The 144,179-nt window shown below is 37.1% G+C and overlaps 8 protein-coding genes, 3 long non-coding RNA genes and 1 other non-coding gene across 16 annotated transcripts; 7 read left to right on the top strand and 5 right to left on the bottom strand.

Annotated features, from left to right (window-relative positions):
* Positions 1–17,661: 17,661 nt before the first annotated feature.
* LOC104896440 (uncharacterized) lies at positions 17,662–20,470 on the top strand. Of its 2 annotated transcripts, XR_008969891.1 has the most exons (3): positions 17,662–18,391; positions 18,527–18,598; positions 20,127–20,470. It is a non-coding gene; the product is annotated as an uncharacterized LOC104896440 (long non-coding RNA). The 2 variants fall into 2 exon arrangements; XR_008969892.1 differs by having other exon boundaries at positions 18,527–20,470.
* A 10,768-nt stretch (positions 20,471–31,238) lies between these two features.
* Positions 31,239–33,886, bottom strand: LOC125499035 (uncharacterized). Its single transcript, XR_007275699.2, has 3 exons — positions 33,574–33,886; positions 33,249–33,341; positions 31,239–31,373 (listed from the first exon to the last, which is right to left on the bottom strand). It is a non-coding gene; the product is annotated as an uncharacterized LOC125499035 (long non-coding RNA).
* Positions 33,887–42,807: 8,921 nt separating this feature from the next.
* LOC104896439 (uncharacterized) lies at positions 42,808–44,888 on the bottom strand. Its single transcript, XR_008969766.1, has 3 exons — positions 44,872–44,888; positions 44,661–44,777; positions 42,808–42,922 (listed from the first exon to the last, which is right to left on the bottom strand). It is a non-coding gene; the product is annotated as an uncharacterized LOC104896439 (long non-coding RNA).
* A 3,273-nt stretch (positions 44,889–48,161) lies between these two features.
* Positions 48,162–49,256, top strand: LOC104896464 (uncharacterized). Its single transcript, XM_010683213.2, has one exon. The coding sequence runs from the start codon at positions 48,162–48,164 to the stop codon at positions 49,254–49,256; it is 1,095 nt and encodes a 364-aa protein (XP_010681515.2).
* Positions 49,257–54,389: 5,133 nt separating this feature from the next.
* Positions 54,390–55,673, top strand: LOC104896463 (uncharacterized). Its single transcript, XM_010683212.2, has one exon. It carries the CDS (start codon positions 54,390–54,392, stop codon positions 55,671–55,673), a length of 1,284 nt encoding a protein of 427 aa, XP_010681514.2.
* Positions 55,674–64,732: 9,059 nt separating this feature from the next.
* LOC104896438 (uncharacterized) lies at positions 64,733–77,207 on the top strand. 4 transcript variants are annotated; one of them, XM_057395559.1, is made up of 3 exons: positions 64,733–65,099; positions 66,023–66,072; positions 67,078–77,207. In XM_057395559.1, exon 3 carries the CDS (start codon positions 72,714–72,716, stop codon positions 73,641–73,643), a length of 930 nt encoding a protein of 309 aa, XP_057251542.1. In that variant the 5' UTR covers positions 64,733–65,099; positions 66,023–66,072; positions 67,078–72,713; the 3' UTR covers positions 73,644–77,207. The 4 variants fall into 4 exon arrangements, with proteins under 4 accessions (XP_057251542.1, XP_057251540.1, XP_048502415.1 ...); XM_057395557.1 differs by lacking the exon at positions 66,023–66,072; XM_048646458.2 differs by lacking the exon at positions 64,733–65,099 and having other exon boundaries at positions 65,898–66,072; positions 72,386–77,207.
* LOC125499217 (small nucleolar RNA R71) lies at positions 72,837–72,943 on the bottom strand. The gene has a single exon (XR_007275934.1). It is a non-coding gene; the product is annotated as a small nucleolar RNA R71 (small nucleolar RNA).
* Positions 74,284–74,643, top strand: LOC125498724 (uncharacterized). Its single transcript, XM_048646990.1, has one exon. The coding sequence runs from the start codon at positions 74,284–74,286 to the stop codon at positions 74,641–74,643; it is 360 nt and encodes a 119-aa protein (XP_048502947.1).
* Positions 77,208–84,071: 6,864 nt separating the features above from the next.
* On the bottom strand, positions 84,072–97,893 carry LOC125498725 (uncharacterized). Its single transcript, XM_048646991.1, has 2 exons — positions 97,661–97,893; positions 84,072–85,569 (listed from the first exon to the last, which is right to left on the bottom strand). The coding sequence occupies exons 1-2, from the start codon at positions 97,891–97,893 to the stop codon at positions 84,072–84,074; spliced, it is 1,731 nt and encodes a 576-aa protein (XP_048502948.1).
* A 1,639-nt stretch (positions 97,894–99,532) lies between these two features.
* On the top strand, positions 99,533–101,528 carry LOC104896462 (uncharacterized). Its single transcript, XM_048646992.1, has 3 exons — positions 99,533–100,066; positions 100,179–100,327; positions 100,373–101,528. Exons 1-3 carry the CDS (start codon positions 99,533–99,535, stop codon positions 101,526–101,528), a joined length of 1,839 nt encoding a protein of 612 aa, XP_048502949.1.
* Positions 101,529–107,690: 6,162 nt separating this feature from the next.
* Positions 107,691–116,427, top strand: LOC104896437 (transcription factor bHLH75). The gene is made up of 6 exons (XM_010683190.4): positions 107,691–108,110; positions 108,424–108,543; positions 108,890–108,955; positions 109,054–109,122; positions 109,494–109,574; positions 115,965–116,427. The coding sequence occupies exons 1-6, from the start codon at positions 107,772–107,774 to the stop codon at positions 116,061–116,063; spliced, it is 774 nt and encodes a 257-aa protein (XP_010681492.1). The 5' UTR covers positions 107,691–107,771; the 3' UTR covers positions 116,064–116,427.
* Positions 116,428–119,559: 3,132 nt separating this feature from the next.
* On the bottom strand, positions 119,560–120,162 carry LOC125498727 (uncharacterized). The gene is made up of 2 exons (XM_048646993.1): positions 120,133–120,162; positions 119,560–119,946 (listed from the first exon to the last, which is right to left on the bottom strand). The coding sequence occupies exons 1-2, from the start codon at positions 120,160–120,162 to the stop codon at positions 119,560–119,562; spliced, it is 417 nt and encodes a 138-aa protein (XP_048502950.1).
* Positions 120,163–144,179: the final 24,017 nt, after the last annotated feature.

Raw genomic sequence — 144,179 nt, 5'->3', positions numbered from 1 at the left:
CTAAATACGATCTACGCATCGTTGGTATTTTTGTAATATTTTAGTTTATAATTCCAAAAATATTTATTCAAGTATTAATAAGAAGAATGGTGATTCAATCTTATCCTATGAAGCACAAGGATGGAGATCCATGGTGATTCAACAAGGGAGCCTTAAAGAGTAGTCTTTAGGTTTAGGGGCCATACTAGGATCACATTTTATTTTATGCATTTAAATATTGCTTTTAAATGCTTTCTAAGTTTATTATGCTTGTGATTTAATTATTTAAATGTTCACTAGTAATTAAATCAACATAATAATTTACTTAGGTCCCTTAAATAAAATATTGGGTTTTTGCTATTCCAAATAAACACCTACTAAAACTTGATCGTTAGTAATAGGTTCTGCCAAAGCAGAGTTTACTTTCAATCTTGGGCTAAGTAGAGTAAATTTCCGAAATTTGCAAGTTTAGTTTGGTTTGGCCCAACAAAATCATCAAAACGGTTTTGGATTTTGTAGCAAAGTTTTGGGTTTTGTGTTTGGGTGACAGCTCTGTCTAGGATTAGGAAGGCTCCTCCAACGTTGTGGGTAACTTCCTTACCTGGGAGCGTAATCACCTTAGAAACACCCATTAACTAAGATTACAAATGTTGTAATTAGTAAAGGAGTTTACTTACCTTTTAAACTTGGTTTTAAGTTGAGGCCAAAGTCCACTTATAAATCATGTTTGATAGGATCTTAGAACCACTTGATTCAAAAGGGACACGTTAAAATTGGTCAAGTGCATAGCTTTTATTTTAAAGTGTTTAAAATTTGTTAAAAGCTATTATGATAAACATACTTATACTTTTTGCATCTTCTATGTAGATATCATGTCTGGTAACAACAATAATTCACCTTTTAACTTACGTTCAATCCTTGAGAAGGATAAATTGAACGGGAACAACTTCCTTGATTGGGAAAGGAATCTAAGAATTGTTCTTAGGTCCGAAGGTCGAGAGGATGTTCTTGAAACCCCGATCCCAGTTTTAACTACTACCTCTACTGATGCTGAAAAGAGGCCCATAAGGCCGTTGCAGAAAGGTCAGTAATTGTTACTTGCCTTATGCTAGCGGCTATGGAACCAAGCCTTCAAAAGAGGTTTGCAAGCTTGGATGCCTATAGCATTATCCGACAGTTGAAAACCATGTTTCAACAACAAGCTCGGATAGAGAGGTATGAAACTCACAAGGCTATTCTTGAGTGTTCGTTAGTTGAAGGCAAGCCGGTCGCCACTCATGTCTTCGAAATGATTGGTTATTTCGAAGCCATGGAGAGGTTGGGCTTTCCTTATAGCCAAGAGTTGGCTACTGACATCATTCTGCACTCATTATGGGGTTCAATACGTTTCGTTGAATTTCAATATGAAGGGGTGTCGAAAACCCTTGCTGAGTTCTACATGGGATGCTCATGACTGCCGAGCAAAACATCATTTGCACCTAAGAAGGAAGTTCTTATGGTTCAAAAGGAAAAGGGTTTTAAGAAGGAATGGGCTGGCAAGAAAAAGCAAGATAAGGGCAAGCAAGTTGCCACTAAGACTGCTATTAAGCCACAGGCAAAGGCAAAGCCAAAGGTGGCCGCAAATGCCAAGTGCTTCTATTGTGATCAAATAGGTCATTGGAAGCGTAACTGCCCAAAGTACTTGAAGGATAAGAAGCGTCTTCCTCAGGTATCTATGTCATTGACATTAATTTAGCAACCTCTACTTCTTGGGTATTTGATACCGGTTGTGTTTCTCACATTACTTCGAATGTGCAGGGACTAAGAAGGAGTAGAACCTTGGCTAAAGGAGAGGTGGAACTGCGAGTTGGAAATGGTGCAAGAGTTGCGCCGTTGCAGTTGGGACTTATAGTCTACCTTTGCCTTCTGGATTAATATTAGAGCTTAATAATTGTTATTACGTTCCTGCTATTACCAAAAACATTATTTCTATTCCTGTTTTGGATAATGAAGGGTTTTCATTTACAATTGAGAAAGGTTGTTTCTCTGTTTATTTGAATTCAATGTTTTATGCCACTGCTAAGAGGTCTAATGGTCTATATTACCTAGACTTAGACAAAGATGTCCTTAACATAGACAGCAAAAAACATAGATCAAGCGATACTAATCCTACTTACTTATGGCATTGTCGTTTAGGACACATAAACGCGAAACGCATTCAGAAGTTGCATAAAGATGGACTTCTAACATCTTTTGACTTTGAGCCATTTGATGTGTGTGAATCATGTTTAATGGGTAAAATGACAAAGTCACCTTTTACTGGAAAGGGTGAAGGGCCAGTGATCTATTGGGCCTAATACATACTGATGTATGTGGACCAATGAGCACAAAAGCTAGGGGAGGGTTTGGATACTTCATTACTTTTACGGACGATTTAAGTAGATATGGATATGTCTATTTAATGAAGCATAAGTCGGAATCATTTGAAAAGTTCAAAGAATTCCAAAATGAAGTCCAAAACCAGCTTGGCAAAACAATCAAAGCACTGCGATCCGATCGTGGTGGTGAATATTTGAGCCAAGAGTTTAATGATCACTTGAAGAGTTGTGGAATTCTTTCACAACTCACTCCGCCTGGAACACCTCAGTTGAATGGTGTTTCGGAAAGGAGGAACGAACTCTACTTGATATGGTTCGGTCTATGATGAGTTTTGCTGATCTTCCAATATCCTTCTGGGGATATGCTCTCGAAACTGCTACTTTCACACTTAATAGAACTCCATCAAAGGCAGTAGATAAGACACCATATGAGATATGGAGTGGAAAAGTTCCAAACTTGTCTTTTCTACGTATTTGGGGATGTGAGGTTTATGTAAAGCGTTTACTTTCAGAAAACTCGCCCCTAAATCAGATAAGTGTTTCTTTGTGGGTTATCCCAAGGAAACCAAGGGCTATTACTTCTACAATCGCACTGAGGGCAAAGTGTTTGTTGCTCGTCGTGGTGTCTTTTTGGAAAAAGATTTTATTTCCAAAAAGGCAAGTGGGAGTAATGTATTTCTCGAAGAAGTTCGAGAAGAGCAACAAATGGACATAGTTCATCCTATGTTAGAGACAACGACACAAGAGCCAGATGTTGGGCTTGAAGTAGTTCCTCCTTTGGAGGAATCTTCTCCCATAACTGACCAAGTGTTGGAGGACGTGCATCCCGTACACGAACCTCCTACTGTCCCACTCGAATCTAATTCGTGCGAAAATTCTCAAATTGTTGAGAAGAAAATTTCTCCTGTTGCAGCCCCTCGTAAGTCTAGTAGAACAAGAATACCAACCAAGAGGTTTGTTGATTTCTTGTTAACCGAAAATTCTGAGATAATGATTTTAGAATTTGAGGAACCTACTACTTACAAGCAAGCTTTGATGAGTGAAGACTCCGAAAAATGGCTTGAAGCCATGAGGTCCGAAATGGCATCCATGTCTGAAAATCAAGTATGGGACTTGGTAGATTTGCCCGATGGGACTACACCTATTGGTTGCAAATGGGTTTTCAAAGTGAAAACAGACAAGGATGGTAATATTCAGGTTTACAAAGCAAGGTTGGTTGCAAAAGGGTTCAAGCAAGTTCATGGTATAGACTATGACGAAACCTTTTCACCGGTAGCCATGCTTAAATCCGTTCGGATACTCCTAGCGATCGCCGCCTTTTATGATTACGAGATTTGGCAAATGGATGTCAAAACCGCTTTCTTGAATGGGTTCTTGAAAGAGGATGTGTATATGACACACCTGGAGGGTTTTGTGGATCCAGAAAATCCTAGGAGGTATGTAAGCTTCAAAAATCCATTTATGGATTGAAGCAAGCATCCGGAGTTGGAATCTTCGTTTTGATGAGACAATCAAACAGTTTGGTTTTCTAAAAAGGAGAAGAGTCTTTGTTTACAAGAAGGAAAGTGGGAGTAACATAGTCTTCTTGGTCTTGTATGTAGATGACATACTTCTCATAGGAAACACATTCCCATGCTTGAGTCAGTCAAGGAATGGTTAAAAAGTTGTTTTTCTATGAAAGACCTTGGAAACGCTGAGTACATTTTGGGGATCAAGATCTATAGGGATAGGTCTAAGAGGATGATCGGACTTAGCCAACGAACTTATATAGATAAGATCGTCACTAAGTTCAACATGGAAAACTCTAAGAGAGGCTTCCTACCCATGCAACATGGAGTGTCGCTTAGCAAGACTCAGTGTCCTTCTGGGCCTGATGAGATTAAGCGAATGAGTAATGTTCCTTATGCGTCAGCTATAGGGTCCATTATGTACTCCATGATTTGTACTCGCCCAGATGTTTCATATGCCTTGAGCATGTGTAGCAGATTCCAATCAAATCCAGGTGACGCACACTGGAGTGCAGCTAAGAATATCCTAAAGTACTTGAGAAGGACTAAGGATAATTTCTTAGTGTATGGAGGTGAAAGTAAGTTAATTGTTGAGGGTTACACAGATGCGAGTTCCAAACTGACAAAGATGATTTCCGATCCCAATCTGGTTTCATCTTTTGTCTAAATGGAGGGGCAGTGAGCTGGAAAAGTTCAAAGCAAAGCACTGTCGCTGATTCTACACAGAAGCTGAGTATATTGCTGCAGCAGATGCAGCAAAGGAAGCCGTTTGGATGAAGAAGTTCATTCTGGAGCTAGGAGTAGTGCCTAGTGTTGGAGATGGTATTGTTTTACATTGTGATAACAATGGTGCCATAGCTCAGTCTAAGGAACCAAGATCACATCAAAGATGTAAACATGTACTTAGAAAGTTTCATCTCATTCGAGAAATCGTTGAGAGAAAGGATGTAATAGTTTGCAAGGTTCATACGGATAGCAATGTCGCTGATCCTTTGACTAAACCTTTGCCACAGCCCAAGCATGAGAGTCATACTAGGGCTATAGGGCTTAAGCATATAGGAGAGTGGGTTTAATTGTGTACTATTTACTTTTAATTAGTTCACAGTTATAATTACTCGCTTTGATATGTTATGTTTATGTTTATCAATAAAAGTTTTGTTCTTATTTAATCTTGGTTTAGTATTAAATAAAACGTTCAAAGTATTTTATAACGTTTGATAGAATTGTCAAATACGTGATTTGACAAATGGAACTCTATCCAGTGAACAGGAGTTATAATATACCTTAGTCCCTAGTTCGAATCATTAAGTTGAACGTAAATGATTCATTTCATGGACTAGATTGCAAGTTGATTGATAGCGCAGTTTCATGGGCTATAGGGACATGGAGATGTCTAGTCATTTGCATAGGCTTGTATAGTTGATACACGCTGGGCAGACCTAGTGGGAGTTCTCTAAAAGGTTTATGAGACTCTTATTAATATTTAGTGGATTCCTTTGACATGAGTATGAAACTGTTCTTACTTAAGGATTAGTATGTTCTTGACGCTGCAAAACGCCGTGCCGTAAAAGGAGGTTATAAAAGCAGCGATCGGAACTGCTATGAATTGAGTGGGAGCTTTGGTCATACAAGATTGGATAAGTCCTCCTAAGAGTTAGGATTGGTGTCTTGGCCTCTTGAAGAGTGAGAACTGAAAATGCATGGCCGTGCTCAAATGGATTAAGAAGTTAATCATTTGTTTCGACAGTTCGAACTCAGATTTCAAGGAACGACTTGAATATTGGTATGATGAACATATGATGTTATCATATCATCAAGTTAGACATTAAGCGACTTAAGGAGTTTGAAGGTTACACACTTGTTCTTAGACAAGTGGGAGATTGAAGGATTTTGTCCTCGATCAAGTGTAATAAACTAAATAATATTAGGATAAGTTATGGAGATAATATATTCAATAATATTAGATGATCACAACGTTTTGCTAGAAGCTAATTGTGGTTTGTTGGACTAATATGATTAGGGCCAACTACTAATATCATTGAGTCCTATGAGGTCACACAAGTAATGACACTTGGATATTTACCAAATCCATTTGTGAAATGGGTTGCCGGTTTGATGATGGATGGGAAGAGTTGTAACTCATGAGTTTATTAGGCTCATAATGTATGACATTATGAGGCAAAATAAAGCCTCATAAACACCTCTTTTGTAACCACCTTATTATATATGGGTTACAAAGGTGTACATACTTTACAACTTCAGAGTGAAAAATCTGATTTTTCCCTTAGTTTTCCTCCCATATTTCGGCCCTCATACACCACAAAAGCAAGTGAGTTTTCTCTCTTCCGTACTAGCATACGTGGTGATCCAAGTGTTGTTCGTGGACCAACATTAGAGGAACGGCGCTTGACGTTCTAAGGTGATCTCCACTAGAAGTTTGGTGGAAAGAGGAACATACGCATCAAAGGTATAATTCTTTACTATTGATTGATTCATACTAATTTATGCAATGATCTTGGGATAGATGTACAAGTATATGATACTTGGTTTTCCGCATTATGCATCTAAGTTCCTACAATAAGCTATAAGACCATATGTTGACGAATTTTACAGAGAGAATTTTATATATTATCATCTAACTTCCTCCGTTCATAATACATTATCAAATATTAAATCATCTAAGGTATGCGCCGATCATCTTATCTTTATGTACAAACTAAACTCATCTTAGTCTTTTAATTATAAAGGATGAAATGTGGAGGCAATCCAAATGAATGCTGTACAGATAAGGTTTATCCTCATCAAAATCCATCATGCTATACCAAATACAAAAACATTAAAAACGAACTTATTATAAAAACCGTGAACCAAGAAATGAAAATAATTTACCTCGAGTGTGATACCATTTAGCGCCATAACATTACTAGCTTCCTCTACAGTTCTCATCTCCATAAAAACGAACTTCTTCTCATGTAATAACTTGAATGATATTATGACCTACTTTCCAGTAAGAGCTATTTGCAAAGAAACAAATGCCACTGCCACACAAGCACCTCCCTCCCCTTATTTTTAATTCCGTCTATACTTGAAAAAGACTTTTGTATCTAGAACTTCATTTTCATATATGTTACTGATTGACAATCTTCTTACTAATTCCTTGATTGTACAGCTCCATTGCTCATAATTTTCACTTGGATATAGAGATAAATAAGCTATAAAAAGATCAAAACTATACAAATAAAAACAAAATAAAGAATCGGACCAACTAAAGCATATATCCAATACATATAGCCAAGTCTCCAAGCTTCATGTTGATCAAAGATAGAGCATTAACAGTAACGGGAACTAAAATGCCTATAAATATGTGGTGTACCTACAAGCTACAACAACAGCGACATTCCCATTCATCATTGACAGCTTAGTGCTCTGACATACCTAAAGTGGGAAGAAGGCAAATATGGCAATATGCTACTACACTTACTACACTTTAGAACATGTATTAGTTCAGAGATAATTGTCACGATGTACTAACCACTAATAGTTATGTAGTTTATAGTTTATAGTTTATACCTATGTTACTCTGGCACCTTCATTTACCTCAAAAACCGGGTGTCGTGTCTTGTCGTGTCCGACACGACGCTTCACTTGGGTACTTCATTTTGAACTAAAAACTTGTCTTTTTTACAAAATAGCCGAGTCGGACACTTAGACACCCGTATCCGAGTAGACACTCAATCCGTGTCTGAGCAACATATGTTTATACCACTTTAAGAATTGGTTCACCAATTTGTTCAGATATACTCCTATTACTCTGTAATTTGGCCCATGTAATATGACCCAGGTTCCTTTATGGTTCTTCTATCTCATTCATGGTCCTAGGTTCTTTATTCCCCTTTTCTCCGATTGTGTAGGACACTTGTCTTTCTGTTACTGCTTTAGCAATTATAGTGACCTAGTGATTTGTGCTCAGCCGCACTATTTAAAGCAAAAGGTGCTGTAATTTTCTGGTAGAGTTGTTGGGAAGAAATATCACAGAATCAATAAGAAATGCTACATTGAGCTGAAATTATGGATTCACTATTTCATTACTTGCATCAGTTAATATTCATAACTATCAACATGGTATCAGAGCAGAGGTAAATTTCAGCTCGTTTTGTTACTTATTTTTGCAGTTTTTTCATTAAAGTTTGAACCTTTATCCTCCTTAAAAACAGTGAAAAAGATCTTGTAGTTAGTATCTCATAACAACATTGTGTGCTCTTATATATTTGTCTCTCTTTATCAAAGAAAAAATGGTTCCTGGAATAGACTCCACAAGCCCCTTATACTTGCACCCCTGTGATGGAACTAACTCCATAACTGTGGAGAAGCTAGAAGGAGCCTCCAACTACAGATCATGGAAAAGATCCCTAGAGATAAGTCTAGCCTCTAAAAGAAAGTTAGGGTTTGTGATTGGGAGTGTGAAGAGAGATGCTGCTGACACTGTAAAACAAGAGGCATGGGATACTTGCAACAATATGGTTATATCATGGATAATAGGAAATGTGAGTGAACCTGTAATAGTCCTGTTTTTAAGGTCAATTATTTAAACGTTAAATATATTTATTAAGTTAATTATGTTCCCAAAATTTCTTATTTTATTTGAGTTGTGAAGTATAAATTTTATTTGTCGTGTTGTAAAATATTTTACTTAATTTTATGAAGTTATTATTATTATGCATTTTGAATTCTAGTTGAGTAATATTTTTCCAAATAGAAAACAAATGTTCCTCTAATTCTTATCTCTATACCTTATGTGGAAAGTAAATCCCTAAACCCAATCTTTCCCCTTGTCGTTGTTTTAGAAAACCCAAAGATTAGAAAACCCAAAGAAACCAAAAATGAAACCCCTCCCCTGTTCTTTTGCTCGACGAACCGAAACCCCAATCCCCAGCCATTCTCTCTCTCTCTCCCTCGCCTGCTATGCCTCCCTCGTTGGCCGGAGGCCGTTGTGCCGGTGATGTTATGTTGTTGCCTTGTTGTCCTCCTCTCTTTATCGCTCTGTTAGTGAGCCACCGCAAGCTGGCGTTGTTCCGTCATCTTCATGCATCCTCTTCCTTTCTCTCTCTTTCGTTCGTTGCTGGGCTGCGATGTCAGACGTTGTTCTTCTCTCTTCTTCTTATCGTGATGCCGTGTTACTTGCGTTGATTGTGCTGCCGTTATTGCTTGCGTGGTTGGTGCTCTACTGTAGCTTTCTAAGTCTCTCCTTTTGTTACTGCTGTTTATGTTGTTGGAGATAGTTGTTGTTGTTGCTCTGTTGTCTATTGTTGTTATGGGCTGCTGCTTCATACTATTGTTCTTGTTGGCGTGATGTTGCTGTTTGTTGTTATTGTTGGTTATTGTTACTGCTATTATATCACAGTATTATTGTTTTGGGTTGTCGTTGTTTAGTTGTTGAGGTTGTTGGTGGTGATGAGGTTGTATGTGTATTGTGATAGAGTTGTGTGTTGGTGATATTGTTTGATAAATAGATTAAGTGTAGAATTATGATGGTGAAATGAAGATTAAGGAAATTCGAATATCTAAGTGGAGGATCGCTAGATTGGGATTTGGTTATGGATTCGCTTGGTAGTTTAGATTAGATTAGTTTCTTTTATTGAGATTTTGTGACAATGGTTTTAGTAATTAGTTTTATTTGTTACTGAGGTTAAGGATTGTTAGGAGTTCAAGAGAGTTGATGGAGTTGTGAAATTCTCAAAGTCTTTATATGTCGGAGCTACAGGAGGGATCGCGTATGAGGTAACTTTTATGTTCAGTAAAATCATTTACTCATGCCCATGTGTGTGTGATTTCTCTATTCTGCTTTTGATAAATAACTTCGTACTATGGCCATAGATATGAATGTGATGATGAAATGTTATTGATTGATTATGAATACGAAAATGTTTTGCTGGCTTAGTTTATGAACTGTAAATAGAAAGTGGGCAAGGTATGGGTGGAGGATCATTACTCTTTTGACCTGATACGGTCGGCTACGCTCCATAACGAACCCTTGGGGTAGCATTGCTGGGCTCCATAACGAACCTTTGAGGCAGTGTTTGTCCTTTGTCCAAAGCATGTACTTGCCACTGAATGTTTAAGAGAGTGAGCTATGCCAGCGTTGTAACGAAAAGAAATGATTCGAAAATAAAATGTTTATAACGGGCTGAAGTAAAGGTTACGAGTTTTCCACTCATTTTGGAATTGTATTTGTTTTGTATTTTCTTCTCTGAATTTGCAGGTTTGGTATCAGGCTCCAGAATGGAAGTGAAGCAAGATTATGGTGTCGTCCTAGATTTAGCATTGAGTTTGTATATAGATAGCTGATTTGAAAATAGTTATTTATGTTTCGTTGTATATGATATTTGGGAATATTAGTCGAGTTATTGGTGTATTTAAGGATATTTTTCCGCTGCGATTTTATTAATTAAGAGTTAATTGTTGTTTATGGTTATTAAGTGTATTTCGCTAGCAGCTCGGAAGAGCGGGCTGTTACAGAACCTATTAAAAAATCTCTCATGTTTTTGAATACATCTTCTGCCATATGGAGGCAACTTGAGTAGAGATTTCTTGTAAGTAATGGGTCTAGGAAATATAGATTAAGCAAGGATCTATATGAGACCAATCAAGAAGGAAAAAGCATGACAGAATATTACACTGAAATGAAAAGTATCTGGGAAGAGCTAGAACAACTGAACTCATTACCAGCTATCACATCTTTTACAGAAGAGGTGAATGCATTTGTGCAAGCCCTGAATCTTCAGCTGGAGGAACAAACACTGTTCCAATTTCTCAATGGTTTAGACAACCTATACTATGTTCAAAGGAGACATCTATTAATGATGACACCTCTCCCTAGTGTTGAAATAGCATGCAGCTATATTCATCAAGAAGAGAATCAGAAGGAGATCTAGAAACCCGTGAAAGAAGAAGAAGAAGGAGCTGCTATGCTGAGTAAGAATGTTGAACTAACCTGTAGTGTATGTGGGAAGAATGGTCACACCAAGGAGAGATGATGGAGAGTGGTGGGATACCCACCTAGTCATCCTAGGAATCAGAAGGATGGAAAAGAAAAAGTGAGAGATGGTCTGTTTAATGGAAGAGGTGGGAGATGGAATAGAGGAGGGAGAAGTTACAGAGGGGGTAGACGTGAAGGAAATGTAAAGAGCAATATGGACTCAAGTGTGTGTGTAGGAAGTAAGTTCAGGTGGTGCAACTCTCATTGCACAACAACTTGAACAACTGATGAAGTTACTTCCTACACCATCCAAGGTAGCAAGTTCTGAAACTGATGATGAAATGGACTATAGCTATGCTGGGATGGTGTCCTGCAACTTTGCTGACTCAGTGAAGAGTGAATGGATTATGGACTCAGGTGCTTCTGACCACATGATAGGGTGCATTGAGGCACTTAAGTGTGCAAGAAAAAGTGAAAAAGAGCAAAAAAATAAACCTGACTACTGGTGAGACTTCTGTAATCTCTCACACAGAAGATGTGGAACTTGACAATGGTATGATATTGAAAAATGTACTTCACATACCAACTTTCAAGCACAACTTACTGTCTGTGCAGAAGCTCACTCAGGATGGGATGTAAAGGTAGATTTCTATCCTAATTTATGTGTTATACATGACAGGATGACTAGTCATGTGAAAGTTGTGGGTATGGCTCAACATGGGTTGTACTTCTTGGTGAACAAACCAATAGAAGACATTGTAAAATTTCTAAAGAAAAAAGGTGAAGAGGAGGCAGTAGGAAAGAAGAGCCGAGAAGGAAGCAAGGTAATGCAAGCTGAATTCAAAAGTCACATGCCTGGAACTTTGAATAATGCTCCTAGAATCTCTCTGTCTACAATGTGGCACTGGAGGCTTGGACATGCTCCTCTACAAATACTTAAGAAGATACCTCAACTGAAAGGTATCAAAGAAGAAGGAGGGGATGTGTGCATAACATGTCCCAAGGCCAAGTTCACTAAACTTCCCTACAATCATAGTGAATCCAGGGCAAAGGAAGTGTTTGCGCTTGTTCACATTGATATATGGGGGCCCTACAGGGTGCCAACTAGACACAATCATTGGTTCTTGTTGACTATAGTGGATGATCACAGCAGAGTGACATGGATACAACTTCTAAGGCATAAATTTGATATATATATGAAGCTATATAAGAATTTGTGAACATGGGAAAGAACCAATTCAATAAGCATGTGAATGTGATAAGGTCAGACAATGCTCTAGAGTTTGATGACAAGAAATGCAAACCTTTTTTTGCAAGACTTGGAATTATACATCAAACATCATGTGTAGATAGGCCTTAGCAGAATGGAAGAGCAGAGAGAAAGCGTAGGAATATACTTGTAATAAGTAGAGGACTCAGGTTCTAGAGTGGGTTACCTCTTCAATTCTGGGGAGATTGTGTGATGTGTGCTGTTCACATAACCAACAGGCTACCAAGTGGTATATTGAACAACTAGAGTCCTTTTGAGGTATTGTTTAAAACTCCTCCTAGATACTTGCATTTGAAAGTGTTTTGATGCTTAGTAATGGCAAGAAATCCAAGTAGAAGCAAAGATAAGTTTGCTGAAAGAGGTGTTCCATGTGTCTTTTTGGGTTATCCCCAAACCCAGAAAGGATACAAACTTCTTAATTTCAACACAAATCAAACCTTTGTGAGCAGAGATGTGAAGTTCCATGAAAACATAATCCCATATAAGATGTTCCATCATGGAACTAACGATTTACATCACAAAGATTTGATAATCAATCCTGGAACTGAAAGTGACTCAATAAGTGAAGAAAATGACCCTCATGATAATCCAACACCTGAATCCCCTCCTGTGAATCATACCACTAAACATGCTGTCAGAAGATCGTCAAGGCAGCATCAACCACCAGCTTGGCATAAAGACTATGTCACTGGGAAACCTAGCACCACAGATAGTCCCATGCCTATAACCCAAACCATACACACAGCCCCCATAACCAACCTCTCTTGCTTCATGTCCCATACCCTTCAATCTCATGAACCTACTCATTTTAAAGAAGCTATCAAACACACAGCCTGGGTAAATGCCATGAATGAGGAATTAGATGCTTTGGAGGAAAATAACACTTGGCACATCACTAACCTTCCACCAGGCAAACAACTATAGGTTGTAAGTGGCTTTACAAAATAAAACACAATGCTGATGGGTCTATAAGTAGATAGAAGTCCAGATTGGTTGTCATGGGGAACAAACAAAAGTATGTGGTAGATTATTAACACACCTTTGCTTGTAGCAAAAATGGCTACAGTGAGGTCCTTACTCGCTGGTGCCTCTCTTAAAGGATGGTGTCTTCATCAAATGGATGTAAAAAATGCATTCTTACATGGTGATTTGCAGGAGCATGTATACATGAAGCTACCACCAAGGTATAAAGGCCAAGGCCATAGATTGGAAGTTAATCGAGAGGGGGAGTTCTGTAAATCCAGTGTAAGCAAAAAGGTGTGCAAACTTAACAAGTTCCTTTATGGACTTAAACAAGCACCAAGGCAATGGTTTGCCAAGTTAAGTTGTGCTTTGAAAAGTCATCACTTTATTCAATCCAAATCAGATTACTCACTGTTTACTAAGAAATCTGGTGACAGCATTACTGTGATCTTGGTATGTATTGATAATTTAATCTTAGCTGGGAATGATAGTGAAGGAATCAACTCAGCAAAGCTTTCCTTCCTAACTCATTTCACATGAAGGATATGGGATCTCTTAGATACTTCCTAGGCATAGAAGTAGATTAATGCAATGAAGGCATATTCATCTCTCAAAGAAAATATGTTCAAGATATTCTGAAGGAATACAATATGGTGAACTGTAGGCCTCTCAAGCTTCCCATGGATTGTCATGTAAAGATGACTCCAGATCCAGGGTCACCTCTGCCTTGTGCTGAAGTTTACCAAAGATTGGTAGGCAAACTGATATAACTAACTCTCACAAGGCCAGATCTTGCCTTCACAGTCCATGCGTGGAGCAAATTCATGCATTATCCTCTACTGATGTTCATCTTCAAGCTGCCAAGAGAGTGTTAAGGTATTTGGCTGGTTCCTCTAAGCAAGGCATTCTCCTTGCTAATCAATCTAGTGCTCACCTCCAAGCCTATTGTGACAGTGCCTGGGCTGGATGTGCAAGTACAAGAAGATCTACTTCAGGCTACTGCATTCTCCTTGGAGCCTCTCCCATCTCATGGAAAGCCAAAAGACAAAGTGTTGTCTCAAGAAGTACTGCTGAAGCTGAATACAAATCCATGGCCATATGTGAAGTGATGTGGCTCAAACAACTCCTACGAGATCTGGACATGAAGGATATGGAAAAGACTCCTCTGTACTGTGATAATCAGGTTGCTCTTACAATTGCAGCTAAGCCTGTCCATCATGAAAAAACTAAGCATGTGGACATAGATTGTCACTTCATGCGAGACAAGACCCAAGATGGAGTTGTTTCTCCTACTTATATTCCTTCACAACATCAGCTGGCAGATGTTCTAACCAAGCTTCTTCCTACTAGGCAACATCTGACTCTACTGTACAAGCTGGGAGGTCAGCATGCTCTTCATTCTTAGCTTAAGGGGGAGTGTTGAGATATACTCCTATTACTCTCTAATTTGGCCGAGGTTCCTTTATGGTTCCTTTATGTCATTTGTGGTCATAGGTTCTTTATTCCTTTTTTTTTGTCTGGTTGTGTAGGACACTTGTCTTTCTGTTATTGCTTTAGCAATTATTGTGACCTAGGGATCTGTGCTCAGCCGCACTATTTAAAGCAAAAGGTGCTGTAATTTTCTGGTAGAGTTGTTGGGAAGAAATATCACAGAATGAATAAGAAATGTTGCGTAACATTGAGCTGAAATTATGGATTCATTGTTTCATTACTTATATCAGTTAATATTCATAATTGTCAACACAATTACGTTTGAAAACACTATTAAGCTAGGGTCATAGCCTAGCACCATGACATAAAGCTAGTAAGAAGGTTTCCGACTAGAAAATTATTTGCTTATACTCTATAATTAGTCTTGCCTCACAGGACAGTCTTATTAATCTATAGCGTTGAAGCAAGAAGACATCTACTTGTTAAAAAAATGCTACATGAAATCATACGTGCAAACTCTATTGCATATTGACATATAAGAATAATAAGCCCACTAGTAAATTGCTCATACTCTATTTCAGACTAGAAAATGAACTTCACATCAGCAACTACTCCTATTTCCAAAAATATATTTCCTGTTTGAACCATCACTTTAGTAAATTGCTCCTACTCTATTCTAGATCAAGACTACAAAATGAACTTCACATCAACAACATGTTCCTATTTCCAAAAATATATTTCTAGTTTGAACCATCACTTTAGTAAATTGCTCCTACTCCCAAAAATAAATTTGAACCAGTGTCATTTTTCTACTGAGAAAAAAGGGGAGGGCTCCAAAAGAAACAAAACAGTTTCACACATAGAGTAGGAGAAATTTACATCAGGTAGAATAACTAAGACATGTAAACTAAAATTACAAAAGAACTTTTTTATGATTCATGATGAGTAAGATAGAAAATTGATAATTAAGACAGACAAACTAAAATTACAATAGTAATGATGTATTTGATCTAGGGGGTTAGTATAACATCAGGAATACCAAGGATAGATAGAACAAGCAGTTTTAGTTTAAAGAATCAAATTACCCACCACCAAGAAACCATAAAGGAATCAACCACAACCTTTCAAGTGTTGAACACAAAAGTTTTCGTAATTTTAATCATTTTAGTGGCTTGTACACAGCCAAGAGTTAAGTAAAGCACTCTCATTTGGCATCATCCCCCCCCTCCCCTTCACACCCCCAACATTTACCTACACCCCCACCACCACACAAACACAGCCTACACAACCCCCTCCAAACAAGCACACAAATACCCCCTCCACACAGCCCCCCTCCACACAATAACACAAACATCCCCCCTACACATAGCCCCAATAGTCCCATCATATCAAACTTTACCTAAACCGAACTAAAATATCCAACATGTCCCTAAGCCAAAAAAAAATCCTAGAAATCAACATAAAAGGAACAAACTCCATTCAAATTCTCATAACCAAAATCTACCTAATTACTGATCATTAAAAAAAGAACAATGTTATTACGGATAAATCAAATAAACAAAACCAATCAAGGCGTATAATTAAGCTCTTTATGCATATCAATAGAGAAAGTAAAAAGTGAAACATAATCTACCAAATCCTACATACAAAAAGTCTAAAAGTTATTAAACTCAACAAAAATCAAACAAAACAGCACAAAAGGCAACAAAACTAACCCTAAAGATAATGAGAATCAACCTCTTCTCTCGAAAAAGAAAGCAGCAAAAACAATTCTCATATGAAAAAAATCAAACAAAGACACAAATGAACAAACCGTAAAAATAGCGAAATTACCAAACAAAAACGCAAAAGAAAAGGAAATAGATTAGATGTTGGATCCCTACCACAAATTAGACGAAACAAAGCGACATTCAGATGAACGTAAACGTTGAACGCTTAAAACAACTGAAAATCAGCCTTCCACCCTTTCCAAATCCCTCTCTAATGTTGTTGCTGGCGATTGGAGGAGGAGATGAAAAGAGAGATTTCTTGTTGAGGAGAGAGATGCACTAATACAAAGTTGGCCTAAGGTAACATGTATGAAGTAACACTTTTCAAAATTTAAGTTTGTCGAATATATATGTAACACCTTGGTGACACTTAATCAATTCGTAACACTTAATGGTACACATTTTCAATAAGTAACATTTTGAAGTAACACTTTTTTAATTGAGTAACATTTTGTTGTAACACTTTTAAATAGGTAACACCTTTAGGTAACAGATACATATTGGTAACATTTAACAGTAACACTTTTTTTCTTTAAGTAACTGTAATAGCCCTGTTTTTAAGAGTGTTTGTTTAAAAGCTAATTACAATTATTAAATTAATTATGTTTCGAAAATCTTATTTTATTTGAGTTATGGCATATGAATTTTATTTGTCAATCATGTATATATATTTGTTATATAAATTTTATGGAGTTATTATTATATTATTTTATATATCGCGTTTAATGAGCAATTTGTTGATATGTATTTACCCGAATAGGAAACCAAAGTCGGGTTCCCTTCCTTTATGTTGTCGGTTAATGAAGTAAACAGTAAACACACACCGCCCCCCTAGATCTTTTGGTTGGCATTCTCACCTAAACCAAAACCCCAACTCTTTCTCCCTCTTATCAGTTACCACGCTCGAGAAAAACCCCAAAGAAAACCCCCAATCTTATTCTCTCTCCTCCCCGTCAGACTCTCTGTTTCTCTCTCGCTCACCTGCGTCACGTCTCGCTGGCGTTCTCCATGGTTGCCGGAGATTTCGCGTCGTTCTCTACTTCCCTGTTTCTTTACTTGTTGTTCGAGGGTGTCGCTCTGCTGCTCTTCGTGCGCCGCGTTGCCATGGTTGCGTGGCGGTGGTGTTGTTCCGTCAATGATGTGTCGCTAACTTGTGGTGTTGTTGTGGTCTGTTCAGCTGTCCTCCTTCGCTCCCTCCTCTGATTCGCTTTGCTGCGGTACTCGAACAACCTCACCGCGCCTGCATCGGAGCCTCGCATCTTTGTTGTAGCACACCTCCCCTGGCGGATGTCGCTTGCCGGTGCTCAGTCGCCGTCAAAGCCTTGAAACCCCCTCAACCCCTCTGTGCTCGTGGCTTTGTTCTTCACTGCTCACAAGAGCAGAGGATAATAACAGTCTGCATCCTTCTCTTTCCTTTAGCAATTTAATTGACTTTGTTATGAATTGAACGTGTTACTATGATATTCATTGTAAGGTATAAGTTTCAATTAGTTTCAACTTGAATTATGTTTGGAGAGAAATATGGATTTCAATTGGTGTTTATAAGTATACTTGGAATGACTGATTTGGACATTCCTCTTGGTTGATGTATTGAAATTTGATATTCAATTGGTGTTTATAAGAAAAACCTTCTTGAACAACCTCGCCATACTCTCCATAGCTTCTTGAACAACATCGCCATAGAACACCATCCCTACAACCACCACTCCCCATAATCCGAATTCTTCCATCACAATTCCACCTTTGCTTTCATAAAATTCATAATCAGGGTTTTCACATTGTTCAATTCGTCAATTCTTTTCGTCAATTTGTGATTTTTTTCGTCAATTTGAAGGCTGACAACATGTCTATGTTTTGAGGATCTCACACAAGATGGCTTGTTTACTTTATTGCTTAATATTTCTAGATTTTGATATATTAAACTGATTCTCACTTGTAAGTCTGTAAATGATAGATTCTTTTTATGTGAGGTGCTCATCATGTCTATGTTTTGAGGATCTCACACAAGATGGTATTTTCACTTTATTGCCCAATATTTCTTGATTTTGATATATGAAACTGATTGTCACTTGCAGAGCCTATAACAATTGTACAATACAATCGATAAGTCTGTAAATGATAGATTCTCTTTATGTGAGGTGCTTGTTCTAAACTTTTAGTCGTATATGGATCGAGTATGACTAAACTTTGCTCTCATTAACTTACATAAACCGGTTATAGTAAAATCGAATACCTTTATTGCTATTAAATTAGACATCTTTGTTTTGGATCAGGATTATGTTCGTCTATTGGCCGTTGAAGGTTGTGCAGCCCTTGGAAAGCTTTTGGAGACTCAAGATTGCATTGTACACATTCTTCCTGTAATTGTTAATTTCTCTCAAGTATTGCGAGAGAATAAATATAGCATATTTAAGTATTCTTCCTAGATATCTTACTTGTGTATTCTTGGTGGGATTAATGTCTTTGTGAGAGAACTGCCTTGGTGTAAAAAACCTTATTCTTACTGGGAAAGGTTGCGTTCAGTGTTACCAACTTCTCGAGCACTTCATAACTTGGAGCGAAATTGCAATATGCTAGTAGTTACATCAGTGAGGACTAGATGAACATGATTTGCGCCAATTATGTAGCTTAGTTTAGCCTATATCAAAGACAGTCATGCTTTTGTCATTGAACTTTAAGGAGTCTCTAGTGGGTAAATTTTTTAACTTTGTAATTTGGATTATGATGGATTAGATCTGAGAGTTTCTTTATTTCTTTTCAAAACTATCCTTTTCTTAATTTTTTGTTGTGTACTGGTAGTGGTTGCCAGTGAGTTGCCTTGCTTCTAGTATATTTCTGGAAAACCTCTTTGCAATTGTAAGGTTAAGGATCAAAGAGGATTTTTTTGCAGCTCTTTGGTTAAGGTTGTATATGTTTGAGTCCATAAGCTACTAGAGATATTAAGGTAATGGTGTGATATGGTATGATATTATTGTCTCATAAATCATCTGAATTCCCAAAGGTTACATATTTTATATCTTGTTTAGTGGTTATTACCAATGTTCAAGAATCTAGTCTATCTAGACATGCTGTCTCTTTATCCTACACTGTGATCCTTCAAGCTTCCAGCCTCTTTGCGATGTCTTTTCTTCTCTCATTTTGCGAGTTATTATGTTTTGAACTGACATAGCTAATTCAGCTTGAAATGATGATTAAGGACTGAAAATGGATTTGTATTAATAAAATGGAAATTGCAGAAAATATGTAAAGATACTAAAAACTTCCAAAAGGCTTGATTCCCTCCTAATAAATTCTTAAAATCTCACCAGAACTCTCATTAATATTTTCCATGCTTTCCCTGATCTTACTTCCTCTATTTATAGAGTTTCTATCCTAACCAACTTACTTAGTCTTCAAGCCACTAACTTATGAAAGTACTACCAAAAGTGCCCCTTCCCCCTTATATCAGTACTCAGCATATTACTGGGGCTAGGAGCTCGGTTTCAATGAAGGACAAGTATGCATCCCCTTATAGTTTTGTTAAATGAACCTGGCTGTCAGGAAATCTTTGACAGGTGACAAAGTCCCTGAAGTGTAGTAGCAAATAAATTTCGCAATTAGTTTGTCTGAGTTCTTACGTGTCTCGTTTGGTCTTCATGCTTCTTCGACAAATAATGCTTATTGTACATGAATGTATTGCGCTTGGTTCTAATTTCACTTGAAGTAAACTATCTCACTTTTACTCTAGATTACCGGTGGAGGAAATGGTGCTACAAAAGTTTCGGCAACAATGTGTTTTGCCTCAATTGTTAGCTATGTCCCAATATTGCATTGCACAGTTTGTGTCGTTTCCTATCTTCATTTGTTGGCTGACTGTTATGTGTACAATTGCAGGTTGGCATTTCAGTCTTTGTGACCGGAAGACACGGAGAGCAAAGTAATTACTCTTTTCTAATGCTGTGATATGTAAACAAAAGTTTAGCACACTTGACCTAGACTGGCAAGGGTCAGGGGTGAACAAGGCCATAGTCACTCCAGAATAGGAGTATTTCACAAGACTCATACATTACATTGCGAAAGGCAATTGATTTTGGAAATCTAACAAGCAAAGCTCTTCTCATTTCTCATTGACCTTGGATTATGCTTTTATTGAGTAAACTCTTTGGCTCATTTTTTACAATGGTCGTTGAGTATTTCTACTCATTTATATCAATAATATCATTTTATTTCCTCTTCAATTATTACGTTTATAAGTTTTGCTATTATTATCATTGTATACATGCCGATAAATTAAATAATGTTACTATAAGATATGTGAAATAGAAGTGTTACATTATAAAACTAGCTGATAAGAAGTGTTGCCAAATATCTAATAGAGTGTTATATATGCTGATTTAAAATGATACATAATATTTAACAAAGTGTTACTATAAGTCAAGAGATGACATAGAAAATGCTACTATAGACGAAAAAGTGTTACATAAAACATTATTAGTAACACTGTAAAAACTGCTACATTAGATTAAAAAAGTGTTACGTTAGAAAATTTTGAGTAACACTTGAGAAAGTGAAACATTAGCATTGGAAAGTGTTATCTTAGAGAATAGGTAGCACGGGCAGATGTTTCACTTACAAAAGTGTTACACATGACCTAAAGCAACACTTTTAGGCCTTTAAGTAACACTTTTCGGGTGATACTTTAGGTCAATTATGCACTAGTGATGGTTGGGTGTAATGGGAGGAGAAAGATGGTTGGGTGAGTGAGGTTTTTTTTTTTGTTGAGGAGAGAAATTGAGAGTAGAGGGTGTGGTACGGTGAAATGAGAGATGAGAGGGAGAATTGTAGTTTATAAGTGTTAGCGTGAATAAGTGAAGCGAGAGATTTGGATGGTTGTTGGGCCTGTTATTTTAGGCTGTAACTGATCCGATTTTCCTCCCAACTGAATCACTTATGACCAAAAATCTAGCGCTCATTCCGTTCCAAAAAAAAATAAAAAATCTAGGGCTCGTTATTTGGTGGATTCACATATTCGGTTTTGAGAGAATCGAATCAGTTTTATTGTATCATATTTTTTTTTCCATAAGTGATCGTTTGCAAGAATTGCAACTTTATATATAGTTTATTAAAAATTACAATATTGCGTCAGTTTTATTGTATCATATATGATTTTTTTCCTATAAGTCAATACATAAATAACAACAATATTAATAAACAAGAATTCTTGCTTGCTTTATTCATCCTGTCAAGAAAAACATTCGCGGCATTTAGCTTTTATCCAAAAACAATAATTTATCTCAGAGTATCAATTTCTTCCAACAATATCTTAAAATAAAGTTTTTATAATCTAATGCTATCTACTAAAACTAAAATTCTAAACTATTTGATCGTCGTTCTCTTGAAGCTTTCAAATGTGGTGGTTCATTCCTTGTGTGTAGGGGAGTGGGGGCAGCAATCAACACATATCCTTCAACCCACTATAAAAGATTTAGTTGATGCTCTTTGGAGCTTCCGACATCAAAGAAATCTTCAACCACACTAGTCATAATTTCAATCATTCATAGATAATTCATGCCAAAGTGTAGGAAATAAGAGGGTAAGATGAGTGAAATTAACATATTAAGATCAAGTTCAGTAATCATGGCCGCACCTTACCATTGAAGTAGCAATTGCCACCTTAATTCTTAAAATTTTGGTAATAAATATTAAAGACAAATTCAACAATATTGTTGGCCCACATCATCATTTGATTCATCTTCAGCAACTTGTCACCCCAAGAAAATATATAAATGAGCAGTTTGAATCTAAATATGGGATGAAAAATGCTAAATCATCCACCACCATGTATATATATGTTGATCTTGGCCCATGAAATGCGTGCCTCAGCTAGTTCAGGAGAGGAAAGGCTTGCGCCTTGCAGCAGCAGAGAAGTAGCAATAGCTAAGCTTATGTCTAGAAAAGGTTAGTTGATCCAATGTACTCTCTACAAGCCACCTAGTTTTCACATGGAGCAAAAGTTGAGTCAGTTCGAAGTGGAATAATCATAAAGAAAAGCTAAATTACATTTGAGTTTATTCTCGGAAATTTCTCTGTGAACTCTGCAACGGTCAAGAGAGCTTATACCACTGAGGTCGTTTAAATTAATGGAGATGTATGGATTGGCAGTAGCTGTAATCATCCTTTGCTAGTTGTAAGAGAAATTTCTCACCAAAGTTAGCAAAGATAAGAAAAAGCATATATGATTTCCTTGGGTTTGAATAAGAAACATATGTAACAACATGTTGCAACTCAAAACAGTGTCATCCATAAACTTAAAACCAATTTGGACAATAAAATTTAACATATGGGTATCACATCTAATATGAAAAAACTTACCAGAACAAGGCAACACATGAGTTTTATTCAAGTCCATAACCATTTCTTGAATCATTCTAATTAAATTACCTACCGTCAAAATAGAGAAACTAAGATTATTAAGTGAAGACCACAAATTACAAGTCAACACACTTCTCATTCTAATTAAATTACCTATATTTCTTTTTAACCGAGTCTTAAGAGCAGCAATTTGATTAGTGCAATCCTCAACAGAAAGCAAATTCGACCCAATAATGGAGTCCAATGTCACTTAATCAATTGAAAAATTTAAATTAAAAACTCATTCAGACAAGGCAGAGTCTGGTAGGGTTATATTCTCAATATCTTTTTTTTTTTTTTTGAGTCAATATTCTCAATATCTAATACATCTACATTTAATATTTTCAGATTAAAAAGTGTAAGCAAAACAACTCTTATCTTATTATTACTACCAATTTTAAACTTGTTGATACTCATTATGCTAAAACGCAACTAACAAGCCATAACACCAAGCTAAGCCATATCCACATGAACAAAGAATTAGAACCTACATCCATCAAGAAAGGCTCAACATCAAATATATAAGAAGGAGAAACAATACCATTTCACTGTAAGGTCCCACAGGTGCTAAATTAATTGATTTTAGACTCCCTCATTGACCAAGGATCCTAACCGATCAGGATAAAGACAGAGTAAGAGCTCATAACATGCAAAAATATTTTAAAAGTGTGAGTACAAAAGTCAGAATTGTGATCAAGTAGTTATATTATTTTATAGTTACAAGTTTTGTGCATTCATTAAACTTTTTAATGATTGTAGAATTTTACTCGGTTTGAAAAATTCAAACAAAAAGAGAGAATAATACTATTAATCGAGAATCACAAATTTAGTGTCTTTAAGAATTAGCAGCGGCTAGTAGGTGGAGGCATTGAAGCTAGCTATGTCTGCTCAGTACACAATGTTGTCAACAAGAATCCCAAAACTGTGTGTTTTAAACTATGAAAAGTTTACATTTACAAGTAAAATCAGTAGTTGCAAGTTGATTCCACGACCTCAATAGCAAAATAAATAAGCATATGAAGTCAAAAGACCTGTAATCTGTGAAATTTAGATACAATAGTTTGATTTTCAAAAATGAAGCCTTGATTTACTTACACTCCTCTCAAAATGTTAGGTTACTTGCTCACGTACACCAACTCAACAAAACTACTAAAAATAATAAATGAACTTCAAACATATAATTTATCTTCTATGGATAAGAAGACATAATTTCAGCAACCACAATTCTCAAAAACTCTCCTAATTCGCTAATTGCACCACCAAACTAACATTTCCCCTTTTTGAACCTTTCTCAAAATCGAACCTAATTAGCTCATACTCCCTCCGTTTCCTAAAGATCTTCCGTGTTACTGTTCCTACATATACCAAGGAGAATCCACTTGTGTGGGGTAGTGTGGGATGGGTAAAGTAGGAGAGAGAAAGGGGTTAAGATAAATAAACAAATAAAAAGGGGTTAAAGTAGGAGAGAGAAAGAGAGTAAAATTGAATTAATAATGTAATGGTGGACTGATAGGGACATGAGAGAGTAAAAAGGAGAAAAAGAATTCCAAATAAGGAATAAAGTAAAAGAGGGAAGATCTTTTGGAAACGCACCTAAACGGAAAGAGGGAAGATCTTTAGGAAACGGAGTGAGTAATTCATTACAACAAACCCAAAAATATAGGTATTTAAAGCAATAACTGAACATAGGAGGAACAGTAATGCATGGTGATCTAGAGGGCGGAAGTTTTGTCGGAGACATAAGCTTATACAGAGGAAGTATGTAAATAAAATGGTGTTGAAAAATCTCATTTTTTACAGCAATACAAAATCAAAAATGTTAACAAAAAATTAGCAAAACTAATAATTATATAATGTTTGAGCTTTCTTGCCAAACTTATAATTCTTTGATTATTATCTTTATCAATATAAATAGCATTTATTATGACTATTTTTTAAAACACATGTATAACATAACATGTACAAAAGTTATATAATTTCAAACCATCTACAAGACTTACCTTTGGCTTTCGCCTCGGTAGGTGTATTATTATACATTTTCAAAAACAAATACGAAAAATAGATAATTATATATATATAATTAAGAGATTTGGTCAGACTAGTGCATTAACTACATGTGAACATCAACTAAGAGAATTATTTGAGTTTGTTTTTTATCAAGAAAGAAAAATAGAAGGTTTCTCAACAATGAAAGACCACGTAAAACATCCAGGTGGATGTTACCGAGAATTATTTGAATATGAAATGGGTGCTTTTTATCTATCCCTTTATGGTGATATCCGAACAATACATGCTTCCTTGCATTGTTCAAATTTCTTAGCGCTAGGATGTAGGTACACTTTTTTAAGGAATTTGTCCTCAATTATCGCGACAATTACTAAATATAGAAGAAATTAAATAATAAGGATAATAACTTAATTATTTTAGTAATCATATTTTCTTGTTGTAGAATAAATATGATTAGTAGGACAATATTGATTGTGCCTTTAACTAAATTACGTTAATGTGGGCTTGAGTTGGCGTGCCATGAAGAGGAATATGAGGAGAATTAGTTCTCATAATTTGCCTAAGATTCTTCTATTATATATGAATTATTAGGGTTTAAACATCACTTCATTAAGCAGTTTCTTTTCATAAAAGAGAGGCATTAGTAAAACAAATTACCCTCTCCATCCCAAAATACTCTTGAGACTTATCAGGTCACATAGTTTTATAAGTTGTTATTTGATTATCAATTCTTATTTTATTGAAAATGCAGATGTGGTAGGAGTTAATATGTAATAAAGGTATTATTATTTAATTTTGTATAGAGAGAGTATGGGCCGATGGTAAGAATTGCTAGGTAGTAGGAGTGGTATTAATTTATTTCAAGTGGATAGAGAGTGGGCCAATGATTAAAAGGTAGAAGGATGAAAAAAATAGTGAGTCATATCCAAAAATACAAGTGTAAAGAGTATAATGAGACATATGAAAAAGGAATTTGTAAAGAGTATTATAGGATAGGGGAAATATCATATTGTTGTTATTGAATTGTTACGTTTTGAACCATATGCATCAACAGATCGCGTAAGAGGAAAAAAAAAGTGTAAATCAATCTATTGCCGCGATTTTTAAGAGAAATCGTAGAAATAGATATAATTTTCTGAATATTATAATCTATTGTTGCGGTTTCTCCTTAAAAAAAAAGCAATAATGGGTCATTAGGGGTTTTTCTATCCTCTTTTTTTAGTTTGGTTTTGGGCGTCGTTATATTCATATTTCACTCCATTCATATGTCAATCTCTCATAGTCTTATTATACCCTCACTCATTCCTCCTCTTTCACTCCTCTCACTCGTTCGCCTTCATTCCTCTTCCATTACTCCTTCACTCTCTCTCACTCCTCTCCCTCCCGTCCTTGCTAACCTGTTCTTCAACTCTCACTCCCGTCCCTGCTCCCCATACATTATCCATCGATCTCACACATTATCAGTCGAATCTCCTCACTTTCTATAATATCCCTATTTTTAAAGTGTTTTGGCAAGCCTGCTTGCCCTTTCAATTTTAAGAAAGGCTTGAGGCAAGGGGACCCTCTTTTCCCCTTTTTATTTGCCTTAATTAAATATAGAGTATTTGAGTTATGTCTGAAGAATAATCCTGACTTCAATTTTCACCCTAAGTGTAAAAGATTACATCTTACTCACTTGATATTTGTTGATGATCTGCTTTTATTCTCTAGAGCAGATCATAATTTTGTTACTAAAGTCATGCAAGCCTTTATGAAATTCTCTACTGAATCTGGACTCCAAGTTAGTCTATAAAAGAGTAACATTTATCTGGCTGGCGTTGATAATTATTATGAAGCTACAATTTTAGTTGCAACTTGTAATATATAAACATTAATATTTTTCTTTTTAAGTACTTGGGGATGACTTTGAGCTCAAAAAGGCTAAACTATACTCAATGCAAACCTTCGATTGAAAGGATTACTTCTAGAGCTCAGGGTGGGGTGGCCAAGCTTCTTTCTTATGCAGGGAGACTTCAATTAGTTAGAAGTATTCTCAGTAGTATGCAAAATTATTGGGGGCATATTTTTCCTTTGCCAAAGACAATAATCAAGGTTGTTGAAAGTATTTGTAGAAAGTTCTTATGGACTGGTAATACTATTGAGTCTAAAAATGCTCTTGTGGCTTGGACTAAATTTTATGATCCTAAGACTTACTTGTAGTGGTTGAACTTGGTGAATATTTTTCTCTGGAATAAAACTGTTATCCTTAAGCTGCTTTGGGCCATTGCTTTTATGTATGATATATTGTGGGTTACATGGGTGAATGCTTATTACATTACGAGGCTTGATTTCTCTACTATGGCTATTAGTGCCAATTCCTCTTGGTTGTCGAGGAATATTTGTTAGATAATAGTGGTGGATGGGATGCCATCACTAATAAAGAGGGAAAATTCAACATTAAAAAGGCTTATAATTTGCTCAAAGGAGATTTTCAAAGGGTTAACTGGAAGAGGTTGATATGCAACAACCAGGCCACTCCTAAAAGTAAATGTGTGTTATGGCTGGCTTTCCAAAACATATTAGCTACTACTGACAGGCTAAGTAGCTAGATTATACCTTGAAGAAAAGAGTACAGCTTGTGTAATAGTCCTGATGAGACTGCACATATTTTTTTTTTTTTTTTTGCTTGTCCTTATGCAACTGATATGTGGAGTAGAATTTGCCATATTATTCACTTCTTAGGTAATTGTGTGAATTTTGATCTTGAGTGTCAGGTTGCCATCTCTAAATCTGTATGTAGAAGTATATTTGCTAGAATCTATACTATGTGCTTTACTAAACTGCTTATGTTATCTGGAAGCAAATAAACAACAAGATCTTCAATGGGAAGCTGCCCCTAGTCATCAGATTGTTAAAGATATTATCTTTCATGTTGCGTATAATTGTAAGGAAGAAGATAGAAAAGTGTTGCTGTATTGATCCTTTATAGTCTCTTAGTTGCTTGCCTATGTGCATCTCTTTTTTTTTAGCCTTCTTACCATTCTTTTTTTGGAAGTCCATAAAATTTTATATTGTCAAAAGAGACCTTTTAAAACATACTTAAACATAATCAAATAGAAGAGTACTAAATTTCACAAACTATAATATACTAATATGATTTTCCAACACATAAAATCCTAAAAAATCCATGCTTTGATACTTAAAACCTTAATTTAAACATAATAAATAAATATAAAATTCAATAACTTCATTATATAAATTACATAATCTGAAATTTATATTTAAATCATCAAACTATAACTTTAATCATAAACACATTAAAACAATCCTTAAAAATATAAACTTTGCATTATATAAATCTAGAGGAGGACGAAAATAACCAAAGATAGAGGAAGGAGAACCGGCGGTACGAGAGGGAAAGGCGGCGGCTGCGCCGGTCCACGGTGGCTAATAGCGCCTATCGTGGTGGTCGGCCGACGCACTAGAGGAGAGGGAAGAAAACGAAAGAAATAGAGAAAAGAGAAGGAAGGCCGAAAAAAGAGAGGACAAGGAAGAGAGAGAAAATAAGTGTGGCAAATTTTGGGGTTTATATAGTTATCTCTTTTTGGGCTTACAAAAAGGTGTTCAGGCTTTAATAATATTCAATGGTTGGGTGATTTGCATAGCTGGGTTTCTCTAGTAAAATTTAAAATCCTTTTTAATAAACCAAAAGGTGTTTTAAGCTATTTAAATAATTTGTATGACTAAATAAAATATTTGACTACTTAAAATTATTAAATAATCCATTTGACTTTCAAATAATCAACCTTTTAAGAAATAAATCATTTTAATATTAAAATATATGTAATATACATTAAAAGACATTTATAAAATTCATAAAATTACGGGGTATTATAGTCGGCTGGTAGGCTTGCTGGGTTACTGGCTGGTGCTCATGTGTTAGTGGCATGGGTGTGTTGGGTATTGGTGATTGTTGGCTATAAGCCTTGTGCTGCTGATCAACGGTCTACAATTTGTTTTGAAAAAAATTGAGTTTGATAATTTTGTTATCAAAATGCCGAGCATTATTGGAATTCTTTTAATATTTTCAAATTCATTAATTTTAGTTATTGCCATATTGAATTTGTAATTGACTTAAAGAAATAAAGTTTCCCAAATAATTTCTAACTTACAATGGTTAAGTTTTATATAGTTACTACGGAAAGGATTATTTGTATTGCCCCGGCTTCTACTCATCATTATTAAGTTAATTAATCAGTTATTGGCGAAACCTAAATAGTCGACGAGTTATTGACATACTTTCCATTTCTAGAGAATAAAAGGCAACATAAAACTTCATAAACTTAAACATATTATAACATGAAAACATAATATTATGCACCATTAGTATAGTTAATAAAAACTTAGTTATCGTACAAAGAGGGCTATTAACTTAGAGTATAAGCATTATAGTCTACATAATTTCAAATTCTATATTACTCCTCACTACTACACCATTTCATTATCTCCATCAGTACTTAAAATAGAAATACAAGGCGTCATAAGTCATGACTCAGTAACATACTACTCTAACAACGTAAAGTCATTTCAACTCATTTTATTTAAAACATGTAGGAGAGAATAAGTAAAAAACATTTCAAAAGCACATCATAATATGATCGTTATATTACTTATCATGTTTATTATCAAAAAGTGAATTTATTAGTACCTTGGCGAGTATAAGAGAAGCCAAGGAGAACAGTAGTCCTCCAACTTAAGGTGGTATAGCAGGATGGAAATCAAGAGAGATTATTATCTCCCAACAAAAGGTGGCATAACATAATATGGGTGTCACAGGAGACTGGCAGAGCCACCAGGATGGAAAGTGCACGACCAACATAACCAAAATACTGCCAAGAATCATCGTCTCTTTTATTTATCATGTTTTGTTACTTTTAAGCATGTTCCATAACTCATCATATTCTTTTCATTTCATCCATATCATTAACATCAATCTTACTTTAGTAGCATCATCATTTCAACATCATAAACATTTTATATCCTGGAATCTAGATTTAAAGAAACAAATAAGCATAATTAATATCATATAATGTATGTAGATGGTGAGTGTGGGCATTAGCAGTAAACATTACTTGAAATTCGAAATAGCAACTTTAATAGCCGGCGGTGGAGGCTGGTAATATCCCTTAAACTTTTTATATCTAGCCAAGAATTTTGATGTTAACAAATGTTTAATTACGTAAGCTTAGTTTTATGTCTTATTATGGTTTAAGCTTATTAGTAGTCATAAGGTTTGTTAGATTATCGTTGTCCTGCTTATATACTTATTCATGTACATAATTCATAGTCATTATCATTATTGGTTAAGTTGTACGGATTAAAGTGACTTATCATTAACCAATCATCATTAAACAAGATTATTGATATTCAGTGAATTGACTTTCATATTATTTTTGGTCATACCACATTGATATAGCATCTTAATTAATCATTATAAATGGATATGCGTGTTAGTGGAGGATAAACAATATTATAAAGTGAGTAAATATATGTTACAACTTATACTCAAATCATTAAATTAAGCAAGGAAATTAGAATCTCCTAATTAATTATTCCATGAATCGAATTAAGTTTTAATGATTAATAAAGAGTGTATAATATATAACCGTAACAATATAACATAGTATTAACAAGTAGCATAATTTAGTTTAATATTATTAAGCTTTAAATTAGTTGTTAGCAACATTATAAATACCATTAGCCCAACATTAACCATTAAATAAACCAATTTATTTAGCCATGTTTTGTTATTAATAAAGTCCGATACATTATATACTACTCCCTCAGTTTCAAAACATAAGGCATTCATGCTTTACGGAAATTTATTTTGACAACAATTATCTCTCATAATATGACAAATAAAAATTATACCCGTTGGATTCATCTTGAGAAATACTCCCTCTGTTTTAAAATATAAGGCAATGCTTTACGAAAATTTGCTTTGACCATAAATATCTCTCAAATAATTTGATGATGAAGCTAAGCTTTGTTCACTACAAGAATCCGTGTTTTTACCGACCGCCCCAATCGGTCGGTAAAACACAAAAAACGGACGGTAAACATTTTACCGACCGCTGAACGGTCGCTGATCGTCGGTTGGTATAAGGTTGGTTGGTAATTTCAGATCACCAACTGAAAGGCGGACGGTAAAATTTTACCTACCGCTTTTGGGTGATTACCGACCGTTCGCCTGTAGTAGGTAATTACCTACTGATGTCCGGTTGGTAAATGCGGTAGGTAATCACCTACAAGCAATGTGTTGGTATTTACCTACCGGATATCTGGCGGTCGGTAATTTAAAAACAACGGTAGGTGATTACCAACCGTTTTATACATTTTACCTACTATTTTTGTTAGGTTAGACAACGTATTTAGATAGGTAAGCCTACCGTTATTCGGTCGATAATTTGCTATTATTTTCTAAAAAAAATATTAATTTTACCACAATAGAAACTAGCCCTCCATTTTATATAAATAATAGGTTTGTTACAACATATATTAAACATCATATTCTCCAAAATATTGATCTAATAGTAATTCCACCAACCAAAATTAAACATTATTTTTCTCAAAATACATAATATACTAATAAAAGAATAAAGGAGTCTCGCCCTCAGGATCATTCGACGAATGTGGCGTAGACTGGCCTCCTGAAGCTCTCCCTCTCCTGCTAGAAGAAGACATCTAAAATAATTTTATTCAAATAACACAGATTAGTATAACGAATAATATAATATAGTATAAACTTAAAAGTTTTTTTATATCAAATTTAAGGATGAAATAAGAATCAATTCAAACTCAACATATTATATAATATAAAAATATGAATTATAAAACCAATCATTACTAAATCCACCAAACATAATAATACAATGTATCGAAATTTAGAAGTTCATAGCACACTACAAAATTTAATAAAATCTCGAACTCCATTCACAAACTCAGTCTTGAGAAAGCGTCCATCACGTCTATCATACATCCAACTACGTCTTTTCGTTTCATGATCCTCTATTCTACACATCTCAATTAAAACAATATTACTAACAAAGTCTAAATTCAACATCGTCATTTACTACATTAAACTTTAATCACGTCAAAATGAACATAGGAGTATCACACATTATATTAAAAATTACAAGTTATCCAAATAAGTCAAATTAAGGTTATTTCACTGTGATATCAATATCATTATATATATATATATATATATATATACATATATATATATATACATATATATATATATATACATAATATATATATAATATATATATATATACATATTATATATATATACTAATATAATATATATATATATATATATATATATATATATATATACCACCATTGTAGTCTATCATAATTACAATAATTTGAGGAGGATCAATATCTATCTTTCTCAAAGAGGTTCTTCCCAGAATAGAAGGATAATATATCCTAATTCCTAGCTTATTCAGCTTCCCTCTAGTTAGGAATTAGGATAATGTATTGCCCCCAAAATGTTGGTAACATTCTCATCTCCTTCCTTGCATTATTTCATCTCTTCTACTACCCCCATGAGAAAAAAATTGGAATTATAAGCATTAACATGCAAAAAGTTCTGATTATGATCCCAAATTGCTAGAACAAAACACTATAGACATTCATGCCACTCTAAAATATGTGAGTAACACATCTTCATGAACAAGTACCCTTAAATAGAACTTGATAGAAATTAAACTAATTATGTGAGATTAATATATTTTAAAAGAAAACCATATATAAATCAAACACACATTTACATATTCAAGTTTCAGTTAATCAATTTGATTCAGTATTATATCAATATTTAATGAAATTTGGTACCCTAAGGTTATTTTATAGCTATATATGATAAAATTAAGGTGGTCTAATTCAAGAAAAATGAACAATTAAGCTTACTCCTGCTTACTCCGAAAATGCTCACGTGATTGGTACGTTGCTGTCATGAATTGCAGTCAGCTCGTAAGAGGCCAAAGATTAAGCTCTCACTAATCTTGCTTAACTAAACAGCAAAGCACATGATTATGTAGTGCTAAGTGATGGAAACTTCTTTATTTTATTTGAAGATAATGATCTTTAACAAAAACCAATGCTTAAAGCACTTAATCAGATGATTATGCATTGTGTTAGGGTGTATTTTTTTTTCTAATAAGTTAGGTGCAGATATCTATGCAACCAATGGTACTTTAAACTGCATTTCTTTAGCAGTCTAACTTTTTTTTGTTTTTCTCATGTTGCCACTTTCTCTACCTACTTTATATAACTATAGTCTATATATATACAATATATAAGTAGAATTACAAGCTTACTCCGGATTAAGGAAAATGAAAAATGATCCATGAACTTCTATACCCTTGTTCCAATAAACTTCAATATGCTTGTTCCAATAACAATCCACATTACTGCTTAGTTAGAATTCTCAATTGGTCTATCATAATTACAGCTTCAATACCCTTGTTCCAAGAAAATCTCATTGCATTTATTCGGAAAAAACAAAGTACAAAATTCATGAAACAATTCGCACCAAACTAAACCAACCTGTTGTGGTGGGCGCGACGACGGAGCAGTGGCGACGACGACGGTAAAATTCGCGATATTGGTGTGGTGGCGACATGCGTCGACGGTGAAATTCTGAAGTTAAACAAGACATTCATCATCAGACATTAACCCTCCAAAAGTACTTCAAAAATAAAAAATAAAAACAAAAAATTTGCAACCGGTAACATGCAGGCAAAGTGCATTACTGCTTAGAAGTTAGAATTCTCAATTGGTACATGAATATTGCAAATTTAGGACAGAAAAACAGATTACTTTCTAAAAATTATACTAATTTTTTTAAAAAAAAGAGATGAAGATTACTTACCTGAAACCGGCAACGGCGTGATGATGACGAAGCAATTGGCGACGGAGAAGATGAAGACGAAACCGGAGATGGCGGCAGTGGAGAAGTAACCGGCGAAGGAGGCAGTGGAGAGGCGAAAACAAACGGGCAACTTCAATGGTGTCGTCGGTTTTTCGAAACCTAGGTTTTACCGCGTAGAAGTTAGAAAAGAGAGGAAAAGGGAAACGTGGGAGTTAAAAAGGCTGGAGTTACTAGTTGGGATTTACCGACCGTTAAGCGGTTGGAAATATTTAAAGGCGGTAGGTAATTACCAACAGAAACAAGAGCAGTCGTTGATTCAGTCTCTAAATACCTAATGCCAATAAAAACGGTCGGTAAAATACTAAAGCAGTCGGTAACTACCATCCACCTTGGAAATGGTCGGTATTTGTAATATTAACAACCGATTATTGTGCGGTCGGTAGAATCGGTCGGTAAAAGACCGGATTCTAGTAGTGGTTGGAGGAAGAAGAATGGTGGAAGGAAGCAAAAAGTCGAAATTTAGGATTATAAAAATAATTTTATTTTTTCTTTAATTTATAAAATCGGAAAATATACCCTTACTTTGCAACTTGTATGTGGTTTGTCAATAATTATTTGTTCCCAAATTATGAATAACCTCTTATGCTAATTAACTTATTTAATTATTTCATCAATATTTCAAGTTATTATTCAATTAGTGGTAAACTCTTAATTTATTAATATTAAGCATAATTAAGGTTCTAGGATATTATATTATTTTCTTATTAACTACTAATAAGTAAATAGTTTTTATTTATTTTTACTATGATATTTCTTTTGGTATGAACTATGATATTACAAATGGATGGATGTTTACTTTCATTTATATGACATTGTATTTTGCGTGTTAGTTAAATTTGAATGTAAATTAAATATGATATGTGAATCGGTTGTATTTTTTTAATTAAATTTTTGTAATCTATTTAATTCATTTATGTGATATTATATTTTGCGTGTTAGTTAAATTTGAATGTAAATTAAATATGATATGTAAATCGGTTGTATTTTTGTAATTTAAATTTTGTTAATTTATTTAATTGAATTATTTATCAAGCATGAGAATCGAATGAGTTTCAAGAATGGAGATCTATAGAGATTCATGGGAAGATTAGTTATTTTCCCGAGTTTTGTGGGTCATACTAGATCATTTTAATTATTGCTTTTCTTAGCTTCAGCATTTATTTTATTGTAAATGTTTGCTTCTAAGTTTACATGTGGTTAATTAATTTATGCGTTCGCTTTTGATTGACCATTTTAGTAAACTTAGGTCTCCAAAAATAATATTGATATTTGATTGATTTTCCAAACAACACCTATAAAACCATAGATCATGAGTATTTTTCTCTCATCCGTTCTCTTCCTCTTCGTTGATGTGCATGCGGTGTTGCTCGCGTGCCGCCGCAATGTTGCTGCCACCACAGCTGTACAGTTGCTACTACTTCTCATGTCTTCCCTTACCCGTTGTGATGTTTTTTTTTTTTTTTTGGTAAGTGAGTAAGTATATATTGCAAACCAAAACAAACCACCATATTACAACCTAAGCTTTCAAACAGGAGAAAGCAACACTCAACAGCTAAGTATACTTAGCAAACAACCAAATTTACAACTCCTCAATCCATCTTCTATCATCTGAGCTACATTTTTTGGGTATCCAACTTTGCAATCTATATTTAACTATAAACTGTACAGTATGGAAGCTTTTATCAACACTATCAACTACAGTCTCCCAAAAAGCTCGATTCCTGGTCCTCCAGACCTGGTATCCAACAGCAGCAATCACAGTAAACAGCACATTTCTTCTAGTTCTTGATCCTTTATAAGATCTTTTAATCCACATTATCCATTGGGGTAATGTTCTGAGTTTGTAATTGAACCCCAACCATAGCAGGACTTTGGCCAGTAATCTCTGACTATAAACACAGTGAAACATTAGGTGTGCATGAGTTTCCTTGTCCAAACCACATATGCAGCAACTCTCTTCCTAACTAACACCTATTTTGTAGAGTTTTTCTCGAGTTTGCAGTCTACCTTGAATGCTTAACCATAAGATAAATTTATGTTTAGGTATGGATAGACGATTCCAAACCCCTGACACCCAATGTAAGCTCTATTGATCTCCCATGAGTTGCTGATACACCTTGTTAATCTTATATGGAGTATTAACAGACCAAGTATGAATCTGTAACTCTTTTAGCCCATCTCTAACATGACCAAGATACTTCATTACCCAGCTAGCTCCTTGTGGGATTTCATAATCCCACCAATTATGGTTCCTTATGTAAACAGCATGAACCCATTTTATCCAGAGGTTTGACTTGTTGATTCCTATATGCCACACAATCTTTCCCACTGCAGCCTGATTCCATTTACTAATATTTCAAAGTCCCAAACCCCCATACTTCTTATCTGTACAAACCTTATCCCACTTCACATAACCTCCCTTGATTGCATTGTCTTTCCCATGCCATAAAAAACACCTACACACCATATTGATGTTGTGAATCACTAGCTTAGCAAAATAAAAATTTAAGCCCAATAACTATGCACACTCATCAGAACTGCATTCACTAATTGAGCCCTCCCTGCAAAAGACAAACTTCTAGTACTCCATTGTCTTATCCTGGCAACCATCTTCTCTACTAAGGCCTCACAATCAGCTGCTGAGAGTTTCTTTGCAGATATGGGGACACCTAAGTAGTTAAAAGGTAGGAACTCTCTTGCAAAGCCAGAAAATGCTGCATTCTTTCTACTTCCACTTCAGAAATTCCTTTGCAATACATAGCAGATTTGCTATTATTTGCTTTGAGGCCTGAGGAATCAGAGAAAAGTTTTAGTCCTTGCAAAAGCATATAGACTGACTTAGGATCTCCTTTACAGAAAACAAGCAGATCATCTGCAAAGCAGAGATGATTTAGCTTCATAATAGCACACCCAATGAAGTGTTTGAATCCCTGAGTATCACTGATGTAGCAAAAGATCCTGGACAAATAGTCCATACACAGCACAAACAAAAGTGGGGACATGGGGTCCCCCTGCCTTAACCCTCTCTTAGCTTGGAAAATAGCCTTCATTTCCCCCATTGAGCAGCAAAGTAAACTTTGGAGAAGTGATACTGGCCATGACACACTGAATAAAGTGAGAGGGAAATCTTAGAGCTTTCAGGAGTTCTTCCACAAACTCCCACTCTATTGAGTCATACGCCTTCTTCAAATCAATCTTCATCATCACACTAGGAACTTGGTTGTTCCTTCTGTCAAATCTCTTCACCAAATCTTGACACAGCAGTATATTATTAATGATACTCCTTCCACTAATAAAAGCACCTTGATTTGGGACAATTAGTTCAGGTAAAACCAAACTTAATCGAGAACAGATTAGTTTGGTGATAGTTTTGTATATTACTGAGCAGCATGCTATGGGCCTGTAATCACCTACTGAGGCAGGGCATGGAACCTTGGGCACCAGAGTAATGGCTGTCACATTAATTTCACCTAGTAATCTTCCTGATCTGAAAAAATCCTTTACTGCCTCAGTGAAATCCTTCCCTATCACTTGCCAAGCTTTCTTGAAGAAGTGACTAGTGTACCTATCTAACCCTGGTGACTTTTCATCTGGAATTGAACAAAGAGCCTGTTTGATCTCATCCTCAGTAAACTCTAGAGACAGTGCCTGTTCCTGCTCCCTATTAAGGACTCTTCCTTTCGCAATAATAGCTGGCTCCAGCTTGCTAACACTCCCAGCACTGCCTAGCAAATCTTGATAGAAGTTAAGGAAAGCATCCTTAACATCCTTGGCAGAAGAAACCCAGATTCCTTCACCATTTTTTATCATATTAATCATGTTATGAATACGCCTCATTTTAATACTTTGATGAAAAATTCTTGTATTTTCATCTCCTCCTGCAATCAACCTAACTTTGGCCTTTTGACTCAAAAAAGAAATATAGTGTTTATGAGCTTCTTTGTATCTTAATCTGCATCTTCTTTCCTTCTCCATCAACTCTATATTGCCAATATCTTCTTGTAATTGTTGCTGAGCTTGAATCATCTCTTCGTATGTTAGAGTTTCTTGAATTGACACCTCCCCAAATTCTTCCTTGTTCAACTTCTTGAGTTCTGTTTTCAGCATCTTTAACTTTTTTACTAGTTGAAACATCTTTGTTCCTTGAACTGGAGCCTGCCATACTCTTCCCACAATCTCAGCAAATCTAGGAGAAGCACTCCACATATTAAAAAACCTAAAAGGCTTCCTTCTCTGCTCAGCTGGGAAAAATTTGATAGCAATTGGGCAGTGATCAAACTCTCCTTCTGGCATAAAATTAACTTCAACTTCAGGCCACTCCTCAAACCACTTCTCATTCCCCAAAGCTCTATCCAGCTTACAAAAAACTCTATTAGCCCCTTCTTGCTTATTTGTCCATGTGTAAAAGCTCCTTGTAGCCTTAAGATCTTTTAGCAAGCAACTCTCCAAACAGTTCCTTAAGTCCACCATCTCCCTTTCCCTCACAGGCTGTCCTACTCTTTCTTCAATATTAACTATGGCATTGAAGTCTCCTAGAACAATCCAAGCACCTGAAATTTCCTTAGCAAAACCACTCATACTCTCCCATAACTCCTTTCTTGCCTCTGTATCATTATGCCCATACACAAAAGAGCAGTGAAATTTTCTTCCACCATTAACTACCTCAACTTCAGTATGCATAACCTGAGCAGTACACCTCAGGATATTTACTTGGTAGGCTGTAGGATGCCACCCAATAACAATTCTACCACTATTATGCCATGCTGCATTAGTGGAAAAACACCACCCAGGACAGATTGCAAGGTATAAATCACCTAATTTATGTGATTTAACCTTTGTTTCCAGAAGGCTAAATAGCCTAACATTTTGAGAAAGGAGAAGCTTCCTTACCTCTAGCTGTTTTGACTTGCTATTTAGCCCTCTGACATTCCAACAAATTATATTATCCATAATTTGTCAGGAGGCTTCCCCTCCTGGACTCCTTCCACCATGTTCTCCTTCCTTGGACTCTTGTCCTTCTCTTCTTCCTCCACAACCTCAGATTCACCCCCTGCCCTAGTCAAAATTGCAAAAGAGTTCCTGATAGCCACAGGTGATTTAGCTTTACTTACTTCTGTTACCTGCCCACTCTTCTACTTCACTTCCTCAAAACCCTCTGCATCCACTCCTACCTTCAGTTTCTTCTCCACCCACTTCTTCTTCTCGGGTTTCCCTTTATTATGACACTCATCTACTTCATGCCCCAGTCTCTTGCACTTACTACAAGTTATCGGAACCCACTCATACTCAACAGTTTGAGTGACTTCTCTGCCCTTCTCATTTTCAAAGCAAATCTGCTTGGGAAACACCTTATCCACTTGAACTTCTACCATCACTCTAGCATATTGCAGCCTTTCTTTATCTTTTGTAGCCTTATCCAACCGAACTGGAGTGCCAATACCCGCAACCAATTTGAACAAACATTTCTCTCCCCAATATTTGAGATCCAACCTTGGAAGTTACACCCATATTGGAACAGTTTTAATTGTATCCTTCTGTAACTCCATTTCAGAATGCCAAGGTTTAACAATAACAGGTTTCCGATCAAAAAATTGAAATCCCATCCCAAGAACTGCATCCCTTTGCTCCATTGTAGACATTCTTACTATGAACAATCCTTGCCCTATCGTAGCTATTTTATCAATCCCCAATTTTCCCCAAACACGTCTTATATATCCTTCCATAACAGGAAATGGAGGATTTGACCCAACTACATAACATACAACAGCATTCTCCCAATATTCTATTTCTTCTTGAACATCAGTGAAATCAATTTTGATTTTACTAGATTGAGGTTGATTATCATTCAATTCCATAATCGTTTCATCATGAACTTTCTCAAAATCTTGAATCAAACTCCGAGAAGGAAGATTACCTTGCGTTACTTCAGCTCTGCTTTGATTTTTCTTCATTATAGTAAGCCATTCCGAGAATTGATGCGTATCCTTCTTTTGCTGCTGTAATTCCTGAATTGAACTCTTCGGCGATAACGCTTCCACCATTAACGCTTCAACCCCATGGAGCTCAGCCACTGCCTTATCCTTTCTTCCTTCAGTATACCCGTTGTGATGTTGCTTCTTCGAGGTGTTGCCAGTTGTCTTGGCGGTCGTGTGTGGTTGGGCAAAGGTACTAAACTAAGTTTTCCTTCTTCTTTCCTTTACTAATCCAATTAACTTGTTATGAATTGAAAGTGTTATTATGATTTACATGTAATTGATTAAGTTTCAAATTAATTTATGTTTCCAAAAGAATGGGTATATGACATGAATTTCAGTTGGTGCTTATATATAAATTTACTTGGAATTAGTTATTTGAATATTCCTCTTGGTTAATGGGATGAAATTTGATATTTTATTGCTTAATTCACATTTAATTGATAATATGAAGTTAGCATAACTCTGGTTATATATTGGTATACTCGATAATATTGCTGCTAATTGTTGTGGATATGCATGGAATTAATTTATAACAGTATCATTTAGTTTATTAATTTAGAATTAAGTAATTTAATTATAGGATGGAGGTTATACTCGTTATTACAGGATGAATGTAATAGAACCTTATTTTCAATATGAAGGAGAATAAGTGTTGTAGCCTGAAAATCAATGGCTACAAGGATGACACATGGCACCATCTTGGACTTACATGTGGCATTCGTTTATGTAAAGAAAGTACATGGGTCAGCAGGTTGTATGGGCTAAAGTACACTTTTCTGAGGAAAAGGTGTACTAAAAACCCCCCTTATGGCCCTAAATTGTACTTAGGCCCAGTACAGGTAAAACATAATTCTGCAAAAGAGTGAGGTGTACTCACCAATTAACACTTGCCACGTGTCATAGTATTATTGCTCAGCCAAACAGATGCTCCCAAATTAGGGTGACATCAAGGTACAACAGTCATTTCAAATAGTATAAATAGTCTTTGAAATCAGGGGAAAGGTACGTTTTTCAGAGCATAGTAATGTTATTCTGCCATAAATTCTCTCTCTCTCTCTATTTTATCTCTCTAAAAGTTCCTTCATATCCCTGATATTTGACTTAAGCTTCGGAGGGGGAAATACCACCCAAACCTCCAGGGTGGGTCCCTTTTGCAGGTTGCTAGTCGGAGCTTAGAATCAGGATCCGAGTCCGGGTGTTAGTGCACAAGTCTCCAAATTGAGAACCCGTTGTTGGGAATAGTTGTATTGAATTACTAGTTTTGTACTACGTAACATTTGGCGCCATCTGTGGGAAAACGCAACAATGACTGATTGTCACTCATCCAATGTTGCCCGGAACAGAAGTTTTGAGATACGAGTAGAGGATACCGTGGATGATGAGAGGCCGCCTCAAGGATGAGACAGGCCCTCTGCTGCCGTCCGTCTTGCTGGAGGGAGTAGGGTCCCTATTATTCAAGAGAATCTTGACCGTCCAGTGACGGCTGGACATCTGGAAAATGTGCTGAAATGATTTCCATACCAGAATGGTCGCTGTCATGGAAGAGCAAATTAAGAATAATATGCTGTTTTTTCAGGTTAACCCAGAAAGAGAGGCCGCGGTGCCGCTCAGAGGAAGGTCTCAGGAAGGTCCTCTAGGGACCAGCCGACCCCCTTGGCCAGAGTTGACCAAGCCGCTGTCTAAGGGAAAATAACCAGCTGTTAGTGAGCCAAGAAGGAAGATGGACTGGAAGTTGGTAGTCCGTGCAGGAGATAACATCCCTCCTACTGGCCATAATATGGAGACGGAGGCCAGGGAGTACCTACAGCCCAAAAGGGTTGCAGCTCTTAAGCGTTCAGCCTCAGGTTCTACTCCTTACATGAAAGACCCTTCGTTAAGAGCTCCGTCCAAGATGGCAGGAAGAAGTCATGGGCCTTCGGCTGTTCAGCCAAGGCAAGAGAAAACGGTTATACAACCAATAGTGTAATACCGCCGGGAGCACATACCCACTGAGGGACATGTTGGGGCGCTCAGGATTAACTGGCCGACTCCCTTTTCGGCCAGAATCATGCACTACAAGAATAGGCCCAGTCACCGACTGCTTAAAGCCGTCGCTGATTCTTCAAAAGCCGTCGCTAAATGAAACATCGACGGCCAACGGTCGTTAACCAACTGACGTTGCAGTTTTGGTCGTTGAATTACAAAATAACGACGTTTGGCCGTCGGTGGTTCAACGACGGTTTTCTACGTCTGTTGGAGCCGTCGTTGATATTATCACCCACGGTTTGAGCCGTCGGTGTATCAACGATGTTCACCGTCGTATTCAACGTCGTTTGAAGCTGTCGGTTTTCACCGACGGCTCTAACCGTCGCTGACGCCGACGCCGTCGTTGTCTTTAATTCCTTGGCAGTCATTGCTCTCTTGTACAACGACTGTAGCCGTCGTTGGTTCAAGTTTAGCCGTCGTTGTTTTTTAATTATATTAAATAATTTAATAATGTTTTCCAAAATTATACTTAAACCTGTACTGCACGCCAACATCGAATATATACTACATTAAACATGTTCCTGCGTCGCCTCCATCCATTCTATATTTTAAACTAAAGAAATATGCAACTTAAAAATGAAATAGATTAGATTTATGTACACAAAATACATCCCAATGTCGGGAAATTTAGACACTAAATGTCTATAATTAAACAAACTACCTTATATAATACGCAAAATAAATCCCGGTGTCAGGAAATCGAGTAAAAGTGAGTTCCAAAAAAATATACCGAGACACCTAAAAACAAAACTAGATATATGCCGATAAATATAGACACTAAGTGCATATATAAAATTAGACTAAGTATGAAACTATAAGTTAGTAATCTAGCTAGTTTGCAAAACCAAACAAACTACACTGTGGCGGTGTCTGTAGCATAGTGCCGCCACCACCAAACCCCGGGTCATCCTCTGGTCTGCGTTGTGGAGAGGGTCCTGTGTTGCAACCTGAGAACAAGTGCCAAAATTAGTCATGTTCCGCATCATTTCCTGCACGAGGGCCCGGTTTGACTCTTCCAGACGTGCTGCAACCTTTGCCTCCACTTCTACCATCCGTGCAGCGACCTTGGCCTCCACCTGCGCCTCTAGCTGAGAAAAAATCGATGGCTCATATGGTTGTGAAGAGCCATCCTCCTCGCCCAGATGAAGAGTTGTAGTACAAATGATCTCCCTGACCAACCCCTGCACTTTTCCTCTGTTCCTCCCACCAACTGTCTCCCAATACAACAAATCAGGGTTTGGCTGTGACCCTTGAGTGCTACAATCATCCAGCTTCTTGTTGTACGTCTCCTGCATTTGGTTAAATAATATACTCTTATGCACGCATTTCAAACAATATGGTCTAAAATGAGCAAAAACAACTTATATTTGGTTCTAACTTCCTATATTTTGTATTTCAATAAAATACAATCTAACACATTTAACTAATATATATAGATGTTTGAGGTGTTTTGATTCAAACTAATTAAAATACTCAAATTCATTCATTTTCAAGCAATAGGCCTAAAATGAGCTAAATGACCTATATTTGGTTCTAACTTGCCTATATTTTGTATTTCAATAAAACTAAATATAACACATTTAACTAAGTATATATAGGATGTTTGAGGTGTTTATGATTCAAACTAACTTAAAACTACTCAATTCATTCATTTTCAAGCAATAGGGCCTAAAATGAGCTAAATGACCTATATTTGGTTCTAACTTGCCTATATTTTGTAATTTCAATAAAACTAATAACTAACCATTAACTAAGTATATATAGGATGTTTGAGGTGTTTATGATTCAAACTAATTAAAATACTCAATTCATTCATTTTCAAGCAATATGGGCCTAAAATGAGCTAAATGACCTATATTTGGTTCTAACTTCCTATATTTTGTAATTTCAATAAAACTAAATTAACACATTGAACTAAGTATATATATGATGTTTGAGGTGTTTATGATTCAAACTAACTTAAAATTACTCAAATTCATTCATTTTCAAGCAATAGGGCCTAAAATGAGTTAAATGACCTATATTTGATTCTAACTTCCTATATTTTGTAATTTCAATAAAACTAAATCTAACACATTAACTAAGTATATATAGGATGTTTGAGGTGTTTATGGTTCAAACTAACTTAAAACTCAATTCATTCATTTTCAAGCAATATGGGCTAAAATGAGCTAAATGACCTATATTTGGTTCTAACTTTCCTATATTTTGTAATTTCAATAAAAACTAAATCTAACACATTAACTAAGTATATATATGGATGTTTGAGGTGTTTTATTCAAACTAACTTAAAATACTCAATTCATTCATTTTCAAGCAATATGGGCCTAAAATGAGCTAAATGACCTATATTTGGTTCTAACTTCCTATATTTTGTAATTTCAATAAAACTAAATCTAACACATTTAACTAAGTATATATAGGATGTTTGAGGTGTTTATGATTCAAACTAACTTAAAATACTCAATTCATTCATTTTCAAGCAATATGGGCCTAAAATGAGCTAAATGACCTATATTTGGTTCTAACTTCCTATATTTTGTAATTTCAATAAAACTAAAATCTAACACATTAACAAGTATATATAGGATGTTTGAGGTGTTTATGATTCAAACTAACTTAAAATACTCAATTCATTCATTTTCAAGCAATATGGGCCTAAAATGAGCTAAATGACCTATATTTGGTTCTAACTTCCTATATTTTGTATTTCAATAAAACTATAATCTAACACATTTAACTAAGTATATATAGGATGTTTGAGGTGTTTATGATTCAAACTAACTTAAAATACTCAATTCATTCATTTTCAAGCAATATGGGCCTAAAATGAGCTAAATGACCTATATTTGGTTCTAACTTGCTATTTTTGTAATTTCAATAAAATATAATCTAACACTGAGAACTAAGTATATATAGGATGTTTGAGGTGTTTATGATTCAAACTAACTTAAAACTACTCAAATTCATTCATTTTTCAAATAAAATAGCTTATAATGTCTTAAATATATGTTTAAAAGTATGTACCGAAATTTGTTTTGCTCTCTTGTTTGCTGCAATTTCTCCTTTTCCAGCAACAGTTTTGAAATGAGTCTTCAAGAACAACTCGGGGGCGGTAGGGAGTACTCCTCCTCTACTCTTTGCCTGTACACATTGTTGAACATAGACTTTATTTTTTTTTCATATACAGAAAAAATCATGAAATTCAAACTAAGTAATACATATGAAACATTCTTACCATCTTTTTAGCATGTTATGCCGCCGAGATGGAACCCTGAAAGTGCGACGGCTCAACTGGATTGAGATGAGCCACCTCTTCGGTTCTTCTTCGCCTTCTCAGATTTCTCGAGGAATGCAGGCTCCTGACTTTTCTTTTTCATTGTTTCAAAAATGGTTTTCCCCAACCATTTTGGCCTTTCTTTAGCTTTGTTAAGCACCCAATACCGCAAATCTCTCAAACGATTTCCAGCTTTCATCTGGTATACTTTTCTCACTTGGCCATCTAACTCAGGAGCCCATTCGTAAAGACCCTTTAACAAACATTAAAACAAGTTGTTAATAAACTAATATAATAAATTTAATTCTTCATAATTTGATTCATACATACCGTGAATGAGTTCCACCAATGCGTCCTTGTTGCATCGTCCACCTCACCGTAGTTAAACCAAGGTTCTCGAAAATGACCCTGGAAAATGTCAGTGATAAACCCGCTAACTTTGTTATCATCAAACCTGAATTGAAAACAAACACTTAAATTGTCAATATCATTGAAAATATAAATATTATGAATCATATATTAATTTAGAAATTTACCACAATCCAGTAGGGCTCAAAACCCTTTTTGATGCATGTTTGACCCTTCAGCTTCCTCCCTCTGGCTGCTCGGCATCTCCGGTACGTGGTCACCAATGTCACGTGCCTGAGAATCATCTCGTTGCGTCTCAGAGCCAAGGTTCGGGCTTTCTGGAGCTCCTGGTGACTCAAAAAGCTCCCTGGGAATCAATTGCCCGCGACCTTGGCTTCCACCTAAGCCATATCGACCTCCGCGCCCCTTAGTATTAGACATGATTACCTATATAAAACAACAACCCCCCTCAAGAACTCGGGCCTCAAGTTACGCCCATTGTCATATCTATCATACATCCACCAACGCTCCTTCCATTTCATAGTGACCAATTCTACAAATACTAAACCATTTCAATCACAATAGTCATTAACAACCCACCTACGTACAATTCTACAATTCTAGGCATATGACGATGCAAACATATTTATTTAAATACTTAAATTATATTTATAACATTACATGATAGTGACTTTGTGCTATTCTACAAATATCGAACCAACAACAATATGAACTTAAGGAAATTGTTTCTACCTTTTTAATCACAAGTATTGATATGAATTTGTTATTATGCTAAATCACTTTCTTTTCTACAAATAAAATGCACATTAAAAGAAAGACTTATGCACTTGAAAGTAACTCTTACAAAAAGCTGGAAAGGTTGTGGTAGTTTCGTCCGTTTGTGGTTCGAACAAGTTATAAATTGAGTCCACTTATTCCCCCCCTTATGTTTTTTTTTTTTTTTTGACAAATCCCCCCTTAAGTTACTTGTGTCTTCTCTTACAACTCTTTTTCTCAACTAGCTCTCTCTCTAAGTTTTTCTTTCACTTCTATATATCCCCTGTTTTTCTCTGTTTGCCTGGTTTCTCGCTTAATTAAAGATAAAAGCTAGACACACTTGTGAATTGTTTTTCAACAGAAGAAGAAGAAGCAAGAATCAGAGAAAATGACTAACCAAAATGTGGTAGTTTCTGATGGAAAACAAAGCTTAAAAGTAAACAACAAGAACAACGAACAACAACAACAAGAACAACATAATGCTTAAACTATATTTATAACATTACAACAACAACAACAACAACAACAACAACAACAACAACAACAAAATGCAAAACATGTGAAAGAATCCTTCATTTTTTGCAAGTAAACAACAACAACAAACAACAAGAACAAAGACTTCCTCGCACTTCTCATTACTTACAAAATAAACAACAACAACAAACAAGAACAACATAATGCTTACACAACAACAACAAACAACAACAACCACAAACAACAACAATAACAAATTAAACAACAACAACACTAATTACCAAATATTATAACAACAACAACAACAACAACAAATTAAACAAATTAAACAACAACAACAAATTAAACAAATTATACAACAACAACAAACAACAATTGTTAAACAACAACATGAATTACCAGATAAAAGCTAAGGATTCGCGCGGCGGAGGCAGCGTAGGCGGCGGTCGTGATGTAATTAATTGTGTGTCCGAGGAGGCGGCGGCTAAAATACTGATTTCCGCCGGCGTCTTGTGGCCTTTGTCTTGTAGGCGGCGTCTTGTAGTTAACTGTATCCAAAAACCCAATTTTTAGGGTAAAAAAAGAAAAAAAAATATTAAAAAAAAGAGGGGTAGAAATTACCGTCGAAATTGTGGTCTTTGTCGCCGGTCAATGATACCCGATCGCCGGAATTGCCTACAATGTTTCGCCGGTTGTTTCGCGCTTAGCAAACCCAAGTTCTTCAAAAACGAGTTACACTTAGTGGGAAGGAGGAAATTTTGAAAAACAGTCGTGGTTAGGAAGCAGGGGTTTTAAGTCGTGTTAACTAACGACGGCCTAATCTACATCAGCGACGGTTTAAAGCCGTCGCTTAAATCCTAAAAATCCGAAATTCAAAATAGTATAGGCCCCAACGGCTTTAAGCCGTCGTTGATATTAGCATCCGCTTGAGCCGTCGGTGATGTTGTTAAAAGCCGTCGGTGGGGGCCATCGGTTTGAAGCAGTCGTTATTTACCCTAATACCGTCTGTTTTACTAGCCGTCGTTAATGTAGCATTTTCTTGTAGTGATGGAAGCTCCCCCATTCCCAAAGGTTAAGCTTCCAACGATTGAACCTTTTGATGGTACCACAGATCCAGACGATCATTTATCAGCATACAAACACTAGATGTACGTTCAGGCAGTTGATGACGCTACGTGGTGTAAGAACTTTCCAGCCACACTAAAGGGAGTGACGCAGAAGTGGTTTAACAATCTTACTCCTAACTCAGTGAACAACTTCACTGAGCTTAGTATATTGTTTACCAGCCATTTTGTAGCTAATCGGTAAGATCAGAAGACCAACATGCATTTAGGCAAGGTCATTCAAGGGCCTAAGGAAGCCTTGAGAAGTTATGTGAAGAGATTTAACTTAGAAGCATTGCAGATCCAGGATCTGAATGCTGGTGTGGCATTTGAAGCTTTCATCCGAGGTTTGAGGCCTGGTAGCTTTAATTTGATTTGGTAAAAAAGAAGATAACCACTCTAACTGCGGCCTTTAAGGAGGCCAAGGCTTTTATTCATGCTACGGAAGTTTGCGCAGAAGCAAAGCATCCAGAGGTAAAGAAAGTTGAAGAGGCTATTTAGCCAAAAAAGTGTGTTCCCAAGAAAGCTGAGACTTGGGCAATGACCTCGATGACGACTTCGTCCAAGAGAAGCAGAAGATCTGAACCGGCAGCCTCAGCCGAACCCATAGAGTTCAGCAAGGATCAGTATTCCATTCTCATGGAGATCAAGGATCAGCATGAGCTGAAGGCACCTGTAGAGATGAAGACGCCCTATAGAAACAGGGACAAAAGTAAGTACTGTCATTTCCACAAAGATTGTGGTCATGAGACGAATGAGTGTAAGCACCTGAAAAGAGCATTGGAAGACTTAGCCCGCAAGGGTAAAATGAACTCTTATCTACCTCAGTCAAGTAGAAAATTCCAGAAGAAAGACAAACGTCAGGGAAGAAGGAAAGATGACGAGAGCACTGATGAAGATGTGGTGATGGTAATTTCTGGAGGATTTGCAGCCGGAGGTCCTACAACTCGCGGCCACAAGAATTATTTGCGGGAACTCAGCCAGGTGATGCTTACCAACCAGGCCGAATCCGATCCTTTTCCCAAAATTATGGTTAGCGAGCAGGATCAAGGGAAGATAAGAACGCCACATGATGACCCACTGGTGGTAGAGATGAAAATTGTAAATCTTAGGGTAAGACGGATCCTGATTGATACCGGAAGTTCTACCAATATCATTAGTGCGGATTGTCTATCAAGATTGAAGTTTGATGAAAATGATTTAGCTCCGGTCAATCATCCTATTATCGGCTTCGGCGGAGGAGTTATTCATCCCATGGGGACAGTTACCCTACCCGTCAGGGTGGGAGATAAAGAGGCTGCTCGAACGCTTTTTGTGAAATTCCTGGTAGTACGAGATCTGACAGCTTACAATGTCATCCTCGGACGACCTACCTTAAATCACATTAAAGTCGTCATTGTAACTCACCTGATGCTCATGAAATTTGAGTGTGACGGTGGTAAAATTGGATCTTTGTATGGAGACCATCAGGCGGCAAGGGAATGTTATCTTACCACTTTGAGACTATCATCATGGAAGGAGAAATCAGAGCGGCCAAAGGCCATGGAGGATGAACCGGCCGAGAAGGTAAAACGTCATGTAAGCGAGTTGAAGCAAGAAGTAGAAAAGGCACAAATGAAGCCCTTTCCAAAGAGCAAACCGTGAATGCTCCTGCCGAGTAAGAAAAGGAGATGCTTGGCTATTAAGGAAGAAAAGAATTCGTCTTAAAAAGTAATGGCCATCATGAGTTTGGGACTAGAACGTCTAGAGCCAGTAGAGAGCCCAGTTGAGGTTTGCCTGAATCCAGAACGTCCAGAAAGGACACTGAAAATTTGATCCGTCCTGGATCCTAAGACCAAGGACGCCTTGGTTACTTTGCTGAAAGAATTCGAGGATGTTTTTGCATATACTGTTGAGGAAATGCCGGAGATTAACACAACAAGAATGTCAGCTTTTAGCGTCCGCACAAATCGGACGCTAAAAACACGGAATCGGACGCTAAATATATTAGCGTCCGCCAACGGACGCTAAATGGCTGATGCATAACCCTTGGTCGCTAATTCTCCAAATAGCGTCCGCAGAGCGGACGCTAAAGATTTAGCGTCTGATTTTCCGAATTTAGCGACCGTTTCTGGGTCAGTCGCTAATTAGCGACTGTCGACTACAGACGCTAATTAGCGACCGCCAAGGCAGTCGCTAATTAGCGACCGCCAAGGCAGTCGCTAATTAGCGACCGTCGGTAGCAGACGCTAATTAGCGACCGCCTTGGCGGTCGCTAATTAGCCTGGGCGGTCGCTAATTAGCGGCCATTTTCTCAAACACGTATTTGCACTTTCTTTATTGTTTTTGGTACGCATTTGCACTTTTTTTTTTCTTTTTTGCTTTTGGTTAACTAATATTAAATGTAATAATATATGGAATGATGCAAATACCATACTTCTTTTATTAAGGCAAACAAATTAATCAATTCAATTATTATTGATAATAAATGTAATTACAAGTGAAAAAATAATTCTAGAACTAAATTCTAGTATACTTCGAACAAAATCTAATACAAATCCCATTTAATTACATGTACACTTTAAACTCCACAACAAAAATCTTTAACCAAAACGGACTTTAAATCTGGTATCTGGATCGAAACCAACTTCAAATCTGGAACTCAAACACAAATCTCATAACCCTGCAAATCAACAAAAAACAAAGAAATTAATGAGCTCATGCACCTAAATCTATTTAGTTAACACAACTCCAATGCACCTAAATCTATCAGAATAAAGCTACCCAACTTACACTGAGCTCATGCTGATAATCTTTAGAGCCAAACACATGTTACTTGCTTTACTAATAACTAAAAGAAACCAACAAAATATGTTCTTGCCTTTAACCAAAGAAGAAGAAACTATCATTCTCTCCCCTCATTCACAAGATTCATGTTTTACATACAAGTGGCCTGCTCCACTTTGCTTAACAACATCAGTAAGTACATGGATAAACCCAGCCACCTCAAAACCATTCAACTCATCCTTGTTGCTATTTAAGGGCCACATTGGGTGGAAGTTTTCTGTAAAGTTTATGTTCTTTGTCTCTTACTTCAAATAGAAAAAAGGTGGTCGTAATCTGATAGAATATGCACTAATCTTAATTTCTTCATGTAATTCATGCATACTCGTACGAAATCTCCACAATCAACCACATTGAAAAGATGCATCTTTGTGCAACAATAAGAGATAAGGATAAGGACTAATAGGCAGGAGTCGGGACTAATGCCATGCTTCTTTGTTTCATCTGTTCATCTAGGACTAGTTATGTGAAAAGGAAAGTTGCCTTTGTTCTTTTCTTTAATTCCAGAACGAAAACGAAATGAATTTCGATTTGATTCATCGAATAATATTTCAATACACTGTACAAGGAGGAGAAGGAATGGTGAAATTGTAGGGGTAATAGTTTCCCACCAGCAGGGGGTTCTATTTTGGTAATCTGACATATAACAAACATAATGTTGTCTCAGCTTAATATATCCAAGTACTATGACAAACATGCTCATAACTACAACACCGAAAGAATGATTCTATCAAAGGAAATCACACCAGTCGTAGCATGGAATACACACCTCTAATTTATGATAATCAACAATAAATTTGAGCAACAATAAATAAATTTGAGCAAAATCAAAAACAATGAAGAATGAAAGCAAGTAAAGAATATGCCAAGTAAATTTTGTTTGAGAAGAAGTGTTGGTTTACCAAGATGCCAATAAGAGCCAAATACGGACTGTAGTCTTTCATCCACCCATGTTCCTGCTTATAAGATAAACATCAAGCAGAAATGTCAAACAACAAAAATCACAAGGTCTATTTAGAGATGACATATGACCATGAAGTCTAATATCATTTATTGGCAACACTTTTATGTTATGGATAAATAACATAGCAAAACAAACCTTCATCAAGAATGATAACAAATACTGAGTTTAACATGTCTTCCTCTAGTAGCGTATACTGTACGAGAGTAATCAAATAGATCAAACCAATTTCCTTTTGGGATATATGCGTCAACAGACACTGCATTGGGTTTCAGAACAGGTGACACCATCACTCGATCACCAATGAGGAACTGTGAGTTAATACTGTAAGTCTGTCAAACTGGAAATGTTGCAGCAGATATCTGTCAAAGAATTGATATACATAGGAAGTAAAATAAATGGATATAAAAAACAATATTGAACAATGCATTATCTTTGAATCATATTCTGGAAAAGCTTTATACCTTAAAACAGTACTTAGAATCAAGTAAAATCCAACAACTAAAAAGATTTATACCTAAATCTCTTCAATATACATCTAACTTACAAATAATAAAGAACTTACAGCAACAAGACTAGCATGATAATTGGAGTGAATGATTAAGAAATTATAAAAGATGACTTATAAATTAAAGGCAAGGCAAGCAACAACTGTAAAGCAGCAAACACCAATTGGACATCAACAAATTGAGCAAGATTAGTTGAGCAACAGAGCCAATGTGTGAGAATGGAGCAATAGCAAGTGCAGGGGCAGCAAAAACAAGTACAAAACGAGTTAAATCTATTCAAAACAGGGGCAACAAATAGCAAGTGCATAAGAGCAACACCACCACCATACTGCAGATATGCGTCAACAGACACTGCATCGGGTTTCAGAACAGGTCCCCTTCTACTGCACAACACCCTTCTACAGTTCTATGCAGGCCTCATTTCTTGCTCGTTTTTCAATTAACCTTCTCCTTAGAAACACCTTTTTTTTTTTACCACGGTCCCCTGGAAGGCCAAATCTAAGCATAGTACTTAACTACTCGTTGTTGCATCAGGTTTGTTTACCTTTTCTTATTGTTTTTGTCTAGTCGATTCACATTTTATATGCTTCATAAGTTCATGTATATACTGAAGTAACTCTTATATACTTCTATACTAATTTAATTTAATCTCAAACTACTGGCAGTGATATCTATCAAAGTAGAAGACATGTTAAAAAAAACGAAAAACTGATTTCCAAATAAGACGAAAAATCATGCCCACAAAAAACGAAAAATCATGCCCAAAACCCAGATTTGGAAACAACATTCATAAAACAAGAAACAACTCAAAATCTCAGAAAAATCAAAAGATGAAAACCGAAAAACCAAAGACAAAAAAACCAAAATCGCGAAATTGAAAAATTGAATAACCAAATCGAAAATATAAACACACAAAATCAAAATCTCATAATCCCGAAAACTCAAAAAAATAAAGAAAAATCGAAAAACAACAAAAATTAAAAAATCTTAGGGAATTCAGATCTAGGAAAAACCGAAAAACCAAGAACAAGAAAACGCAAAACGAAACTAAAAAGACAAAGAAAATCGAGAAAATAAACTACATAATCAACAATCAAAACTAAAAAAACAAATTTATTAGTTAAATCTGAGTAGAAATACCTGATTTCGTGAGATCTACAAGAAAGAGAGCACCAAAATGTGAGATGAGAGTGAGGAAGAGAGAGAAACGTGAGATGAGAGTGAGGAAGAGAGAGGCGTGTGTTAGGGTTGATAATTTGGTCGACTGGAGTTTTTTTTTTTAATTTATACCTCTTATTTAGCGTCCGTCTAACGGACGGTATTTTAACTAAACGGACGCTAATTAGCGTCCGTTTTTTTAAACGAACGCTAAATCTCAAAAAGCGGACGCTAATTTGCATCTGTCTTTAATCGGACGCTAATTATAAATTTACCGTCCGCTTGTATCGTCGGACGCTAAATGCAGACGCTAAAAAGGCGGATTCTTGTTGTGTAATCCTGAAGTCGCTTTGCACAAGTTAAACATTGATCCGGGGCAAAAGCCAGTTCGTTAGAAGAAACGACACTTGGGACCAGTCAGGAACCAAGCTGTTGATCAGGAGGTTCAAAAGCTTTTAAAGTCTAAATTCATCTGGGAAACTTTTTATCCGTACTGGATCGCTAATGTAGTCATGGTCCCCAAGCCGAATGGCATATGGAGGATGTGTGTTGATTATACCAATTTAAACAAGGCCTGTCCAAAAGACAGTTTCCCCTTGCCTAAAATCGATCGGTTGGTGGACTCCACAGCGGGGCATACACTACTAAGCTTCATGGACGCCTATTCCGGCTACCATCAAATTCTTATGTGGCCTGAAGACTAGGATAAGACCTTGTTCATCACTGAGAAAGGCCTTTATGGCTGGCTGAGGATGCCATTCGGCCTCCGAAATGCACCAGCCACCTTTAAGAGGCTCATAAATTCGGTCTTTCAGCCACAATTAGGACGAAATATGGAGGCCTATATCGACGATATGATCGTCAAAAGCAGAAAGGAGATGGATCATTTCGATGACTCAAGAGAAATATTCATGACTTTGAGAAAATACAAGTTGAAGCTCAATCCGCAAAAATGCGTATTTATAGTAGTAGCAGGCAAGTTTCTAGGGTTCTTGGTCGACCAGCGAGGAATTGAGGCCAACCCTGACAAGATACAAGCGATTTTGAATATGACCTCTCCGTGCAAGATAAAGGAAGTCCAGCGTTTAACAGGGTGTCTGGCCGCCCTTGGACGATTTTTATCTAAGTCCGGCGATAAGTGCCATCATTTCTTTGCAACAATAAAGAAGAATGCAAAGTTACCTGGCCGAAGGAGAGAAATTATATGTTTACCTGGCCGTATCCCCGTTTGCGGTTAGTGTTGTTCTCTTAGCTGAAAGGAACTCAGTACAAACGCCCGTCTACTTTGTTAGCCATGTGCTAAAGGACACTTAGGTCTAGTATTCAATGATAGAGAAGTTCGGCTTGGCGTTGCTTATGGCCAGCAGGAAGCTGAGACCTTATTTCCTTGCTCATAGTATTCTAGTCTATACTGATCAACCGTTGAAGCAAGTGTCGCAAAAGATGGATGCATCTAGACGAATGCTAAAGTGGGCCGTGGAGCTCAATATGTTTGATTTATCATTCGAGACCAGAAAAGCAATTAAGGGGCAAGCATTAGCATACTTCATTGTAGAGATCACTTGGCCTATAATAGAATCCGTCAAAGAGCCCGCAGAAGGGAAGCGGCATTGGATCCTGATAGCGGGTGGATCGTCAACGGCCAATGGTTGTGGAGCTGGTATCATCTTACAGTCACCAGAAGGGGACAAGTTTGAGTATGCTATGAAATTTCAGTTCCAGGCTTCGAACAATGAAGCAGAGTATGAAGCTCTCTTAGCCGGCATCAGAATGTGCAAAGCAGCCGGAGCCCTGGAAATTGAGGCAAAGACAGACTCCCTGCTGGTGGTCAGTCAAGTCAATGGGGAGTTTGAATGCAAAGAAGCATCTATTAGTAAGTACATGAATTTGATCAAAGAAGAAATAAAGTCATTAAAGCGGTTTGTGCTTGACCAAGTACCCAGGTCGGAAAATCATCAAGCAGATGCCCTTTCCAAGCTAGCCAGTTTGGCTGAAGGAGATATGCCAAGAACTGTGTTATGGGAGGTCAAGTCGACCAAGAGCATTGATTCCAAGGAGGTCCTGTTTCTCAGCCGGGAAAACGAATGGATGAGCCCCATCATTGACTATAAGAAAACATGTCGGCTGCCTCTTGATCCCTTAGAGGCTAAGTATGTAAAGGCTAGGGACAAGTGGTTTGAGTTGTGGAATGAAACTCTGTACAAGAAATCCTTCAACCGGCCTCTTCTCAAATGTATCACTAGAAAAGACGGGATGGAAGTCCTGAAAGAGCTCCATGAGGGAGCTTGTGCCTCCCACATTGGGGGAAGGGCATTAGGAGAAAATGCTTTAAGGACCGGCTACTTTTGGCCGACTCTGAAGGAGGACGCTTTGCTTTATGCAAAGAAATGTGATAGTTGTCAAAGGCATGGCAACATCTATCAGAAGTCGTCCAACTACTTAACTCCAGTGCTTTTTCCTCTTCCCTTTGCCAAATGGGGAATGGATATTCTTGGCCCTTTTCCTATAGCAGCCGGCCAGAAAAAGTTTGTTGTAGTAGCCGTCGACTACTTCACAAAATGGGTGGAAGCTGAAGCTATGAGAGGAATTACCACCAATGACGTCAAATAATTCGTCTGGAAGAACCTCATCACAAGGTTTGGTATGCCTCAATCTATTGTTTTCGACAATGGACAGCAGTTTGAAACCCCCAATCTCCGTTAATGGCTGGCCGATCAAGGATTAAAGGCCCACTTTGCTGCAGTCGCCCATCCTCAGGCCAATGGGCAGGTTGAAGCTTTCAACCAAATTTTATCAGCAGGAATTAAAAAGAAGTTGGATAATGCAAGAGTATTATGGGTAGAAGAGTTACAGTTGGTCTTGTGGTCAATTCGAACAACGGCCAAGAACTCAACTGGAGAAACTCCGTTCATGCTCATTTATGGTCTTGAGGTTGTTCTCCCTATTGAAGTCGAAGAGTCGACTCTGCGAGTCATGTTGTATTTAGAGGATGCCAACTGGGCTGCTTTCAGATTAGCGTTGGATCAAGTTGCTGAAGTCAGGGGCAATGCACTGCTAAGGATGAAGGAGACCTTTGAATGAGTTTCTAGGCGGCCTTTGAATGAAGGAGACCTCGTTCTGAGGAAAATGGAAGCAGTTGGCAGGGCCAAGGAGCTGGGTAAGCCTACTCCAAACTGGGAAGGACCTTACAAGATCGTCCAATAAGTTCAGAATGGCACCTTCCGTCTAGAGCATATGGACGGGCGTTATGTTCCTATGACGTGGAACTCTGATACTCTGAAGAAATACAATGTGTAAATTAGCTTACAAGAATGTAGTCTTTTGCTAATACTCATCAGTGAAGCAGTAGAATTGTATACATGTCTCTTGGCTCCCAGCCAAGCAAAATTCATATAATACAAATCTACTTCTCTCCTATGACTGTCTCTTTGTTTGGTATCTTAGCACTTGTTTTCTTATCTAAAGGTGCAAAATTGACTTATAAAGAAGAACAGCAACAAAAAACACCTTCTATTAGGAGACCGGCCAACATGTTACCATCCTCTAAAGGATAGCACATGATATAGGCCTACAAATTGTTAACTTAAAAAGTTCACATCTCCTAAACGAAGCCGGTTGGAATTAGGACACTTTAGTAAAGGTATCCTAGTTTCCGTCCAACAACCATAACTTGGGATAACAACCTTAGTAAAGGCACAAGTTATATCATATTTTCAACAAGGATGGACGAGTTGCCATAACTTTCATGAAATGTCCAAGTTATCCGGTAAAGTAGGGTCACTCTTCTTCTTGAACCAAAGAAGACGCTAGGTTCTCTTCGTCCAAGAAAAGGGGCATATATATATGGACCTTATGCGTTGCAGATGACCAAATCCTTGTACAAAATTTTTTTAGCTTGACGAATGATAGCCAAATTTCAGGCTGAACAGGTTTTTAACTTGGCATATCTGATAATCGATTTAAAGTATTCGGCCAATTAGAGGTGTTTGCGTTTGCTGAAGTGTTTGTAGGACGGGTTGTTTTTGTACTTAGCAGTTTCGCCAAAATAATTAGATTAAAAGAAAGGCGGCATATGTATGAAATTATGAAACTTTGTAGCAAGAAAACAAATCTCTTTTATATATAACTAAAAGAGAGATATTACAAACTAGTCTAAAAGGAAAAACAAAATTCTCCAAAGTTCTATAAAGTTAAGTACAAAAAAGACCTAAGGCCAAGACTATGGGAAGAGGAAACTAGGGCTCTAGAGGATCGGTGTTTTTCTCGTCCTGAGCATCAGGGTCGGCCTCTTCCCCTCCTTCGTTTGAAGATTCTTGAAAGAAGGGAAGTTCCTCCCCGACCACAGTGGCCTTGTGAACGCTCTATTGGAAATCTTGCCGACGGACAAATCTTGGGATATCATCCTCCTCGGCCAGCATTTCAAAGGCTTTCACAGCCCAAGATCGAGAAGTCTCGATCACCTCATTCAGGGACTCCTTGGCCGCCTCAAAAGTTGACTCAACCTCTTTTGCCAAGGCATGGTTCTTGCCTCGGAGATAACGGTTCTCTCTCCGAAGCTCCGCCGCGGCTAACAGGGCCGAGTTTCTCTCGTCCTTGAGATAGCGCTCCAGAGCAGCCTTCTCGTCCAGGAGTTCAGTCAGCCGAAGAAGGTAAGTTTTGTTTTGGAACTCTATTTTGGCCGACCGTTCTTTCCAGGCCTTCTTGGACTGTTGATGCAGCACCTCCTACTCGGCCATGGAAAATTGAGCATGGTCGGCTGCCTTGGTAACATCCTGGACGAGCTTTTTATTCTCCTTCCTCAGCAGTCTTGCCCAGTCTTCAGTTACAATGCTGCGAGCAAATAACTAAAGAAAGAAAGATGAAGAAAGGTTAGGACGATGGCAGAGCAATAAAAATCTACAAGTATAGAAGAGAGGTTTACCTCGGCAGTAAGTTGGGACATATAGACAACATGTCTTGATGAGGATCCCCACGAACCCTTGATGTGAGGTTCAGGGAAGCATTTGAATAACTCCTGCTTGAGCTTCTCACGGTCGGCCGAGCTCATCCTTGCGAAGGTGGCAGAGGATTCGTCGTCTGATAGAGTGGGAGACCCATTAGGAGCTGCTTCAGTTGCCCCTTTCCCTTTATCTGAAAGAGGAGACTCGTGCATATTACGGACGAGTATGACTACGGCCTGTCTGTTGGACGGACTCATCGGTCGACCGCCAATGCGAAATGTTCTAACTACAAGAAGATCGGGAGGTCGTCCTATATGCCTCCGGCATCTGGGATACCAGTTTAGCAACTGGCCCAGAAAAGGCTGACCCGTCCAAAGCCGCGTCCGGCTGGGGAGACTGAGTCCCTGCCTCGTCGAAGTGAACAACCGCGTCTGGCTGCTTAGTAGTGAGGGGAGGGTCATCCTCGGCCGGAATGTTGATCACGACCTTTGGAGCAGGCCGTGATGGTTTTTTCTTCTTAGCATAAACCCCTTTGATTTTTCAGGGGGAGGAGCGTCACTAGTAGTGGCCGGCCTTTTCTTTGAAGCTGCCTTCTCCGCTAATGCCTTGGATTTTAGGGCATTTTTCTGAAATAAGCAAGTAAAAAATATTAGTCAAGAAGAAGCTTGGAGGAGAGTGGAAGGCGTCAAAGTAACTCAGGACGTTCTACTTCTCAAAGAAGGAGTCCGTCCAGAATAATCTTAGGACGTTCTGCTTCTCAAAGAAGGACCCTGTCTAGAATCATCTTAGGACGTTCTGCTTCTCAAAGAAGGAACCCGTCCTAAGTTATCCCAGGACGTTCTGTTCCTCAAAGAGGGAGCCCGTCCAGAATCATCTTAGGACGTTCTGCTTCTCAAAGAAGGAACCCGTCCAAAGTTATCTCAGGACGATCTGCTTCTCGAAGAAGGAACTCGTCCAAAGTTATCTCAAGACGTTCTGCTTCTCAAAGAAGGAACTCGTCCAAAGTTACCTCAGGACGTTCTGCTCCTCGAAGAAGGAACTCGTCCATATATATCTCAGGACGATTTGCCTCTCAAAGAAGGAGCTCGTCCAGGAAAAAAGAAAGAGAAAAAATAAATATATATTCACTCAGTGTACCAGTGTATCCGTCCACTTCTCAGCGCCGGATTTGTTGAACTCCTTCCAGAGGGAGTCTGTGAATTTGGCCGAGCTCATATCTCTGATACAAGACTTTATAAGTTTAGCTCTGGTCGAATCTGCAAAAAAAGGAAAAAGCTGAGTTATACGAATGATAATCAAGACGAACGTACTACTTAGAAAAGATAAGCGTGTTATACTTCTATCCCGGGCCCGTCGCAAGCCGGCAGCAACCAGGAAGTTATCATTGTAGAACATCTCTTTAAAGGGAATCCAATTGGACGGAGCCGTAAAGGAGGAATTGTTGATGGAATACTCCGAAATTCTGAAGTATTCCATCATCTCTTCAGCCGAAGTGCTCTCCAACTCTAAGTAGGATGCCATTCATCCAGTATTGGTCGTAGATCGGCTGAAATAGCGAAGCCGTCTAGCAACCGCTTTGTTAGGCGCTTGGACGAATAGAAATTCGGCCTTCCAGGCGTGCATCTTGGACGTTTTGTCCCAAGACGTCAGGAAGCCCTTACGGTTACACACGCTGAACCAGGCTCCGTCTACTGTTTTAGGAACCTTGGAGACGTAATGAATTTGGGAGAAGGCGGCCAATGAAGGATCAACCCCCTTTAGCTCACAGTCGGCTAGGAAAGTCAGGATGTTTTGCCAAGAATTTGGGGCAAGTTGGTTGTGGCCTATGTTGTAGTAATAAAGAAGCCGGTTAATAAAAGGATGCAAAGAAAAGCGCAAGCCGGCATCCAGAGCCAGCCGATAAACAGCGAAATGGCCCGGAGGGGCACTAAGTATAGTGTCCTCTCGGCCGGGAAGGACGAAACGATAACCCGGCATGGGCATAACCACTGAGAAATGTTTGAGGTCATAGCCTACTCGTCCTAGCCAACTGTTGTCGGCCAGGATCAATCTAGGGTCAGATAGAGGTCCTAGTCGGTGCCTTATCTCAGAAGAAGTGGTGGACTGCTCCTCCGAGTCACTAGCGGGACTGGAGGAGGCTTCCACCTCGCTAACCTCATCAGTAGCTGCCTCTTGCCTAGACGGGCTGGGGTTTGGAGACCCCCTGGCAATAATCTCTTCCTGGACGCTTCCAGGAGAAGGATGTTGGATTTATGGACGGGCGCTCTGGACTTCCCGTTCCCCGTCAGGCTGTCAGTGGGAATTCGTCCAGTTGATGCCTCCATTTCTGAGCTGTTTGCTTGACGCGCGCCAGATTACCCTGCACAGGTAAAGACTGGGTCGTCTGACTTTATCGTCCATGTCCAAAATAAAAGAATGCATGTCCGGCCGAGATAGGTACAACTCTAGAATATGCCGAGGAAGAAAGGCCCTTTGTTCTAGGGTAAGTACAAACCCTTGAGCGGCCGGGATTATTCGATGAAGAAGACGAATCCATTTTTCTTAAAAAATGCGTGAAAATACAAGGAAAGTAAATGAAGTAATACCTGTAGAAAATGCTCGGACGAATGTCAAGGATGAGCTGAATGAAACTTCGGACGAATAGAAGAACGCTTAGCAAGAGCTTGGATAAAAGTAATTTCTCTCTCTCTAGAAAATCACTCAAGCATGTTAAAATGATCTCAGAAACGACAAAGGGGCATATTGATAGAGGGGTGAAAATGACCCCCTCATCCGGTAAAAATAATTGTTGCCTTTAAAGGTTGGCCTGTTGAGACCGAAAAATTGGCGCCTCTTTTTTGAAAAAGGAAGGGTAGTTCCTGGTTGGTTAAAAGAGGAAACCAACCGTCTTGGCGCCCAAAAGGTAACTTCCTCTTTTAAGGGGTAAATGTTGTAGCCTGAAAATCAATGGCTATAGGGATGACACGTGGCACCATCTTGGCCTTACATGTGGCATTCGTTTATGTAAAGAAAGTACATGGGTCAGCAGGTTGTATGGGCTAAAGTACACTTTTGTGAGGAAAAGGTGTACTAAAAACCCCTCTTATGGCCCTAAATTGTACTTAGGCCCAATACGTACAGGTAAAGCCTAATTCTGCAAAAGAGTGAGTTGTACTCACCAATCAGCACTTGCTACGTGTCACAGTATTATTGCTCAGCCAATCAGATGCTCCCAGATTAGGGTGACATCAAGGTACATCAGTCATTTCAAACAGTATAAATAGTCCTTAAAATCAGGGAAAGGTACGTTTTTCAGAGCATAGTACTGTTATTCTGCCATAAATTCTCTCTCTCTCTCTCTATTTTCTCTCTCTAAAAGTTCCTTCATATCCTTGATATCTGACTTAAGCTCCGGAGGGGGAAATACCACCCAAACCTCGAGGGTGGGTCCCTTTTTGCAGGTTGCTAGTCGGAGCTCCGAATCATGATCCGAGTCCAGGTATTGTTGCACAAGTCTCCAAATTGAGAACCCATTGTTGGGAACAGTTGTATTGAATTACTAGTTTGTACTACGTAACAATAAGCATCTAGTTCAAATAGTTTCATTTGTGATCAAAGTTAGTTTGATTGTTTCCATTCTTATTGGTGTCACTGTGATTGGAATCGAACAGGTTAGGTTAGTTTACCACTAATGAAGGAATTTTAATTAGCCTTTTGTGAGTTCTTGTTTGAAAGGAAGTAATAGAAATACATTAATTTGATTGAGCTAGTTGAATAATAGTTGTTATTTATTAATTAAGGAACTGCAATGTTATGAGTTAGTAAGAGACAACCTAAGTTTATTTGGCTCTCATGTTGATAGGAAGTTCTTAATCTTTGTATACTATTTCTATTGTCAAAGTATAGTAGTATTTGAAGTTCAGTATTGAGCTATAAATTAAAAGGATAGCAAAGGAAGTTGTAATGGTTATATCAATTAGTTAGAAAACTATATAATTACAATTTTTACTTAACTAAAGTAGGAAGGTAATTAATTAAGTATTTATTCATTAAGATTATTAAAACTAGAGAATAGCTCATAAAGTCCATTAGTAAGATTTATTTGGAACGATATTTGAGTTAATGTGATGAAAAAATACCCTATAAACGGATTAAGATAATAAAGTTAGAATACTATTTGTATTTTACTAAAAGGAAATTAAGATGTTTATCCCTTTTAGTAATACTTACTAAATAAAGTTGGTAGTTTATTAGTAAGCTACTCCTATGTTGGTTATTAAGTAAAACATTACCCGTTTCATTGCTAAATGATTGAGAGTTAAGTTAATCAAAGTTAACTAGTAAGAGATTTAGTTTGGTTGGTTCTTAAATGTAGGACGTGACTTTGTTGGTGCTAAAAATAATCTTGGAAAGGGGTAATCAGTAGTGGCTAGTAATATGCTGAGTATAGTTATTGCTTAATTAATGATGGAATTAGTTACCTAAATTGTGTAAAATGAGATTTCACTGTGATATTGGTAGATGGAGTAATATAATCAGGTTGTTCTATTGTTTAATTAGTAATCACCAAAAGTAAGTTAATACCTCATATAACTTAAATTTAAGTCCATGAAAACTTCAAAGTAGTTCAACTATATGGTTCAATGACCTCTAATTAGAAATGAGGTTGACTCGCTCTACCAATAAGGAATATGATTCATTATTGATTGTCATTTATAATGGTAATTGGAATTGTACATACGAGATAACATGATCCATAAAACATTAAGTTTAATGAATTGTTGTTCCATGAATCTTTAGTTGTAGAATTTATGCTAACTCTCCTTAGTTAATTCTAAGAGACAGACCTATGTAATTATTGTCAGTGCTTGATAATTGTTGTTATCGTCGTAGAGATAAATGTGGATTGATAATCATGAAGTGTAAGAGAATATAAACTATTTATATCAAAAGTATGTGATATATTTAATTAGTTTCGTTACTGTCGTTAGTTAATTCTAGCTCAGAGACCATTTATCATTGTTATTGATAGTTATCAAGCATGATTATTTGTTAATTTTCATGATTCATAAGTTTCATAATTGGGATTGGATTGCATAGAAAAGCATATATGTATTAGTTGAATGCTTACTTCTAAAGATACTATGCGATGCAATTATGATTCCCTAAGGAGAAATAATCTGGTTTAGTTAGTTTGTTGTACAAAGATTATTAAGAATTCTTATAACTACTTAATAGTTCGAAGAATGATATGATTGTGTTATGAACGATTAAGTGATCTAAAGGGAAAAGTAGTCTCGTCTGAGTCAACGAATGAGGTGACACGAACAGTTCCCCATGGATTGTGAACCTTGAGGGCCCCACATGGAAACATGCCCATTGCTATATGGGGCGCTAATCAGGCGAGATATCAGGTAATGCGAAACCTTTGGATGCCTAATGAAAACAATGAAAAATGTATTACTACGTATTTGTTGCGATTATTGGCCAAAAGTAAAGCAAATGGTTAGGTTACGACCCCCACTATCGGAGTGTAAGATTTGCCTTCTCCGTCTCGTTCTCTTCCCCCTTGGTTAAAAGAAAGTATCTCTAATGATGAAAGTTATTTCGATAATGGATTCTCGATAAGGAATCATATCATGGTAAGTTATTCTAATATTGGATTCCTGACAAGGAATCATATCAGGTAATATAATGATCGTATTGGATTCTCGATAAGGAATCATATGTTAATATTGGATTCCTGATAAGGAATCATATTATGGTAAGTTGTTATGATATTGGATTACTGATAAGGAATCATACTTGGGTTTTGGATTTCCGATTAGAAATTGCGTAATGGAATGTTGTCATGTTATTGAATTCCCTGATAAGGAATCATTTGTAAAGTATATAAGTTGGATTTCTAATAAGAAATCGATTAAAGGTAATTAAATATTATTTATATCGGAGTTGGAAAACTTAGTTTCCTGATAAGGAACCTTGATACATTTGAAAGACTAATCAAATAAAGATATATGAAATTTATCTCTGTTATGATTGCTTGGAAGTTGCCTTGTTGCATTTGTTGTTATGTGAATGATGGTGTAATAGAAAATAAATAATCGAATAAAAATATAATATGTATGTGGTCAACAGGAGTTGATGTGATGCATGTTGTGACAATATGACTATTGTGACTATGTTGTTACAGTCGAGTCGTTTCTAAGTAATAGCCACCAAAGCATGTGTTATGCTTATTTACGGGTTTCGTACTAAGCTTTGCTGATATGTGTATGTTGTTTTGTCATTTATGTGGTCTGTCACTTGGTGGGTGGCAGTTTTCCTAAATGTTTCATATTGGAGCCCTAAGTTTTTCTTTCAAGAGTTAAAGATATTAATCATTGGAAGATTACATATGGTGTTGTATTTGTTTTCTAGGCGAGGACGCTTGACTTTGTAACAATTAGTTGTTGATTATTTGTTTTCCATTTGATATTTCTAAGAGTCGTTGGTGCTCCAGATTCTTTATTGGTTGTTACTCCGCAAAAGCGTTGAAACTGATGTGTTTTTGGATTTGGAAATATTTTATTTATTGATATGGTAAACAAGTTTAAATTATTTCCGATTTAGCACTACTACAAAATGACCAAAAAGACCACCTATAAGAGACTGGTTGGGTTCACTAACGTGTTTCTTAAATATATAAAACCCGTTATTCTCCAAAATTGGTTTCTTAAGTTTAACTAGTTAACTTATTAAAGTAGTGGTTGAGAGAGAAAGGAAACAACTTTTATGGAAAACCGATTTCCTTGATTTTTTTAAAAAACTAATTTTTTTTCCAACATAGTATTGCTGATATCAGAGGTAGATTTCCTTTTTCATTTTCTATTTTTCTCTTTTCTTTTGTGAGGAAAAAACAATCAACGCTTAATTAGATTAGAATACTTCTATTAGATAGTGGATATTCTTTCCACTTTCGTAGAATGATACTGTCAAGTGCCAACAGTCAACTACCAACTGCTAAACCCATAAATGTTCAGCAGCCTCGTCGTTAATTAGTCCATCCGACAGCGGCGGCGGCAACGACTACGGCTCTGGTGAAATTCGCCGTGACACTCTTCCGTATTCTCACCAGGTCATTATTCTAATGATCCTAAAACATTTTTCTCTTTTGTTTTCCCAGATCTAATTTTGCTCTACGATTTTCTATTTAACCTAATCCGATTAGGATTATTGTCTTCAACGTAACCTCTGGTTGATTTATTACTAATGATGAAACTGGTGTTGTTTTGATATGTGAATTTTGAAATTTGAGTCTGTACGAATTTATATTCATATTGTTTTGATTTTTAGATTAGAGTACTCTATGGTGGATTATTGTTGTGATCATGATTTGTCGCTGCCTCAAACACTCAAATTCAAACATTGTGTGAAAGATATGACAAGTGGTCATTGACTTTGCTGCTTCAATCACATCATTTTGCTCCTCCCTTTTCTAGTCTTCATCACTTTCGTGTTTTCCAATTCTTTTTAGGGTTTTTTGTCAGAAAGGACCTAATAAAATTCCAATTTTGTGGGGAAGGACCTAAGAATTTTTTTTTTGTCAAAAAGGATCTAATAAAATACTTCCGATTGTGAACAGGAACCACTTTATGAATTTCCGGCCAAATACTTCCTCCGTTTCAAAATAAGTGCAACATTTGCATAGTGTTTACTATTCACAGTTTAAACTTTAATTAGCTTTGGTGATTTACATTTTAGGAAAAACATAGTCATGTGGGATCTTGTTAGATTCGTCTGAATGTGAATTTTTTTAATATCAACTTTTTATAATTTTTACTTATTGATAATTGAAGATATTAACGGTTAAAATAATGCATTGGCAAACGTGAAAACAAGAAGTGTTGCACTTATTTAGAAACAGAGGAAGTACTATTTACGGACGTGGACCCTCTTTTTTTACCCCTAGTTGACTATTTAATTTTTGTTCCTATTTTAACTGACCCAAACATGTTGAATTCTCACACTTTTCTCCCAACAACGCAATCTCCATTGAAGGGAAGCATCAACCTATTCGATCTTATCCTGCAACCTTCGTCAAATCCAAGGTATGTCTTGCTCTTCAAAATTTTCTCTCTCAATGTTTAAGGGTTTTTGAAATTTAGGGGTCATATTATGCCTTTTTCCCAAAATCGCAAATTAGGGTTCTTAATTTTACGGTAATTTCTCTTCGCCTCCTAATTTTACGGTAATAGAAACATAACATTAAAGAGTCAACTAGGGGTAAAAAAAAAGGGTCAATGCCGGTAAATGGTAAATTTGGTCGAAAATTCATAAAGTGGTTCCTGTTCACAATTGAAAGTATTTTATTAGGTCCTTTTTGACAAATTTTTTTTATTAGGTCTTTCCCTAGAAAACTTGTATTTTATTAGGTCTTTTCTGACAAAAACCCTTCTTTTTTATTTCTTTTTAAATTCTAATTTTTAAATCTTTATATCGTTATTTCCGAAATCAAATCTCTATCAAAACGTGGTTTTTTTTCCTTATTTTGGATGGATTAAACTAGATAATGATTCAACCAAGTTGGTTACCAGTTATCAGGTACGATCTATATGCTAACCAACTCCGTAATTTAGTTCAGAAGGTCCATTAAATTATATATAATTAACTAGTTTGGCAAGATTATGTGGATTGGTTGTAATGGTTTTGATTGTCCAGCGAAAGTATCAATCTTCTTAGTTTTATATGTTCATTGAATGGAATGAATAACTCTGTGATTATTATTTCTTTAGTTTCGATTAAAATTTTGGATGTTTGTTGATTTTTTTGTCATCATTTTCTGTGTGAACTGCATCCTGCAATGGGCAACATATCCTGAACATCCTAAATGCCCCTAGTGCAAAAATTTATTTCATACTGATTGTTCTTTAAAACCGCTATGTATTGGTGAATTTCCCCCCACCCCACTGTCGCTAAAAAGAATATATACTTAGTTTATCTGACATATACACTATAGTACATCTACTTAGCCATGTTTTAGTTATGATCGATTTTGCTAGCTTATGTTGCCGTACGTCTCACTTCTTCTTATCTTATTAAATTACTTTGTATAGGTAATAAGGACTTGTATTTTCTGGCGGAAAGTGTTGGAACCATAAAGAACTACTTTCTAAGTTAAGTCCCTTTTTATGTTTTCTTGGTAAAAACATTTATAGTTTCCTCCCATTCCCATTCTCTATTGATTACCATGTTGAGTACTTATTAGTTATGTATGAGTTTGTGTTGTAGATTCTTTGAGATATATATACATATGCATTGTCAGTGGTGCTGAGTGTTGTATTCCTCGTAATTATGACCAGAATCTCAGTTATTAAGTTGATGCTACCAAAACAACAAGAATCTAAGCCTACTATTTGGGCTTATTCCCAAGGCTAAACCAATTAAAGGAAGATCAAGGCCCAGCAGGTTCCTAAGGCCTCCAGGGGCCCATCTATGGGGACTTCTTCCAGCTGTCAGTGCCTTCTAGTTGGCTTACAGCTGAGAATCCCAAAGCACTATATATAAATACCCAACACCCTCATCATTGAGAAGGTATTGAATTCTTACCTAACAAACCAGAGCATCTCTCTCTAGACTTTATCTCTCTAGCTTGATCATTGACTTGAGTGTCGGAGAGGCGATCCCGGAACCACCTCCGGGGAAGTCTAACCTTAACTTTTTGCAGGATTCCGGCGTACGGACTATTGACTCAGGACATTCAGATCTGACCCGGTATTTCCTTGACAAGGCAGTTAGCATCCTTAAATTCTAGACAGAAACAGTTTGGCGCCGTCTTTGGGGATAGTACGAAAAGTTACTTCGCCACCACTTATTGAGACTTACCTCAGTAGCTACTCAGCTTCGATCATCAATCCTCGAACGCCAGTCAGCAATGGCACCAACCAAAAACACCCGCGGCAAGCAAGCCTCTGACCAAATTCCTCGGCCTGAGAGAGGCCACTCACCCCCGCATAATAGGGAGGCTGAGCAGGTCCCCTCATCGGGTCGGCGGTCACTCATCGTTCAAACTTTAGACCCTCGGTCAGCCTCTCAGCAAATACAGAATTTCAACCCTCAACAGCTCTTCGCGGCCGACATTGCTCTTATCACTGCCCAACTCCAAGAAACCTTCCAAAAAGGTATGATGGACATGATGGCCATGCTTCAGCAGAGGCAACAGCAGCTCATCCCACTCAATCAACCTGAGCCCAGAGAGCGCACTGTAGCCCGCTCTCAAAGGGATGTCCACTCTCGTTCCAATCGGGATCAGCAGCCTAGCCGGCCACGATCCGATGCGAGAGAACCAAGTCATCGAGACAAAGAGAAGTCGGCTCGTCAGGGGTCGGCCCGTCAGCACGCAGAGACCCACGTATCAAAATCCCCAAGAGGGGGCGCGGGTCGGAAGCCCGAGGATGCCCGACACTTTCTTAACAAGAAGCGCCTCAGCCAGGGCTACGACGCCCGGGAGCTCCTCAACAAAAAGGCGCATCATCGAGAAGGGCAGGGCAACTCGGCCCATTCTCAACCGCCTAAGAGGACTGGAGGAGGGCTCAAGTTCCTGATCCCCTTCAGTTAGGAAATCCTATGGACCCCAACCCCGGGAAAAATCAAAACCCCATTGATCGAACCATTCGCGGGCCTAACCGACCTCGATGATCATATGGCCAGCTACAAAGGTCAGATGAGCGTTCAGACTAGCTGTGAGGCCACCTGGTGTTGTTTCTTTCCCATCACCCTCAAAGGCCTTGCCCTCAATTGGTTCCACGAACTCCCAGCCGGAGTCATCACGGACGTCGCCATACTTGAACCCCTCTTCATCCACCAGTTCGTAGCTGGAAAGAGGCAAAGAAAGACCAGCCTCCACCTCATGGGGGTGAAGCAGGACAAAAATGAACCCCTGGCGGACTACATCAAAAGGTTCAATGAGGAGTCCCTCAAAATCACCGACTTGCAAGATGCGGTGGCTTTTGCTGGCCTCATGTCCGGGCTCCAACCGGGTCGGCTGAGATGGTCCTTGGCTGAGAATGAAGTAAAAAACTTCTCGGAAGCCATGACTAGAACCCAAAGATTCATCCAGACAACGGATATCTGTCGGCATTCGGATGAAGGAGGCAAGAAAAGGAAAGACGAGGGGAACCACAAGGATCAACCTAAATATCAAAGAACGGGAGGTCGAGGGGATCGGCTTACCGACAACGGCAATGATATTCTCGGTTCAACAAGAATCGGAAAGAAATCTACTTCGACATCAGGAACAAAGCTTGGCTTCCTAAGCCATCACCCATTCGGACATCGTCCTCTCGGAGGGACAAGAGCCTCTGGTGTGATTACCACAAAGAATGTGGGCACACCATCAAAGACTGCAGGGAACTCAAAAAATCCCTGAACGGTTTAGCCGACCAGGGAAAGCTAAATCGCTACCTAAAGCACACATGCGAGGAAAAGGGGAAGCAAAAGGTGGGTCAGTCGAACAACGGAGATACCGAAGGTTTCATCGGTGTCATCGCTGGAGGATTCGCGTCGGGAGGCCTAACCGGCCGAGTGCACAAAGCCCACCTCCAAAATCTCAAGCATCAAGTGCTTGACGTCCAGCTGCCCCGAACTAGCTGCCCAGTCATGACCTTTGGGGAACCCAGTCGGACGTTGCATACTCCACACGACGACCCTCTGGTCATCGAACTCAAGGTAGCAAACACAAGGGTAAAGAGAGTGTTGGTTGATAGTGGGTCGTCCGCTGACATCATTACCCTTGATTGCCTCAAGAAGCTGAAGTACAACGAGCGGGATGTTACCCCCCTGAATCAGCTGCTCATAGGCTTCGAGGGCAACTCCGTTCACCCGGTCGGTTCAATAAAGCTACCCACTCGGATGGGTGAAAAAGGTAAGGGGAGAAGCCTACCAATCGACTTCTTGGTGGTGGACATCCCTTCGCCATATAACATAATAATTTCGCAAAGCTTGTAAGGGGAGATCCCCCATTCCTGGCGTGGGGCTAATTGTTTGGGCTTATTCCCAAGGCTAAACTAATTAAAGGAAGATCAAGGCCCAGCAGGTTCCTAAGGCCTCCAGGAGGCCATCTATGGGGACTTCTTCCAGCTGTCAGTGCCTTCCAGTTGGCTTACAGCTGGGAATCCCAAAGCACTATAAATACCCAGCACCCTCATCAATGAGAAGGTATTGAATTCTTACCTAATGAAACCAGAGCATCTCTCTCTAGACTTTATCTCTCTAGCTTGATCACTGACTTGAGCGTCGGAGAGGCGATCCCGGAACCACCTCCGGAGCAGTCTAACCTTTCCTTTTGCAGGATTTCGGCGTACGGACTATTGACTCAGGACATTCAGATCTGACGCGGTATTTCCTTGACAGGACAATTAGCATCCTTAATTTCTAGACAGAAACACCTACTAACATGAATTCTAACAAGACTAAAACAACTACTTTTATCCTAACGTGGTAGAAGAGACGTCAATTACCTCGAATTTAGGTGGAAAATAATGCTAGAATGGCAAGGAAAGAAGAGAATAACATTGCTCCCAAAAACACCAAACCGGATGACTCGTCTGATTGAAATGGAAACCGCGGTCACATCTTTCACTTTCTTGAAAAAGAAATCACACTACAAGTAATATCTTCTCGAGTTGATGAATTTTTACTACTCTCACGTCTAATTTCGATAAGAGACGAAAGAAATATGGGGCTAACAAGATGGGTGTGCAGAAATGGCCGAATATGCGAGAATGAAGACGGAATCTTGCTCTTTCTTTCTAAGGCTGGCGTGAAGGGAGGTTTTTGAGTGCAGAAAAATAATGTGATTATTCATATCATTAAGAAAAGGTTTAATTGCATTAAGATGGGTTAATGGAAGGATCGCTCTTTACCTTTTGGTGGTTACAACGAAGGTTAGAAGATGCTAATAATATGCTTGATACTATTCTACATTCCGGATAACATAAGAAGAAAATGAGCTTGCACAGAGCCGTTACACTGGTCGGTCCAAAATATAAGTAACGGTTAAAATAAAATCACATGGTACTCAAATTTATAGAATTACTAACTATATGATAAAATAAATACGCACATTATATATAAAATTAATGAATTTATTACTAAATAAATATATATACACTTTAAATTAATAATGACAACATAATACATGAATTAATAATTATACACTTTCAAAATAGTTTTTAATTATAAGTTATTTTATTTTAACGGAAAATATCATTTTAATGTAAATAACACCAAAAATAAAGAGTGAAAATTACGGAGTATTATACCATGAGCCTTGATTGAAATGTAGTTGATTTGATCTTGAGCATTGAGAGTTTTCACTAGGGATTCTTCTTTGAGAAGTTGAGTTAGGATAAGTCAGATATCGCACAGACCATGGAATTGTCAAAGTCCTTCAGGGACAAGGAGAGCTTGGATTGAAAAATTGATATGTTACATTTATATATAGTTTTTACATGCATTTTGATTGCATTTAGAACTCCTTTTAGAGCATTTAGGTGCATAATGACATGAATTACATATGTTGTGCTCTACTACTCCCCGTTTGCGTGTTTTGATGATTTTGAGGTTACTTTGATGCAAATTGATTATGATTATATAAGGTCAAGCCTATTAATAATTGAAGATGAAGATATATTGCACAAGGATCACAATGCATCCGTTTGGGACAATTTTGAGTTGGAATGAAGCAAAGAGTTAGTGAAATAAGTGTCAAAACTCAGACCTGTTCACTATTTTGACCATAATGTTTGATAGAAATTTGATAATTAAAAAATCCTAGTTGGGTTAGAAACTAGACTTTAATGGCTTGCCAATGATAGGTCACACACCCCAATCCGACTTCTGATTTGAGAGATACAACCTTCGCAAGTTGGCGCAAAATTGCAGTTTTCTCGCCCGGTCGACCGGGCGGTTTTGCGCGACCGGGCGAAATTAAATTTTCCCCAGGATGCAAGGCATATTAGCCCGGTTAACCGGGCGACAAAGGAGCCAAAATCGCTTACGCGCCCGACCGGGCGGATTTGCTGATTCGTCGTAACTTGTCAATCACCGTCGCCCGACCGGGCGGTTTCTCGAGACAGGTTTTTTCGCCTTTTTTAGCCAGTTTTGTAAAAAGTATAAGTAGGTTTTTAGTAGTTTTGATTAGACCATCTTACTTTCTACGTTTTCAGGGCCAAACAATTAGTTTTTCTCTCTTTAGTTTTGTATGAACTTTTACATTTAAAGATTATAGAGATCGTTGATTTCCTTTTCATTGTTCTTCAATCATTCGGTATTCCTCTTTACTTTCTTTAATTTAATGAATTCTTTTACTTAGATCATGTTTATTGAGTTTATTATTATCATGAGTGAGTAGTATATTTCCAGGGCTTAGATCCTGATCCTGATCTTGAGAAAACACAAAAGAAGAAAAGGCAGTCTAGGGAAAAACCACGGAAGAACCAACAGAACCAATCATGCCTCCTAAGTCATTAAAGTCGTATGGGGTACCTTCTGCTGGTAATGTTCCCACATGCCCTACTATGCCTGATATACAGGCAACCAACTTCGAAATCAAGCCTGCTCTCATTAATATGATCCAACAGAATCAGTTTGTTGGCATCCATCTGAAGACCCTGCAAATCATTTACAACGGTTTCATTAAATCTGTCGTATCGTTAAGCATCAAGGGGTCACTCCTGATCAGTTAAAGGTCATGGTCTTCGAATTTTCATTAAAGGATAAGGCACAAAAATGGCTGAACGATGGTAATGAAACTGATTGGAGTGTTATATCAGAAGCATTCTTGAAAGAGTACTACCCTCCTACCAAGACTGCAGAAATAAGACATAAGCTTGCTACCTTCCAACAAGAACCCGATGAAACACTGAAGGAAGCATGGAATAGGTTCAAGGACCTACAGAGAAAATGCCCACACCACAACCTTGACAAGTGGTTCATCACCCAAGCATTCTACAATGGTCTACAACCCCATATCAAGAGTACAATTGATTCATCTGCAGGGGGTGTCTTCCTATATAAGGAGGTGGATAAAGGGTATAATTTTCTGGCTAACTTAGCAGCGAATGATCATAACTCTTCCAGGACTATTTCAAAGGAAAAGTTGGATGATGATGCATATGCCTTGTTGTCTTCACAAGTAGCCCAGTTGAGCATGAAGATGGACTCACTGAAATCTTTGCAGTCTAGTACTCCTCCTATGAGTATTAATGTGATGTCTTCCATGGCTCATATTACTTCTTCCTTTTGTGAGATGTGTGGTGTTCAAGGCCACTTTTTGGTCATGACTGTTGTTACAATCACCGTGATCCGAATCAGATGGAGCTTGCAAATCCTTTTCAGTAGAGACCTCCACACAACCCATACTCTAACACTTACAACCCATGTTGGAGAGATCATCCTAATTTTTCCTACAAGAACAACAATCTTCACAATCCTCAACCTCCACCATAATCTTCCTACCAACCACCTCACCAAAACCCGCCACAACATGCTACTAAACAACTGTTTTATGAAGGGGCTCCTCAGAACCCCCCTCCTGGTTTCATTAGGCCTTCACACCAAGGTTACCAGCAACAAGCTTCTCAAAATGCCAGCTCTCAAGAACCCACTATGTCTAATCTAGTGAAAATGATGGTTTCTATGCAGAAAAATCATGAGGAGAGCATCAAGGAGTTGAAGAACACTACCAAACACTTGGATACTCAACTGCTTAGGTTGCTGAAAATAATGCACAGAGGCAACCAGGTTATCTACCGGGGCAACCATCCCCAAGGAGACTGCCAATGCCATTACACTTCGTAGTGGCACTGCTTATGATGCTCCTCATATGCCCATTGATGATGATGCTTCTTGCAAGGAGAATGAGGTGATAAAGGAAGAAGCGGAGAAGAGTTGATGTATGAGGTCGAACTAGCTAAGGAAGGTCGGACAAGAAAGCAGAAGGAAAAGGTTTCTGAAACGCCTATTTCACCAAGGCTACTTTTTCCCCATAGGATGCAGAAGTCGAAGGTCGATCAAGAACTTGGTAAGTTCTTGACTATGGTTAAGAACCTTGAGGTAACAATTCCTTTTATTGAACTTATTTCTCAAGTGCCTATTTATGCTATGTTTTTGAAAGACATGATTACTAAAAAGCAAGGATTTGGTGGGGTAGATCGAGTCGCTCTAACTGAAGAGTGTAGTGCTGTTTTACAAAATAGAACCCCACCTAAGTTGAAGGATCCTGGTAGTTTTTCCATCCCTTCCCACCTAAGAAATTGAATATGGGAGCACTTAAGTGCACTCAAGTTACTTTACGAATGGGCGATCGTTCTATAAAATACCATCTAGGTGTTTTAGAAGACGTCCCTGTTAGGGTGGGAAAGTTTTATATTCCTGTTGATTTTGTTGTGCTTGATATGGATGAGGATGCCCAAATTCCTATTATTCTTGGTAGGCCGTTTTTGTGTACTGCTTGTGCTGTTATAGATGTCAAGTCTGGGTCTTTCACTTTGAGTGTTGGTGATGATAATGTCACTTTTAAACTAACCAATGTTGTTAAGTCTCCTATACTTGAGCAAACTTGCTGCAGGAGGAAAATGTTTGATGAGGGGGGCACTCATTGCCAAGCCCCTCTGATTTGAGATTGAGGAGGTAATATGGTCGTGCGGACCTTTATAAACCAGCACTAAGCGGGAGGCAACCCATAGTTTTTTTTTTTCTTATATCTCTTTTTAATTTTTTTCATTTTTTCCCTTTTAAAGAGTGAGAGAGCGAGAGCATACTAACATTAATTTTTCCTCTGAGGATCTTCCTATAGTTCATCTTGCGGCACTGAGGACATTGCCACGTTCAGCTTGGGGGAGGATATTTGTATGTATTTTCTCTCTCTTTTACTACCTTTTAGTGTAGATTTTTTGCTTTCTTAGGCCAGATTTATTTGCTTTCAAACAAAAAAAAAACATAACAAATATTGCTGAAAAAAATATTAAAAATACGATTTGACTAGATTGGTTTGATTGCTTCCCTTTATCCCATGATGCTCTTTGAAAGTGTATTTAGGCTCTTTATCTGGATAGTTGGGCACTTGAGATTGTGATGGTGGAATCTGAACTATAAATACTTCGAACTTAAGTGAGTTTCGATGATAACACGCTTATCTTGACTGCATACTTGAATTGGTGAGACTATGAGGATTCATTCTTGTCAATGAATTTATTTTTATATCCATTCTGTTTCTTGTGTGTTAGTTCCTCATTAGCTGACTGATCTTGACTTTGACAACGTACTTATGGATACCTGATGACTTGTGGCAGTTGCTATGATATAGGCGTCCTTTTGTCTGATTCTTGAGCCTCAAAGTGATTTTTTTGATATACTATTATATCCTCCTTAGCCCCGCTGAGCCTAATGACTATTTCATGTTACTAAACCTCATTACACGCCCATGGCCCTTATTTTGATATTTATCCCAAGCCTAGCTTGGGGGAGCATCAGTTTAAGCTAGTATTTGAAATAGTTTTTATGAGTTACTTGATGGTGATGATTGTATTTTGTAAGGTTCAAAGTTGGAGAAAAAGAAAAGAATAAGCAAAGTGAAACACATGTGATTGTTGAATCGAAAAGATGCAAAGAAAAAGAAAGATTGAAAAAATGAACAAAAAGTTAAAAATTCTTTCCTTCACAAGGGCTTGCAAAGAAAAAATTCATCACACTGCTTCAAGGATGGGTTTATTGAAAATTTTGTTGATTCATAGAGTTGGGACATTGTTATTCGCTGTGTTTTAGTTGATGCTTCTAGTGACTTTTGCTCCCCCACTCTAGGTTTTTCCACCACATTTCGTATACATATTCCCTACCCTTACCTAAGCCCCATTAAAACCCTGAAAAAGTCCTCTTGAGCTTTGTTTTACATTGTTTATTGGATTGATGTAGAGTCATTTTGTCAAGGTTAAAGAGCACGTTCGCTACTTGAGTCGGCATGATTAGGATGAGTGGCATTATTACCTTTCTAAACACATGAGAGTGTGAGTGGGAAGGGTTGTTATGGTTGGGATGGTGAGTGATCGGTCACGTCTTTTACCTGCCACAAAAACGTTGAGAGGAGTGACACCCTAGTGAGTGCCTTTTCGAGATTTGCATGTCATATAAGGCAGCCGCATTTGATTGCTTATTTTAGCGATTGGTGAATACAGTAATATGAACAGTTGAACTTGAATTGTGCCTGATTGAATGATTTATAGCTTTATAAAAGATTTTGATCTCTGTTTTCATATATAAAGGGGTGAAGCAATCATATTAATGTTCATGTCTTGTTTGCTTAAGGACAAGCAAAGGTTTAACTTGGGGAAGTTTGATATGACACATTTATATATAGTTTTTAGATGCATTTTGATTGCATTTAGAACTCCTTTTAGAGCATTTAGGAGCATAATGACATGAATTGTGTATGTTGTGCTCTACTACTCCACGTTTGCGTGTTTTGATGATTTTCAGGTCACTTTGATGCAAATTGATTATGATTATCTAAGGTCAAGCCTATCAATCATTGAAGATGAAGATATCTTGCACCAGGATCACAATGCATCCGTTTGGGACAATTTTGAGTTAGAATGAAGCAAATAATTAGTGAAAGAAGTATCAAAACTGACACCTGTTCACTTTTTTGCCCCTAGCTTTTGATAAAAAAATTGATAATTAAGAAATTACATTTGGGTTAGAAACTAGACTTCAAGGGCTTTCCAATGATAGGTCATACGCCCCAATCCGACTTCTGATTTGAGAGATACAGCCTTCACAAGTTGACGCAACATCGCAGTTTTCTCGCCCGGTCGACCGGGCGGTTTCACGCGACCAGGCGAAATTAAATTTTCACCAGGATGCAAGGCATATTAGCCCGGTCAACCGGGCAAGAAAGAAGCCAAAATCGCTTACGCGCCCGACCGGGCGGATTTGCTTATTCGTCGTAACTTGTCAATCACCGTCGCCCGACCGGGAGGATTTCGCCCAGTCGACTAGGCGGTTTCTCGGGACGGATTTTTTCGCCTTTTTTAGCCGGTTTTGTAGAAAATATAAATAGGTGTTTAGTATTTTCGATTAGACTATCTTATTTTCTACGTTTTTAGGGCCAAACACTTAGTTTTTCTCACTCTAGTTTTGTATGATCTTTTACATTTGAAGATTATAGAGATCGTTGATTTCCTTTTTATTGTTCTTCAATCATTCGATATTCCTATTTACTTTCTTTAATTTAATGAATTCTTTTACTTTGATCATGTTTATTGAATTTATTATTATCATGAGTGAGTGGTATATTTGTAGGGCTTAGAGAGAGAAGCCATGTTTATACCTTTTTTTTTATTGTGGTTTGATGTTCTTCTATAATTGAATTGAATTAGAATAATTCCTGTTGATTTGTTATGCTTGTTTAATTCATGTAATTGTGCAATATCATGAGTTATATTTAGCTAATAAGAATTAGAATCGAAAGATCGTATTCATTAGAGGCTTGTTACAATAGATAGATTTGATTATGTTGAGCGACCGTACTGGCATATGTTAATTTAAGAGTTGTTAATGCCTGACCAAGGATTAACGAAATACTGTATTTATTCGAACCTCAATCCAAGTATTGTTGAACTATATTGTAGTGATTAGATTGGTAAAAGCATGGTGGACCGATCAATTGCCCTAGGTTTTTAATTATTTAATAAACTTATATCATTTTGCTTTCTAGTTTACTCTAGTTTAGTTATTAATTCTTCAATCGATTTTCTCTCTTGAAGTAGTTAAATAATTGACCATAAATCTGTAGAACTCCTCTCCCTGTGGATCGACCCGTATTTGTCAGTTTCTGCTAAACAGACACCATGCACTTGCGGTATATTTTAAAACCCATCAAATATAAAAGGTTTAAATTTTGTGTATCAAATAAATGTAGGTGGGAAAAGGCTTTAACGAGGCTAGGTTCATATTCCAGTCTATGTCGGATCTAGAAAGAGTATGACCTACATTCTAGAAAGTCAATTCATCATACCAGGACTAATTTGTTTCATTGAAGCGGTCTAACCTCGAGATGAGGATTCCTAGTTATCCTTGTGGAATCAGACCATTCGTAGTTCCCAATCTATTATTTGGCCTTAACCTATGTTTAGGACTCCCTTTCGGGTTTTTAACCTAGTGGGCTTGCACATATCTTGAAAAAGGAGTTAGGGTTATTAAAGCTCGAAAGGTTTAAACCTTAAAGACAGACCTTGCACGAAAAGACTGGGGTGTTTTTTAATTAGGTCAGACCCCTAAAACAACTATGTTTTACGCGCATATAGACATACCGAACATAGGATCGACCAGCACCACGACTAAATCGAAGAATAGCATGCGAGCTACAGACTGGGCGCGGGCGTGGTGTGCCAGGCGCAACTTAACGCACTTGGCGCACTACTCGTCCAACATGTTTTTCAGGGATCCTGTAGATGTTTAGGCTAACTGACGAATTTTTTTATTGTTTGTTAAACGCGATTTTAACGACACATAATAATGACAATTTCTAAAGATAATAATAATAGGAAGATATCACAATCACAGGCAAATGTCATATAACATGGATGCAAAAGTTGCAACCTAAAGTCCAGTTCTAAGTTTGAAACTATGGTCAATTTTAGGTTCAGTTTTAAAGGATCCATGACTCACTCCCCTACTCAAAGAGGTGGCCACGTGTAACGGTGTGAGACGCACTCTAGTTCTCAAATCAAGAACAAGATAACAATGACATGGCTGGATAGGTTTGCTTATGACTAAGATCCAACACTATCGCCTAGGAAGCTTTTTGGATGGAAAAAGTAGCAAACCCCCCGGGGGTGACCTCACACATAAAACATATGCTAATGAGGCGAGGTAGATTGTCCTTATGGTGGCTAAACAATAGCCATACAGATGCAAAACTGTAATGTCATTCTATTGCACAAAAAGAGTATGAATCGTAATTTTTTAATTCGACCCACTCATTTCAAAAAATTAATATTTTAAAATCCTCCCCGGTGGAAACGCCAAATTCCAGGCGTGTGTTTTTATTTCGCTTACGTGGGATGAACGTGTATTAGTTTTGACTACCCCACTGTAAAAGGGTTTTTTTTTTGTATTGAAAATATTTTGGAAGTTGCCAACAAGTCTTTAAAGGAAGATTTATAAACTAAATTGGATATTGGGAAATCGTAGGGACAGATTAGGGACTTATCAAATGTAGATTTTCCCGTCCAGACTCCAAAAATGGTGAAAATGAACCAAAGATTGAGTTCGGGGGTGAGGTAAAAACGAATCAGGAACCATTTTCCTCATTGTTGGCCTCTACTAAATATTGAGTCATGTCAATGTTTATGCAAAAAAAATAACCAAATAATCTTTTAATTACTCTAAAAATAATAAGTATTGGTTGGTTCGGGAAACACATAAACAGACTATTATTTACTTGATATGTTAATATGCAATCAACTCATACGGAACCTATCGGGTTGTCCAAATTAATCTAATTAATATTATAACAGTTCTTTAGGTCTTCTTTAACAAAAATAACATGTGGGTGATAAAAGTATTGCATGGAAAAATCATATAATATATGTTGAACAATCAGGCAAACATATCACAAAATATAAAAAATAAATAAAAAGAAGTAAAAAGGTGTAGAATGTACAACGACACGATTTTCATATTAAATATCTACACCATGAAAGAAATAGTTAGTAACTTCAATATAAAAATATAGAATTCATATTTAAGGATTCTCGAGATTATACCGTAGCTTGGGTCTAGGAGGTTGACAACCATTAGAACAAGCAATCGTGAAGTCTGAAAATCTGAATGTTCGAAAGGTTTGAATGTAAATTTTAATGTCTGTATGAAAGTAGTTTGTATCTCTGAAAGTATGAGTTTCATAGGTACATTTTGTAGTTCATAGAGAGGTTTCTAAGGTATTCGTAATATAAAAGTCGAGAGTTGTGTGTAAAATATGTTCTTTAATTTTTACGGAAATCACGCCTATTTATAAGGAAAACCGCACTACACCCCACGCTAGCTGCGCCTGGCGCATGCTTACGTGTCACGCGCATGACGTGACATGCCCAGTACAAAGCATAAATATGGTACGCGCTTTGAAAAGATAAGAAAGAAAATTCGCTTCACGCGTAGCAGTGCGCCTAGTGCACTACTCAGTGTGTGGCACAGTGCCATGTGTCAGCAAAAGCTACGCCAGGCGCATGGTTGTGCGGCAAGCGCACGGTGGTGCGCCAGGTGCACCGGTCTAGCTTTTGACTCGCCTTTGCCAGCTTTTTTTAAAACACCTTTTAAAATATTCTCTTTTATCTTTTAATTCCAGAAATCTGATTTTTACGGGATAAAATCGGACGTTAATGATATAAAAAATATCTTTGAAAATATTCATTTATTAAAGTAAAATAATTATTTATTATTAAACAGTTTGTGAGGCTTTTGAAAGGATTGGGTTCAAAATTCAATTAATTATCATAAATAATTAATTGGACTTTAGCACTTTTTGAAATTATTTTTGAATGGCTTTTCAAACTCCTCTAACCTTGAGCTAGAGCAATTAAGATCGTGGTCTGTTTCATCATGGGATCCTTAAATGGAGAGACACGATTATGTGTCTATACTTATGCGAAATGTTTATTCTCTAATAATCTTTCACCCAAATCTGATAAATTTCTCAACTAATACTACTTCTACAACCAAAGCGAGAACAAAGTGTTTGTTCTCATAATGATGTCTTTCTGGAAAATGAGTGTATTTCCATAATAACAAGTGAACTCGATATAAGCAACAAATGGACGAGGTTAACAACTCGTTAGAGGTGGTCTGGTAGGAAAATGCTTACGAGGTGGTGCATTCAATTTGCGTACCTCCTACTGTCCCACTTGTAGATAATCCATGTGAAATCTCTCAAATTTATGAGGTAGAAACTTCTTCTATTATTCCCCAACGTAGGATTAGTAGGACCATTATTCCGTCAAAGAGATATATGGGACGTGGTTGATTTACGTAATGTGGTAAAACCCATTGGATGCAAATGAATTTTCAAGCTCAAAACTGACAAGGATGGATATATTAGTGCTTTCAGAGCAAGGTTGTGGTGAAAAGAGTTAGTCTGGGACGAACACTTAAGCAACTACAAGAGGGGGGGGGGGGGGCGGTGAATTGTAGTTGGAGAGATTTTCAAACTTTTTGCGGAAATAAAAGAATGAATAAGTAAGAAGGAACTAATTGCACGAATAAAGAAAGAACTAGGAACAAGAGATTTTTACAAGGAAAACTTCCTAGGCCCAATAGGAAGAAAAACCTTGACACTAGGGATTTTGACTCAATTCTCTTTAATCACTTTTAGGCCAAAAGACTCTCTTTTGTACAACCTAAACTTGGACCAACTCTGTTCCTCTAGGAACTTGTTCCCAGTCAGCCTGTTCCCCCTGAACAGTTGATTCTCCCTTGACTTCACTCGAAGTCTTTTCTCTTGCTCTCTTCTCTTTCTCTTTCTCTCTTTCTCTCAAGAATGATTACAGATTTTGATTCTCTCAACCCAATCTATAATACATCAATGTCTAAGAAGAAGAAAAATCGAGCAAACTTTCACTAAGAATATTACATAAAAATTCTGAAAGTTATTCTAAAAAAATCATTACAAACATCTATTTGTAGAGACCTATTTACTTGATTTCTTCTCCACAAACTTCTCCATGTTCTTCTCCATAAACACACGTCCTCTTAGCCACTTCTCCATTTTGTCCGTTGTAGTCTATCTGTTGGCAGTTGAGTTTGTTGGGCTTTCACAATCTTCTCCATTATCTCAGCCACTTCTCCATTATCACACGCCTTACATATAGTTAGGTTGTTGTGGTTCCTAAATTCTATGAACTACCTCAACGTTCACTTTGTTGGCGCTGTTGCTTAGGTTGATGTTTGGCGGCTCCATATTTCTAGGGAAATATCAATGCTGCGCATACATTTCACTAAACAAGATCTTATGGAATCTTCATATATTTCATTTGTTATCACTATAATATAAATCGGATAACACAAGTAAATAATAAATAATTTTAAACTTCATTAAATACTTAATCAAACCTTCATAAAATATTTACCATTTTATTTGTGAACCTTAAGAACATTTATTCGTATTAAAACTAGACAGATAAAATAAATAAAACAAAACCAAATTAGAGAACTAGAACTAAGATATAAACAAGTTACTTCTAACAAGGAACCTAAAAACTGAAATAAACTAATAAAACATTAATTATATCTCATTATCAAAATAGTGAAATAACAAAAGGTTTCAGACAAATTTTGGTATTGGCAATGATGAAACCTTCTCACTAGTAGTCATGCTGAAGTCATTTGGTGATCCTTGTGATTGATGCCTTTAATGACTATGAAATACGGCAGATGGATGATAAAATAACTTTCTTGAATGGGTTCTTGAAAGATAACATGTACATGATATAACTTCAAGGTTTTTAAGGTCCGGAAAAACCAAGGAGGATATGCAAGCTTAAGAAGTCCATTTATGGACTAAAGAAGGCATCAAGGAGTTGAACCTCACATTCGATGAGGCAACGAAGAAATTTGACTTTCTCATAAATGAATAGGAATTTTGTGTATACAAGAAGTTAAGTGGGAATAGTATTACATTCCTGGTCTTGTATGTGGATGGCATCATTCTCATAAGAAATGATAAAACCTGATATATCATTTTTTATATAGAGTTCTTAGGTACATTTAGTTTGCATTATAAGAGCATATTAGTTCATATAGTTGCATTTTAGGTCTCATTATCATGCATTATCTATTTTATGCTCTATTATGCTTCATTTGTCGTTTTCTTAATGTTTCATATATATTCATAGCAATTTGAACGCTAGTGAACCAATTTTAAATGAATTGGATAATTCTTGCAATGGAAGTTGATGAATGACAGTTTTTTTATCGATGAATTTATGTTCGTGGATGCTTCTCATGATCCTTAAAATAGTATTAAGTGAATTAGCTTCCATGAGGGTAGCAACATATCTTTCGAGAGAGAATTTGAGCTGAAAACGAAGAAATACATTAATTCAGAAGTGATAAAAACCAACACATATTCATGCTTTTCATCATAACTCGAGTTATGCACATCGTATTCAAGTTATCCAAGTTTTGTTGAAAATTATACTTGAAGATCTTCGCACTGATAGGTGACACGCCTATAGATGATGCGTAGAGCTTGAGATACAACCTTGAAAATATGACCCAGGAAGCTGCCACAAGCCCAACGCCCAACATGTTGCTCTTCGATCTTGCAACTGCCATGCTACCTAGCACGCTGGCCTACCAGCGCCCAATAGAGGCCGGTGCCTCGACTCGCCTAAGTGTTTGATGCGGGCTCGTGATTGTTCGTTTGTTGACATGGATACTTTCCTCAACACACATTGTTCGCTTGTTGTAAACTCTATATGCCTTACTACTTAAGGCATATCCAATAAAAACAGCCTCATCGCTTCTAGCATCAAACTTTCCTAAATTGTCTTTACCATTATTATGTACAAAGCATTTACAGCCAAAGACTCTAAAGTATGAGATATTGGGTTTTCTTCCTTTAAGTAGCTCATAAGGGGTCTTTAAGATGATAGGTCTTAGCATGACTCTATTGATAATATAGCATGCCGTATTCACTGCTTCGGCCCAGAAGTTCTTCGGAAGATTGCTTGCTATTATCATTGTTCTTGCCATGTCCTCCAAAGTGTGATTCTTCCGTTCTACCACACCATTTTATTGCGGGGTTCTAGGAGCTGAGAAGTTGTGATCGAGACCTTCGTGCCTGCAAAACTCATCAAATTTTGAGTTTTCGAATTCTCTACCATGATCAGAACGCAAGTGCTTAATCTTAAAACCACTTTTTTTTTTTGCTAATTAAGTAAGATTTTCATTCAAATAACCAATCATCCATACAACCTAGCCACCTTCAAGTCAAACAAACCAACTAGGTTGGACTCTTTGAACAAGAAGAGGCCCATCATGTACTATACATCATTCATAAAGACAAAAACCATTGCTTATCTCTATTAGTGATCTTATTAGGCAGCACAGCAGCAATTCTAAGCTTTACATCAGCTTGTATCCTCTTGATGCTACTACTAATAGTTTCAACCTTGTGATCCCAATAACAACCATTTCGGATTCTCCAAATATAGTATATAACAGCAGTTATCCCTGCTAGAATCACCTGCTTCTGAAATTTTGTCCTTGATCCTCTTCTGATCCCTCTACTCAGTTGATGAAGATCCATTGTTCTAGTCTTTACCCCCAGCCAGAGCTTTATCCCTTGCATACACTCTGAACTGAATTTACAGTGAAAAAACAAATGTTGATGTGTTTCTGCATAGCTGCCACATAGCAGACATGTGTCATTAGCACTAACTCCTATGTGCTTAAGTTTTTCTGCTGTTTGCAATTTCCCCTGAACTGCCAGCCAATGTATGAACCTATGCTTTGGAAGACTCAGTCTATTCCATACCATCTTCCCCCATACTATTCTCTCTTGTTCTCCCTTAAGTTTCTCATAGACATTTTTAACTGAATATCTATGCATAGCTTTCAATTCATCACTTGTGTAGTGAACTTTTAACAATTCCTTCACTTGACAAATCTTTTTCCAATACCAGCTTGCATCAACCTTAGGTGAATAAGACCACCATTCTGCTTCTTTAATATAAACTGAGTGCACCCATTTTATCCAAACATTATCTTGTTTGGTAGATATTGCCCACACATACTTGCCCATACTAGCAATGTTCCATGTTCTCACATCTCTGAACCCCAATCCACCATTTTCCTTCCTTGAACATACTTGTTCCCATGCTATATAGCCTGGTTTGCTACTATAGTATTCCCCACTCCACAAGAATGCTCGACAAATTTTATTCACATCTTGAAGGACTTTCTGAGGCAACACATATACCTGTGCCCAGTATGTGTGTATGCTTATGAGCACTGAGTTTATCAGTTGAGCCCTAGCCATGTAAGACAAATTCCTGGAGCTCCACAGTTTGATTCTTGCCATCATCTTATCCAATATCACCTCACATTGTCCAGCAGATATTCTCCTAGAGCATATAGGTACACCAAGGTACCTGAAAGGCAATTTACTAAGAGTGAAACCAGAAGTCTCTACAATTCTCTGCACCTCATCAGCTGGCATACCACTTGTGTACATTGCTGACTTCTGAATATTTGCCTTCAGACCTGATGTATGTGAAAACAACTTAAAGGCTCCCATTAACAGGTATATTGAGGCAAACTCCCCTCTGCAGCATAGAATTAAATCGTCAGCAAAACACATGTGAGTGAGCTTGAGTTCTTTACACCTAGGATGAAATTTGAACTGCTGAAGATCACTCAGTTTATGAAGAACTCTTGACAAATACTCCATACATATAACAAAAAGCAAAGGAGACATAGGGTCTCCTTGCCTCAACCCTCTTTGTGCTGCAAAAAAACCTTTCATAGCTCCATTTATAAGAAGTGAATACCTAGGTGAGGTAACACATTCCATCACCAAGAGGATAAATTTCATCTTAAAACCACTTATTCTTTGAGTTCTTTTAGCAAAGTTAACAAATTCGTCAAATGTTTCATCTTTGCTATGAAGAAAAATAACCCAAGTGTACCTTGAAAAATCATCAACTATTACAAGTACATATCTCTTACCAGATCGACTTTGGATTCGAACAGGGTCACACAAGTCCATATGAATCAATTCAAGGGGACTTTGTGAGCTTACCATTTTCTTTGACTTGAACGAGGATCTAACTTGTTTACCTTTTGCACATGGTCCACAAACTTCATGGTTTGAGACTTTGATAGTTGTAATCCAATCACCAAGTCCATACCACTTAGCTTCTGGAGTAATGTCATGCTTGCATGACCACATATTTTATGCCAAAGAAGTGGTTCATTATCAACGGCACTTAAACATGTTAGGTTGTTCCTAGGAACAAGGTTGAGATCAACAACATAGGTGTTTCCCTTCGTTGTTCCTTCTAGAATTTGGTACCTGTTCCTGTATTGCTTACTATACAATGTTCATTTGAAAATTTACATTTCCCTTTGTCGCAAAATTGAGAAATACTAAGCAGATTATGTTTTAAACCCTTGACCAAAAATACATTGTCTATGGAATGTGACTTGGACTTTCCTACCTTCCCCATTGCAACTATGTTACCGGTAAGATTGTCTCCAAAGGTCACAGTTCCTCCATCATAGGCTGAAAGCGAGAGGAATTTCTCTTTATCTCCTGTCATGTGTTTAGAACAACCTGTCGAGGTACCACAGGTTGTTCCTCCTCACTTTAGCCTGCATCAAAGCAATCAGTCAGTGGAGAACCCAGTTTGACTTGGTTCTCTGTTGGGCTAATATTTCTCTTAGCTTTCCAGGCTTGCTTGATTAAGTGGGTATTCATTTCAATATGTTCTTCTCTGGAGGAACAGTCAACACTAAGTGTCCACTGTTCCCACAGTAAGAGCATATTCGGCTGCTTGGAAGATCAACATATTTTTTCATTTTGTTTTTCTTCTTATGATTGAAACCTAGCCCACTTCTTCCTTCATTTTTATATTTTTGTATCCAACTTACTGGATCAGGAAGAGTTGTTCTTGAAGCTTCCATTTTCTCGTTAAGTACAAGATATTTACTTAAAACTTTTTCGTGTTCGAATTTTAATTTTTCGAACTCGGATCTTGTATTTATAGAGGAACTGGTTCCTTCAGGAACAAATAGTTTCAATTCAGCCATTTCCATATTCAAGAAGTAGTTTTCATTTTTAGCATTTTCAAAAGCTTCTCGAATACGTCGGTTTTCATCAAATACTTCAAAGAATCTTTCTTCAATGTTTGCATTCACTGTTTTAAACCAATTTGAATGTCCTTTGGTGACTTCCAAGGCTTTTTCTAAATTTTCTTCTCTAACACAAATTGCCTTGTAGTCATCTAAGGTTTCCAAAAGTAGTTTATTAGTTGATTCTTTGAAAGTTCTTTTAACTCTTCTTCTATAACATTTATGCGTACCTTGTTGTCTGACAAGTCTTCTTCTTCGTCTGTTTTTGCCATGAGACATAAGTGTGTTGTCTCCTCTTCTGGTTGTTCCTGCTCCTCGTCTAAGTCGGATTCTCCCCAGGCAGCTACCATGGCCCTTCTCATATCAACTTTTGAGAAAGGTTTTTGTTGTTCCTTTCCCTTCTCGTTGTACTTGCGTTTGCCTTTTTCATTTTCCCAGAGAGGGCATTCTTTTATGAAGTGATCCGGACTTCCACACTTGTGACAACTTAACTTTCCAGGCTTTTTCAAGTTCTTCCCTTTGTAGTTCTTGTTGAAGAACTTTTTGAATCTTTTCACGATCAGTGCTGCTTCTTCATCATCAGTATCTGAATCCTCCAGATCATCGAACTTGAGAGCCAAGGCCTTAGGTCTATTTGAGTCAACTTCATGAGTTCCTAGATGGATTTCATGAGTTAACAAGGAACTGGAAAGTTGCTCGATATTGAATGTGGTGAAATCTTTAGTTTCAAGCAAGGTAGTGACCTTTGCCATCCATTTTTCATCCTGAGGAAGACTTCGTAGAACTTTACGTACTTGTTCCTCAGGGGTGATGATCTTTCCAGAGATTCAAGCTCATTTATGATGTTGGAGAATCTTGTGAGCATCTCTTGAACAGGCTCCTTAGGTTTCATTTGAAATAGCTCATATTTGTGCATGAGCATGTCAATTTTCAATCGCTTGACTTCGCTTGTACCTTCATGAGTAACTTGAAGAAGTTCCCACATTTGCTTGGCTGACTTGCATGCTATGATTCGATTGTGTTCGTGGGGACCAAGACCACAGTGAAGAATTTTCTTCGCCAAGTTGTTCATCTCCATTTTGTCGAAGTCATCTTTATTAAATTTAGAGAGAGGTTTAGGGATTTCTTCACCTTTTTCATTTTTCTCTGTAACTTCGAAGTCACCAATCTCTATTACTCTCCAAACTTGATAGTTTCCGGCCTTGATGAAGATTTCCATACGGTTCTTCCAATATGGGTAATACTTGCCATTAAAGATGGGTGGACGTTGGGTTGAGTAACCTTCTTCCAATCTTTCTCCTGATGTGTTCATCTTTTCCAGGAACTAGCTCCTCAATGTTAACTGATTTTGGAGGAACTAGGCTCTGATACCAATTGTTATTCTGGGACGAACACTTAAGCAACTACAAGAGGGGGGTGAATTGTAGTTGGAGAGATTTTCAAACTTTTTGCGGAAATAAAAGAATGCATAAGTAAGAAGGAACTAATTGCATGAATAAAGAAAGAACTAGGAACAAGAGATTTTTACAAGGAAAACTTCCTAGGCCCAATAGGAACAAAAACCTTGACCACTAGGGATTTTGACTCAATTCTCTTTAATCACTTTTAGGCCAAAAGACTCTCTTTTGTACAACCTAAACTTGGACCAACTCTGTTCCTCTAGGAACTTGTTCCCAGTCAGCCTATTCCCCCTGAACAGTTGACTTCTCCCTTGACTTCACTCGAAGTCTTTTCTCTTTCACTCTTTCTCTCAAGAATGATTACAGATTTTGATTCTCTCAACCCAATCTCATAATACATCAATGTCTAAGAAGAAGAAAAACCGAGCAAACTTTCACTAAGAATATTACATAACAATTCTGAAAGTTATTCTAAAAAAATCATTACAAACATCTATTTGTAGAGACCTATTTACTTGATTTCTTCTCCACGAACTTCTCCATGTTCTTCTCCATGAACACACGTCCTCTTAGCCACTTCTCCATTTTGTCCGTTGTAATCTATCCGTAGGCAGTTGAGTTTGTTGGGCTTCCACGATCTTCTCCATGATCTCAGCCACTTCTCCATTATCACACGCCTTACATATAGTTAGGTTGTTATGGTTCCTAAATTCTAGGAACTACCTCAACGTTCACTTTGTTGGCGCTGTTGCTTAGGTTGATGTTTGGCGGCTCCATATTTCTAGGGAAATATCAATGCTGCGCATACATTTCACTAAACAAGATATTATGGAATCTTCATATATTTCATTTGTTATCACCATAATATAAATCGGATAACACAAGTAAATAATAAATAATTTTAAACTTCATTAAATACTTAATCAAACCTTCATAAAATATATACCATTTTATTTGTGAACCTTAAGAACATTTATTCGTATTAAAACTAGACAGATAAAATAAATAAAACAAAACCAAACTAGAGAACTAGAACTAAGATATAAACAAGTTACTTCTAACATGGAACCTAAAAACCGAAATAAACTAATAAAACATTAATTATATGTCATTATCAAAATAGTGAAATAACAAAAGGTTTCAGACAAATTCTGGTATCGACAATGATGAAACCTTCTCACTAGTAGTCATGCTGAAGTCATTAGGTGATGCTTGTGATTGATGCCTTTAATGTCTATGAAATACGACAAATGGATGACAAAATAACTTTCTTGAATGGGTTCTTGAAAGATAACATGTACATGATATAACTTCAAGGTTTTGAAGATGCAGAAAAACCAAGGAGGATATGCAAGCTTAAGAAGTCCATTTATTGACTAAAGCAAGCATCAAGGAGTTGAACCTCACATTCGATGAGGCAATGAAGAAATTTGACTTTCTCATAATTAAAGAGGAATCTTGTGTATACAAGAAGTTAAGTGGGAATAGTATTACTTTCCTGGTCTTGTATGTGGATGGCATCATTCTCATAAGAAATGATAAAACCTGATATATCATTTTTTATATAGAGTTCTTAGGTACATTTAGTTTGCATTATAAGAGCATATTAGTTCATATAGTTGCATTTAGGTCTCATTATCATGCATTATCTATTTTATGCTCTATTATGCTTCATTTGTCGTTTTCTTAATGTTTCAGATATATTCATAGCAATTTGAACGCTATTGAACCAATTTTAAATGAATTGGATAATTCTTGCAATGGAAGTTGATGAATGACAGTTTTTTTATCGATGAATTTATGTTTGTGGATGCTTCTCATATCCTTAAAATAGTATTAAGTGAATTAGCTTCCATGAGGGTAGCAACATATCTTTCGAGAGAGAATTTGAGCTGAAAACGAAGAAATACATTAATTCAGAAGTGATAAAAACCAACACATATTCATGCTTTTGATCATAACTCGAGTTATGCACATTGTATTCAAGTTATCCAAGTTTTGTTGAAAATTATACTTGAAGATCTTCGCACTGATAGGTGACACGCCAATAGATGATGCCTAGAGCTTGAGATACAACCTTGAAAATATGACCCAGGAAGCTGCCACAAGCCCAACGCCCAACATGTTGCTCTTCGATCTTTCGACTGTCATGCTACCTAGCACGCTGGCCTACCAGCGCCCAATAGAGGCCGGAGCCTCGACTCGCCTAAGTGTTTGATGCGGGCTCGTGGTCTTCATCGCTATTATTGACCAATCATTGAACTTCTTTTATTAGTTTATTTTCTTATTTTCTTTTCTTTTCACTTATTGAGCTAGAGATTAGATTAGATAAAAATATAAAGGGGGGTTTGTTTTATTTTCTCTCTCATGCTTAATATTTCTAGAGAACTCAATATTATGTTTTTCTCTTCATCTTTTTCCTTGAAACCCTAGTTTTTACTCTGTTCCATTAATTCAACCTCTAGAGGTATTTTTCCATTGTTTTATTCTTTATTAATATTTGCTATTGTCTTTCTCTTGGTTTATTATGATCTTCATTATTTCTCAGTCATAAATTCTAGATTAATTATTGATTACTTTAGTTATTTCAATTATAAGTGAGCAGTCTCTTTTCTAGGGTAAACTGAGGGAACCCATGTTTATCCCATGATTTTTATATTTTGAAATTGATCGATTTATAGATCAAAATTTTGAGTAATTATTCGAATCGATATGTTTTAATAGTGTGATTCTTGTAATTGACAAATATCAAGAGTTGATTAAATTGCTAAAAGGAATTAGAATTCAAAGATCATATTCTTAGAGACTTCATTATAGTTGGAAATTTTGAATATGTTAGCAACCGTACTACATAGGTTGACTTGAAAGAATTAATATGATACAGAAGGATTAACCGAATCTTTAATTACTCATCCTCTAGTTTGTTTGTTATTTATTTAATTTGTACTCGTAGAATGGTATGAGCATGATGGACAGAAGTATGCCCTAGACTCCTAATTTATTGATTAAATGAAATTTTTATTATTACTTGCTTCTAGTTTTGTTATTAGTCAAATCAAACATTCGTTTTTCTAAGATAGTTTATTACAATTAAGCAAAATAAAGTAGAAATCCTCCCCTTATGGGATCGACTTGTATTTGCTAAGTCTCTGCTAATAGCAAATACAGTGTTGCAGTATTAATTTTTAGACTCATCATGTTTTTGGCGTCGTTGCCGGGGAGACGACTAGTTTTTATAGCGTTCTGATTAATGATTTATTTGAACTATTTATACTATCGTATTATTGGAACTTCAAGCTCCAATTGAGGCATTGTCACTGCACATTTTTATTTGTTTCTCTTATGACCAGGTCCAAAAGAACAGGTACTCCAGTTCCAACTGATTATAATCTTGAGAAAACCATCAGATAACTAAAAAAGCAACAGAAGAAGAAAAAGTAAACTGGTAATCAAGGAAAATCCATGGAAGGTCCTTCAGAACCAATCATGCCTCCTAAGTCACTAAAATATTACGAGGTACCTTCCCTTGGCAATGTTCCCACAGGCCCGATTATGCCCACTATAGAAGTGACAAACTCTAAGATCATGCCTACCCTCATTAATATGATCCGAGATAACCAATTTGGAGGGCGCCCATTTGAAGACCCTGCTAATCATTTATAACAGTTTCAACAACTATGTCGGTTCGTTAAGCACCAAGGGGTCACTCCTGATCAATTGAAGGTCATGGTTTTTGTATTTTCTTTGAAAGACAAGGCACATAAATGGTTAAATGATGTAACAAAAACTGAATGTAGTGTTATTTCTAAATCACTCTTGAGAGAGTACTACGTACAATCCTACCAAAACTGCAGAAATCGGACATAATTATAAAAACCTGATGAGACATTGAAGGAAGCATGCAATAGGTTCAAAGACCTATAGTGAGACTTCCCACACCACAACCTTGATAAGTGGCTCATTACCCAAGCATTTAACAGTGTTCAACAACCCCATATCATGAGTGCAATTGATTCATCTACATGGGGTGTTTTTCTAGATAAGGAGGTGGATGAATGGTATGATTTTTTGGCCAACTTGGTAGCTAATTATCACAGTTCCTCACGGATTACTACAAAGAAAAAGTTAGATGTTAATGCATATGCACTATCAACATCATCATAGGTTGCAAATTTGAGCATAAACATAGATGCATTAAAATATTTGCAGTCTAGTACTCCTCCTATGAGTATTGATGTAATGTCTGCTATCTCACTTATTACCTCTTCTTTCTGTAAGGTGTACGGTATTCAAGGCCACGTTGGTCAACCTAACCAAGTCAAATGAAGCATGCAACTGCTTTCCAACAAAGACCGCACAATCCATACTCAATACGTTCAACCTAGGTTGGAGGGATCATCCAAAGACATGCCAACAATTACTATATATACATACAATTAAAGCATGAAGATAATAAGATTAATTATTCATAATCGGATTTGCTTGCTAGACCATAAATAAGTTTAGTAGAATAATATTAATTGGGCTTATAACTAAAATACATTAATCTTATGAGGTCACACATTGTAGTACAAGTTGGACAACAACGCAACGCCCAATGTGGGCTTGAGTTGGCCTGTCATGAATGAGAATATGAGGGGAATTAGTTCTCCTAATTTTCCTAGGATTCTTCTATTATATATATGATGTAATATTATGACTTAGGCATTACTTCATTAAGGAGCTTACTTTCACAAAAGAGAGAGCAAGGGAAACCCTAATTTCTCTCTTAGTGACCAGAGCCTATACCATCGAAAGCAAGAGATTTTCACTCGTTCGTTTTAGTAGACGTTAATGTCCAGCTGGTGCTCATGGACTAATTAGGGGAGCAATACTTTGGGATCTTAGATCTTCAAAGCTTGCATACTAAACGAAAATCATGCTACAATTTACAATGATTTTAAATCTAACCCTTATTTATTTATTCATGTGTTTCATTATGTATGTGATCATATGATAGATGTTAGAAAATTGTATCCTGAAATTTCGCTATGTATGCATCCATATGTTACTACAATTTTATCTCCTTTTGCGAAGTATTTACTCATTACTAGCTTCATTTCTTTAACTTTCAAGTATACTCCCTCTGTCCTACAACTCTTTACACTTTCCTTTTTTATCTGTCCCATAATACTCTTTACACTTCTATTTTGCGATATGATCCACTATTATTTTAATCATTGTACCTTTTAACTATTGGCCTACATTCTCTCTCCTCCAAATAAAATAATACCACTCTTATTACCTACCAACTCTAACCATGGCCTACATTCTCTCTCATTAAAATAAAAAAATACTACTTTTATTAACTAATAACTCCTATCACATCTAATTTTCACTAAAATCACAATTGATAACCAAACATGCAATAACTTATCATCTAAAACTACGTGCCTTGATAAGTGTCAAGAGTATCTTGGGACAGAGGAAGTAAAAATCTAGCTACTATGCATTTTTCTCCATTGCTACCTCGGAAATTCAATCAGATTAAGAGTCTCATTTTTATTCTAAATTTCATATTATTCTCCCCTGCTATGTTATATATTCTTGGGCATACATTCGAAGTACCACATCCGATAGATAAGAAGGAGTTACCTAGTTTATATGAGTTGATTAACTATATTAGTATGAGGCCTTTTGGGAGGAGACCAAAAACAAATTCGTGCGGGTTAGGCTAAAAGTGGACAATATCATACTAATGGAGGAGTTGAAGGTGGAATCGTAGGCCATATAAATGGTGTCAAAGCTAACTGTTCGGCAAGGAGAACGTGTATATATTGGTGGACCCCATCGTTGGCTTCTTAGAGTACGCAGGGTGTAGAGCGGCATAGCTCCAGGGGATAGGTGCAAATGTTTGGTGGTTTTCTGTGTGGTTCTTAAAGATGGGTGACTCATTTAATGCATGGACATGCAGTTAACCTGGATGAACTCGGAGCATGGTGCATGAGATTTAAAGAGATACGGAATCTCCTAGTGTGACCTCGCGATGCGAAATATGTGTTTGGTGCCCTGCGTTAAAATTCTTCCTAACCTTGTGGTGATCAGGTGGCGTTCTCCATGTGTTGCCGACAGTACAAGATGGTTAGATGGGTTATCATTGGAGGGAAGGCTTGTGGTCCTTGGTTTGAGGGGAGGATTGTTGGACATACTAATAGGCGTGTCGCACACCTAACAAAAAAAAAATAACCTAGCTAATCCTCCTAACATTGTAGTAGGGTAAGTCAGAGTCTATCCCACAGAGAGAAAGTTGTTCTATGATTAGCCCTTAAATAATGGTAAGACTAAAGGAGATTAATATCAATGATCATCGAATCAACTATACTAGTCAATATATAAGTAAAAGACTCTAGAGTTAAGTATCCTACTAGCACGAAATAATACAAAATAACTCCTACCCCAAACTAATCAATTAAATGTTTGCAAGGAAAAGTCCACCCTATAAAGTACCATAAACCTCTCCCGAGTATTTATGGCTTCTCAAATATGCATTCAAGCCTACTCCCGTGGAATCATGCAAATTAAAGACATAAAACGCGACACTTTAACTTCCTAACAATCCATTCTACCTACTCCCGTGGAGAACTTCATGTCCTTAATTGAAACACTCAAATCCGTCAAAACCAAACTCCCGTTGTGATCAGATCAAGGCAATGGAATTAGAACAATAATAGTTATCCCTAATCTAGTATTGGAATATGCACAATCAATTAAGCAAGCACAATTAACAATTAATATGAGAATTTAAATAAACAATCATGAATCAAATCATACTAGGGTTCAACTTAACCATAGATAAAAGGAACTACTCAAGCATAATTGAAATAAATAAACAAACTAGAGAACAATAGTTAGAGTTCATAATAGAATAAGTACTTGAATTAATGGAAGAAAGGTAAAATCTTGGAGAATAATAAAGATCTACCAGTTTCTCTCTCTAACTTCTCTCTAGCAACCCTAAAAAAATGTATACAATCTACTCCCTCCCGTCATTAAGCCAATAAAAGAGTATTTACTAGTGTAAAAAACAGCTTTTGCTACTTATCAAATGCTTTGGTTGATTAATCAACCTGAGGATTTGCATCACAAATGCTTGGGTTGATTAGTCAACCGGAGCATTTGATGACAAATGCTCCGGTTGACTAATCAACCCAAGTATTTGTGATACAAATGCTCGGGTTGATCAACAGAGCACTTGAATCGTTAGGCGCGAGTTTTTTTTTCTTTTGGTGAAATCCCTTATCTGGCTAATGTTATCATCATCTTAAGAAAAACATTACTTCAAATGTTTTTACAAATAAAATAATTCACTATCAGTTGATGCTTAGAAAAAAGGAAACGGACAAACGACAATATAACTATTGATTGACGATGTACACAGTCTTAGACTTAAATCGTTAAACCGGGTTTAATATATATATATATATATATATATATATATATAATATATATATATTATATATATATATATATATATTTAGGGCACATTTCAAAATCAAAGAATATATGCAAATATTGTATTTTGTGATTAGGGTATAAGAAAATGACTCAAATTTTAAGCTCTTTTTATATTGACTTTTATTTAACTGTAAAAGAAGAAGAAATCAAAAGAAGGGAGAAAAATAACCAAATTAAAGGGTCTTCTAAACGATAGAGATTAGATAGTTTTGCCGTACAACATTGAAAAAAAAAATTCTACCTCTCTAAAAATCAAATCTAATTTTAAAAAATAAGGGAACAAAATAACTTAAAAGGGTACTTCATATAAAAAATAAAGAAGTGAGATAAAACAAGAGTGTTGTAAAAAAAAAAAAAAAAACGTTGTCAAAAAGATAAAAGAAGAGAGATCACAGTAATTAATAATAACCGCAAGAACAATATTGCTGAAGTTGCAAGGGAATAGCTTGACATCTCTCTTATTATCAGTTATCAACTCTCCCTCCCAAGTCCTTGCGCATCCTCCGTCGTCCCTCCCACACTCAGTCGTCCCTGGCCGTCGTTTGATTGGAATTGCCGGAATATTGCCGGATTTCGATTGGAATTGCGCATCCTACCTCCCACACTTGCCGGAATATTGCCGGATTTCGATGGGAATTCGCTTCGCATCCTCCCACACTCAGTCGTCCCTGGCCGTCGTTCGAAGTCTGCCGCCGTTCGAAGTCTGCCGCTGTTCGAAGTCCCTGGCCGCAGTTCAATCGAATTTAGACAATTCTGGTGAAAAATTCTTTGCTCATGTTCATAATCGGTGCTGCTTCCGCCGTTCACCGCAGTTCAATCGAGCATTTGATCCCTCAGGTTTCTTTCTTTCTCTCTCCAAAAATTTATGTGAAACACCCTAATTTATTTTCAATGTGCTTCTAATTATCCAAATTGCGCACTAACGACATCAACACGTACAGTATAGAATAACAAAAAGAGCTTGAACAATCATGTTCTACCCTAATTTAGGCCCCCTCAAAAAAGAAAATAATGCAATTAGACTATTACATCACAAAGAACTTAAATCTTCCAAAACGTTATGATTAATTTTCCGTCACACATAGGAAATTCATTCGGCAGAACAGTTGTGGCACTCAAATGATAACTTGATATAGATGTTATGTTACAGAAAGTAATAGTTGATAAGTCAATGAGAAGCACAAACCAGAGATGGTGTTATGAACTTTTTTCTGAATGTAACGACACCTCCGATCTAAATGTCGACAGTCACTTTACTAGCTCATTAACTAACTCAAACGACATTTATCAAGGTTGTCCGGATTAGGATCCTAATTTACATTGGTGAAGTACTCATTGATTCGATTTCAAGATCAGAGTCACCAGTTCAATCCTAAAAGTACCTTTTAAGACACAAATTTGAACATAATTAAACCAAAATCTCTGAAAACAAATATGTTATAAAAAATCTCAGAGTTGAAATTTCAAAAAGAAAAACGAAATTTTATTAGTAGGGGATGAATGGCTACTTCTTTTGTCTGCTAAAGTCGTTGCTAATATCAATCCTCTCCTTTTGGTTATAATGCTCAGGGTCCCTACATATCTTACACCCCGTCTGTGTCTACTTGCTTTCACGCGCTCTCTCTCTCTCTCGATCTCCCATAGGTTAGTTTTGCTCCCTCTTACTCTTATGTAAAATTAGTTAGCATCTTTGTTTAAAGGGTTAATTGGTTAGAACAACACAACCTTGGGCTCAAGTGCAAGGAACAACACAATCTTAAACGGGTGCAAAGTATAACACCAACTTAAACACGTGGTGCATAAAATAGCATAAATGGCACCGGAGCACGGAGATTCCACCGGAGCTAGGGAATCTCCATTATATTAAGGGTTAATTAGCAAGGAACAACAGAACCTTTGCTCAAGTGCAAGGAACAGCACAACCCTTATTTTAATAAACACACCATTCTTTAACCTCCACCACACTAAATCTACCCTACACCACACTACATCACCACCACCCTCTTCCCTAGCCCACAACACTACAGCACCACCACCTTCCTCAACACCATCATCTTCTTTCACCACACCAAACACCACCTCCACTCCAGCAATGTCATCCTCTATCCCAAACACTGCAGCGACCATGGCGCAACCTCGAAGCAGGTGCTCATCAAACCAATCTTTTTACAAAGAGCATGTGGAGTGGTCTTTGGTGAATCAACAACGAATATTAAGCTAGGAGAAACTAAGACCAGCCTCCACAATTATTACACGTCAATTATTAATGATGATAGAAGTAAATCCAGCGATTTGATTTTGATATTGGCGCTGATGCAATTTGTTGATGGTGTGAAGATACGTGGTACGTCGAACAGGGAAGAAAATCACAAAATGAGGAAGTAGCACAACAGCAAAGAAGAGTAAAGCGGAGATCAATTTTTTTTTTGAGATTGAAGTTGGAAGTTGGCTAGAACAGCACAACCTTTGGCTCAAGTGCAAGGAACAACAACCTTAAACGGAGATTCCTTAGCTCCGGTGGAATCTCCGTGCTTCGATGCCATTTATGCTATTTTCTGCACTACGTATTTAAGTTGGTGTTACGCTTTGCACCCGCTTAAGGTTGTGTTATTCCTTGCACTTGAGCCAAAGGTTGTGTTGTTCTAGCCAATTAACGCTTGTTTAAATGATTTACTTGTATGTTAATTTTGAATCATTAAGAATGCTTTAAGAATCAAGGACTGGACTTTATTCAAAAGTTTGTTTTTATTATGCACAATTAAAGTATCATCATAATCATATGCCTAGATACCCATCCAAGACTTACTCATTAGGAGTAAGTCTTGGATAGTCCCCGTTTTGGGACTGTTCTTGGACGTTTGATCTCACTTAGGTGGTAAATGTATGTTTTCTTTTCGTTTCTATGGAAAATCACGGCTACTCATTTCCCTAATTTGTTCTCTCGGTGCATATGTAGATAAGCAATTACCTACATTGTGTACTTGGAGAACTGTAGGGAAATGCTGCCGGATTTTCCATAGAATCGAGAAGATGACGTACATTTACTAGTGGGATTAGACGTCAAAGGATGGGTTAGGTTGGAGTGATAAGGACCTTTGAAAGACATGCATATATTCATGCTATAAATCTTCTTTTGAGTTTGCATCTTGATATTGTTTAATGCTTAAATGATTGACAATGTGTTATTATATGTGTTTAATTAGTCGTTAAAGGTCTGTTTGAATGACGAAAGATCGTTCGTGGATGTATGGTAACATTGATTCGTTGAAATTTGTGGATGGGTAACTGGAATTTTGTGATTCTGCCTTAAAACATCAAGCTAGGATGGGGGCTTTGGAATTTTATTGTCGTTGTGTTAAGTGTAGAAATGTGTTAAAAGTCAATGGTATTGAGTTGCTTAGGGAGCATGTACTTTGTAATGGGTTTAGGCCTGAATACCATGTGCGGATTTGGCATGGTGAGGAGGGAGTGTATGAAGGGCATTCTTGTGCAAATCATGTCCATGAGCAAGAAGACGCATCTGAGGAAATGGAGTATGATACTGAGGACAAGATTGATGATGATGACAATGATCATGTGGATGAGATGATGGATGGTGTCGAGGATGATTTAGGACAACATTCTTGTGTTTTTGAGTCTTTGACACAGGCAGCACAAAAGCCACTTTATTCTGGTTGCAATGGTATTCTGCACCATTAACGATTTCCCAGCGTACGGTAACTTATCTGGGTATAAGGATAAAGGTAAGAAAGCATGTCCGATATGTATGGATGACATGGAATCCACATTCATTCCTAATTGCAAACATGACTACATTCCCCACCGAAAGTTCTTACGACCCGACCACCCTTTTTGTAAGAAGAACAAGGCATTTTATGGGTCTGTTGAAGATGGTGTAGCTCGTAGACCATTGATTGGTAAAGAGGTTTATGAGCAACTAAAGGGTGTGGAAACGATCTTTGGTAAAACAATGAAAGAGAAGAAAGGATTATGGAAAAAGGAGTCTATCTTTTGGACACTCCCCTACTGGAAAGACCTAAAGGTTAGACATTTTCTCGATGTCATGCATATAGAAAAAAATGTATGCGATGCTATTCTTGCGATGCTTATGAATATTCCCAATAAGACAAACGATAACAAGGCCTCACGATTGTACTTGGAAGAAAAAGGAGTTCGGCCAGAATTGTGGCCCCAGGACAAGAAAGGTACGAAGAGGAAGAAATCTGAAAAAGAAACAAATATTGAGGAAGACAAGAAGGGGAAAGAATCAGAAGAAAACAGAAATCTCGAGAAAGTTAAGGTTAAAAAGAAAAAAGAAAAAAGTCGACAATAGAAATTATTTGCCTCCAGCTTGTTATACGTTGTCCAAGGAAGAGAAGTGGATTTTTTGTGAGTCTTTGTATGGCATTAAGGTTCCGTCGGGGTACTCATCTAATATGAAAAGATTTGTATCTTTGAATGGCGAGTTAAAATTAGGGTTTGTGAAATCTCATGATTGCCATGTTATGATGCAAGTATTTTTACCGATTGCTATTTATGGGATACTACCAAAACATGCGAGGTATGCTATTACTGAACTATGATCATTTTTCAGCACGATATGTAGCAAAGTGCTTGATCCGACAAGACTTGATGCTCTTCAAGTTGATGTAGTAGAGACTCTTTGCAAGTTTGAAATGTATTTCCCACCTGCATTCTTTGACATAATGGTTCATCTTATCGTCCATCTAGTTCGTGAAATAAAGCTTTGTGGTCCAGTGTTTTTGAGGTGGTGTTATCCTTTTGAAAGACGAATGGGTACTTTACAAGATAAAGTGAGGAATCCTGCACAAACTGAAGCTAGTATCATTCAAGGCACCGTGGGCGATGAAGTTGGTAATTTTGTAGCCGAGTATTTGGCTTGTGCTGAACCTATCGGACTTCCTACATCTCGACATGATGGAAGACTTGGAGGTCACGGTACGATTGGCTCAAAATTAGTCACACCTCCAAGGGATAGGCCTCTACAAGCACACTTATATGTGTTGCATCACGTTGCAGCAGTGCATCCGTATTTGGCTGAGCATATGAAGGTGCTACAGGCTGAAAATCCTTCTAAAGGGGATAGGGCATTGATGCAGTTGCACAATAAGACGTTTATTGATTGGTTTCATGATCGAGTAATATGTCAACAACAAGATGATGTATCTGAAACTCTTAAGTGGTTAGCATTTGGTCCTCGTGAAGCTGTCAACAAATATGAGGGGTATGATATCAACGGATTTACATTTTGGAGTGAAGGTCAAGATGAAAAGTCATCATCACTACAAAATAGTGGTGTTTCTGTTTTGGCGTCATCTACATTTTATGCGAGCGCTAAGGATCGAAATCCGGTGGATGCCAAACTGTTATACTATGGGCGAATTCAAGAAATATGGGAGCTTAACTACTCTAGTTTCAAGGTTGGTCTGTTCTGTTGCAAATGGATATGTAATAATCTGCGTTTTGTAAGAAAGGATGGCCCTTGTGGATTCACTCTTGTAGACTTGGGTCATCTGCGTGAAAGTGACGAGCCATTTATACTTGCAACACATGCTAAGCAAGTATTCTATGTAAGAGACCTTGTTGATCATAAGTGGTGTATTGTTGTACCGGGAAAAATAAGTATTCTTGGCATTAGTGATGTTGATGTTGAGGAAGAATATGATGCTTTTGAGGATAGCCCGCCTTTCATCAATCCCAAAATCGATGTAACACGCGATGCAGATGTCGACACAAACTAAATGCGTGTAGATCACACGGAAGGGTTACTTGTCGACTCCTGAGAATGATATATTCACGAGGTATTATATGTACAAGTTTATGAATGTCTTTTATATCTGGGAGATATGAAACATATTTTTGTGGTTCCTATTCTCATATTATATATTTTCTATCTTTGAATCTATGTACGTTACTTTGAAGTTTTCATATTATACTTTATATAATGAGTTTCCGCTTATAGTTTCTGGTTGAGAACTTGTTCATATTGAAAAGAATGAACATCTTATTAGGTATATTAAGCTAGACTTCGCACAACTGGACAAGTGGTTGCGGTGAAGATCCAGAGACCTTGCGTCAAAGCTGCTATTCCCCTGGACATATTTATCTTGCGTTTTGTTGCAGGCATAATACGGAGAGCAAGAAAAATTAATACAGACCTTCAGGTAATGCTGCAATATGTTGTTTTACAAAAATTATAGACTTGTAAATGTTGTAGATGATGCTGGATGATAATTGTCATGCCACACCATGTGTTACCCTGTACGTGACTAAAATATAATAGACCATGCTAAATCAACAATAGTAACAAATTAGAGATATAGCCTTCAGCTAAAGAAATTTGAGATGCCATGTGAGGGCATTTTTTCTCATATGTCAGCATTGGTAAACATAATGGCCTCTGATCAATATAGGCGAATATACGAGATGCAGATGATAAGTAATGGATATAGTGACCATGTTCAATAAGATAGAGGGTGCAATCGCCCCATTCTGCTACTAGTGAAAGAGGTGTATATGAAGCCCCATTATTGTAATTTATAGTTTTATAAACTTGGCAATGTATGAATTATAGAGATAAGTAATGGATACAGTGACCTAATAACGGATAAATTTTAACATATATATTATTGTCTTTGTTCTTATTAGATTTACAACACGCCAAAGGAGGTGTCGTTCACTATTGAGGAAATCAATGAAGTTTGAGACAAGTTTGCTTCCTTCCTTACCGATAGTTGTCTTTATTTTTGATATTTAGTTACTTATGATGTAAACACATACTTTGAATTTAGAGTTGTATTTTGTAATTCAATTCTACACTTCATATAATATAATTTTAATTTGCAAGTTAATTTGTTGGATTATTGAATTTTTGTGTGCAATTTGTTGGATATACTTTGGATGAATGTTGTATAGAAATGAGGAGGGCACGAGGTGGAGTATTGTAACAGAGCCGTGCGTGCGCAATATATATGTAACAGCTCTAGAAATAATATTTGTAAATAGTGTTGATTTTTTTTTTTAAAAATAAAAGAACAAATGCCCCGGTTACTCTCAAAAAACGGAGCCCTTGAGACGTAAATGCTCCGGTTATTAGCCAAAAAACCTGAGCATTTGACGAATTTTGAAGACAAAAAACGCGCAAATGCTCCGTTTCTTAATACAACCGGAGCATTTGGCCCATCAAATGCTCCGGTTGAGAACCGGAGCATTTGTTATTTGTCCAATTGCTCGTATGACGTCTGCTACGCGTTAAAAACGGAGCATTTGATAGGTTTAGCCGGAGCATTTGATGTTTTTTGTACTAGTGATTTATACCTTTCTAAAATAATAAAACCGACTTCGCAAAACGCGTCATAAAGCAGATCCACACGGAAGTGTCAGTAATGACACGGACGTGTTGACCTCTAACCATAAAATGTAATATACGAAGATAACCTACGACTGCGAAGAAATCAGAGTGACACGGACATGTTGCACTGTAGTCGTCAAATTCCCCAACTCAACTTCGAACAGATATAACTTTTTATACGGAGCTCTGTTTGGCGCATGTAATATATTGTTGGAAAGATCTTCAAGTCTAGTTTTCAACCCAATTGGGATCACCTCATTATCATTTTCGTGTCAAAATATATCGGAGAAATGGTGCAGAGGTGTTATATTTCGCACAAGTACACGAAGTCCTTTGTATCTTCTTCACTCCCAATTCGTTTTGAGCACATGATATATCGTTTTGAAGTTAATACAAGTCTGAATCATCATATCCTTAAAAAGGAGTACAAAGTACCTAAAATTACATCAAAACACCAAACAACCCGTGAAAGCACTGTAGCTTATTAAAAAGGGACCTAAATATGCATAAATGCAATTTAAATGCTCTATTGCTACATGAAAATGCACCCTAATATGCATCTAAGTGATGTTAGAATATGCACTTATCACATACATCTCAAATCGCACATCTAACAGATAAGGAGTTACCTAGTTTATAAGAGTTAACCAACTAAATTAATATGAGGCCGCCTTTGGGAAGGATCCCAAAAATGAATACATGCGCGCTAGGCCCAAAGCGGAGAATATCATACTAATGGTGGAGTTATAGGTCGACTTGTGGGCCTTACATATATTTGCTCGTTTCCGCCAAATAATTATAATTCCCCCGCCCTTAATTTTACCTTTTTTCATTACATTGTTTAATTATGTTTTGTAGTTAATATATTGGAGTTTAAAGATTACATGTGCTAATTTTTGTTTACGTACATATCACTATGTAATACAAATTACTCGTCCACGTACTCATAAACTGATATTATTCGTACATATACTATCATAAAACATCCTTAAATGGTCACATATCATTGAATGAATACACCGACTTACATAGGGTGATCATGGAGGGGTGATGAGTAGTAGAGAAATATGTTAAAAAGTGTATCCTTGCGAATTACATCAAATTCTTGATTATGACTTTAAATGGGACAACGATCATTAAAAAGTTAATTAATTTGATGGTGAAAATTTATTAGAATTATATTGTCCGAAAAATTTCTTTGAAAATTGTAATCTTGTTACTCAAACCTTTGTTAACGGGGTACGGAAGTTTTTAAGCAAGGTCTGAAGGGGATGGGTAGTGCGTACTTGCGTAATTGGTTTCATATTAGGAGTATCGTTTGGTTTCATATTAGGAGTATCGTGAAACTATGTAACATCTAGCTTAACAAAATCACTTAGCAGCCTAGTAGCACTATGTATGGCATGGCTTATAATTGACGTGTAACTCTGTAAGTATGGAGTAACTCTAGCTACGTACAGTCTAATAAGAAAATGTTTGAAGAGAAAAATAGGCTGGACATTGGCATCATGATGATGTTCTTTGAAAACAAAGGATATAGGACACAGAAATGTAACAACTTTTTACCAGTTTCTAGACTTGGCACTTAGCATAGCGAGTTATACCAAACAAGAATTTGTGGAGTTCTGAATTTGAGACATAGTTTCCTGTATAAGTAACGCATTCCAGAATCGGATAATTTGGAGTCAAAGTAGCTTCAACACTGTACAGTTAGTGTCTTATCTATCTATGTTAATCTATATATACTTACGGAGGTTTCTTTTTTTTTTTGGGTGAGAATGACATACTTTGGACTGTGGTGTGCAGAATTTGGTGTGAACCATGTTTCAAACCTTACCTAATCCTCTGTATTACGTAGTTCATCATATGTCACTAACATAGTTTAATTCCTTCTAGTTTCTAACAATTAATTATTCAATATATTATTGTTATAATAAAATGATCTCTATTATATAAGCCAAGGGATGAGGTGTGGTGTCCTCTTTTGATATGCTTATTTTGCCCCCCTTTCCTTTCTAAATTACAAAAGGTATGTTATTAGTTTATCCCCTTCCCATTCTAAATTACAAATTCACTTACAAATCAAAGAGGGTTTCAAACAGAAATACAAAAAATATAATTATAACAATCACTCACATGTCAACTAAAATCATAAAATTGCATAATTTATGTTATGCAAATCACTAAAATGAGGAAACTTTACAAAAACTTAAAAATTCATTTACAAACTACAACCTATGAAAAAATTGACTTGAAATCAAAGTGTCCACTTTCTTTACAATTTATGAAGTACTGTACTTAATTCAAAGATCAACTAAAAAATTATAATATTAGAAATCATAAATAAATTCAATAAAATTTCTATTTTGTTCATAGAATTTTACTTTGAAAAGTAAAAAAAAAAAAAAAGAATGGTGAGAGACTTAAGTGACATAAGCTAAACCAATCAAATTTTGCAACTAAAAACAATTATATTTCGTATGTCTAATGTTCAAATTTTGACTCTTATATATGCCGAAGAAAATCGAGCATCTGTTTCGAAAAAAAATTCAAGCACGCATCGCGTGAAAAAAATTCTAGTATTATATAAGAGAAGGGAGGAGTTATGGTGTCCTCAAATGAAGAGGCTATTTTACCCCTTGTCTTTTTAAATTAGAAATTTACTTAAAAATCAAATAGAGCATTCAAACAAAAATACCAAAAATAAAATTATTAACAATCACTCAAAAGTTAACTAAAATCATAGAATTGCATAATTTACGTTATACAAATCACTCAAATGAGGAAACTTTACAAAAACTAAAAAAATTCACTTAAAAAACTACAACCAGTACACTACAACGTCAATACATACTTATAAAAACATTCACAAAAATTTGACTTGAAATCAAAGTTTTCACTTTCTTCACAATATATGTAGTAGTGTACTTAATTCAAAAATCAACTAAAGAATTATAATATTAGAAATCATAAATAATAAATTCAATAAAATTTCTATTTTGTTTATAGAATTTAACTTTAAAAAGTAAAAAAAAAAAAAAAGATTGGTGAGAGACTTAAGTGACAGATATTAAACCAATCAAATTTTGCAACTAAAAACATTTATACTTCGTATGTCTAACATTCAAACTTTGACTTTTATTGATGTTGAAGAAAATCAAATTTCTGTTTGGAAAAAATTCAAGCACGCATCGCGTGCAAAAAATATGAGCTATGGTATCCCCCTATAAAAAGACTTATCTACCCCTAATTTAAAATATAAAGTATTTAAAATTTCTCATTCACCACCTAATTTACATTATATATTATAAGGCTAGTTATAAAAAGACAAAACTAACATAATAGAGTTTAAGATTGCCATTAAAATATACTACCTCAGTTTTTATTTAGTTGCAACGTTTTGACTTTCATGCTTGCCAATGTACAATTTCAAATCGTTTTATCTCTAATTGTATGTAAGTAAAAATTATAAAAATTTGATATTATGAAAGCTTATATCGAAACGAATCAAACAAGACCCCACATGACTATATTTTGTTTAACATATAAATCAATAAATGTCGTCAAATAAGAGAACATGAATAGTGCAATTTGTCAAACGTTGCAACTAAAAGAGAACGGAGGTAGTATTACTTATGATGAAGAAACTAACCTAACAAATATATTTTCCAACAATTGTAAAGCCAAAAGTTTAAAGTTTTCTTTTATTGAAATATTCAATAACAATTACAAAGAACCTAAGATAAAAATTCATAAAATTAGCGAGAAAAAAAATAGCATAACTCATCTTTTTATTAATTGATCACCTAATTGTCGTAGTCAAGATGTTATTCAATCGAAATTGTTAAACCTATAAGCATAGACCAAATTCTCTTATTTTCATTTTTAATCCTATGTTTGTAAAGATTATTTGTAAGTACGAATTACATGTTTATTTTCCGCGATAATATTAATGTTTTACGATTCCGAACATCATATCGCACACATCGCGTGCGTATGAGACTAATATTACCGAAGAGATGGCAAAGGAGAACAAATATTATATGGATAGCAAATTTGAACAGAAAAAGAAATTGAGAGAGAACAAAAAATATCATTTAAATCGCTATTTGGAACTCATCTTATATTCTTATGTGTGTGTTTTTTTCCTGTAGAATTTTAAAATCGACAACTCCAAATTGTAACATTTGTTCTAGACTTTTTCAGTAAATAAGGGTAATAATAATTATGATACATTTTCTTTTAGATCTTTATCCTTGGAGGAGGGAGACATGAGAACTGTTACATTTGCATTAACTTGTCATGCAAAGACAATCAATACAAGTCTCATTTTCACCATACTTGTATGAAAAGGCAAGTAGTGGTCCTTCTTACTGAATACGTCAATAAAACTTTGGACCTACTAACAAATGCTAAACATACATCCAAGGCAGTGTGCGTGGCCTCACTGCATCCCTTATTTCATATTAATACAGTAAGATTAATTAGATAGACATCTTAATCCATAACAAACTCTTTAATATATCCTTTATTTTTATATATCTTTTATTATATATACAAAATCAAATCACGAAATCGTAATAAACATTATATATCACTCCTATTAATCGTAGTATACAACTTCCCTTCTAATATGGAAGAGTTCAGAAATGATATTCAGAAAGTACTTAAACCTACAGCTGCTTTCTCACAGCTGAACTCAAATATGGAACTATTTACCAGTTTCTCTGAATTGAATCAGCCTTTGAGTTCTCATATACTAGATTATTTCTCAAGCAATAACGTTATAAACAATGCAGATACTAATCAACCACCATACTCGAATGAGCAGCTCGAGTTTACTTTCGTCGAAGATAGTGCCATTGCTCATAGCTTACTCTGCGTTTCTGATCAAACACATTCTACTGCCGTACAATTATCTTCTGATTTCGGGAGTGAGGCTGGTCCAAACAATCGGATAGACCAAAATAATGTACTTTCTGCTCTTTTTGGCTTAAGTTAAGGTTACCGTGAGAAATTGCCTTACGGTGCGAACCCAACAATAGCGTTGAGCATGTATCTATCAATTAGTTGTTACTTGTTATGGACCTTATAGTCCGTAAATCGCTAACTAAGTTAGCAGTTTTTTACTGTGTTGCAAACGATCTCGCTTTGAGGATGGTTCTCACAAAAACCTAATACAACATTCATATTTATTTTTTCTTATTAGTAATATGCTAGGTGAAATGCAGCTGTACTTTTCTTTCTGTTTCAAATGGTTTATCATCAAATATGTTAATTTACAGAGTACGACAGGGAAAAAGAGGAAGAGAAAAGATGAAGTTGAAGTGGAGAAGCCAAAAGACGTAATTCATGTAAGAGCTAAAAGAGGGCAAGCTACTGACAGCCATAGTCTAGCAGAAAGAGTGAGTTTTGAATCAACCAAGTGTATTATTATCATTTTCTGTAGGAACATTTGACATGAGCAGTCCCAATTATGCCTCTCTTCTCTAAACAATCTTAATTCAATCCTGCCTAATAAATTACTTTTTGTTTAATAATTGAGTAAAAAAAGATGAAGTGGAAGTGTAGCGAAAAATGGACACAAATCAATACATTTTGAGGCATTCCTAAAGTTAGAATAATTCCTAGTCAGCCTGTTTAGAGAAGAGGGAGTATAATTGGAAGTGCTGGTGTCAATATTTTCGTTCTATATAGTTCATATATGTATGTATGTATTTTTGTTCAATAACAAAAGGAGGCTTGATATAGGTTAGAAGGGAACGAATAAACGAGAAGCTGAAAGTGTTGCAAGATTTAGTTCCTGGGTGTTACAAGGTAAGCGCATCAACTCTTGTGTTTAACTTGTGTTCGTCTTGTTTACATAAATATCGAATTTGGGTAACGTTGATCCCTCTCCACTTTGTTAAATGCAGACAATGGGAATGGCTGTTATGTTAGATGTAATTATCAATTATGTACGATCTTTACAGAATCAAATCGAGGTTAGATTAATAGTTCAGCTCATCAATTACTATAATTTATTGAAAGAATTAGAGCGTTAATGTTCTCTCTATATTTTTTTCATCTTTCCTACTTGTTTTTGTAGTCTTCAAAATTTTTGACAGTTAATATATCTAAATAGTAAATAGGCATTAGTAAAAATTTATGAATATTGATACTCTTAAATTACATATTTATAAGAATTTAACATCTCACATATATGTTATTTTCATATATAATAATCACTATACATGTACAGTCAAAATTTACTAATTTTCACTAGAAGATTGGAAGGGAAAAAGATTAAAAAAAAAATTACATAGAGAATATTAATCAGAGTCTTATCACTCAATAACTTTTCGTCCTGGATCAGTTTCTTTCCATGAAGCTTTCAGCAGCAAGTATGTTTTATGATTTCAACTCTCCTGAAGCTGAGGCGATAGAAACTCTGCAGGTAACATCTTGAGTCTTCGTTAAAGGAAATTATTTATCTTAAGTATATAGTAATACCAATATTCAAAGGAAAACTTGGACCTCATGATTTAGGAATATCTCTAACAGTAAAATTATAAATTTCATGTACTCGAATTCTGTGCGTAATCATATTTTTGACTTGTTTGTGTTAAGACGATAAATCAATAATAACGTTTTGATGAAAAATTATGTTTCCCATTTTGGAAAAGAACGTTTCCTTATGGATGTTTGGCTTGGGCCTTGGGGTAACGAAAATATTGTTCAAATCATGGAAATGAATTTAGATCAAATTAAGAGATGATGCAAATAAATGAATAATGTAAGAAAGATAAATGGGGCGAACAACAACCAAGTAGTACTTGGTTTAGCTGTTTGGTTTGTATCTCACAACCTTGAGGTTGTGGGATTAAACCCCACTACAGGTACTTTGGGGGTGGAGGTTTTCCCTTACCATTCCCCCTTATCCCCAAGAGCCCTTGCCTGCAAACCTAGACCAGGTTGACCTAAGCGAGGTCCCGGTCCGGTTAGGACGCCTTCTCCTTACCTTAAGAAAAATGGGGCAAAGAACGATTAACCTCAAAATGAGGGTCAGGTAAAAGTTATTTGGGATGAAAAATGAAATCCAATCTAATCCAAAATGAATTATTAATTCAAATTGGACTCCAACTATGCCTTTTCCTTACCTTGAAAAAAAAAATGGGACGAAAAACGGTTAACCTCAAAAATGAGGGTCGTAGATAGGTTTAAAAGTTATTTGGGATAAAAAAAATGAAACCCAATCTAATCCAAATTGAATTATCAATTCAAATTGGGCTCAAATTATGTTTAGATTGATTTTGATTTTAAAAAATCGGATTTTCGAATTGGATTGAGAGTGATTGGATCCAAATACCCTTAAAAAAATGGGGATGAAAGTTATTTGGGATAAAAAATGAAATCCAATCTAATCCAAAATGAATTATTAATTCAAATTGGACTCAAACTATGTCTTCTCTTTACCTTAAAAAATGGGCGAAGAATTGTTAACCACAAAATGAGGGTAATAAATAGGGGTAAAAGTTATTTGGGATAAAAAAAAAAAAAAATCCGATCTAATCCTAATTGAACTATCAATTCAAATTGAACTCAAATTATGTTTGGATAGATTTTGTTTTAAAAAATCGGATTTTCGGATTAGATTGAGAGTGATTGGATCCAAACATCCATAGGCCCTACATTTTTTATTTTTAATTGGGATCAACTAAATTTTTTTTTAAAAAAATAAACTCAAATGATCCATTAGCCCTTCCCTTTTCCTAGAATTTAAAACCCTAACTTCTTGCTATAAAGTTGAACCTACTATGTAGTTGACCATGCTTGTTGTGCGGTTTGTGAACCTTCTATTTTATGGATTATGAATTTGTAATGAATAATAATTTTTTTTTATTAATGTTTTTTATAGAATTGTATGAATTACATCTATTATTGGACAATTTATTTTGAGGCTCGTGCCAAATTTATTTCATCGAAATAAACAAATTTTTTTAAAAAAATTGGATAATCCGAATCAGATCCAATCTAGTGACTGAGTATTCGGACTGGATTGGTTTCGACTCAAATTCTAACTGGCTTGAATTTGGATTGGAATAGTAAAATCCAAATTTTGTTCATATCGGATTGGATTAGGCCTAATTATTAACCGTACACCGAACTTTCACTTCTAATGATCGATTATTCTAAGGTTTTACTCTCATAATAGTTTGTCCCTTCCTTGTATAATCAATACATATTTTCATCTCCAATCACCTCCATCTATCTTTATGCTATGTTTTTTCTTATTTACCCTCAATCTATGCTCGAGGCTGAGACCAACAAAGGGTGAAAAAAGTAGTCCTCAGTTATTTTTAAAAGTAAGGAATATCAGATTTTGTTCTCTATTCCTTAGATTACTCTTTACGTACGTTCTTGTTGTAGGGATGAAAGTACTGTAAGCGAAATTTCATGAATCATATTCATAAGCACTTAAAATATGATCACACACAAATACAATCAAAGATCACATAATAGTTTAGAATTAACCTTCGTAATTTCTGTAAAGCTTGTTATATTATGGAGATAAAAATCGCAACTGTGATTCATCTACTTGGTCCACCAATCTAGATTAACATTCCACCAATGCTAGTTGGAAGGAAGAATATTTTTATTCTTTTTCTTGGAGTAACCCTGACCTTTTTGAAGAATAAGAGAGAGAAAAATATGCAGAGAGATCTGGTATCTTTTTCTTGTGATTGCCTAACTAAATATATAAGTATATTTAGCTTAGGAAATTCCCTTCCTTCTCCCCTCTTGGCTGGCCACCCTAGAGCCTTTAATGGGATCTAGGTTTTTCTTTTGTTGATCCAAATAATATGTGTGACCTAATAGGATCCATTTAATTGGGCTTCGAGTTTATAATTTCCTAGAACGAAGTTCTATAGCATTCTCTACCAAGACGTATAGACGATCCAATTTACTGAATTTATTATATCCAATAATACGATCCATATTATATTTAGTAATTAAATTAAAATCGAGGATATAATCCCTTCAATCTCCCACTTGTCCGAGACGAGTTTGCAATGTTTAAATTTCTTAAGTCTCTTAGTGTCCAATTTGATAGTATGATCTTATTTCTATGTTATCCATACTAGTCTTCAAATTAATCTTGGAAATTCGAGTTGGAATTGACTAAGAAATGATCATCATATGATCCATTTGAGCACGGCCATGCATTTTCCAATTTTCACTCTTCAAGGAGCTAAGACACCCATCCTATCTAATATAGGAGGACTTTTCGATCATGGCAACTAAAACTCCCACTCAACTTTTTAGCACAACCTGAATGCTGCCTTTATAGTCCCATTTTACGGCATAACATTTAACAACATCAAAATTATACCAATCGTTAGGCTAAGTAGTTCCACTCATTTCTTAGAAGTTCACTAATATAATTATGAAGTTATAGAGCTTCTAAGTAGGTCTTGTACGATTATGTATCAAATATACATATTCATATGATTGGTTAAACATCTCCATGTTCCCATAGCCCATGAAACAACGCTATCAATCAATCTTATATGCTAATTGTTTAATAAGTCATTTATATCCAGTTTAATGACTTAGATTATGAACTTTAATATTCTAAGAATTTGTTCACTTATGGTGTTGCATTCATCAAATCACATATCTGACAAAACCATTGAATTCAAGATATATTTTGGACATTTTATTTAATACCAAACAAAAATGAAATAAGACAAAATTTATTCTCATAAACATAAATAACAAAGTCATGTCTCTACATTATAACAAGGTTCTCTAAACCTAGTACAATCTAAAGCCACTCTAACATTTGCTTCAAGCCTTAGCCCTAGCTTGACACTCATGCTTGGGTTGAGGTAGTGGTTTAGTTAGCAAATCAGCCACATTCTTATCCGTGTGAACATTGCAAATACTGACATCCTTCTTGTCAATTATTATCTCTCGAATGAGGTGAAACTTCCTCATCACATGTTTGGACTTGTTATGTGATCTTGGTTCTTTTGCTTGCGCAATAGCGTCATTGTTGTCATTGACCAAATCAATCCCTTCCAGAGCACTAGGTATGATATCCAACTCTGTCACGAACTTCTTTATCCAAACTGCATCCTTAGCTGCTTCAACACTGCTAAATATTCTGATTTAGTCGTAGAGTTTACTTCAGTGCTTTGCTTTTAGCTCTTCCAGCTCATCATTGCTCCTCCATTTAGACGAAAGGTGTACCCTAACCGAGAGCAATAATCATCTCTGTCTGTTTGGAAGCTCGCATTAGTATAACCTTCAACAACCAACTCACTTGGTCCTCCATAGACTGAAAACAAGCCTTTAGTCCTCCTCAAGTACTTAAGGATGCTCTTAGCTGCAGTCTTGTCTGCTACTCCTGTATTTGCTTGGAACCTGCTACACAGTCTTAAGGCATATGCAACATCTGGTCGAGAAATTGTCATGGCATACATGATAGATCCTATAGCTGAAGCATAAGGGATGCTTCTCATTCGCTTTAACTCATCGGGCTCAGTCAGGTACTGACTCTTGCTAAGCGATATGCCACATGACATGACGAACCTCAAAACCCTCAGGTTGTGTCATGTACACATTCTCATTCAAGAACCCATTCAAGAATGCGGTTTTGAAATCCATATGGCAAATTTAATAATCGTAGAATGCATTAATCATTAAAAGTATCCGATTTAACTTAAGCATTACCACTGGAGAAAAGGTCTCATCCAAGTCTATACCATGAATTTGCCTGGATCCTTTTGCAACCAGTCTTTCTTTGTAGACATTTACATTTCCATCTTTGTCTGTTTTTCATTTAAACACCCACTTGCATCCAATAGGGTTAACCTCATCAGGCATGTCGCCCAGGGTCCAAACTTTATTCTCATTCATTTTTTTTTTTTTTTTTTTTGAAAATATTGATGTTGGGCAGCAGCAAAACGTGGCTAGCAAGCCAGGCTGCTGCTGTGCAGCATGGCTGTTGCCCTTCCAGACCACCTAGAGCAGCCACCGTGGCCCCACCAACTGGTGGTTGCGCTACCCAGTCGTGGCTGCTTCTCCTTCCTCCCTTTTTTTTAATGGAATTAAATTAAATTACAACATCTTGTAAAATAATTTAGTGATTAAAGTAAATTAAACATAAACTTCTTCATGCCTAATTCTAAAAATTAATTTAAAACTTCCTTTTAATTAATTTTTAAGGCTATTCATATCAACTAACCTAAAATCATATAAAACTCCTTTTACATGAATTAAATTATCATTTATAAACAATTTAAATATGAAAATTCGGATTAATTATATGACCAACATTTTCAAAAAATTTCATAAAATCTCTATTTTATTTAATTTTAGCATTATTCACATAAATTAATCTCTGATTCACATAAAACTTTCTTTTACATGAATTAATTTTCATACACAAACAATTTTAAACATGAAAATTTGATTATTAATATGAATAGACCCTCCAAATTTTTGAAGAATTTGAGATCTAATAATACAATTCAATTTTGAAAATTAGGGTTTGTATTTTAAAAAATTCGGCCATTATAATTAAATTTCAAAAAATTAAATTAGGTTAAATCAATTAAAATTTCGGCCAATGTCAAAATTAATCAAATTAAATCTCCAGTTAATCAATTCAATTAAATAAAATAATTCATAATTGAATTCCTCCCCTTAATAAAATTAAAATTAGTCAATCGATATGCAAGAGGCTAAAACTGATACCACTGTAGAGATTAAAGTACTATAAGTGGAATTTCATGAATCATATTCATAACACTTAAAACAAGATCACATGCATATACAATCAAGGATCACATAATAGTTTATAATTAACCTTTGAAGCGTGATTTCCACGAAGCTTATTATAATTCGGAGATAGAACTATAATTGTGATTCCTCTACTTGGTCCACCAATTCGGATCAACACACCAGCACTGCTAGTTGGAAGGCAGAATATTTTTCTTCTTTTTCTTGGAGTAACAATGACCTTTTGGAAGAATAAGAGACAAGAATATTAAGAGAGATCGTGTATCTTTTTCTTGTGATTGCCTAACTAATTATACAAGTATATTTAGGTTAGGAAATTACCTTCCCTCTCCCCTCTTGGCGGGCCACCCTAGAGCCTTTTTTGGGCTCTAGGTTTTTCTTTTGTTGATCCAAATAATATGTGTGACCTAATAGGATCCATTTAATTGGGCTTCGGGTTTATAATTTACTAACACGAAGTTCTATAGTATTCTCTAGCAAGAAGTATTGAGGACCCGATTGAATGAATTTATTATCTCCATAATACAATCCATATTATATTTAGTAATTGCATTAAAGTCGAGGACATAATTCCTTCACTTGCATCTATCATCTCCTCTTATTTTGATTTTCATATTATGATTGTATTTTCTCTTGGATGTATTTTCAAGTGGAAAATGAATTTCATGGAAAAATTATTTTCAAGTGAGAATATTTCCTGTTCAAGACAATAGAGTCTTGTGATGAGGAAGGGGTGGTAGCTCAGTGGAGTACCACCCCGAATTTTAGGGTATTGCCAAGGGTTCGAATCCTCAATCCAATAATATGTTCAGAAATTTACTTCTGAGCTGTTTAGCCATATACTCAACCTATGAGTTGGTGTGCCCGGCAATTTAGTGGTCTAGTAGAGATTGGTTTTCGAACCAATTATCTTTTCTAATTAAAAAAATAAATAAAGTCTTGTTGTTGTTTATATCCAAACTCTTATTTATCAATATTAAGCATTGTAATAATAAAATAGCAATCTTATATTAATAATAGAATTTTATTATTGCAGAGGACAACAAACCCTTGTGACGCTGAGGAGACTGAGAGAGTGGCGAAAGAAGGGTATGGAGGAATGCTCCCTAAGCTTCATTCATCATGGCCCTTTTGACTGCATCCTATTTGTTTTATAAGCTCAAACATGGCCTCAAAATCTCAGAATTTTACCTTTTACACTAGTTTTGTTTTTAAGATTTTCTGAATAAATGCTTTTCGCTTATGATGAATCTTAACAAGTATATATAGAATATATACAGTCCCATTGAACTATACAAGTTTGACTAACTTGCGAAGGAAAAAAAAAATAGGAACGAGTCTTATACCATAATTACAGTTAGTAATCTTAAAGCTTAATTTGTTACTCTATACTATCACACAAGTCAATGATATTCTATATGATCTTTCTGTATTTTTACCAGTAATTGGATAAGAGTACTTATATTTCTTTTATATATCAGAAAATTACAAAAGCATCACTATTTTATTACCTCTTTACAATCATTGTAGTCAATATCATGCAAATTTTAGTTGGGTTTTATGATGAGTTTTAGCCGATGTAATATGTCCAAAGACAAGTAGCATCGTCTTTTTTGCTGGCAATAAGTGAAATTGTACAGTTTTAGAGCCGAAAGAAGCTAGCTTGTGTTATACTAGTATTATTGAAGGAAAAGACAAATTTTTGAAATAAATAAGAGATATATCTCTTTCAGAAGCAAGGACCCAGGTTGTGAAAAAGACACGTATATAATGTCTTATTTCTTGACAAGTCTTGCAATATTGGATGCACATCGCGCATAATAGAACCTTACACAGGTGAAGACACGTAGAATAAGACTTGTTCGTTACCACCTGGAAAAGACGTTGATACTGTGGATTTACGACCTCCAATTATGTAAATCGGTCTATATGCGAAAGCAAATAGTATTGTCACATTCACACCGATTTACATGAGCTTAAGGATGCGACAACATGTAGCGAAGAATTCCAACTTCAATTACACAACAAGTAGTTTACACGAGAAAAATATTGTCACTACAGTTTAGTTTGATCTCCGATCCAATTACCTTACATCTGTACAGCACAATTAGTAAACAACTAAGTAATAACCATGCATTTTTTGTAAACTTCATTTGGCATACTGCAGAAGCCCACGTCGTAGAAGAGTTTGACCGTATATGAGTTTGGCAGTGAAGTAGCCCACTAATCTTATATGTCAGTTAATCTCTCTCCATTTATTCAATGTGGGAAGTTTAGACCCATGACCGGGTCCAGCGAATGTCTTACAAAGCCCTACTAAAGGATCAGCCTCACATACTCTAAAGGCACCCATTAGCTCCTTGGACAAAAAACAACTTTACCACAAAAAGGAAACGACTTTCCTTAGTACAAGGATGTTCCCCAAAAGGGTTTTCTAGTCTCGAAATCCCCCAACACTATAAATACCAACAGCCTCATTAATGAACATGTATTCAATTCTCACCTAAAAAAAGCTAAAGCATCTCTCTCTTCAATTGTTCATTTTTATCTCTAACCCAACACTGACTTCAGCGTCTCGGAGGGGCTTTTTCGGGAACACCCTAGGCCAGTTTTCCTTATTTTACAGGATTTCAAGTTACAAGACTCGGGATCACATTCCAACTCGAGATTTAACTCTCACCAGCAATACATCACACTTTTGACTAGTTTCTTAGCAGAAACAATTTGGCGACATCTGTGGGACACTACATCTCAAACTCATGTATCGAGAGCAACATGGCACCCCGAAAGAAGACAACCCGAGCATCACTATCGCGTCAACCCACACCGATTCAGTCCTAACAACCCAACATGATGGTCGATTCCTTAGCAATAGTTGATGAAGGATCAACCCCCCAAAATGAAGAGCATTCCATCCCCCCGGGAGCCATAAGACCCGGCTTCCATAATGATGGCTGATATAGAAAGGATAGCCTAGCAGCTGAACGCTAACAAGCAATGGAGTTTACAACAGCTCATAGCGGAGATCCCCCAACTCAACTAAGGAGCACCCCGAGAGTAGGGAGAACCTCGAGTTAGGGATGATCTCAATACTCACGCTCCTAACCGGGACGGGAAACGAGCGGGGAGAGAGAGGTCCCTCCATGCTAACTCCCAAAGGACACCAAATTCAGACGCTCGACAGATCATCGAGGAAAATCGTAGAAGACGGATGGAGTAGGATGCTCAGAACTTACTTAACAACAAAAGAAGAGCGGACCGAGAAAAGAGTCACCTGGAGACCGGAACAAGCCCACTCTTGGACCCCCCAAAAAGGGAGAGAATAATCCCCCTCGGGTCCAAGAAGATGAGGGTCAAGGACGAAGGAGGTTCTGGACCCTACCCAGAATAAGACTCCCGGCTTGATCAATCGAGGAGTGCTCAACTTCATGACTCCTTTTAGTCGGAAGATCATGGAGGTCCCTAATCCAGGGAAAGTTAAAGTACCTTCGATCGCACAATACTCCGGTAACAACGATCCTGAGGAGCACATGGCGGCAAATCCCAGATGAGTGTTCAAACCGGTTGTGAGGCCACTTGGTGTCGTTACTTCCCAACAACTCTCAAAGGGTTAGCCCTTAGTTGGTTATCGGGGCTCTCTCCTGGCACTATCACCAACTTTTCAGTGTTAAAAGCATTATTCCACCAACATTTCATCGTCGGGCGCCGACATAAGAAGACAAGCTTTCACTTAATGTAAATCAAGTAGCAAGAGCACGAAAGCTTAGCTGACTATATCAAAAGGTTCAATGAAGAGTCATTAAAAATTTCCGACCTTCAAGATAGGGTGGCCTTTAATGTCGTGACATTGGCCAAGCAAGTTCTAATGGTCCTTGGTGGAGAATGAAGTCACCACTTTTAAGGAGGCCATGATTCGGGCCCAGGAATTCATCCAAGCCTAGGATTTTGCAAGCCTGTCACAGAGAAGACACAGAAGAGAAAGGAAGAAATCCCTTACCGGGAATCCAACAAGAACGCAAAGAAAAACCAACAGCTCCTCCCACGAGCTGCCAATAATGGGAACGATCCCCGCTTCAACAAAAATAAACGTGATATCTACCTTAATCTGAAACGCAAGTGGGTATTGCCTATTACACCCCCATAAGAACTTCAAAGGAATAGCACTACAAAAAAACACGGGATTTCGCTACAGAAAAATCCGTAGCTAAAATGAAAATTCTGTAGCAAAACCATGCTTGCTACGGAAATTGCTACGGAAGCGTTCTAACACTAAAAGGCTCATAGCAAACTCAAATTTGATACGGATATAAATTATCTGTAGCAATTATTGCTACCGATTCTATCCGTAGCAAAGCCTCTCCATAGCAAATTTTAAGCCAAAACCATATAATACTTATCCAATCAATCAAGAGGACCATCAATGCCTTTGCATGGAACAAAAGAGTAGTAACCGAAAAATTCCTAACAAAGGAGCCAAAATCTGTCACTTACAAAAACCAACTCCAAAAATGACATATTTCAACCTATTTCCATCCTTCACAAAAGCCAACCTCCAACCATATGTAGTTTTAAAAATAACCATTCATTTAGCTACAAAAGGTTTACCTAATAATTCCATACAAAAGTAATGTTTAACAACTACAACCATTAGGATCGAAAGAAGGTGGAGGGAATGGTGTACCGGCAGGTGTGCATCCTGTCACTTGTTGACTCAATATCTGAAATTGTTGTTGAAGTAGCTTCATTTGTTCTACTGTTGAATCAATAAGTTCCTTTTGTTGCTGATTTTCTGAAGTAAGTTGAGCAATACGATTTTCCAGATTTATCACATGTTGTGACGAAGCCTTTTGAGTTTTCTTGCTTGTAGCAGGCTTTACAAAGTATGATTCGGCAGCAGAACCAATACCATACATTCTTCTTTTTGAATCAAGCCCACCAACAACTTCAAAATCCACCTCTTCCTCAGTTTTTGGCTTATCACTTTCCTTGTTCGCAACTTCCTCCCTTTGTAAATTATCCTAAAAATGTATTAAGAACAAAATATTGTTTACATCGGCATGCAGCTATACTTAACAAAAGGTGTAGAAACAATAGCCAAAGACAATTTGATAAGAAAGTAAGACTTGTGGCAGAAGACTTATAACACCAAATTAACATCCAAATACGCAACTATAGTTTATATTTCAACCTTTTAGCAATCACACATTCCAGGTACCACCTACTACTAACTCCATCTAGCCAAAATCCAAAGATTTGCTCACAATGAATAAATTTTGTGTTTGGACCTTACATTGAGATTCTCACACTTGCAAAAGACTAAGTAAAACCAAATAAAATATTCAGACACTTGTAAAAAACAAATTTAAATTGAATATAACAATCCAATCAATAACGCGTTAACATAAACCACGACAACAAGACAAATAACCAATGCCTATAACTATGTTTGCAACAAATAGCTTATAGTAACTTCAACATCTATGCTTGGAAGAATAAAAACAAGGAAACTGACTTGTATTCACCAGTACATGAAAATAAAATTCATAACATAATCAATCATGATAAAATCTTATATTGTTGACAAATTTAAGAAAACAAATAAAAGAAGAAAAACACTTTTACTTTTGTCTGAATCGCCTTCAAAATCACAATTTGTTTTCGATCTTGCCTTGATCTCTCCTTCCCCCTTCAAAAGATTAGTAACTTCTCTACGTTCATTCACATTTCAAAAAGTATTGAATATTTAGAGAATCCTTTAATTGACAATAGAGCAGCATGTACTCATCATAAAAAATGTAATATACTTATTCACACATGACAATTTTACTAGCGTGCTTCTCTCTCTAGAAATCTCTCTCCCATGGCGAGGAATTCTAAAGCTCAGAAGGATGCAAATGCTAGTAATCCCAAGCCAAAACGTCCAGTTTCTGATTCCAACGCTAAAAAGACACGCTCGATGGATGAAATTCTTCGCATTACTGCAATGAATTTTCAGTTGAAGGAAAAAACAGAGGAGGATGAAATTAATGAGTTGAAACAATCTATGCAATCACATCGAATGTTTTCGAAATGGTTATCAACAATAAACACTTCAGCTGATAAAGTTCAGAGAAATGCGATTTATGACAGGAGACGTTGTATTGATCCGATTCCGATTCTACAAATGTCTGATCCTGAGGTAGAATCTAATCCATCTGTTAATGGTGAAAATGTTACAATTGATAATACTGTGAAGAACCTAGTTAAAATTGAATTAGAAGATGTTCAGTCTGAGGTTGATTTTCGGATGTCTTCTATTATATGCTTTGTTGTTGGTGCTAGTCCACCTCCATATGTCATGGAAGGTTTTATTCGAAGAATTTGGAGGAATCATGGTGTGGATAAAGCTGCGATGTTAAAGAAGGGGGTGTTTATAGTGAGATTTATGATTATGGAGAAGGACTCTGTTCTGAATGGAGTCGTTCCTTTTTTCGATAATAAACCGATGATTGTGAGAGCTTGGGAGCAAGATATGGATGTGATAAAAGATCAATTTGAGGTTATTCCAACATGGATTCAGATGAGGTTAGACTTCAAATATTGGAGTGAGAGGTGCCTTGCAAAGTTAGTGAGTCCTCTAGGAAAATTTGTGAAAGTTGATGCTGCAACTGCAAAAAGGGAGAAACTCCAGTATGCGAGGGTAATGATAGAGGTGAAGATTGATCAGGAGTCTCCAGATCAATTGAGTTTTGTGAATGGGAAAGGGATTGAGGTTGTGATTGAGGTGAAGTATGAATGGAAACCAGAGAAATGCTTATAGTGTAAACAATTAGGTCATAAGGCTGAGTTATGTAATAGAGGTGCTCAGAAACAAGTTTGGAAGGAATAGGAGATTCAAGTGAAGGTGTCTATCAAAAAGGTGATGCAGAACCATTTCAAAAGGTTATTCAGACTTCCAGGAGAAATATATAGATTGCTGAACCTGTTAAGGTCAACAATTCATTCAATATATTGAATGAGGTGGGGGAAGATCATGTGTTGATTGGATCTGTGTCATGTGATGCAGAGAAGGTAGAGAGTGCTAGGGGGGACCCTCCTGCTGAGAATGGATAACATTTTAATATGGAATGTCCGGGGGATCAATAATAGCTTATTGAAGCAGAAAGAAGTAAAGAACATGTTGAATAAGAGATCCCTTGGAATGGTTAGTCTCATTGAGACTAAAGTGAAGGCTAAGAATATGGGAAGGATGTATCAGAATTTGTTTACTGGATGGTGTTTTGTTCAAATTCATAATATCATAATGGAGTAGAGTCATTTTGGCTTGGAATCCACTGAGCTTCCACGTAGATATAAGATGGATAAGTGCTCAGGCAATTCACTGTTTCATTGACCTACTGGAACAAGAGCAGGTTTTTGTAGTAATTTTGTTTATGCTTTCAATAATGCATGAGATAAAGAGCAATTGTGGAAGGAATTGATGGTGTTAGCTGATACCATGGCTGATCCATGGATAATTGGTGGTGATTTCAATTGTGTGCTGAACAAGGATGAAAGGTTGGGTTCTCTTGTTAGGGATAGTGAGATGGAGGCTTTTAGAAGATGTGTGAATCAATGTGGGTTAGAAGATTCAGCTGGAAGTTTTTACAAATGGAACAACAAGCAGCATGGTAGTGACAGAGTCTTTTCAAAGATGGATAAAGTAATGGGGAATGAGAAATGGAGGGATAGCTTTAGTACTGCAGAGGCTATGTTCATGAATGAAGGATTATTTGATTACAAACCTGTCTTGATTAGAGTTCATGAGGGAGTTAATGATATAAAAGCTCCTTTCAAATACTTTCACATGTGGAGTATGGGAGAAGATTTCTTGAGCAAGATCCAGAACAGTTGGAGTGGTCATATCAGAGGATGTGCAATGTATGAATTCACTCAAAAGCTAATACAGGTGAAACGAGTGCTTAAGGAGATGAATAAGCATGGTTTTTCTCAGATTCATATTGAAGACACAAAAGCTACTATTGCCTTGCAAGAAGCTCAGAAGATTCTGCACTTGAACCCTGCTAGCACTCAAGCTAGAGATAGAGAATAACAAGCTGCAAAAGAGTATCAAGTGGTGCATGCTAAATATGTCTCTTTTCTCCAGCAAAAGAGCAAATTAGCATGGGTAAAATCAGGTGATGAGAACTCTAAGTTGTTTCACACTGCCATAAAAGCTAGAACGCTTCAAAATACTATCTATCGAGTAGCTGATATGGAGGGTAGATGGGTTGAATGCAATGATGAGGTGAATAAAGCATTTCTACAATATTATATTCAGCTACTAGGTAAACCTAGAAGCAATAGGAGAAGAGTGCAACAGGAGGTGGTGATAGCTGGTCCATTACTGAATGAGGAGCAGAGACAAGCTCTATTGGTGCCTTTTACTCCTGCTGAAGTGAAGAATGCAATTTTTTCCATTCCTGGTGATAAATCACCAGGTCCTGATGGATTTGGTTCAGCATTCTACATAGATACATGGAGTGTTGTAGGGGAAGAACGCACTGCAGCAGTCTTTGGACTTCTTTCAATCAAGGAAGTTGCTGAAAGAAATAAACCACACAATACTTGCCCTGATTCCGAAGGTCAAGTGCCCAGGTAGTGTCACATAATTCAGGCCAATTGCCTGTTGTAATTTTATATACAAGTGCATTACCAAGCTCTTATGCTCTAGATTGAATCAGATTCTTCCTGAGCTTATTGCTGCAAACCAAGGGGCATTCATAAAAGGGAGATTTATTGCTCACAATATCTTAATATGCCAAGATGTTGTTATGAACTATGGGAAGAAAGAGACTGCCCCTGGGCGCATCATCAAAATGGATCTGAAAAAAGCATATGACTCAATTGATTGGTGCTTTATTGAAGAGCTACTGCAAGCTTTGAACTTCCCTTCAAGGTTTGTAGAGATGGTTATGGAATGTGTGAGAACACCAAGCTTCTCTCTGATGATAAATGGGTCTCTGGTGGGTTTCTTCAAAGGGAATAGGGGACTTAGGCAAGGAGATCCTCTCTCCCCCTTGTTATTTGTGATTTGTATGGAGTATTTCAGCAGAACTATGAAGAAAGTGGGTGAAAGAGATGATTTCACATATCACCCTAGGTGTACTGGGATCAAGATAAATCATTTATGTTTTGCGGATAACATCACTATGTGTTGTAAAGGTGAATACAAGTCTGTATTGAGAATATTACAAGGGTTCACTCACTTTTCAGAGACCTCAGGCCTAGAAGCTAACAAACAACAATCTGAAAATGTACACTGTGGGTGTAAAGCAACATGAAGTTCAAAGGCTTCTGCATATGTCAGGCTTTAGTTCGGGCAGATTCCCATTCAAGTACTTAGGTGTACCAATCTGTCATAAAAAGATCAGCATTAAAGATTGTGAAGGCCTTGTTGAAAAAATGACAGCTAGAATAAGATGCTAAAGTAGTAGGCATCTTGCTTATCAGGGCAGATTATGTCTAGTGAATTATGTGCTCATGAGCTTACATGGTTATTGGGCTCAGATTATGATCATCCCTAGGAAAATTTTACAAGACATCAACAGGGTGTGCGGATCATTTCTGTGGACTGGTGCATACTACAGCCAAAATCCTAGGAATGTAAAATGGGAATCAGTATGTTGCAGTAAAAGAGAGGGTGGTCTGGGTATTAAAAACATCTTGGTGTGGAACCAAGCAGTCCTTGGTAGGTATGTATGGGCTATTACCACTAAGAAGGACAATTTATGGATCAGATGGATCCATGAAATCTATGTGAAAGTGGAGGATTGGTGGTAGTATATCCCTCCATAGCAGAGTAGTTGGTATTGGAAAATGATATGTCAGGCAAAAGAACAAGGGTAAACATTCCAATGCATCGATTGGCTGAAGAGCATCAAGCTGTGACTTGGCGTGGTCCGGTTTGGGGTAGACTAAACATTCCAAAGCATCGATTTCTATGCTGGTTGATAATGATGGGCAGGCTACAAACTGCTGACAGGTTAACTACAGTGGGAGTGCTAGAAGATCCTACATGTTTATTGTGTGGCTCAGAGAGTGAAACACACCATCTTTAGTTCTTCAACTGTCACTTTAGTGAAGCTGTGATCAGGAGAGTTATGACTTGGATGTAGATGAGTTCACATGATCTCTCATATCAGGGCTGGATAGCAAGGGTAAACAATAGTGGTGAGTCCAGACTCAGGCGCCAAATGAAGCAAGCTGTCATATGTGCTACTGCATATCAGGTTTAGTTGGCAAGAAATGATGTGTTGTGGAACAACAAGCTGAATATAGTGGAGAAACAAGTGTATAGGATAAAACACACATGTATAGATAGATTATATAGTGTTTTGCTAAAGAAAACTTCTATGAGAGATAGAATGTGGTTAAGAGAACTCTCAATTACAATGTAATGTTCTGTTGGTGTATCGTGGTTTGGTGGTTGAAATAATATAATCTCTAATTACTTAGCAAAAAAAAAAGACAATATCAGCAGCAACATATACTCTAACAACTAAACATGATTAAAAAAAAGGCATTATGATAAGCTCTTATTAGAACTAACGAAGATTTATATTATTATATTTGGTATAATAATGAAATTTCACCAAGTAAACATCAATTAGGAAATAGATTCTTGAAGGTTGAACAGTAGGAATGCACTAATGTCCACTGGAAAAAATAAATAATATTTAACTTATAATGACTAAAGTAAAAAAAACACTATATGAGACAAAACAATAATTGTTTATTAATGAAAAGTAAACAAGTACCATATAATTCAGGATTCCCTCACAAGAACATGACACTCACTGAAGTTATTAAAAAAATAGAGCAGTGAAACACAAACATTTTTCTTAATAAAAGTGAGATCCTGTACCTTTCATGTTTTATCTACAAATTCCAAAGCATTAAGGGTAAATCTTTATTTAATTTAATTAGAAAAATGATTAACTTGGAATTTGCTGATTTTAGCTAAGGTCTTCGTACCACATCATATGCTGTTTCACGGCCGTTGAATGTGAAGTTCTTGTCTAACATCCTTCTCACTATAAATACAGGCAACAATAATGCAACCAAAATTAGTTAATCCAAGATGAACATGAAAAAGAAAAAATAAAACAAAAACAAACCAATTATAACAGCCAATTTACACATGGGATGACAAGGGGTAACAATGTTGTTTCTTAACAACAAACTGTTAGCAAAAAGGAAAAAGAAAAAAAAAAGAAAGAATTTCAGGGCTTGAAATTCAGACGCTATATTGAGTAGTGTTTCACTTTCAGCTCTTTTCTGGGACTAAAATTAAATTTCAGTTCAAACACTTCTATTCATTTAAGCTACCTTTATATTTCAGCACCTAGTTATTTAAGCTACTTGAAGTGAATTCCCAAACAAAGCCTAAAGCAACTCCGAAAATTCGTGTAAAACAACAACGATTTTATCATCATTTTTGTATATAACAGCATAATTCCTTGCTGACTCCACAAAACATGAAATTCGAAAATAAATTTGTATATAACAACATCAATTTCGTAATAACAGCAGCGACATGGAAGACAAAAAACCTCAATCATCTTGCGAAATTGAATATTAAAATACCACTAAAATTCTCTAGTAAAAATGAAACTAAATCACAAATTAGAAAAATTAGACAGCAGACATACCTTTGTCAATGTGATTTGTTGAAGACGAATCAAACTTGTCTCTTCAAGTTTCAACAATTTGAAACCCTAACTCGAAATTACCCCAAATCAATAGCCGCTCTTCTGAATTTCGCAAGTTAGGGTGAGTTAATTACCTTAGATTTCTTCCATAACTATGTTTTTGAGGAACTAATGACTGAAATTGTGGTGAGATAAGAGAAGAAGGGGAAAGATGAGACGAGAGAGTGAGAGAAATAAGGGGTGCCTTTTTTCTTTTTTTTTTTTTTTTGTTTTATGAGAGAAGTAATGCTGTTCTTTAGTATTTTCTATCAAAAAGGTAGGGATTTGCTTAAATTTTTTTTTTTAGTATTTATGTGTTACCTATTGATATTTTAAATTTTTTTTAAAAAAAAAAAAAAAAAAATTAGACCACGTTTTTTTAAGGTTAGATGTTTTGGATGAGCTGGACTTTTCCGTTCTAAACCGCCAAACCAAATGTTGTCAAATGCTCAAAAAAAATTGGTTGAATGCCATTTTTGAAATTGCATCAATTTGGAGCAAATTTTGCTACGGATAAAGTCTATCCGTAGCATAATCTGCTACGGAATAATGTTCCGTAGCAAATTTTGCTATGGTAAGTAACTCCATAGCAAACTTTGCTACAAACTTTTATTATTCCGTAGCAAATTTTGCTACACAAATAAGACTTGTAGCAAAAATCCATAGCAAATATATGGCATTTTTTTGTAGTGTAGAGGGATCAGAAACTGTGGTGTGAATATCATCGGGTATGTGACCATACAACAAAGGACCTTTGAGAACCAAAGAAGGTCTTAGATCACTTAGTTGATCAAGGGAAGTTGAATATGTATATCAAGCACTCACAGTATGAGAAGGGAAAGGATAAGGAAACAAAAAATGACACTGATAACACCAACGGGTATGTCGGGTGATAGCAGGAGGCCATGCCTTGGGCGGCCCAACCGCGCGAGCCCGCAAGGCTCACCTGCAAGCAATGAAGTAGCACATTTTAGAAATTGAGCCGATGAAGGCGGAATGTCCCATCATGACGTTTGGGGAGCCTGACCGGCACGTTCATACCCCCCATAACGACCCCCTTGTGATAGAAATGAAAATTGTCCATTCCCGGGTCAAGAGGATTCTAGTGGACAATGGTTCCTCAGCGGATATCATTACCCTAGACTGCTTGGCAAGCTTAAGTACACAAAGAAGGATGTCACCCCGACCAGCAGTCGTTGATAGGCATCAGGGGAGGATCTTTCTACCCTCCTGCAAGCCTACTAGTCGACTTCTTACAGGTCGATACCCCGCTACCTTATAATGCCATTATGGGTTGACCCATAATGAATAAGATTAAAGCTATCATTTATCTATACCAGCTACTCTTACAGTACAAAACAGATAAAAGGACAAGTCGGAAAAATCTATGTGGACCAGCAAACTGCCGGGGAGTGTTATACAAACAATTTGAAAATGAATACATGTGAGGAACGGAATGTGAAGAAGAGGAAGAGAGAAGACCGCGTAGACACCCCCACTGGTCTCGGGGTCCACATTTTAGAAAATCCGAAGTTGTACGAGCAACTCCAGCCAGTCGAGGAGGATGAAGAAGTAGTGATAAATGAAGATCTCGGGCTATTGTTGAGGTTTGGCACAAGCCTCAATCCGAGATTAGAGAAAAACTCATTAACACCTTGCGGGACTACAAGGATGTGTTTGCCTACTCTACCTCCGACATGCAGGGCTGGACCCCAACTTTGTATCCCACGAGCTTAATATCAAAGAAGGATTCCGCCTTATCAAATAGAAACTTAAGCATCAAGGGCCTGATAGGAATGCAACAGCAGCTGTAGAAGTTAAGAAGTTGCTGGAGGCGGGAATCATTGAGAAGTGATAGTACAGAGAGTTGCTAGGCAATGTGGTGTTGGGGAAGAAAGTCAGTGGAGCTTGGCACATGTGTGTTAACTTCACTGACTTAAATAAACATGTCCCAAGGACAATCACCCCCTTCCAAAGATTGATAAGCTAGTATATTCAAGCGTCGGTCACGAGTTGCCCAGCTTTATGGATGCCAATGCGAGATACCGATGGCGGTAAAGGACCAAATACACATCGCATTCCTTACTTCCCAAGGCGTGTATTGCTACAAAATGATGCCCTTCTGGTAGAAAAACTCAAAAGCTACCTACCAACGAACAATCAACAATGTCTTTGAGGAGAAACTCGGGAGAAACATTGAGGTATATATGGACGAAATGATCGTCAAGAGCAAGAGAATTAAGGACCACATGGGGGATCTGGCAGAAATACTAAACACACTATGATGTCGGATATAGAGCTGAATCTTAAGAAATGTGTATTAGGGGTGAAAGGGGGGAAATGCCTCGGGTTTCTAGTGGATGAAAGAGGAATTAAGGAAAACCCCGACAAAATTAAGGCAGTAATAAAAACATGTCTTCTCTACGAAATGTAAGAGAAGTTCAGAGGCTAACAGGATGCCTAACAGCATTAAGCCGCTTCCTATCCCTCTCAGCAGACAAGAGCCTACTATTGTTCAGAGCGCTCAAGTGGAAAGAGTTCGGCTGGGATAACGAGGCGGAGCAAGCTTTCCAATAGTTTAAACAACACTTGGCGCTTACCCAAGCTCATATCCCCTGGCCGGAAGAAACACTCTACATTTGTTTGTCGGTATCAGAATATGCTCTCAGCGTCGTGCTTGTGGCGGAGAGATAAGGGACCCTAGTGTACTTCATCAGTCATGCCTACCGAGGGGCTGAATCTGGGTATAGCCAGATGGAGAAGATAGTTTTTGAGTTAGTAATTGCGAGTCGGAAGTTGAAACCATACTTCCAAGCACGGCCTGTCAAGGTCCTCACCGGACAGCCTATCAGAAAGATGATTAAAAGCAGGAATAACTCGACGCGGATGATCGACTAGGCGGATCAGTTAGCCAATTTCGGACTAGAGTATGAGCCTCGAAGAGCAATCAAGGCCCAGGTCTTAGCAAATTTTATTAGTAAATGTAGCTCCTAACCTGTTGACAGAGAAGAGATAGGATCGTAAGAACTACAAGTGGACGACTCTGCCACCAAAGCAGGGAGTGGTGATGGGCTGGTATCATTCCTCCACTCGAGGATAAAATGGAATACGCAGTAAAATTCGACTTTCTGGCCTCAAACAATGAGGCGGAATTCGAAACCCTGATCCTCGGTCTCTTGATCTGTATTAACTCGGGAGCCCAGATAGTTACAGCTAAATTTGATTCGCAGCTTATAGTGGGGCATGTCTCGGGGGAGTATGACACCAAGGAGCATAATATGAGGATGTACCTCAATAAGACCCGAGATCTTATCTAGCAATTGTCCTCATTCAACATTCATTACTTTCCAAGATCTGAAAATCATCAAGCAGATGCGCTGGCTTGTATGACAAGATCGGCGGAAGGGCTCATGCCAAGAACCATCATCTAGAAATTCCTAGAACAATCGAGCATTAACTCACTCCATGTCCACACTTTGAATATAACAGATACATGGATGGAGCAAATCATAGGCCTCCGGGACAACACACTACCCCCGGTATAGAAAGAAGCATAAACCTTAAAGAAGAAGTCTGGATGGTGCATTTAGGATGAAGGGAACTTATACAAAAAATACTACACCAACCCTTTGCTGAAGTGTGTTAGACCCTTCGAAGGCAATTACATCATTCAGGAAATTCACGAGGGGGCTTGCAGCAGCCATAAAGGGGAAAGGACTATAGCCGCGAAAGCCTGGAGAGACGGGTATTACTGGCCTACCCTAATGCAAGAAGCCGCTAAGTTAGTAAAGAAGTGTCCCAACTGCCAACTCCACGGAGACATCCCTCGGGACCCGACAACCCCTTAACGACCATACAAGTAGTTTTGACGTTGGATAAATAAGGTATGAATGTAATAGGACCCTTTCCTGCAGCATCGGGGCAAAGAAGGTTCTTACTTGTGACCATCGATTACTTCACCAAATGGGTACAAGCAGAACCACTAGCCTTGATCACCGACAAACAAGTTCAGAACTTCATATGGAAGAACGTAATCACTCGCTTCGGTATTCTAAGGACCCTCATCTCGGATAGTGGGAGACAGTGCAACAACAGACCAAAACAGGAGTATTATTCAGGCTCGGGATCCAGACAAGGTTCTTTGTAGTTTCCCGACCATAGATAATGCCCAAGCAGAGGCCGTAAACAAAGTAATGCTTGACGGGAATAAGAAATCATTGGAGGGGGGCAAAGGATCCTTGATTGATGACCTCCCTAGAGTCCTTTGGCCGACAAGAAACACGGTTAAGGAAGCCATGAGGTATTGACCTTTCGCAGGTCTACGGTAACGAGGCTATCCTACCGATCAATGTCGGGACACCTTCCCCGAGGATGAACTTCTACAAGCATCACAACAATGAATAAGAGAAGAGGGTGGACCTTAACCTACTGCCCGAGTCAAGAGGCAATTGCTTGCTCAGATCAATCCGCAACAAGCAACGAGTGACCAGATAATTTAAGCTTAGGGTGAAAGCCAGACCCACTCATGTTGGCAATTGGGTAAACAGAAAGGTTGAAGCAACAAGGATGACACATTTAAATGGTAAGCTCAGGCCAAAGTGGGACGTGCCATACAAAGTCACAGAGGTGATCAAGCCGGGAACATACCAACTATAAGCATCAGAAGGCGTCCCACTAGTCCGGCCTTAGAATGCAGACAAATTGAAGAAATACTTCATTAAAACAGTTCTAATATAACTTGGCCACAGTTGAGCCACTGTTTGTACTTTGGTCGCATCTGAGCCAACATTTTTTTAACCACAACTCGGGGTAACCTGCTGTACCTTATTAAAAGGGCAAATATTTTGTAAACTTGGCCCCACTTGAGCCAATGATTTATTTTTTTCGCCACAAGTCTAGGCAACCTGCAGTGTCCTATTATAGTTTGACATTATTACAACTAGTAATGAAAAGGTTGGTTTCCGTGATTGTTGCGTCAAATAAAATAAAACAGTTGCTCTACTCGGGAATTATGCTCAAGGTAATTTCAATCAAAAAAATTACTCGAAATGTCATTGAAAAAGTAAATAAACTGTATAACCTAAAGAGCTTGGGGAACATAACTCCCTATATGTCTAGAAAATCTAAGTACAAAAAGAGTTAAGCAGCCAGAGCCTTACCGTAAGAACTATCAGTGCTACATGTACAATCCTCGTCTTCGAAAATTTTACCCAACAGATGAACCTCGAGGTCGGCTCCTTCGGTAGGAGGAACCGTGGGACTTAGGGTGACAATTACAGAGGTAGAAGTTTGAAGGTTTGGAATCCCCGCATCAACTTTGGCAGGCTGAGGGATGGCACCAGGCACTTGGAAGCAGAAGTTGGAGCCACATCTTTTGCGTTGGCCGCCTCTTTCTCGAGTTGGAGCGACTACTCAGCAACGCGACGATCGAATTCAGCTTCGCTATAGTTGCAGTTAAAGAAGAATCGGGACCAGCAAGGATGCCTTTAAGACGCTCCTTCGTCTCCCTAACAACCATGCGGTAAGAGTTGGTGGCCATTTTCCGGATAAAAGCCAGCCCCTCTAAAGACCTCTTCCAAGCCTTCCAAAACTCCAGTTGTCCTTTCTCGAATTGGGAGCGAGCCTTCTGCAGCTCGTGCCTCAAGCCTTTGGCTCTCTTTTCAGCATCAGTAAGGCGAACCTGCAGATCCTCTACACTCTTCTAAGAAGCATTGCGCTCAACGAGGGCGGCATCAAGGTCGGCCCTGGTTTTCTTATTCGACTCCTTCAGCGCATTCACCTCATTCACAACCTCTTGAGCCTCTTCAAAATTCTCTTTTTGATCATTAAACTCGGTATTGAGCTGAACGATCTCGGCCTCATTATTAGAGACTTACTTCTTCAAACTGCCCACCTCCTTGATCAAGGCAACAAAGCCCTCCTCAAATTGGGTTCAGCGATTGATGATGGAGGTCATGGGGATGGAGGTCTACGAACACATTTGAACATGTCAGAAAAATATAAAAAGTACCAGATAGAAATACATTCATACTCGGGACAACCGCCTACCTCAAGCCAGAACTCGTAAAGATTGTTAACCTCCCCATGTCCCAAGTTCAGAAGAACCTCATCATCAGCATCAATGCAGATCCCCTTGACAGCACTATTCACCCGAGCCAGCTTATGAGGCCTTGTTATGGAAGTGAAAGGCACATTGGACCTATACTGGTCCACCCAGGATCGCTTCTAAAGAGGCTCATCAAAGGCAATCAGCTGGTCATCAGGCACGAACTCACGTTTATTCTTGCTGCCCAATGAAACTCCTAAAGAGGCCTTCTCTGAGGCATTGGACACTGCCTTTTCAATGGCTTGCGCCTTCTCCACGTCTCCCTTTTGCTTATAGGAGTGTACGTGAGGCCTCTTAGCCTTCTTGGTGTTGGTGATAGAAGACAAGAAAGAAAAATTTTAGCACAAGGCGGGATTCAATGGAAGTATTTATGCGAAAAATGTGACTACCTTTGGAGGAGGGGGGATCGACATGGTCTCCGCGTCAAGTTCGGCCATGACATTGGCAGCCAAAGCAACACTGTTCATAAATCTTTCTGCCATTGTCGGGCCGAGTCGGCGTTCAGCCAGTGCTGAAACAAAGAAAATGTCAAAAATTTAGCATTAAAGTAAATCCATACACTTGATAAAAGGAAATTATCCTTATTGCAGCTACGACCCAAGCCCGCTGCCGCTAGGAACATCTCATTGTGGATCTCATAGCGAGTAGGCAACCAGTTTGAGAGCACATAAGCGAGGTCCCCTGTCACTATCCTCGGGGTCGTGGAAAGATAGATGCCTACCATTGCTTTCTCCCGAGACATCTCGAGGACCGTCTGGTTAAGTTGAAATCGAGGCCCGTCCTCGGGAGGAAGAATAGGGATCCCCCATTCACCACTCGTATAGACGTGGTAGAACATCTATCTGAACCCAATCTGGTTGGAGAGGAAAATCGCGGACAGCGTTATAACCCACTCTACATTGGAAGCGGAACCATCTCGAACCATTGAGATCAGCCGGGCCCAACATAAGAGTGAAAAGATTCAACCAGAGGTTGGTAAGTGTCAACTGGTAGCCGTTCAGGAGATCCTTAATGAATGGGTGCAAGGGAAACCTAAGTCCTATCTACATGCTCTAATTATATACAGTGACACCCTATAGGAGGGGTTAGCACTAACTCAACATGCTTGGCCTGGACGACGAAGAAAGGGTCTTGAATCCAAAACTTGGTCACTATATTTGGCGTTCCGCTCCATATAATTAATGAAAGTGGCGGGATAATAAGAATGAGGACCACTCTCAGGGTCTAGGGGGGCCTCTTAGCTGGAAGTAGTCCCGGCTTCATTCTCAGCCTCCTCTGACACCATGACCACCCTATCCGAGAAGAGTCGGTCCAGATAGCTAGAATTAGAGGGCCTATGAGCTACAAGAACCTCCCAAGGGCCATAAACCACCCTCGCATCGTCCTCGCTCAATGAGTCTGGGGACTAGGAAAAGGAACCGCCTCGAGGATCAAGGAAAGGTCCTCACACGGTACCCGGGTGCTAACCAAAAACCCATCAACCCTGCGAATCTCTTCTTACAATCAGACTCGGGATCCATCCTAAAAGCCTACTGTAAAATCTCAGATACGAAAAACGAATTATTGCTAAGGAAGAGCGTATCTTCTGGGAAAGTCACAGCCGGGAACGAAATAGACATGGGCACTCGGAGGACTCGAGATAGGAGCAAGGGGAAGAAAAATGTAGAGAGGGAATGAGGAGAAATTGTAGAGAGAGAAAGAGAGAGAGAGAGAGAGAGAGAGAGAGAGAAATCACAAACGATTTGAAGTACGGAAAAGAAGCTTCTCCCCCTCTATATATAACTACTCCCCCATCTCCGCGTCACGACAACCTCTGGACCACATTGAAAGAGGCTTACAAAGTTTGGGCTACAGAGAGAGAAGGCCATGGATAGGGTCTCGGGCTTAAGGCCCAAATTATCCACAAGGCCCAATGTCAAACGATCAATGGTCAAAGGTCAACAGTCAAATATCAATGATCAAATGTCAATGGTCAATGGTCAATAATCACTCACTCATCACCGACCAAATATTTTGACCATCTCCAATTTTCCCCTGGGTGCAACATCAGTGAGAACTTCTCAACCCTGCCAGAAGACCACAATGTCAAACTATAGAACGATAGCCTGTATACCCATGTCAGGGTTGCAAGCATGGAAGCACCTCAATACCCAACTCGAGATCCTCATAGGAAGGCTGACTAGCCCCCGAATTAGTTCATCACCCCACTGGGCCAATCCAAGGGGCTCAGTGCTTAGCCAAAAAAATGGCTAAGTACCTTAATACCCAACTCGGGATCCTCATCGGAAGGGCTCGTTAGCCCCCGAATTGGTCTATCACCCCACTTGGCCAATCCAAGGGGCTCAACACTTAGCCAAAAATGGCGAAGCATCTAAATACCGAACTCAGGATTCTCATAGGAAGGGCTCATTAGCCCCCGAGTTGGTCCATCACACCACTTAGCTAATCCAATGCGCTGAGTACTTAGTATTTTTTGGCTAAGCATCCTCATAATCAACTTGGGGTCCTCTAGCAGGGATCATTAGCCCCAAGATGGCAAACACCCTTCTCGGCCATGCCAGGGGGCTCATACGCTTAGCCAATATACAGCTAAGTACTCTCATGACAAACTCGGGGTCCCGTAGAAGGGGTCATTAGCCCCCAAATTGACACGCACCCTTCTCGGCGTTGGTGGAGGCTCAAATGCTTTTACCAATATACGACTAAACATCCTCAGAACCAAGTCGGGATCCCTTAGAAGGGCTAATTAGCCCTCGAGTTGGCACACACCCTTCTCGGCCATGCAATGGGGGGCTCAAATGCCTTATCGAATATAGGGATACGCATCCTCATAACCAACTCGGGATCTTCTAGAAGTGCTCATTGGCCCCCGAGTTGGCAAAAACCCTTCTAGGCATTGTCAGGGGCTTCAAATGTTATGTTGAAACATCCTCGTAGTCCCCAAGAAGTGCTCTTTAGCCCTCGAGGTGGTGCAAGCCCTTCTCGGCCTTGCTAGAGAGCCCATCACCCCGCCTACGTATGATCAAGAATGCACATGACCAACTCAGGATTAGAGGAAGTTGGGTCCCGTTGCCAATAAACCTACTCTGGAAATCAATCTCTCGGGACAGTCAAAGGATGGACCCTAAGGCCTGTAAAACCGTTCAAGGGGACGAAGTACACTCTCTCAGCGTTTAATCTAAAACATTGCAGCTGCACCAAGTGTATCGGGATTATGTCTTCCCGGGTTGGGACTCGCCTTAGGGGAAGCATATGATGCTCTCGGGGTTTCATCCAAAACATCGTTGTCGCACCAACCATGTCGGGATTATGTCTTCCCGATTCGGGACCCACCTTACGAGAAACACATGATGCTCTCGGGATTCTATCCAAAACATTACCACAACATCAACCGAGTCGGGGTTAAACTTCCCCGGGTCAGAATTCAATTAGCAGGGGAAACATGACGTGCACGGGGTTTATCCAAAGCGCCAAGACCGCCACGACCAAGTCGGGGTTAAACGTACCCTGGAACAGTTCTAAGGGTGCAAAACAAATATAGTATTCGGCCAATCAACTACACTTAGGATCGAGGATCTTACTCCGATTACTTGGCGTGAGGCTAATTGTTTAGACCCATGACGGAGCCTAGCGAATGTCTTGCAAATCCCAGTTAAAAGATGAGCCTCACATGCTCTTAAGAGGCCCACCAGCTCCTTGGACATAAAACAACTTTACCATAAAAAAAAGACAACTTTCCTTACTACAAGGATGTTCCCCCAAAAGGGTTTCATGTCTGAGAATCCCCTAACACTATAAATACTAACAGTCTCATACATTAGACAATTATCGTGGAGTAATAGAGGTGCCACATGACGTGTATACATTGTCACGCACACCTTTTAATATATTTGTATAAATTCTTCCTAATTACTCTTAATTATGTACTCATTGTTGTAACATGTAATGTTATGAATATTAGAATTACATTTATTTAATAGACCAAAAAATCATATAAACTCACAACTATTCACAAAATGGGTAAAAATACCATGGCTTTTTTAAAAAAGAGTAAAGATTTTTTTTGTTAACCATATAGCCATGCGCTTGAAATGGCGCCCGGTCATATGATCAGTTGTGTAAATAAACATCAATCATGTGTACATCTACCATCGCCCCAATGCCATGATGAATAATCGGGTGGAGGTCGTTGTTTCAATGGTGGTTGTGGTTTAAGTCGTGGGGAATATGGAGCACACAAGTGATGTTTTGTGTGTGAGGAGATGGGATAGTAGGGAGGGTAAAGTAACGAAAAAAGGTAAATATAGGGTGTTAATTGGTAAGAATATTATTAAGAGTATATCTCACATGTGAGTTGGGACTAGTTGTCCCATGTTTCTGCTAAGAAACTAGTTAAAAGAGTGATTTATTGCTGGTGAGAGTCAAATCCCAAGTTGGAATGTGATCCTAAATCTTGTCACTTGAAGTAATGAAAAACAAAGAAAACTGGCCCCTGGGTGTTTTGGGGAAAGTCCCTCTGATGCTCAAATTAATGCTGGGTCAAAGAGAGAAAGTGAGCAATTGAAGAGAGAGATGCTCCGGGCTTTTTTAAGGTGAGAATTGAATACCTGTTCATTGATGTACATAAGTCATGTCAATTAACAAAAGTAAATTTATCTTGCAATAAGAGTTCAACCTGTGACTTCTTGTTATGATACATGATAATTACCATCTCAGCCAACTTTTAATTATGCTTTAAGTGTCCACATTATTAAATTTCTACCTTTAAAATGTTGAGTTTTCCTTAATATATTTTGATAAGAATGAAAAAAATGCATATCAAGTTCGAAAATACAATACCGACCTAGGACAATGCCAAGACCCAAATACTAATTTAAATTTAAAAATTGGAAAACTTGAATACAAGAAGACACAAGTTTTGGGTAGTGGGAAAATCCTTCAAGCAAGTACTTGAAACCTATCAAACCCACCTAAAGGATATGATTGGCCCGGTATTTGTCACAACACACACGTGTAATTGGCGTTTGCTTGCTTACCTTCCCAAGCATGCGTAACTTACTAAATCCAATTTCATATAATATTCTACACTTCCGAAAATTCTTTAAGATCTAATCTTTGAATTTTCATGAGCATCCTTTCAAGATAAGATAATTTCTAGAATTAATTACATTGAAAATAGTAATATCATAACTCAATATTTAATTTCCAAAATTTAGTCTTTGATGATTTAGGGTATAAATATTCGAAAATTTTAAATATCCAATTGTTTTGATAATTCTAAAAGATATTAAATATCGAAATTTTAATTAATGTCTAAAATTATTAATTTTACAATTTTTATTCATAATCTGGTTTAGGTAATTCAACTAAAACAACTAATTCAATTAAAGATTTGGACTTGTGAAGAAAATGAGGAAAAACAAATGAAATTGTACTCTCTTCATGCACCATTCATCTTTAAACAATCATTACTCTCATTAATATTGCAAAATATGAACAATTAGGGTTTAAATAGAATAATGACAAAATATTATCGCTTGATGTTGATTAATCTTATGAAACACATCAATTCAATTACTTAAACATACGGAAAAATAACCTCCATAATTCGTAATACAAGCACATAATTTTGATGCTCGAAAAATTAAATTTTATCTCATAAAAACGAAAAACACCTCGAAAAACCTACTTTTTGGGTGGCATTTTGGCTTCCAACACGCACCATCTGTCTTTGTTAGAATATGATTTACATAGTCATTTCCAATCAAAATTCACTATTTGAAAGTCAGATTCTATTAACTACTCAAATCTACGCGAGAAATCGAAATTGTGTGCAACACATTTGATTTACTAATCTAATTACGTACGATGCTAAATTAATCTAATTAAATATAGTCAATATAAATTATAACTCAATTTTTCGTGCATCAAGTTTCATAAATTCAATAAATTCGTATTAAACACGTGAAATCATTGATATCATTGGCGGATTTTAATGGGATCTAATCGTATTGTAGAACAACCCTTTGGATGGATCCATGTATAATTTGAATAATCAAATACAGCAGGAAGTTTATAACTCGAGATGCATTCTTGACTTCTTGTTAGTACAAAAGGGGCCTTAGATTCTCAATGCGGGGTTCATCTAACAATATCAACTATATGCTCGAAACTATTTGAGAGTGTCAGCTTACAACAGAAGCAAAGATGCAATCTTCCTCTTCTAAGAAGGTTACAATTTTAGGCATGATGATTAGATCTTGGATAGGATTTTCATAGATGGCTAGTATTCAATCTAATTTACTAGGTATCTAGTGTAAAATATTAGTTATTCAATGCGTTTTTTGTGCAACACGCCACACGAAACCCAAACCGTGTGGCCACATTAACTGTAGCTCTTCATCCTTCCCGCCCAATTTCTCTTCCCCTTCCATTTTTCATTTTCTCTCTCCTCCCACCCCAATTCCTCTTCGATCCTCCTTCACATGTTGCTTGACATGAATTGCCATCATTCATGGTCTCCACTCACCACCTTCACAATCTTCAACTGAAACGACATCGTCTTCCTCCTCCTCAACATCATCGTCAATGTCGAACAGAGAGGAGAGAGAGTTACGACCGTGCACATTGCAATCCGACGAGGTTCCATTCCGAAAACAACGTCGCAGTTTTTCGCCGAAAAATTCTTGCTTCGTCGGAGCTCCGGCAAAACTCAAAGTGTGGTTTGGTGCCTTGGTGGTTGTTGCGCCATTGTTGGAAACAAAAAAAGCTTCAAAGTGTGGAAGTTAACGGCATGTTTGGAGAGAGAAAGGGAAAAGAAAAACTCAAAAACTTTGCATTGTTGGATGATAAGCTTCTTTTTGTCATTATTGGATGATTATTTTGCAAAATTGGTTTCAATTTCGCATGGTAAACTGAGAATTTAGGGTTTTTTTGTGCTTTGAAGAAAAAGGAGTTTTATTGCTTGCACAATCTAAAATTACATTTGAGGAATAGAATATCCGACTGTTAATTGTATTATGTTTCTCGAAAAAGGAGTTTTGAAGCTGCATTTGTTCTCTGCATCTATATCCTTTTTGGTCTTTTGAGTCTCTGCTTAATTGCTCCTAAATTCATGTATATGGGCCTTAGAATGATGTGGTCATGGAGCTTGAAAAAAGTCTTTGGATTTAGAACTTCTAACTACTATCTGCTAGATTGAGAGGAAGTTAGCTAGAACCACTGTGCCTGGTAATGGTCCCTCATATCATGGATTGTAGAAATAGAAGACTGCATCTAGTGTTTAAAATACTGTTGAATTCTTCAAGAAATCCAAAAAGTCTTGGTTAGTCTGGTACACGGAGCTACAATTTTACTCCACATTTCGAATCAATAAATCAAATTTGGATACCACTAAGATAGTCTTGGATGTGATCTTAGTTAACGGCATGTATGGAGAGAGAAAGAGAAAAGAAAAACTCAAAAACCTTGTTTCAGGAGTAAATGTAATACTTGTGTATTACTTTTATGATTTTGGTTTTCATTGGATTCGTGAAAACTTCTTTTATGGTTTTTGTAAGATTCTTTGGTTTGCTCTTTTTTGGGTGTAAATGTAATACACAAAATCATAAAAGTAACCTACACTTTCAGTAAAAGTAACCCCTAGTTATAGTAAAAGTAACTCCCTTACAGTTACAAAAAGTAACCTATACTCTCAGTAAAAGTAACCCCTAATTATAGCAAAAGTAACCCCCTTACAGTTACAAAAAGTAAACTATACTTTCAGTAAAAGTAACTTCTAGTTGTAGTAAAAGTAACTCCTAGTTATAGCAAAAGTAACCTATATTTTTAGTAAAAGTAACCCCTACTATTTATAATAAAAGTAACCTCTATTTATAAAAAAGTAACCCACTTATAGTTACAAAAAGTAACCTATACTTTCAGTAAAAGTAATCCCTTAGCATTATAAAAAGTAATCCCTAGTGTCAGTAAAATAACCCCTTAACATTCGATAAAGTAATCTCTAATTCACTAAAAGTAACAATTTAGCATTGAAAAGCAACACGTTTTACTTTTATGAATAAATGAGATTACTTTAAATATATAATGGGGATACTTTTTATGAACTAATTAATAGGTTACTTGTACCTTTCTTATGATTACTTTCTATAAACATTTCAAGCTATTGTATAATAATTAGAGTTACTTTTGCGAACATATGAGGGTACTCGAACAAATAAATAAGGTTATTACTCAAACATGTAATTAGGGTTACTTTTGTTAACTAATGAGGTTACTTTTATAATATAATGGGTCATTTGAAAAATATATGAGGGTTACTTGTAGAATAAATGGATTACTCGTATGATAAAATAAGGGTACAAATAATAATAGTTACTTATTATGAAGTAAAAGTAACCCCTAGTTATAATAAAAGTAACCCCCTTATAGTTTCAAAAAGTAACATATATTTTCAGTAAAAATAACCCCTAATTATAGCAAAAGTAACCCCCTTACAGTTACAAAAAGTAATCTATACTTTCAGTAAAAGCAACTCCTAGTTATAGTAAAAGTAACCCCTAGTTATAGTAAAAGTAACTCCTAGTTATAGCAAAAGTAACCTATACTTTTAGTAAAAGTAACCCCTATCTATAGTAAAAGTAACCCCTATTTATAAAAAAAAAATAACCCCTTTATAGTTACAAAAAGTAACCCCTATTCATTATAGAAGTAACCCTTTATAATTACAAAAGTAACCCCTTATAATTACAAAAAGTAACCTCTATTTACTGTAGAAGTAACCCCTTATAATTAAAAAGTAACCCCTAATTTCAATAAAAGTAACCCCTTATAATTACAAAAGTAGCACCTACTTTTGCGAACATATGAGGTTACTCGGACAAATAAATAAGGTTACTCAAACATGTAATTAGGGTTACTTTTGTTAACTAATGAGGTTACTTTTATAATATAATGGGTCATTTGAAAAATATATAAGGGATACTTGTAGAATAAATGGGTTACTTGTATGATAAAATAAGGGTACAAATAGTAATAGTTACTTATTATGAAGTAATGGGTTCCTCGTATCATAAAATAAGGTTACAAATAATAAGGGTTACACGTACATTCAAATATGGTTATCCAAAAACGGATTCACGCTTGGGCTTTTATTAAAGGGGACACGAGCATCATTATAAGGCCTGGCTTGGACTTATTATTGGCCACGTCCTTATTTATCAATGTGTTAATGGTAAAATTCTAGAGAAAATAAGAGGAGAGAGAAAATAGGAAAAAAAATAGGGGAAATAAGAGGAGAGAGAAAATAAGGCAAAAAAATAGGAAAAATGAGAGATACATCAAAGAGAAAAAAAAAGAGTTCTAAAAAAAATGAGAGAAGGGGAGGGGGTGCGTAATAGAAGGGGAGGGGAATTAATGGTAAAATTCTAAAGGAAATAAGAAGAGAGAGAAAATAGGAAAAAGAATATGGAAAATAAGAGGAGAGAGAAAATGAGGCAAAAAAATAGGAGAAATGAGAGACACATCAAAGAGAAAAAAAAAAAGAAAAAAGAAAGAGTTAAAAAAAATGAGAGAAAAGGGGGGAGGGGCGCATGGGTGAGAGAAGGGGAGGGAGTAGTGAGAGGAGGGGGTGGCCACACCATTAGTTGAAGGTGTGGCCCGCCTCATATAAAAGTTTGTGTTAGTTATTTCAAACCTACTAGAGTTATGAAATAAGGAAAGGTGGAAAAATCTAATTAGTCCCTATGCCTAGCATGGCCTAGCACACAAGGCCTTGCCAAGGCCCGTGTTGCTATTCGTCTTTACATGTATGCACGAGGCCCTTCGATCGAGACCTTGACGAAGCCACATACACGCAATGCCCACCAATGGGATTGTCATGCAGTTTACTTGTCTAGTGCTTGCACATAATGAAGTAAGGCTCGATGCCTTCGCTTGTACAATACAATGCTAGTTTTAACCCATCCTCACAGCTAGCTCATATGTGGCTGCTGGCCAATGCTACAACTCCTACTCGTTGATGGTCTTCATGAATCGTTCGATGCCAAACCATAAGGTCATTCTGCCACTATTGCCGATACTCTTGGACTTGGAAAGTCTAACTCCAACGTCCGACGGATCGATCTAAATAATTTCTGACATGTTTGGGCCTCTAGCCCAATTAGTTTATGGATTCAATTTCGTGATAATGGTGTGATACAATAGGTTTAGTCAAGCGTAAGTTGTGACTATAATAATATTATTCTTATTGGTCAGAAGCGGTCTCGAGTGAGACTTGTCGATTGCTTGATTTCACGAAATTAATTATCTATGTTAATTAATTTAAACCAAGTATTAGACAAATGTACCTTGGTTGAAGGACATATTTTTCCTTTAACAGCTTACAATAATGATTAAACTAGAAGCATTATGAAACTAGAAAGACCATGTTAATCCTAGTCAATTTATACATATAGATGTATAAATAAAATAGTCAAAGTCATATCCTAGATTAAGCTTTAAATGATCTTTCCAGACCTAGTGACAAAGGAAAAACTAGGTCGTCACTAGCTTCCTAAAATCAAACAAACCTAACTAAATCACTAGACTAAGTAAAGTGATAAGTAAGGGTCGAAATCCACAGGGAATAGCAAGAAGAACACCAATGTTGCTAATTGTTGCAAGCTAAGACGAAGATTTAGCAAAAGGTTTGGTTTGTTAAACTAAGAACTAGATTAAGTAATCAACTAAGGTCTTAAGAAAAAGCTAAATGATTAGACAAGAAATTGATTGATAAAAACATTGGGAGAAGGGGATAAACACCATCCAATCATGATTTAGGAAGTAAGAAATACGAAGTGTAGGGGGAAGGATCAAATAACAAACCCTCACTCAATTCTCACTCTCATGAGCAATTAAGTAAGAAAATAACATAAACATCAACTCTAGTCTCCTCTCTCAACTTGACTAAAGCATAAATCAACAAACATCATAATTCTAGAATGCAAGTAGATAATAGTTATGCTATTGATCGATTAAGAAACCCAAAGAACCCCTATCTTCTTATTCAAATACCAAAATCAATCATGGTTGGGTTTTCACCCCAACCCCCAACTAATTAACTACTCACTAATCATTATAGTCATCATAATAATACTAATAGAAGGAGAAAGTGAATCAAACATGAACAACTAAACAATCAACACACCAACTAAATCAAGATTAAGATAAAAACTAAAATCTAAACATGGGTTAAACTAATTTTAGACAAAACTTATATAAACAAAAAGATAAGAGTATAAGAAGTAGAGAGAAGAGGAGATATTACTTAAACCATGAAGAAGAAATGAAGATCTTGCATAAAAACCATAATTTTTGTCATAATCCAAGCTACAAAACCATGGAAATCTACTTTCTCTCTCTAGAACCTTACTTTCTCTCACTAGATTAAGCTAAG

Source organism: Beta vulgaris, chromosome 6, assembly GCF_026745355.1.
Source record: "Beta vulgaris subsp. vulgaris cultivar EL10 chromosome 6, EL10.2, whole genome shotgun sequence".
Classification (NCBI taxonomy): Eukaryota; Viridiplantae; Streptophyta; class Magnoliopsida; order Caryophyllales; family Amaranthaceae; genus Beta; species Beta vulgaris.
Note: the sequence above shows the minus strand (reverse complement) of the source record. Positions and strands in the feature narration are given on the sequence as shown.

Bases quoted from the DNA above. Each gene is read 5' to 3' on its own strand.
- LOC104896464 (XM_010683213.2), top strand. From the start codon at position 48,162: ATGACGACTTCGTCCAAGAGAAGCAGAAGATCTGAACCGGCAGCCTCA.
- LOC104896463 (XM_010683212.2), top strand. From the start codon at position 54,390: ATGATAGAGAAGTTCGGCTTGGCGTTGCTTATGGCCAGCAGGAAGCTG.
- LOC104896438 (XM_057395557.1), top strand. From the start codon at position 72,714: ATGGTCTTCGAATTTTCATTAAAGGATAAGGCACAAAAATGGCTGAAC.
- LOC125498724 (XM_048646990.1), top strand. From the start codon at position 74,284: ATGGGAGCACTTAAGTGCACTCAAGTTACTTTACGAATGGGCGATCGT.
- LOC125498725 (XM_048646991.1), bottom strand. From the start codon at position 97,893: ATGGTCGCTGCAGTGTTTGGGATAGAGGATGACATTGCTGGAGTGGAG. The intron at 85,570-97,660 runs GTTCTGTTGTTC...TACCTCACCTAG, and splicing joins TTCCTTGCACTTGAGCAAAG to GTATTCACTTCTTATAAATG.
- LOC104896462 (XM_048646992.1), top strand. From the start codon at position 99,533: ATGGATGACATGGAATCCACATTCATTCCTAATTGCAAACATGACTAC. The intron at 100,067-100,178 runs GTTAAAAAGAAA...TATGGCATTAAG, and splicing joins GAAATCTCGAGAAAGTTAAG to GTTCCGTCGGGGTACTCATC. The intron at 100,328-100,372 runs GTATGCTATTAC...CACGATATGTAG, and splicing joins ATACTACCAAAACATGCGAG to CAAAGTGCTTGATCCGACAA.
- LOC104896437 (XM_010683190.4), top strand. From the start codon at position 107,772: ATGGAAGAGTTCAGAAATGATATTCAGAAAGTACTTAAACCTACAGCT. The intron at 108,956-109,053 runs GTAAGCGCATCA...TGTTAAATGCAG, and splicing joins TAGTTCCTGGGTGTTACAAG to ACAATGGGAATGGCTGTTAT. The intron at 109,123-109,493 runs GTTAGATTAATA...GTCCTGGATCAG, and splicing joins CTTTACAGAATCAAATCGAG to TTTCTTTCCATGAAGCTTTC.
- LOC125498727 (XM_048646993.1), bottom strand. From the start codon at position 120,162: ATGGAGTTAGTAGTAGGTGGTACCTGGAAT. The intron at 119,947-120,132 runs GTGTGATTGCTA...ATACATTTTTAG, and splicing joins TAGTAGGTGGTACCTGGAAT to GATAATTTACAAAGGGAGGA.